The following is a 144,179-nucleotide window of genomic DNA, read 5'->3' as shown; positions in this document are numbered from 1 at the left end:
GCAAATAACTATTTGGTGTTAGCGCTTTACTCAAACTCGAGTTCACATTGGTTCTCGCAGCCACTGTGGTTGTGTGTCGCCGTCCCGACTTCCTTTTTCTTTTTTTGCTGAAAACGCGCGGTGTTTGTGCGTAGAGAGTGTGTGTGTATAGTGTGTTGTAAACCAGCGCGGACGATGAAAAAAAAAAAAAAAAAAAAAAAAAAAAAAAAAAAAAAACTCCTAAGAACGCGCCGTGGCCCTGGAGCTCGTTTCACGCATTAATTAAATTAATTCAACATTGATTGACAAATGTGGTTTATTGGCGCCAGGGCCAGGTGTGGCCAACGAGCGCCAAGGCGAATTAATTAATTAAACATCAACAAGGTCCCCGATGACAACCTGAAAGGTTCCGGCGCCGTAGAATCGCAGCGCGATCAGAAGCTGGAGCAGCGGCGGCACGGGGTGACCGCGTTCGCTGTCTTTTCGGGCCAGCATTTGCAACAGCATCGCTTGCTTGGAAAAGCGGTACCGCCACGAGAATTCCGCGTCGTTGTATACTTCCATGGGATTCTGTCGATCCCTAAGCCGTGGCCGTATGGCAGCGCGTATCGGTATGGCTCATCATCCGTATAATGTTGTGCACACGTTCGTCGAAATCGGCAAGGTCGGTGAGGCTGCCGTAGCAGTCGGCCATCTTGCTTACTAGGCGAGAGTAGCGAAAGTCGCACTTAAGGTTGCCAATGGCTGTACTTTACTTACCGGCACTCAAGTGTCGGTTAAACTTTACCTTAAGTACAAGATTTGTCTATGAGACGCGTTAAGCATCGACCGGCTACTTAAGTCGTAAGTTAAGGGTAAGTTCCGTTTGTGAATACGGGTCTAACGATGCTCTAGACGTCTAACCCCAAGTGTTCACGTAAACGCGATACAACAGGCCAGCAACACGCGGTAATCGTTTGCCATCTAGCGGCAAAAACTGGCACCGCAGTCTCTTTTGGTACCAGTCGAGGCCAACGAGCGCCGCTGCAGTCGTAGTTTGAAGGTCCTTGTTTCCAGTATTTGCAAGTTGCTAACTTGACGCACTAAATTCTAGTCTTTCATGAAGCATGCTCAAAGGCGGGTGCGTTTCAAAGCGAATAGCTTTCATTGGCCCTTTCGCCTGTTTTCGTGGTCGCGGTTTTTTGTGGTCGGACTTTCACCGCCGTATAAAGCCGCCGATGCAATCAGTGCAAGCCCTCACGCGAGGATCGGGGCGCGTTCAACGTCGAACGCCGACGGATACATTACGTTGGATGAGAACGTTGCTAAAACCTTTCGACTTTTAGATACGCCATTTGCAATGGTAAAGCAAATATTTCGTCAAATTTGATTAAAGTTCCAGGGCAGGTGCGGAGGTTGTGAAAACAGACAGTACCTAGGCGACAAAAGTGGTGCACACTGTCGTGAGTGGGACTGATTCGTCTTTCTTTCTTATCTTGTTTAACAGCGGAGCTAGTTAAACCGGCCGTAAGGCCGTGACGCGTAAACAGAAAATGTGGGCCGATCCTGGCGGTAGTTCAGAAAGGGTCCAAGCGCAATGGCACACACTCTTGTAAACTAGCGAAGCTGAACCTGGCAAAGTCTAGCTAAGCATAGTTGGGACTACTTAAGCTTAGTCAGTCATCGATAGACAATCGATAGGTAATCAATAGCTAATCGATAATCAATCAATAGTAAATAAGTTCCGGAAAATGCTGGGGATGACTTCGTAGTGCTTAGCCTAGCCCAAATTTGTGGCCAAGTACCTCGCGATAGCCAATCAATAGCTAATCGATCAATAATCAATAAATTTCGGAAAATGCGGGGGATTACTTGGTAGTGCTTAGCCTTGCCGAAATACGTGGCCAATACCTTGCGATTGCCAATCAATAGCTAATCGATAATTGACAAATAATAAATTCCGGAAAATGCTGGGGATGACTTGGTAGTGCGTAGACTAGCCCAAAAGCCAGGACTAGCTAGGTGCCCATCAGCTCCGCTGTCTCTTTAGCATTGCGCCTCCAGTGCAAGCTACGCATTTTTTTTCTTTCTTTTTTTTTTCGTTCTCTTTTTTTTTCAAATATGTGTCAGTTGCTAGTCCAGCGTTGTAGTGTCTCTGCTTTCCGTCTTGTTTGCGTCTCAATTTTTTTCGCTGGTTTTCTAAAGTTTCAGTACGAACCAACTGGCCCAGCAGCAGCACCTCTAAAATTTCAAAACCTCGTTCATTAGGTTGTCATTTCATTAATGTAGATGAGAGATTTTCATGCACAGACGAAATAAGCGGCTAAGAGTGACAACTATTTGGGAAGGAAACGCTTTGAGTTTATACCTATTTAACGGTTAACTATTTAGCTTTAAAGAATTCATATATTGTATACTGCGACGGAAGTTGACCGCCCCTAAACCAAGAAATGCTTTTTGCAGTTTATTTATTTATTTATTTATTTATTTATTTACACGATCAAGGCTGGACGGCTTCACTTAAGGGACTGGGTTGAGCAGGATAAACAAATGATGCAATAAGTGAAACGTAACTTTGTATTCATGCAATTTTAGCAGATGATAAATGAAAAAAAAAAAAGTCAAGGCGCAGCAGGAAGGCAGCTTTAGAGTTTTACAATACTAACTGATATTGCAAAGACTTAAAAAGGAACATATAATTAACAAATTCAGATTACGCAATGTACGCTAGTTAATGTTGAATAAATATTGCGTTTATTAGCACTGTTTAGGATTTTGTGTGAAGACGGTTTCATTCAAGAGATGTGCGAGGCCCCAAAATAGCTTAAGAAAGCTGGTGTGACTAGATCTGATGCCTACTTTTAAAGCTTATCAATACGATACAATATACGTTTTGATGGAGATATCAGTTAAGCGGTGGAAGTTCGGGGTCAGTATTATTTGCGGTTAGTATAGCTATTAGATCATGAGTGGAACATATAAAACGAGTGGAGTAATACTGAGAAGTTTTTATAAGATAATAAATTTAATGGAATTTCGTTCGGTGGATGCATACTCAAACTTTTATTTCGTATTGGCATTTTCTATAGTAGTAACTTGAGAGAGGATGGCGACATTATAAATGAAGCGGAGAAAATAACCCAAAGTTTGATTGACATTTTTACTAATGGCGATATAGGTTGACCAGGTTAATTAAATTAAATTATGGGGTTTTACGTGCCAAAACCAGTTCTGATTATGAGGCACGCCGTAGTGGGGGACTCCGGAAATTTAGACCACCTGGGGTTCTTTAACGTGCACCTAAATCTAAGTACACGGGTGTTTTCGCCAGGTGAGATTAGTGGTAATATGAACACGTAAATACTCTAATGCAGTGTTGATAAGTAAGTACGTCGAAGACGAGCTGTTTTGAATGGGAGTTGCTCAGATGCTGTTGCTGCTACGTCTGGTGTGCCGCGAGGCTCCGTGTTGGGGCCGCTTCTTTTTCTTGGTTTTTCCATTAATAACACAGCCTCACACCACGTGCCACCCCTACACTGACTAACTCATCCTGATAAATATTTTGATTTATATTCAGATTTTTTCCTACTGTTTATTACCTTTTATAATTCAATGTATTCGCAATGGTCTTCTTTACTCCCCTGTGTTTCTGGTGTATATTGTTACGAGGCATTGCGTATGAGCCTGCCGTTAAAGGACCGCTGTGCTAGAAGAAGAGAAAGAAGACGGGACGTGAGATGGTGTCAGTCATTCTGTGGTATACCAGCAGCCAGTATGCGTATTGTCTTATACAATTCTGTCTCTCCCGCGTACTTGTGAATCCCTGTGACAATTTGGTGGAGGTGCGGGCTACCAGAAGAAGCGCTGTACAACGGAGCTCCGCAGCAGTCGTCCAGTCGGGGTCATCATGATGACTGACGAGGCCACGACCACGCCGCCTGCGCCGGCCAGTGCGACGCTTGCACCAGCCCCGACAACAACGTCAACGATCGTCCTTACGCATCATGCCTAAAGACCCGGGAACGTTCTGTGGTACGGATGAAGTTGACGTCGAAGATTGGATTGCCGATTATGAACGCATCAGTGAGATCAATTGTTGGGACCCGACGATGATGCTGGCGAACGTGCTGTTTTACCTCACAGGGACGGCAAAGGTGTGGTTGGATAGCCGTGAGGCAGAGATTGGAAGTTGGGACACTTTCAAAGCAAAACCTTGTTTGGGAAGCCCATGGGTCGAAAGGCAACCGCCACGAAAGAGCTATCCATCCGCGCTCAGACGTCCACTGAACGATACATATCCTACATTCAGGACGTCATGGATCTTTGCCGTAAAGTGGACATGGACATGACGGAGTCAGACAAGGTTGGTCACGTGCTTAAGGGAATCGCAGACGATGGGTTCAACCTATTACTGTGCCGAAATTGTTCGACCGTTGACGCAATTATTGAAGAATGCCGGCGTTTGGAGCAGGCCAAAAGTCGGCGTATTGCGAAGTCAGTCGCTCGGCTACCGAACACCGCCCCGACGTCATCATGCGAAGACGGACAGGCCTCTCGTCTGCAGTCGTCGTCGCCATCGGAAGTCACACGAATCTTCCGTCGGGAAATCGAAGCAATTGCTCCTGCTCTCCCCAACAACGGCCACGGCGATTTTCACGTGCCGGCCGTTTCCCTCGTCCAGTCCATTGTGGGGGAGGAACTCGGCAACTTGGGTTTCGCTGTCTGCACCATTGCTCAATCTCTGACGACTGACTTTCGCGCTAGGTTGCCGCCCCGCCCTAGATCACCGCCCCAGAAACAACGATTTTATCCGCGCTCTCGTAATCCGGCTGAATGGCGGACGGCAGATGATCGGCCGATTTGCTTCCACTGCCGCCGTATCGGTCACGTCGCGCGCCATTGCAACAACCGTTGGGTGTCGCCGTCAACCCGGGATGACACTGCTAGGCGCACCGACAACTACCGCCGTTTTCTGCCCGCTCAGCCATACCAACAATACAAGAGTGATAGCTACCGCCACTTCCAGCCATTTGAGTCGTACAACGTCGATGCCCCTACGCCGCACAGTCGTTTCCCGTTGCCCCCGAAGACACCAGTCCCGTTAGCCGCCAGCGCGTCGGCCCTCGTCTCCTTCGCCTCTACGACGACGTCCGACATCGCCGCTCAACCTTCGACAGGGAAACTAACGGATGCAGCTCTTAGAGGTGACGCTGCATCGTCGACTTCCATGCACCTCAAATCCTCTTCTCGCATTGCCGACACGACGAAACTTGATCGACACTGACGTTGACGGCTTAACTGCTCCCGCACTTGTCGATACTGGGGCACAAATATCCGTCATGAGTAATCACCTTCGTCGCCACCTCAAGAAAGTACTTACCCCCGCCGCTACTGGTATTATTCGCGTCGCTGATGGAAGAAGTCCCGCATTCATCGGAATGTGCACAGATCGCATCACCATCGCCGGTCACCATTTTCTGTTTTTGAGCACTGCCCTAACGACGTCATTCAAGGATTCGATTTCTTGTCGGCCCATGCCGGTCTCATTGACTGTGCAACCGGAGTCCTTCAACTTGAGTTTCCTCAACTTTCTGATTGATATTCCAGCTTTACCGTCACACCGCTTATGCTCGGTCGATTATGTTCGGTTGTCACCGCAAGCCGCCACGTGTGTTGCCTTGAGTATGGCATTATGGCATTCTTGGAATAAGCAAACTTCTTGGAATAAGCAAACTTCAAATATTAGGGCTACGTCTACAGTGGCAAAGGAATTGTTGACGATACTAAGCAGTTTTTCCTTAACCCAGGTTGTAACAGAAGGTACGAGACAAAATAACGTCTTAGACCTAATTTTAACTAATCAGCCAAATTGTGTTAGGACAGTTTTGGTGGTGCCAGGTATTAGCGACCATAAAGCTGTGGTTTGTGAAATTAATCTGACGTATGAAAAGACGCAAAGCTCGACAGCCAGAAGGATGTATAATTACAGCCAAGCCAACGTGAATGAAATAGGACTTGCATTACAGGAATTCCTTCCGGAATTCGAAATACTTTCTGAAACAATCGGCGTTCATGAGTTATGGGTCCTTTTTAAAACAAGAATGCTTGAGATACAAGAAAAATATGTGCCGTCGTGGGTGCAGACGAAACAGCGTACTAAATCTAAGCCATGGTTTAATGGTGAGCTACGACGCCTTACTAGTAAAAGGAATAAGATATACAGGAAATATAAAAGAAACTCCATTTCCAGAACTTGCGATCAACTTGCGACTATAACCAAAATCATGCAAACAAAAATCCGCCAGACAAAAAAAGAATTCTTTGACGCTTTACCTTCTAGGCTTCAAACAACGAAAAAGCTGTTCTGGAACCTTGTCAAATGTAATAGAAAAGACAAAGTATGTATTCCATCACTTCAGCATGACGGAGTGGAAATAGAAAATAGCTTAGAAAAAGCCAACTGCTTCAATAAGTTTTTCGCTTCCATTTTCGTGCACAGTGCCTCGAGCGCAATTCCGCATCCGTCTGCTAATGAGGTTATTGAAAACATGGATGATATAGTTATTGATGAAGGTGGAATACGGTCTCTTCTTGAACGTTTAGATTCCAGCAAAGCCGGGGGGCCGGATGGATTGACGGGCGCTTTTCTCAAATTGTGTGCGTCGTTCATCCCACCCTTTCTAAAGGTACTGTACTCGAAGTCATTGAGCACCGGGGTCCTACCACACGAATGGAAGATGGCGTGCGTCGTGCCAGTGTATAAATCGGGGCCTCGCGAGCTAGTCAACAATTACAGACCGATATCTCTAACAAGTATTGTCTGCAAGGTATTAGAGCACGTCTTGTGCAGTCACATAATGGCACACATTACCAATCATAACCTCCTAAATCCAAAACAGCATGGTTTCAGGCAAGGGCTTTCCTGTACAACTCAATTAACAGAATTCGTTCATGAAGTTTGTGGTGCACTGGATGCTCGTTCTTGTGTTGATTCGGTGTTTGCAGATTTTAGAAAAGCTTTCGACCTGGTGGATCACACATTACTTGTATGTAAACTACGTTGGTTTAATATCAATGAACAAGTAATTGCATGGATTCAGGAATACCTTTCTTTGCGGTTTCAGCATGTATTGGTAAATGGCGCGAAATCTAGTGCGGCCCGCGTAACGTCTGGCGTCCCCCAGGGCTCGGTATTGGGCCCATTACTTTTCTTAATATTTATAAATGATCTTCCCAACACTATTGTTTCTTCGGTAAGATTGTTTGCTGATGATCTGATAATATATAGAGAAATTACAAGCATTGCCGATACTGTTATTTTGCAAAATGCTTTAGTTAAAATACAAAACTGGTGCAACACATGCAAATAAACACACAGAAAACTGTCCACATGCGCTTTACTAAAAAGTTTATGCCAGAAGCAGTATATTATCTATCCGGTTACCCATTGCAGACTGTTTCCGAGTACAAGTACTTGGGTGTATTTCTCACACCGTCCATATGTTGGCACAGGCACGTTGATTTCATTACAGCAAAGGCATGCAAAGTGTTAGGATTTCTACGGCGTAATACGAAACTCTTTCCCCAGCAGGCTCGTGATCTTCTGTACAAAAGCTATATTAGACCAATTTTAGAATATGGATGCACCGTATGGGACCCTCCTACGCGTACCGACCGAGATAAACTTGAGAGAGTTCAGAATATAGCAGCACGGTATGTAATGGGCAACTATGAGAGAAACTTTAGCGTTACTACTGCAAAACAAACATTAAAATGGGACACTTTAGAAAAAAGAAGGCAGACATTACGCTTGAAACTTTTTCACAATATATTTTATGGCCAAATCGGAATAGACCGCAATAAATATATTCTACCGCCACATTATATATCCAGACGAACAGATCACGAGCTCAAGGTTAGGGAATACAGTTGTAGAACTAAGCTTTTCAAGAGCACTTTTTTCCCCAAAACCATTTTAGAATGGAATCGACTGCCTGCTGCCGTGGTTGGTATACTTAATAATGAACTTTTTGCAAATGCTCTTTGAAATTTTGTTCATTATTTTACAGTATATAGTTAATGTATAGTTTGCTATCATTACATAGTGCTTTATTATTTAGCTGTATGATGCCCTTTCTTGCCTTTTTTGTATTGTATAGTATAGTGCTGTTTGTTGTATGCCATAAACTGTTTACATTGTTGTATGTAACCCCCCCACTGTAATGCCTAAATAAAGGCGCTGTGAGTATGAGAGTAAATAAATAAATAAATAAATAAAGTAAATTACCAGTTCCAGACGGCGACTACATAGTGTCTGCACTAGCGGAAGTGCTGTTGACGAGAAATATTGCTGTGCCGCACACCCTCGTGACTGTTGTCGACAACCACGTCCAGTTCCCGCTTCTCAACTTCAGCACCTTGATCCAAGCTCTCCCGCAAGGCATCTCAGTGGTCAACGTGTCACCGCTTGATGAATGCGACGTCGCGGCACTAGACGCCGACACTTGTTCGTCCTCTCTCGCAACCGGCCAGGCAAGCCCACTCGCCGACGAAATTAGCACGATGATTGCCCCTGATCTTCCGCCTTGTCAAGCCGCGGAACTCCACCACCTTCTAACGATCTATAGCGATATCTTCGACTTCGATGACCTCCCTCTAGGTCAAACGTCTCTCGTAAGTCATACCAGAGATGCTATTCCTATCAGACGGCGACCATATCGTGTGTCTCATTCCGAACGCCAGGTCATACAACGAGAAGTTGACAATTAAGATGCTCTCCAGAAGCGTCATAGAGGCTTCCTCAAGTCCGTGGGCGCCACCTGTCGTCTTGGCCAAAAAAAAATGTCGCAGTTCCGCCCGAAAGGCGAAGCATAATTGCGATAGAAAACTATTAGAAAATCATCATTATCTCCACTTCGATAAGCTACTCGGAGTGGGGATGGTAGTTTTATCGGCTGCATAAACTTGGACACATTCGCTTACTAACTGAATTAACAAGCGTGGTGTCAGCGCGCACAAGCAAACATGAATCTATCACACTCGATGACCGCAGACAACCACTGTCAAAACGCTGGCAGCAAGCGCAGCCACCGCAGCGAGCGAAGGCTCGTGCGGTCTATCGCTTCAACAGAAACTGAGTGACGAATGCACAGCGCATACAAAGGTCAGAGCCGTGGGGACATCGCTTTCGAGATGCGGTGCGCGCGATGGGCCGCACCGGCGCAAAGCTCAGTTGTTGGCAGAGTAAAAGCTGCCCCCTCCCCTCCCTCCCGCGCTGCCTTCCCGCTCTCCTCCTTTCGCGTGGGAAATGGAGTGGCCAGTTCCCATTGCGCCCGGTTGCAAGATACGCATTTGGTGCCGCGGCACACTGTCGTCGTCCCCTCCCCCCCTCCCTTCCTCCTATACCCCCACGGTCTTTCGCGCGACGGAAGGGTTTGCTCGCCGCCGTGCGTTCGCTCTCCGTTATAGCGCGCGTCCCCCGCGCGCTTTCTTTCACTCGCACATACAGCGCGCGGCGGCGATTTTATCGCCCTTGGACTTTATACAGAACCTCACGGCGACGGCGACACCGACGGCAGAAATCCACTAGAAGTGGCTATATAATTGCCATCACAATAAAAGAAGGATGGCAGCTGGAGATTTCGCAGAGGGAAGCGCAGTCGAAGTCGGCAGAAAACCAGATGGGGTGATGAAGTTAGGAAATTTGCAGGCGCAAGTTGGAATACCCTAGCGCAAGACAGGGGTAATTGTAGATCGCAGGAAGAGGCCTTCGTCCTGCAGTGGACATAAAATATAGGTTGCTGCTGCTGCTGATGATGATCGTGCCTTAAACAAAATAACGCGCAAAGACGTTTATCCGCTGCCACGGTTGGATGACGCCCTGGACTGTCTTCACGGTGCGAGATACTTGTCATCCATAGACCTGTGCTCGGGTTACTGGCAGATTTCTGTTGATGTCTTGGACCAAGAAATAACCGCCTTTATCACACCGGACGGCCTCTATCAATCCAAAGTTATGCCCTTTGGACTGTGCAACGCCCCCGCAACATTCGAACGCTTGATGGACTCTCTCCTTCGTGGCTACAAATGGTCCATCTGCCTCTGCTACCTAGACGACGTCATTGTGTTTTCCCCAACGTTTGAAAGTCACCTTACTCGTTTGGCGACCATTTTAGCTCTCTTTCGTCGAGCAGGACTCCTGCTAAACTCTAAAAAGCCGGCAGATATCCCACGCCCTGTGGGAATCGATGTTATGCGAAGCAGTGTGCCGGGAGCCCACCAAGTTAATGAAACGACCATGAGAGCACCAGGACGTAGGCGGCCTTTCCATGACCTACATGACACGCATGTCATGACATTCACGTCATGAGTCCTGAGGAGTCCCTTCAGCAACTCCTAGGAGACCTTACGGCGAAAGCCTTACCATGCTCATGAGTATAACTTCAACCGTTGAGGTTGAAGTTTCCTTCACTTAGTACCACATGCGAACCCATTTCAGTGGTTTCTGAGTGTTAATCTTTTTTCGCTGAGTCATTGTCCTTTTTGCTGAGTCATGCTCATGATTATGGCTTCTATCATCATCCTTTAGTGTTGCCTTCACTTAGTACCCACGTCCGAACCTATTTCGTTTTCATTTCATTTATTTACCCTAAGGGCCCAGTTCATTTCAATGGTTTCATTTCAGTGGGCCGATTTCAGTGGTTTTTGAGTGTTAATGTTTTTTCGCAGGGTCAGAGTCATTTTAGGTGGCTGTTTTAGGACCTACATGACACGCATGCCATGATATTCATGTTATGACCTATCATTTATGTTCGTCATACGCTGTTGTCATAGTGACACGTATAGATGTTTATCTTTCACCGGTGGCCGCTTTCCACCGGCTAACAAATGTTAAACGTTATCGCTCCGCGCAGGACGCGCCTGTATCGGAAGTTTCTAGAACGTTATCGATGCTTCTTTCCATTGCCTGTTTCACCGACGCTTATGTTATCTGATTGCATGACTGACGCGAATTCTCTAGAACTTTCTGGAAGACACGCGGGCATCAGGGATTAATCTAGAACCTTCGATGACTCAGGTATAAAAGCCGACGCGTTTCGCCGCTGATCAGATTTTCGACGATCGCCGACTGTGTTCGCCGTTATCGTTGTGCTTTGAGTGTACCTTGCTTTTGTGGGCACAGGTTCGCCCAATAAACAACCAGTTTCGTTGTACACAGTTTTACGACTGTTTTCTTCAGCGTCACTACTACGTGACAATAGTATGCCAATTTTGGTACCTACCAAGTCAACGATACGACCATGAGAGCACCAAGACGTAGGCGGCTAGATAGATACTGTCAAAGTGGCAAATGTTCGCCAAGAAATGCTTCGCATTTAAAAGTGTAATTTCCGCAGATAACAAGGTATCGACCGTGTCCCGGTCGATTAAACCAACAGCACGCTTGTCAAGACAACAAAACAGTTTTTATTGAGCGTCGGTATTTATAGGGCACTCGGTCCGTAAGAGGGGGAGTGCGCTATCGTGCATCCGACAGCGGCATGATGACGGCTTGCGCCCACTGCTGGTGCGCATGCGTGCGATGCGATACAAAAAAATTGCTGTGCTTGGTCATCTTGTAAGTGCTGCAGGTGTCCAACCTGACCCTGCCAAGATTAGTGCTGTCAAGAACTTCCCTGTGTCCTCGTCTAAACCTGTTGGGAGTTTTGTTGGATTATGCTCGTACTTCCGCTGTTTAATACGCAATTTCGCCATCATATCCCGACCTCTAACCGACCTTCTCAAGAAGGACGTGCCCTACTCGTGGGGCCACGACCAAGCGGCTGCATTCTCGGCGCTGACCAACTTGCTCACTTCACCGTCTATATTGGCTCACTTCGACCCATCCGCGCCTACTGAAGTTCGCACAGATGCTAGTGGGCATGGAATGGGCGCCGTCCTGGCTCAGCACCAGCATGGCCACACACGTGTTATTGCATACACCAGCCGCCTGCTCTCCACATCTGAACGGAAGTATTCGATCACAGAGCGCGAGTGCCTAGAATTGGTTTGGGCTGTCACAAAATTTCGCTCCTATTTGTACGGCCGCGCGTTCTCGGTTCTTACCGACCACCACGCTCTTTGTAGGCTCTCATTCCTTAAAGACCCAACTGGTTGCCTTGGTAGCTGGGCTTTGAGACTACAGGAATATACCTTTGAGGTAATTTATAAATCGGGCAGGCTACATCACGATGCCGACTGTCTTTCGCGCCATCCGGTGGACCCTGCTAGCCTCGCTGACCGTGAGCATGATTCCTGTGTGCTGGCCATCTCTGATTTACGCGACATCGGCACCGAACAGCGTCGGTATGCTGCCCTAAAGCTCACCATTCAGCGACTGTCTTCTGCACGTTAGCTTTTTTAGTTACAAACGTTCTTCGCACGTTAGTTACAAACTAATTCTAAACGTTAGCACGTTTAGAATTAGCTTGTAACTACAAAAAAGCAATCAGCCTCCTTAGAGCGTCGTCGCATTAATGCGAACACAAGAAATCCTGAGATATGGTCAATTCCATCAGAAAACTCTATAAGCATCAGTCGTTAATACATGACCTACCATTCACTTTCAACAGATACAAAAATGGCGGTAATTTCAGTAAGAAGGAAATCAGCTGACACTTTGGTCACTTGTAATGTATCTGATGTGATTATCATTCTGCCTTTCTATATGGTTCTGAGTATATAATGTAAATCCTGTTTCGTTTTCTTAGCAAATGTTGATCTTGTAAAGTTCAGTCTCGTGCTATGTTGTATAGCTGGTGCTGCGTTGTTTTGTATAGCTAGTATTGTTATTGTAGTGTTGTTTAAAATGCATTCTGTTAAAACGTTTCCAATTCTGCTAACTCGCCGTTACGCAAATATTCTTTCCCTTTCCATTCATAGATATTTCGTCTATGAGGAATTCCAGCGAAAGCTGGAAATATATGTGAATTATTTTGCATGTGTGGTCTTTCGGGTCATGTCAAGCTACATATGTCGCTTTTAGTCCAAAATGACCGTCCAGCATGTAAACTGGACGATAAATTGATTTGATTTGATTGATTTCGTCGGACACTTTGAAAATTATCTCGAAACTGGTTTAGTCCTGAGAATTCGCTCCAAGTGGATACGCCTTGCGAACTCGGCGGATATAATTAGTGGATTGAAAGATGTGCCATGAAATAATTAATTAAAACATTAATTAGCGTAATTATGTTAATTCTTCAATTAGGCGTTTTGATTTCTCGGGGAAGTAATGGCCGCCTCATCGAGTAGTTTAGATCAAGGATTGTAACTGTGCTATCTGTCACAGGCAATCTTTAAAAATTTGGTTCAGCTAAAATGAAACGCCCTGTATATTTGCATGCTAAATGACATCATAGAACCATATCGTACAAATCAGGGTAAGTACATGCGCACCACCAGAAAAATAGTAGCACAGGCAATGGGCCGGATTACTGATGTTCCCGTGTGAGAAACAAAGATTTCGGCCTTTTATTGCTTATATACTGCAGCTGATTAAACCTCGAGAAGGTGAGGCTGACAGATACGGTACAATCTGTAAGTAAAAAAAAAGGAATTTTTTCTTACAGGCCGGGCCTGGTCATGCACACGCGGGCCCTAGCTAAGCTTAGTAATGAACGCCCGGGCCCGGGCCGGGCCCGGGCTCAGTAACACGGGCCCGGGTCGGGCCCGGGCTTGGAACCACGGGTCCGGGCCGGGCCCGGGCTGGTCTCGGTCATGTACGCTCGGGCCCGGGCCGGGCTCGGGCATTGTATTACGGGCCCGGGCTGGGCTCGGGCCTCGTAAAGCGGGCCCAGGCCGGGCTCGGGCCGAAAAGTCAGGCCCGTGCAGTGCTCTAGTCCTGGGTGCTTCCTCGGAAAAAAAAAAGTGGTTCCAGACACTAGAGCAGCAAATCCTTGACTTCGATCCGCTTGATAATCACATTTACAATTTGTACAAGCAAATAGCTGAAGGATACATAAAATCGCGGATACACCACATGACGAAGGAACGAAACAGAGAACTGATCAAGAATAAAGGGAGACCACTTTTGTCAAGTGCGATTATCTTCAATCACCAGTATAGGGTACCTTTCACCATGTTTTTGACGGTGCGTCTGAGTTGAGCGTCTCTCCTTAATATTTGTGCAGGTGAATTGCCTTCTATACATGTCAGTTGGCTGCTGACAGGTGGAAAACCAACGTTTGCGACCAGAACTGCTTGTTTCCATTGATTTGTAAACGCGAGCAACTTCATCGGCAACGCCAAGAAGCATGAGTACGGCTGCGCTCGGCTCCTCGTGCTACTGGCAAGATGGCCGACGCGCTCGGCACGATTCACTCTCCCCAATAGCTGCATATAGGAGGCTTCCACTCGAGCAAGTTTCCTGTATCCTCCTTGACTCTACCCCTCACTTCAGACTACAGCAAACTTGTGCAAACTACAATAGCGGAGCTCCTGTCCGTTACTTATATCCAGACTTCGATACCATTTGCCTTACACCAATCTCCGCAAACAAGATACGGCACGCATCGATGCGTTAATTCGCAAGCCTACCAAGCTAGCTTTGGGACTCCCCGTCAGCACGCACACACAACTGCTTACCGACACGGGATGTCGCAATACCATCACCGAAATAATCACCATTCACAAACGGAGGCAAGAACTCCGACTCCAACAGACTGTGCAGGGTAGACACATACTTCGCAGTGTGGGCATGTAGAATGTCATGTACAATGTCAGCATGTAGAAAACTCATACATGACGACTTACCTAAACGCATCACACAACAGTTATAAGAATGTCTCCATCGGCAGGTAGAGATTGTCTGGATTCCTGGTCATGAGGGGATGTTGGGGAGTGAACGAGCTAATCAGCTTGCCTGCGATATGATACTCTAGGCTCCCAACATCCTCCGACCAAATCTATTCATCTCACCAACGCCTCCACCACAGTTGCACCCATTTAGGGACGAGCGCAGGATATACCCTAAGCTACACCAAGACGTTACAAGGACACAGGGCACACTCATCCGAAAAGCCCAGACGAACACCCTGCTCACTCCAGTACGGGAACACCTCCTCCAAGGCTTACTTACTGAAGACATCCCTCGCTGTAGCAACTGTGGTGCCTATCCTCCCAACACATCCCATATCCTATGGTAATGCCATCCAAAACTACCCCCCTTACCCAAATCTTCATCCCTCCCACCTGCCCCTTCCTCCGAGTGGCTGACCGCTGCAACCACCCTTCACGACCAACGATTCCTTGCGCACTTCATCGGCCTGGCGCTGAAGCACGCCGCAAGCGACGCCATGGACTGAGGGCGTCGATGCATTTTTTATCGCAGAATAAAGTGATTTCTCTCTCTCTCTCCTGTCCAAAGAACTAATCACCCAGTCTGAATATCGCTTCATGATGCCCAAGAACAAAGAAGTAGGCCGCTTTTATCTTCTTCCTAAAATACATAACGTTCACCTAGAAGAAATATTTACAGCAGAAATCCCAGGTCGGCCTATGGTGTCCAAGAACAACACACTTATTGAGTCACTATCAAAATTCTTAAATCACCACCTGTCAAACATCCCGACCATCCTCCCATCTTTTGTTCAAAACATGCCCCACTTCCTTCGAATTATCGATTGCATTAACTCCAACCAAATCCTTTCGGACTGCGCTATTCTAGTCTTTTTAGATGTATCTGCCCTTTACACTAACTTACCCATGAGTGAAGGAATTGAAGCCGTATCGAAGTCCCTGGCAGTCAATCCTCAAGCGCACGCTCCTAAACTTTACCTGTCACTTCTCGAGTTAGTTCTCACGCTCAGCTATTTTGAATTCGATTCTGTTCACTACCTGCAACTTTCGGCACAAGCATGGGAACACCATTCGCTCCCACGTATGGCAACACATTCATGGGACACCGTGAATAAAACCTGATAAAATCATACCCTTTAAAACCCCATGGATACCTGCGTTACATTGACGACATATTCATTATATGGGAACATGGCACAAGCGCGCTAAGCGACCTAATTAGCCATTTCAACCGCTTTCACCCGAGTATTATATTTACTGCTCACCACTCTCCTAGTCAACTTTCTCGACAAGACGGTCTACATATAAAATGGGAAACTGAGAACGACACTTTACCGGTAGCCTGCTGATAGCCAGCAATCATTAGAATGCACCAGTCATCGCCCGCGGCACTGCAAATGAGGAATTTTTGTCGGACAAGCAAAATGAATAAGAAGAATCTGTAGCGAAGACAACGGTTATATCCACCACCTTAGTGACCTTAAAGCAACGCTAGCGGAAAGAAACTATCCACGAATTCCTCTCGCCAGGGCTTATGACGTCGCGTCAAGATTGGAGAGCCAGTCGGAGTTAGCTAAGAAACAGCCTACACCAGAATCTGAGAGACCACCAGCCTTTATAGCAAAATATTCTAATGCCCTCCCCAACATAAACATACTACGAAAATTCCGCCCAATATTATCAAGTAACGGGTGTCCTAGAAAAGCGTTCTCGGTAGTACCAAGGGTTGACTAATCGCCGCAACACAAACTTTAAAGACATGTCAGTGCACGCGAAAGTCCGCCAACATCATTCCCCCGTAATGAAAGCATGTCCTCGCCCCAGGTGCAAAACCTGCAAGCACCTTCAAAGTGACCTTAAAAGCACGGCAAATAGCTATACATACGAAGTGAAAACTAGCTTTACTTGCAGCAGTTCCGGCGTAATTTATATACTTGAATGTTCCTCCTGTAAGAAACATGTCAGTGAAACGGGACAATCATTGAACGTCAGGTTAAACGGTCATCGCGCGGAAACAGCTAAACAGCTTCCCAAAGCCGTCGCCGAGCACTTCAACCAACCAGATCATAACTTTGATGAACTTAAACTCTACATCCTACAGTCAAATCTCCGTTCTGCACGAGACAGAGAACACAGAGAATCATATAATCCCAAAGTTCAAGACGTTGCAAGCCATAGGCATAAACTTTTCAAAGGGAGCTTAGAACCTATTCGCTATGCTAAATGTCAAACTCTCGACAACAGAACTTAGTTATTTTTCATTGTGTTGCTTAGTTTCTTTTCGGTCTTTCTTATTTATTTATTATTATATATATATATATTTTGTAATTGGGTTGTCAATAATTTTCCAACCTCCCCACCTCCCTTTTCTTTCATTCATTCCTGTCATTCTTTTTAAGGCGAAAGCCTTAAATCTCTATGTTTCAAGGTCGCTGTCTGGTACAGATAAAGTTAGCGAGCTCGGCTCGCGCGTCGGTCCTCTTTTTCAAGGAGTAACGCTTCGAGCGCGGAGCGAGCGGACGCGCCTCACATCGGCTGCGACAATTTTACGTCCGGTTTACCGAAAACTCCAAGGGACCAGTGGCGCTCCCAGGATCTCTCCCAGAGGGGAGGGTGAATTTTTGTGGGGGGGGGGGGGGGGGGAAGCAAGTACTTAGCATGATACGCAATTTCTATCCTTGCTGATCCTTGCAAGGATGATGACGATGTTTATTTCTTCAGCGTTTTACTGAAAGTAAGTTAAGAGTGAATAAAGAAATACAAGACAGTGATAGAGGGCTTGTGTTAATCAGGAAAATTCGACGGCAAGCCACCTCCTGAATTGTAATGACAATGTGAATCGAGCACTGAAGGTACAAGTTGGACTGGTGTGGCTGGACGTGTGAAGGGGGGGGGGGGGGGGTTAACTCGGCCTCAGGGGGGTTACAACAACCTCCCCCCCCCCCCCCCCCCCCCCTGTCGGTGCGCCACTGCAGGGAACCCGTGAAAATTTGCTTCTCATAGACGGATAACATCACCTAGCGCCCGAAGATACTGCTCTGGACCATGCAGGTGGTCAAATTTTTGGGCCTTTTAGGCTCATTTGTGTCTTCGTCACTTCACCCAGCTGGACCTAACGCACCGGAGTCGGTCTCCATCGTTCTCCGCGGCCGCCAAGGCGGCCTCTTCTTGGCGCGAGTACGATCCCTAGACGATGGCATGGTCAGAAATCGTCGCAGAAGCCCCGTCTTCGCTTGAAACTTCCACTCCGACGGAGGAGATAGTGGATGAAGGCCTTTTCTCGTTGGTGGCACTTCGTAAACGCCAACAACGCCCGAACACCTCGGTGGTCAGCGGACTCTCCGTGAGTGCCGGTGTTTCTGTGCCTCCGAATACTGCAAGGTCCAACCCTCAGCTCTCGCAAGCAGCGGGATCGAAGAAATGGCGGCCCATCATGTGGGACCAGAATATCGTCATTGCCACCACTCAAGACGTCAATGCGGCGAACGCGCTTGCTCGTGAATTTACACTTAATGCTTCCAAAGGCCCTATCCCGGTGGTCGGACACGCCAAAGTCAACGGTGAAGACTGCAGGGGAATTATTACGGTCCATGAGCAGGAAACTTCTACCACCTTGAAATCTAAAGTCCAGTGGCATGGAGGAGAGATAGCCTTCATTCGAAAGCTGGGGAAGTCGACGATTTCCCCACTCACCTTCGTGGAGCACAGAGTACCGCGTTACGTGCACTATACCAGTGGGGTGACTGTGTTGCGCGAATATAAGCGGACTATTCCCACGTGTTTCCGATGCGGCGCCATCGGTCACCCACCGGACTTATGCCGGAATCTTCAAGACAATCGCTGTGGACACTGCGGCAAAACGGTCACAGTCCTCGAAGACAGCAACATGGCGCCCCACGAGTGCACTCCTTCCTGCATCTTGCGTGGTGGCCGTCATCTTACGGGTTCGCAAGACTGCAAAGCCAAATTGCGACGGCTGCAACAACCGGGCAACCCGACCGGTCAACGAAACCAAACTGGGACTGCAGTGCCCTCGGGTCCTGTCACCACTCCAAAAGTTCCCACGCCTAGCAACAAGATGACGAAAGGCACAACCGGACCAGCGCCACCGGCGGGCACCTTGCCTGGACTAACCCTAACCCGAAAGCGTCACTGGATCCAGAGGCCCCTACATTCCAAGATAGGGATTTCCCGGCTCTCGAGGGCCCCTGTCTGGCGCACCAAAGAATACGTCTCAGCCCAAGGTAGGCAGCCTCCCCGCACTCCCCTACCTGCTTCCCCACCAAAGCTTCCTGCTCGTACCCCCGCCCCCCCTTTAATTTTTACGTCGCGGACCTCCGCCGCGAGCTCGAGACTCTCCGGGCACAAAATGCCAACTGAACGCCAAAATTCACGCGCTAGAAACGGCTCGGTCCTCCCCGCCACCTGCCCAGGTAGCTCCGGAACCGATGCAAGTGGTGCCGCCGGACTCAACACGAGGGCGTTTCGAGGGCGCTTCACCGCCCTCTAAAACGCTCTTGCCGAATTAACGACTCAGATGTCAAATTTTGGCCAAATCTAAGACAGCCTTCTCAATGCAGTCAAGGTTACGGCCGCCGTGACGGCCAACATTAAGACTTGGCTAGAGTCAAACCCCCGACTTCTCCGCCGAATGGGACCCCTCAAAGACGCGAACCGCCCATAAAAATTCACCCGACCCATCGATCTAACCGAACTCTCGGAGGAGCCGGAATCGCTCCTGCTGCAAGTGACGGAACCTGGGCCGGTTCTCCAGGGCTCTTCAAATGAACATGGCTGCGTCCCCTCCCAACCAAGCCCCTAGATGGCGGCACCCCCCGCAAAGGCAGCAAGCTCTCTCCCTTGTACAGTGGGACTGTCGGGGATTCAAAGACAGCACGAAACGCGCCCACTTAAGAGCGTACATCGACAACCTCGACCACACCGCCGCAGTCCTTGCGCTGCAAGAAACCTGGGCTGCGGTGAAGCTCTCGGGCTATGACGCTTTTCAGCGAGACCTGCCCACCTGTCTCCTAGTCAATAAAGGCTACACAGCGCAGGAGGTTGATCTCGACCTACATATGGAGGGACTGACTGGCGATCCTGAATTCTTGTTCCCTTGCCAGGAGAAAATAATCTTTGTCTTCTGCATATTAATCTTCAACCCCACTCTTGCACTTTCTCGGTTAAGGTCCTCAATTATTTGTTGCAATTCGTCCTCATTGTTGCTGAACAGGACAACGTCATCTGCAAGCCGAAGGTTGCTGCGATATTCGCCGTTGATCCTCACTCCTAAGCCTTCCCAGTCTAAGAGCTTGAATACGCATGCAGTGAATAGCATTGGAGAGATCGTGTCTCCTTGCCCGGCCCCTTTCTTGATAGGTAACTTTCTACTTTTTTTTTGTGGAGAACCAATGTATCTGTGGAATCTTTGTAGATATTTCCCAGGATATTCACGTATGCCTCCTGTACTCCTTGTTTACGCAATTCCTCTATGACTGCTGGTATTTCCACTGTATTCAATGCATTTTCATAATCTATGAAAGCCATATAGGAACCTACATACATAGACTAGTGTGGATTCAATTTTGTCGACGCGACTTTTTTCTACACACAATGTCGACGCACGCACTTTTGGTCAGAACCTAGCCATACACAACTTCGCTGTAATATTGTATCAATGCAGCGTTCGCAACAGAAGCGCCCAGCAGTTCCCCGCGGCGCGCAAAAATCCATTTCGATCGCTACGCCACCACAAAATTCGTTGTTGTTGTACACCTCACCTGGGGTGCTTCTAAGCCATACAGGTTTGTTGGCATCGAGGCACCCTAGCTTCACCGGGATGCATGCGCCACGCCCGCCATTCGGCTAAACCGACTACACTGGACCATACTCAAGTAGACTCTAAGGCCCGTATTCACAGACGTAACGTAAGTAGGGCGTCAATTAATGCGGGAGAAGTACAAGGGCTAGGAAAATTTTAGGAGAGCACTTCAAAAACGACACTTAATTATCACTTTCGAAAGTAACACTTTTCGGGTCAGGTATGTCATCTGGTGTCGAGGGTACGCAAATAATTTACGTGTACGATTGGTTCAATTGTAAAAAAAAAAAAAAATGCAGCAGATTACTGCAAATATAAATGTTGCAGTGCTTGCACGCGCATTCTGCTGAGTAAAATGCAAATAACTATTTGGTGTTAGCGCTTTACTCAAACTCGAGTTCACATTGGTTCTCGCAGCCACTGTGGTTGTGTGTCGCCGTCCCGACTTCCTTTTTCTTTTTTTGCTGAAAACGCGCGGTGTTTGTGCGTAGAGAGTGTGTGTGTATAGTGTGTTGTAAACCAGCGCGGACGATGAAAAAAAAAAAAAAAAAAAAACTCCGAAGAACGCGTCGTGGCCCTGGAGCTCGTTTCACGCATTAATTAAATTAATTCAACATTGATTGACAAATGTGGTTTATTGGCGCCAGGGCCAGGTGTGGCCAACGAGCGCCAAGGCGAATTAATTAATTAAACATCAACAAGGTCCCCGATGACAACCTGAAAGGTTCCGGCGCCGTAGAATCGCAGCGCGATCAGAAGCTGGAGCAGCGGCGGCACGGGGTGACCGCGTTCGCTGTCTTTTCGGGCCAGCATTTGCAACAGCACCGCTTGCTTGGAAAAGCGGTACCGCCACGAGAATTCCGCGTCGTTGTATACTTCCATGGGATTCTGTCGATCCCTAAGCCGTGGCCGTATGGCAGCGCGTATCGGTATGGCTCATCATCCGTATAATGTTGTGCACACGTTCGTCGAAATCGGCAAGGTCGGTGAGGCTGCCGTAGCAGTCGGCCATCTTGCTTACTAGGCGAGAGTAGCGAAAGTCGCACTTAAGGTTGCCAATGGCTGTACTTTACTTACCGGCACTCAAGTGTCGATTAAACTTTACCTTAAGTACAAGATTTGTCTATGAAACGCGTTAAGCATCGACCGGCTACTTAAGTCGTAAGTTAAGGGTAAGTTCCGTTTGTGAATACGGGTCTAACGATGCTCTAGACGTCTAACCCCAAGTGTTCACGTAAACGCGATACAACAGGCCAGCAACACGCGGTAATCGTTTGCCATCTAGCGGCAAAAACTGGCACCGCAGTCTCTTTTGGTACCAGTCGAGGCCAACGAGCGCCGCTGCAGTCGTAGTTTGAAGGTCCTTGTTTCCAGTATTTGCAAGTTGCTAACTTGACGCACGAAATTCTAGTCTTTCATGAAGCATGCTCAAAGGCGGGTGCGTTTCAAAGCGAATAGCTTTCATTGGCCCTTTCGCCTGTTTTCGTGGTCGCGGTTTTTTGTGGTCGGACTTTCACCGCCGTATAAAGCCGCCGATGCAATCAGTGCAAGCCCTCACGCGAGGATCGGGGCGCGTTCAACGTCGAACGCCGACGGATACATTACGTTGGATGAGAACGTTGCTAAAACCTTTCGACTTTTAGATACGCCATTTGCAATGGTAAAGCAAATATTTCGTCAAATTTGATTAAAGTTCCAGGGCAGGTGCGGAGGTTGTGAAAACAGACAGTACCTAGGCGACAAAAGTGGTGCACACTGTCGTGAGTGGGACTGATTCGTCTTTCTTTCTTATCTTGTTTAACAGCGGAGCTAGTTAAACCGGCCGTAAGGCCGTGACGCGTAAACAGAAAATGTGGGCCGATCCTGGCGGTAGTTCAGAAAGGGTCCAAGCGCAATGGCACACACTCTTGTAAACTAGCGAAGCTGAACCTGGCAAAGTCTAGCTAAGCATAGTTGGGACTACTTAAGCTTAGTCAGTCATCGATAGACAATCGATAGGTAATCAATAGCTAATCGATAATCAATCAATAGTAAATAAGTTCCGGAAAATGCTGGGGATGACTTCGTAGTGCTTTGCCTAGCCCAAATTTGTGGCCAAGTACCTCGCGATAGCCAATCAATAGCTAATCGATCAATAATCAATAAATTCCGGAAAATGCGGGGGATTACTTGGTAGTGCTTAGCCTTGCCGAAATACGTGGCCAATACCTTGCGATTGCCAATCAATAGCTAATCGATAATTGACAAATAATAAATTCCGGAAAATGCTGGGGATGACTTGGTAGTGCGTAGACTAGCCCAAAAGCCAGGACTAGCTAGGTGCCCATCAGCTCCGCTGTCTCTTTAGCATTGCGCCTCCAGTGCAAGCTACGCATTTTTTTCTTTCTTTCTTTTTTTTTTCGTTCTCTTTTTTTTTTTTTTCAAATATGTGTCAGTTGCTAGTCCAGCGTTGTAGTGTCTCTGCTTTCCGTCTTGTTTGCGTCTCAATTTTTTTCGCTGGTTTTCTAAAGTTTCAGTACGAACCAACTGGCCCAGCAGCAGCACCTCTAAAATTTCAAAACCTCGTTCATTAGGTTGTCATTTCATTAATGTAGATGAGAGATTTTCATGCACAGACGAAATAAGCGGCTAAGAGTGACAACTATTTGGGAAGGAAACGCTTTGAGTTTATACCTATTTAACGGTTAACTATTTAGCTTTAAAGAATTCATATATTGTATACTGCGACGGAAGTTGACCGCCCCTAAACCAAGAAATGCTTTTTGCAGTTTATTTATTTATTTATTTATTTACACGATCAAGGCTGGACGGCTTCACTTAAGGGACTGGGTTGAGCAGGATAAACAAATGATGCAATAAGTGAAACGTAACTTTGTATTCATGCAATTTTAGCTGATGATAAATGAAAAAAAAAAAGTCAATGCGCAGCAGGAAGGCAGCTTTAGAGTTTTACAATACTAACTGATATTGCAAAGACTTAAAAAGGAACATATAATTAACAAATTCAGATTACGCAATGTACGCTAGTTAATGTTGAATAAATATTGCGTTTATTAGCACTGTTTAGGATTTTGTGTGAAGACGATTTCATTCAAGAGATGTGCGAGGCCCCAAAATAGCTTAAGAAAGCTGGTGTGACTAGATCTGATGCCTACTTTTAAAGCTTATCAATACGATACAATATACGTTTTGATGGAGATATCAGTTAAGCGGTGGAAGTTCGGGGTCAGTATTATTTGCGGTTAGTATAGCTATTAGATCATGAGTGGAACATATAAAACGAGTGGAGTAATACCGAGAAGTTTTTATGAGATAATAAATTTAATGGAATTTCGTTCGGTGGATGCATACTCAAACTTTTATTTCGTATTGGCATTTTCTATAGTAGTAACTTGAGAGAGGATGGCGACATTATAAATGAAGCGGAGAAAATAACCCAAAGTTTGATTGACATTTTTACTAATGGCGATATAGGTTGACCAGGTTAATTAAATTAAATTATGGGGTTTTACGTGCCAAAACCAGTTCTGATTATGAGGCACGCCATAGTGGGGGACTCCGGAAATTTACACCACCTGGGGTTCTTTAACGTGCACCTAAATCTAAGTACACGGGTGTTTTCGCCAGGTGAGATTAGTGGTAATATGAACACGTAAATACTCTAATGCAGTGTTGATAAGTAAGTACGTCGAAGACGAGCTGTTTTGAATGGGAGTTGCTCAGATGCTGTTGCTGCTACGTCTGGTGTGCCGCGAGGCTCCGTGTTGGGGCCGCTTCTTTTTCTTGTTTTTTCCATTAATAACACAGCCTCACACCACGTGCCACCCCTACACTGACTAACTAATCCTGATAAATATTTTGATTTATATTCAGATTTTTTCCTACTGTTTATTACCTTTTATAATTCAATGTATTCGCAATGGTCTTCTTTACTCCCCTGTGTTTCTGGTGTATATTGTTACGAGGCATTGCGTATGAGCCTGCCGTTAAAGGACCGCTGTGCTAGAAGAAGAGAAAGAAGACGGGACGTGAGATGGTGTCAGTCATTCTGTGGTATACCAGCAGCCAGTATGCGTATTGTCTTATACAATTCTGTCTCTCCCGCGTACTTGTGAATCCCTGTGACAATTTGGTGGAGGTGCGGGCTACCAGAAGAAGCGCTGTACAACGGAGCTCCGCAGAAGTCGTCCAGTCGGGGTCATCATGATGACTGACGAGGCCACGACCACGCCGCCTGCGCCGGCCAGTGCGACGCTTGCACCAGCCCCGACAACAACGTCAACGATCGTCCTTACGCATCATGCCTAAAGACAGGGGCGTAGCCAGAAATTTTTTTCGGGGGGGGGTTCACCGGCCCGACCGGGGGGGGGGGGGGGGGGGCAAGCTTCTGCTTTCCTCTAGGTCACGTGATCGATAATAAATGTCGGTAGTTTAAGCACACTCTATACATGTATATCAAACACATGCCCCCCGTGTGCTTGTGCGTGTGCTTGTGAAGAAATTAAGTAAAACGTAAAGTAAGCTCAGTAAATACAGTAAGTACGACAGGTACAGTGGGCGTTTGGAGCAACGGTCTCTCATCGCGCCACTGAATGGACCAGTCTTCGAAAACGCATCATTGAGACGACCCGTGCGATCGGAGACGACACCATTAATTGTTAATTTCCGTTAAGCGTAGATGGCGTCGTTCTCGTCGGAGCGAAGTGCGTTTCACAAGTCAAGGACGGCTATACGCGTGAAAATGCACGTGTGACCAGGCTATACCTACTCCGATAGCAATAGCTTGTTCGCTGCGTCTTTGCGCTAGAAAACTTAAATACGCGCAAAAACGCGTAAGGCTTTTTTTTTTTCTAAGCTTTCTTCGCCCTGCTCCCTCATACGAGAGGGTTGCATTTCCCGCGGCAAGTGCATGGGCCGCTGTGTCTTCCGCTGTGTGCGAGCGTGCAGCCGTCATTTGCCTTTACGTAAACAGATTCAGAATTGTACAGAATATTTCACCGCACAGCATAGATATGGCATGTGTACGCATTTTAAGTAGTGCGTGCAACTCATTTCTGCTTCACGTACGCCGGTGCAAACAGGAAGCGGCTTTGTACCTCACAGAATCTCGACTTATTGGTGTACTAGTGATGCAGGAAAGAACTCCGGTATTTTTTAGCACATAGTGCACATATTTTCTCAGGACGCGTGAACTCCGACGAGAACTGTCAGCGCCTGCAACAAGAGTTTATTTACGCTGTACTGCGCACAGCAGTAATTCATGCTTGTCGGCTGTCTGTTTCGTGCATTCTATTGCGAGTCGGTGGAATTTCACTGCTGTCATCAACCCCTACGTGTGTACATTGCTGGTTTGGGATTCCAAACTGAAACAGCAACACCAGCCTTCCGTAATTGCTGGTTTGTGATTCAACAACACAACAGTAATTACCAGCCTTCCGTAGGGGCGCAATCGCAAACAAGAGACGTTTCTCGCGCAGACTAAGCCTACGTTCACACTTGGGAAGCGGCAAACGGGCGGAAAGGCCAAAGCGGCCGGAAAATTTTTTCCGCGCCTGTCCAAGTTGTTCACATTTGTTTTGCTACCGCCGCGGCCGCCGCTGCCGTTTTCGTCCAGATCCATCTCGTCTGCGTACGTTTGTCGGCGTGGTGGCGCTCATTATCGCATTATGTCGAGCGGTATGTTCATTCTTTGACCCACGTACCGTCATCAAAAGTGATCATTTTACGCAACTTCGCGTGTCATCTGCTACCTTCGGTAAATTCCTCGTTGGCGTTCCGTAATTCTCCGCACACGGCAGGGCGCGGTGGCGCTGAGTCACAGGTTGGTGCCTAGGCGTGAGAATATTTCTTTAATAGCTTTTATTTACAAGTTGTAATAACATTTCATCATTTCGTATTGTCGGCGCCTCCAGGACACCAAAGGGGCAACGGGAACACCACAGCTAAAACCCGGGCTGGCCCTTGTGCTGGGGCTCGCCAAAGCCTGCGCGTCCTACGTGAGACCTACGCTCCCAATCTACTGTCGCGACGAGAAAAGCACCCCGCGACTTCTGCAACATACCGTACACGTGCGAGGAGAATTATGGAGCGCCAACGAGGAATCTGCCTAACTATTGTCTGCCGTAGAAGTGGAAGAAGAAATGGCTTTTATACTTCTACCTACTTGTTTTCTAGAAATGGACAATGAATAAACGGAAGACGCGGACACCTCAGAAACGGCGGTGGTGGGTTCGCCTGGCTTTGCAAAAGCGCGAGAAGTTGGGTCACGCCAAGGCTTCGTTGCCGCACCTCCGGTCGCGCGACGTTGAATACTATCGCGAGTATTGCTGACAGTACGTTTTAGTGCCACTCTTGTCGTAAAGCAAGGGCTCGTTCTTGATCGCGTCGACCAGCATTACAGCCTACACTTTTGGTGCCATGTTCAATTTTACGACCGGTTGTTTACATGCTAGTGTAGCTTGCAGTGAAGCAGAACGACTTTCCGCCGCGTTTCCGCTTCGCCATGGCGAAAAAATCGGCCCGAGACTGATTTGGCTCGCAGCCTGTTTTTCTGCCTGTTTTGCCGCCTAGGCGGGCGGATTTTTGCAAGATTTTGCCGCTTCCTACAGCTTCGAGACCAAGTGTGAACGTAGCCTAAGATCCTGCGCGAGCGCGGCCTAACCGGCACCTGAAGGGAAGCGGCGGAAATGTATACCGGAGATTTCGACCACCTGGGGTCTTTAACGTGCACCTAAATCTAAGTAAACGGGCCTCGAGCGTTTTCGCCATCATCTAAAATGCGGCTGCCGCATTTGTTGCTTCATTTGTTGTACATTTGTTGCTTCAGAATGCGGCCGCCACATCGCCCAAAACTTCACAGAGTGTCAAAGCCTTGTCAAACACCGTGACAGTTTTTTCCATATGCAGACATGATTCGCTGTAAATTACCAACCAAACGGAAGCGCCCAGGAATGAAATTGTGATAGTAGCACCGGTTTCATGAATTATGTCAGCGCGAAGCGACGAAAACAAAGGGCGGGTAAGTGAGGGGGGGGGTTGCGGAAAAAATTTCGGGGGGGGGGGGTTGAACCCCCCCCCCCCCCCCCTGGCTACGCCACTGCCTAAAGACCCGGGAACGTTCTATGGTACGGATGAGGTTGACGTCGAAGATTGGATTGCCGATTATGAACGCATCAGTGAGATCAATTGTTGGGACCCGACGATGATGCTGGCGAACGTGCTGTTTTACCTCACAGGGACGGCAAAGGTGTGGTTGGATAGCCGTGAGGCAGAGATTGGAAGTTGGGACACTTTCAAAGCAAAACCTTGTTTGGGAAGCCCATGGGTCGAAAGGCAACCGCCACGAAAGAGCTATCCATCCGCGCTCAGACGTCCACTGAACGATACATATCCTACATTCAGGACGTCTTGGATCTTTGCCGTAAAGTGGACATGGACATGACGGAGTCAGACAAGGTTGGTCACGTGCTTAAAGGGACACTAAAGAGAAACAGGAAGTTGAGCTGGAATAAAAGAGGGACCTTCAGGAATGCATGCAGTTTTTGTTGGGTGCAAAAATATGAGTTATTAGCGGAGAAATTCGTAAACAAAGACCAAATATCTCTTCCTCAATTTCTCTCACCCCAGATTTGGCGCTGAAGCAGTGTCGTCACAGATTGCATTGCTCTCAGCGAATCAGAATGCGCCATGATACGTCACCGCTTGCGTAAACGGCCGAGGCGCTGGGCTGGATGAATCATGGCTGCATGCATGGTCGCTGCGTTTGCGTTCGCCGCGATGGATACCGTAGCTGCCGCTGAACCTTGCAACGAAGCGCTCGCCAGGAAAGCAGGACTGCATTTCAGCGATATTCAGTGAAACGGAGCGCGAAATGATCCTCTGTGCTCGAGCGGTAGGTGTTTCCGCGTGCGATGGCGGTGAACCGCCGGCCGCGCCGGCGGAATGCAGAGCTTCGTTTTCGTCGATGGGAGGCGAAGCGTCCGGTCCGCCAGGCGACGATGTTCCCGACAGAACAAGCGTAGAAAGTTGTGCACGTACTCGGTATGGTTATTTCGTGGCTTTATTTAATGACATTCAGCACTCACCGAGCCGCCAGTTTGCTGCTGCAGCCCCACCGGTAGGAGGTTTGATGAAGGTCGCATTGAGGGAACAGCTGCTCGAGAAAGGACTGGCCTCTGGGGCACGCCAAGATACTTCCCGAGGGCAAGATTATACACATAATCCGAGGGCGAGAAATGCAGAGAGCACACCATCGGTTTCTCCGGCTCTTTTGCCGTTTTATCATCGGCAGAGCACTGAGCCATTGCGAACGCCGGGGAGCCGGGGCTCTCCGAGCGACGCCACATGAAACGACACAATCGAGTCAACACTGCCGCTGCCCCTGATCAAGCGCCTTGGGCCATTTATACAGCCCTCAACACTACACACACGAGGCATTTTCTGGCTGTTTCCCGCGAAGTCAACGTTTTTCGAGCCACGCAACACGCAACCAAACACCGTAGAGCGGAACAAGCGCGCGCGACGATGCATTGACCAAAAACGAAACTACGAAACTATCACGGCCGCATGTTTCGCCATGCCATTTTTTCTTATTTATTTAATTTTGTGCTAAACTTGTACTTCCTCGCTTGAAACGGTTTAAAAAGTTGGAAAATGCTGTTTATGTACGTTTAAGGCGAATTTCATTTTGCATTTTATTAACAGCGATAAATCGCTCTCGACCAATCGCGACCGGCCTGCGTTTGTAATCTCCGACGTCACATCACGTAGTGCGGGAATTTCGAAGGGGCGTCAGCACCTATTCTTCAGTTTTTCGCTATTTTCTCGCTTATTAAACATCTGTTTGCAGTAAGAATGGTATGGCTGTGATCGTGAAAGGATAATCTACCATTTAAGCCCAACTTCCGGTTTCTCTTTAGTGTCCCTTTAAGGGAATCGCAGACGATGGGTTCAACCTATTACTGTGCCGAAATTGTTCGACCGTTGACGCAATTATTGAAGAATGCCGGCGTTTGGAGCAGGCCAAAAGTCGGCGTATTGCGAAGTCGGTCGCTCGGCTACCGAACACCGCCCCGACGTCATCATGCGAAGACGGACAGGCCTCTCGTCTGCAGTCGTCGTCGCCATCGGAAGTCACACGAATCTTCCGTCGGGAAATCGAAGCAATTGCTCCTGCTCTCCCCAACAACGGCCACGGCGATTTTCACGTGCCGGCCGTTTCCCTCGTCCAGTCCATTGTGGGGGAGGAACTCGGCAACTTGGGTTTCGCTGTCTGCACCATTGCTCAATCTCTGACGACTGACTTTCGCGCTAGGTCGCCGCCCCGCCCTAGATCACCGCCCCAGAAACAACGATTTTATCCGCGCTCTCGTAATCCGGCTGAATGGCGGACGGCAGATGATCGGCCGATTTGCTTCCACTGCCGCCGTATCGGTCACGTCGCGCGCCATTGCAACAACCGTTGGGTGTCGCCGTCAACCCGGGATGACACTGCTAGCCGCACCGACAACTACCGCCGTTTTCTGCCCGCTCAGCCATACCAACAATACAAGAGTGATAGCTACCGCCACTTCCAGCCATTTGAGTCGTACAACGTCGATGCCCCTACGCCGCACAGTCGTTTCCCGTTGCCCCCGAAGACACCAGTCCCGTTAGCCGCCAGCGCGTCGGCCCTCGTCTCCTTCGCCTCTACGACGACGTCCGACATCGCCGCTCAACCTTCGACAGGGAAACTAACGGATGCAGCTCTTAGAGGTGACGCTGCATCGTCGACTTCCATGCACCTCAAATTCTCTTCTCGCATTGCCGACACGACGAAACTTGATCGACACTGACGTTGACGGCTTAACTGCTCCCGCACTTGTCGATACTGGGGCACAAATATCCGTCATGAGTAATCACCTTCGTCGCCACCTCAAGAAAGTACTTACCCCCGCCGCTACTGGTATTATTCGCGTCGCTGATGGAAGAAGTCCCGCATTCATCGGAATGTGCACAGATCGCATCACCATCGCCGGTCACCATTTTCTGTTTTTGAGCACTGCCCTAACGACGTCATTCAAGGATTCGATTTCTTGTCGGCCCATGCCGGTCTCATTGACTGTGCAACCGGAGTCCTTCAACTTGAGTTTCCTCAACTTTCTGATTGATATTCTAGCTTTACCGTCACACCGCTTATGCTCGGTCGATTATGTTCGGTTGTCACCGCAAGCCGCCACGTGTGATGCCTTGAGTATGGCATTACCAGTTCCAGACGGCAACTACATAGTGTCTGCACTAGCGGAAGTGCTGTTGACGAGAAATATTGCTGTGCCGCACACCCTCGTGACTGTTGTCGACAACCACGTCCAGTTCCCGCTTCTCAACTTCAGCACCTTGATCCAAGCTCTCCCGCAAGGCATCTCAGTGGTCAACGTGTCACCGCTTGATGAATGCGAAGTCGCGGCACTAGACGCCGACACTTGTTCGTCCTCTCTCGCAACCGGCCAGGCAAGCCCACTCCCCGACGAAATTAGCACGATGATTGCCCCTGATCTTCCGCCTTGTCAAGCCGCGGAACTCCACCACCTTCTAACGATCTATAGGGATATCTTCGACTTCGATGACCTCCCTCTAGGTCAAACGTCTCTCGTAAGTCATACCAGAGATGCTATTCCTATCAGACGGCGACCATATCGTGTGTCTCATTCCGAACGCCAGGTCATACAACGAGAAGTTGACAAGATGCTCTCCAGAAGCGTCATAGAGGCTTCCTCAAGTCCGTGGGCGCCACCTGTCGTCTTGGCCAAAAAAAAAATGTCGCAGTTCCGCCCGAAAGGCGAAGCATAATTGCGATAGAAAACTATTAGAAAATCATCATTATCTCCACTTCGATAAGCTACTCGGAGTGGGGATGGTAGTTTTATCGGCTGCATAAACTTGGACACATTCGCTTACTAACTGAATTAACAAGCGTGGTGTCAGCGCGCACAAGCAAACATGAATCTATCACACTCGATGACCGCAGACAACCACTGTCAAAACGCTGGCAGCAAGCGCAGCCACCGCAGCGAGCGAAGGCTCGTGCGGTCTATCGCTTCAACAGAAACTGAGTGACGAATGCACAGCGCATACAAAGGTCAGAGCCGTGGGGACATCGCTTTCGAGATGCGGTGCGCGCGATGGGCCGCACCGGCGCAAAGCTCAGTTGTTGGCAGAGTAAAAGCTGCCGCCTCCCCTCCCTCCCGCGCTGCCTTCCCGCTCTCCTCCTTTCGCGTGGGAAATGGAGTGGCCAGTTCCCATTGCGCCCGGTTGCAAGATACGCATTTGGTGCCGCGGCACACTGTCGTCGTCCCCTCCCCCCCTCCCTCCCTTCTATACCCCCACGGTCTTTCGCGCGACGGAAGGGTTTGCTCGCCACCGTGCGTTCGCTCTCCGTTATAGCGCGCGTCCCCCGCGCGCTTTCTTTCACTCGCACATACAGCGCGCGGCGGCGATCTTATCGCCCTTGGACTTTATACAGAACCTCACGGCGACGGCGACACCGACGGCAGAAATCCACTAGAAGTGTTTATATAATTGCCATCACAATAAAAGAAGGATGGCAGCTGGAGATTTCGCAGAGGGAAGCGCAGTCGAAGTCGGCAGAAAACCAGATGGGGTGATGAAGTTAGGAAATTTGCAGGCGCAAGTTGGAATACCCTAGCGCAAGACAGGGGTAATTGTAGATCGCAGGAAGAGGCCTTCGTCCTGCAGTGGACATAAAATATAGGTTGCTGCTGCTGATGATGATCGTGCCTTAAACAAAATAACGCGCAAAGACGTTTATCCGCTGCCACGGTTGGATGACGCCCTGGACTGTCTTCACGGTGCGAGATACTTGTCATCCATAGACCTGTGCTCGGGTTACTGGCAGATTTCTGTTGATGTCTTGGACCAAGAAATAACCGCCTTTATCACACCGGACGGCCTCTATCAATCCAAAGTTATGCCCTTTGGACTGTGCAACGCCCCCGCAACATTCGAACGCTTGATGGACTCTCTCCTTCGTGGCTACAAATGGTCCATCTGCCTCTGCTACCTAGACGACGTCATTGTGTTTTCCCCAACGTTTGAAAGTCACCTTACTCGTTTGGCGACCATTTTAGCTCTCTTTCGTCGAGCAGGACTCCTGCTAAACTCTAAAAAGCCGGCAGATATCCCACGCCCTGTGGGAATCGATGTTATGCGAAGCAGTGTGCCGGGAGCCCACCAAGTTAATGAAACGACCATGAGAGCACCAGGACGTAGGCGGCCTTTCCATGACCTACATGACACGCATGTCATGACATTCACGTCATGAGTCCTGAGGAGTCCCTTCAGCAACTCCTAGGAGACCTTACGGCGAAAGCCTATACCATGCTCATGAGTATAACTTCAACCGTTGAGGTTGAAGTTTCCTTCACTTAGTACCACATGCGAACCCATTTCAGTGGTTTCTGAGTGTTAATCTTTTTTCGCTGAGTCATTGTCCTTTTTGCTGAGTCATGCTCATGACTATGGCTTCTATCATCATCCTTTAGTGTTGCCTTCACTTAGTACCCACGTCCGAACCTATTTCGTTTTCATTTCATTTATTTACCCTAAGGGCCCAGTTCATTTCAATGGTTTCATTTCAGTGGGCCGATTTCAGTGGTTTTTGAGTGTTAATGTTTTTTCGCAGGGTCAGTGTAATTTTAGGTGGCTGTTTTAGGACCTACATGACACGCATGCCATGATATTCATGTTATGACCTATCATTTATGTTCGTCATACGCTGTTGTCATAGTATGCCAATTTTGGTACCTACCAAGTCAACGATACGACCATGAGAGCACCAAGACGTAGCGGCTAGATAGATACTGTCAAAGTGGCAAATGTTCGCCAAGAAATGCTTCGCATTTAAAAGTGTAATTTCCGCAGATAACAATGTATCGACCGTGTCCCGGTCGATTAAACCAACAGCACGCTTGTCAAGACAACAAAACAGTTTTTATTGAGCGTCGGTATTTATAGGGCACTCGGTCCGTAAGAGGGGGAGTGCGCTATCGTGCATCCGACAGCGGCATGATGACGGCTTGCGCCCACTGCTGGTGCGCATGCGTGCGATGCGATACAAAAAAATTGCTGTGCTTGGTCATCTTGTAAGTGCTGCAGGTGTCCAACCTGACCCTGCCAAGATTAGTGCTGTCAAGAACTTCCCTGTGTCCTCGTCTAAACCTGTTGGGAGTTTTGTTGGATTATGCTCGTACTTCCGCTGTTTAATACGCAATTTCGCCATCATATTCCGACCTCTAACCGACCTTCTCAAGAAGGACGTGCCCTACTCGTGGGGCCACGACCAAGCGGCTGCATTCTCGGCGCTGACCAACTTGCTCACTTCACCGTCTATATTGGCTCACTTCGACCCATCCGCGCCTACTGAAGTTCGCACAGATGCTAGTGGGCATGGAATGGGCGCCGTCCTGGCTCAGCACCAGCATGGCCACACACGTGTTATTGCATACACCAGCCGCCTGCTCTCCACATCTGAACGGAAGTATTCGATCACAGAGCGCGAGTGCCTAGAATTGGTTTGGGCTGTCGCAAAATTTCGCTCCTATTTGTACGGCCGCGCATTCTCGGTTCTTACCGACCACCACGCTCTTTGTAGGCTCTCATTCCTTAAAGACCCAACTGGTTGCCTTGGTAGCTGGGCTTTGAGACTACAGGAATATACCTTTGAGGTAATTTATAAATCGGGCAGGCTACATCACGATGCCGACTGTCTTTCGCGCCATCCGGTGGACCCTGCTAGCCTCGCTGACCGTGAGCATGATTCCTGTGTGCTGGCCATCTCTGATTTACGCGACATCGGCACCGAACAGCGTCGGGATGCTGCCCTAAAGCTCACCATTCAGCGACTGTCTTCTGCACGTTCCGACCCTGCTCTACGCCAGTATGTCCTACGCGATGACGTCCTTTACCGTCGCAACATGAAACCTGACGGGCCAGAATTCTTGCTAGTTATTCCCCACGACACCTGCGCATCACCATTCTTCAGCATCTGCATGATGCTCCAACTGCCGGACCCCTCGGCGTTTCACGCACCTACGACCGCGTGCGACAGCGGTTCTTTTGGCCTGGCTTGTATCGTTCGGTGCGCCAATACGTTGCTGCCTGCGAGCTCTGTCAGCGCCGCAAACGCCCTGTTATTCCACAGGCTGACCTACTTCAACCTGTCGACATTCCTCCGGAGCCCTTCTTCCGCATCGGCCTTGACTTGCTCGGACCTTTCCCTACATCCGCATCCGGCAACAAATGGATTGCCGTCGCAACTGACTACGCGACCAAATATGCCATCACGCGCGCCATGCCCAGTAGCTGCGCTACCGTCGTTGCAGACTTTCTGCTCAATGACGTCATTCTTCGACACGGGGCTCCGCTTCAGCTTCTTACGGATCGTGGCCGCTGTTTCCTTGAAAAGGTCATTGACGAAATTCTTCGTAGCTGCTCTACTGAACATCGCCTTACGACAGCCTACCATGCACAGACCAACGGTCTTACCGAGCGGCTCAACCGAATTCTCATGGATATGCTGTCCGTGTACATCTCTACTGATCACCGCGATTGGGACGCCACCCTACCCTACGTTACATTTGCCTACAACTCGTCCCGGCATGACACCGCCGGCTATTCGCCGTTCTTTCTCGTCTGCGGCCTTAACCCTGCGTTGCCCGTCGAGACGCGTCTTACTGCTGATCCCTCCGTACCAACCGCATGTGCTCAGGACTCTCGATCCAGAATGGCTCGCCAGGTTGCTCACGCTAGGCTATGTGCGTCACAGGCCTCCCAAAAAGAGCGCTATAATAACCGGCACCGCGAAGTAGAGTACCCTCCTGAATATCTGGTCCTCCTATAGACGCCGTCTCGACGCTAAGGCTTATTGTGCGAGAAGCTCCTCCCTCGCTACACAGGACACTACAAAGTTCTCCGCAAGCTAACGCCGTTAACTACCTCATCACGCCGCTCCAACATCGCCGGCCTTCTTCTTTTACGTCTGCTGCTGATGTTGTCCATGTGTCGTGGCTAAACTCCTACTTCACCAGCAGTAGTGATTGATTTTCGATGGCGCCGGGACGGCGCTCATTCCGCCGGGGGTGATGTTACAAGACATTGCGTATGAGCCTGCCGTTAAAGGACCGCTGTGCTACACGAAGAGGAAGAAGACGGGACATGAGATGCTGTCAGCCATTCTGTGGTAGCAGCAGCCTGTATGCGTATTGTCTTATACAATTCCGTCTCTCCCGCGTACTTGTGAATCCCCGTGACAACATTTTGCATTTTTGTTCAAATAATTGAAGTTTACATGTCTTTATGTCTCCCTTTATATGTAATGCCTTCGGGCCCTTAAGGAGAAATTAATTAAATGAAATGAATGAAATTTGTAATGTTTCGAAACCAAGATACGATTTTTGCGGATTATTGTGTACTGTATGCAAGAGCATCTAATTACAGATTGTTTTCTATTCACGGCGTCCTGAAGTGCGTAGAAAATGATTTGTCACTAGTACCATGTCCCTGAACATGAATAATTGTACACACGTTAGCTTACTAGAAAAATATAAGAAAATCAGATATAAGTATTTATTAGGTGCCTAATAAATATAAAAATATTTCATCAGTCAAATATTTAGGTGTTATGCTGTCACAAGATCGCTCTTGGTCATAACATCTTAATACCGTATAGTTAGGAGTGCAGGGCGTTCCCTGGGCTTCTTGCAACGAAGTTTTAAAAAAGTAAGCATTAGCGTAAAAGAAGCAGCGCATTAAACATATGTTTTAGCAATTTTGCAGTAGGCTTGCCCTATGTGGGATCTGTTTTCTCGCCTGCATACCTAATACATTAGAAAAAATCTGAGTCGCTGCAAGGTTTGTCCTGGGGAGATACAACTCCTTTCTAAGCGTAACAGCAATGAAAACAGAACTTGATTGGACCCTTTTGCTTGAACAACAAAGCAGGTTTCGCGCTAGGCTGTTTTATTCAATCTGCCATAATCATGCAAGCATCACAGTATACAAAGGACCCACATTTGTTTCCTCGCGTAAAGGACATCAACTTAGGTCGTGCCTTTCCAGTACTGATTTTTTAATGCGATTAGCATTATTTGCCTACTTCATGCGTTTTCATCATATTGTGTCACGAGAGCGACTAAGACGATCACCACAGACGAGATAGGCAGCAACAACATCCGCCATACCTTATCCAGAGTAAAAACGGTCCCATTTAACATTATATCTGGTGGAGGTGCTGGGTATTGCACAAGACGGAACTCCGCAGAGGGGTTGTCCTCGGCGGTCCTACCATGCTGACAGACCACCAGGCCACTGGGTCTGTCTTGTCTTCTACCTCCAGGAACCAGCACGCACATGGTATGACACACAAAGAGCTGACCAGTTGGGACTTATGCAAACAAAAACTATGCGACCTCTTTGGCAAGCTCGCTGGTCGCAAGTGCGCTGCTACGGAAGACCTATCCTGTAGGGCTCAGACAGCTACAGATTCATACGTTGCGCACATCCTTGATGTCCAGGCTCCTTGCCGCCGTGTAATTTCCAGAATGCCCGAGGCTGACAAAGTGAGGCATATTCTGAAAGGCATCGCCAATGATGCGTTTAACTTGCTCGTTCTTTAAGACTGCTCGATGGCTGACGAAATTATCCGTGAGTGCAGGCGTTTCTAGGACGCAAAGAGTCCTCGCATCGCCCGACAGTTAGTGCGGCTTTCCAACACCGCCGCTACGTCGTCGTGCGAAGACGCTCAGCCGTCCTTCCAGTCGTCCACTACGAATAACGTTGTCCAAATTGTGTGGCGCGAAATCAAGGCTGCGTCACTATCTTCTTCTGTACGCCCTTCGGAGGATACTCAATCGGCGATCTCCCTCATCTAGGCAGTTCTCCGCGATGAACTGGCAAACGCAGGAATTCAACCCGTGCGCTCCATAACCACCCTTCGGTTAGACCTACTGCCCCTCTTCATCGACCTCCACCGACGTTTCGACGCTATCGGGATCCGGCCCAATGGCGAACACCTGACGCCAAGCCCATTGTAGCGGCGTGGGGCACATTTCCCGCTATTGCCCTTATCGTCAGCACTCGTTTTCACGGTCCACGTTTTAGTACCGCCACAATGATAACCAGCGCCAGCCATTGCCTGATCCGAATTACTCGACATACCGTGACCGCGGCCTTGCTGCTTCCACCAGACGCTCGAGTCGTTCGCCGTCGCCGCACGATCGTCGGTCCCGCTCGCCCCTGCCCCGTCGTTTTTCATCGCCCCACCCTTCTGTACGCTCATCCCCGGAAAACTGACGGATGCAGCTCCCGGAGGTGACGCTGCATTGGACTCTCGACCCGCAAATTCTCTCCTTACCTTTCCGACAGATCAGAACCTAATCTCCGTGGAAGTTGATTATCTACTTGTCACTGCGCTGATCAACACCGGCGCACACATCTCGGTCATGAGCGCTGATATCCGGAAGCGGCTCAAGAAAGTGCTCGTCCTGCAGACTCCCACGTCGTACGAGTCGCTGATGGTGTAACTCCCGCTGTGCTTGGAATGTGTGGCACTTGTGTCAGCGTCGCCGGTCGCTACACATCTATATTGTTCCATGTACTTGACCATTGCCCTCACGACGTGATCCTTGGCCTTGATTCTTTATCTACCCACTCAGCTGTAATTGACTGCTCGGTTGGTGTAGTCAAACGGGATTTCCCTGATGTTACCGACCTTACCGACACCGTACCGATCCAGCTCTGTTGTGCCGACTTTGTTCGTCTACCACCGCAGGCACTCACATATATCACTGCGTGCCCAACCCCTGTGTACCGGATGGTGACTATGTCGTCACTCCCTGTGTTAGTGCCTTACTTTCGCATGGCGTGTCGTTTCCTCACGCTGTTGTGACCATATCGGCTAACAAAACTTACCTTCCGCTCCTGAATTTCGGATTCTGCCCTTATGTACTACCTAAAGGCATCGTTCGCCACACTGTCGCCGTCGCACGAGTGTGAACTTTCTTCCCTCTCTCCTAATTCATCTTCCACCAGCTCTTTCGACGCCTGCAATGCTTTTTCCGCCACGTCGCCTCCAGCGTACGACGGATATCTAGCTATCCTGTCTATCTATCTAGGCCCTTACGCCGACACAGTGACCCAAGTTTTCTACCTGCTTGTGCCAATATGATCATGGTCGTGATGCGATCATGGTCTTTCAATCGTTCTCATTCAAGTTTGGTCATCTGACTCCAGTCATGTTGTCGTCGTCACGCCTTCTAGCTCGCGACCCAAGCTTGGGCCACTAGGTGTGTGCTCGTCATGCATGTGATGCCGTCGTGGTCGTTGCAACATCGTCCTTACAGTTTCAACTGCCTCTCGTCAAGCCATCATCGTCATACAGGCTTCGTGATGCAGTTCCGTCACTCTATTGTCATACACCCGTCATCATACGATTGTCCTCATACCGTTGTCATGCCATTGCAGTAGTTGTGTCGTCGTGATGCCGCCGCGGTCATTACAACGTCGTCATTGTAACTTCGACGTTCGGCTTCTGTCATGCCATCGTTGTGACACAGTCGTCGTCTTACTATTGTCGTCATGTCGACGTCGTCAGGCTGTCGTTTGGCCATCGTCATTACTTCGGTAACGTCATCCCAATGTCGTCCTGCGGTCGTCGTCATAGTGCCGTGACGTCAATCCGCCTTGGTGATTATAATGCTGTCTTTCTTCAAGCATGATTATGCCGCCGTTGTCATACCAACGTGGTCATGGCGTCGTCTTCAGACAGTGGCTATTACGCATCCATTGTCATGCCGCCCTCGTCATGCCATCGTCCTCATCCGGTTCTCGTCATACCGTCCTCGGCATACAATTGTGATCACGCTGTTGTTGTTATACCGACGTCGTCATTTTGGAATGCTTATTTGGAATGCATGACTCCGACAATTAACCCATGGCCCTCAGTTCCCAGTGGCTGCGGAGCACCTGACCAAGGCGGCGGTCAGACCTGCTACGCGGCAGACGGTGCTAAGACTCTCTGGGTCAAGACAGGCCGCCAATGGAAACTGAACCTGGCAACGTTAAACACTCGCACCCTATCGAGTGAGGCTCGTTTAGCAGGACTATTTGAAGAATTATCAGGCATTTCCTGGGATATTATTGGCCTTAGTGAGGATAGAAGAACTGGTGAGGCTTACACAGTGCTGACTAACGGCCACGTCCTCTGCTACAGAGGTCTTCCAGACAAGAGAGAATCCGGGGTAGGATTTCTAGTGCATAACAACATAGCGGGCAACATTGATGAATTCTACAGCATTAATGAGAGGGTAGCAGTCCTCGTAATAAAGCTGAATAGGAGGTACAAAATGAAGGTAGTACAAGCCTATGCCCCAACCTCTAGTCACGTTGATAAAGAAATAGAACAGTTTTATGAAGATGTTGAACTAGCAATGAGAAAGGTGCAAACTCAGTATACTTTAGTCATGGGCGACTTCAATGCAAAAGTGGGGAAAAAGCAGGTTGGTGAGCAAGCAATTGGCAACTACGGCATCGATTTTAGGAATGCAAGAGGAGAGATGTTAGTAGAATTCGCGGAAAGGAATAGGCTCCGAATAATGAATACCTTCTTCAGGAAGCGCAGCAACAGGAAGTGGACCTGGAAAAGCCCTAATGGAGAAACAAGGAATGAAATAGATTTCATACTCTCTGCCGATCCAAGCATAGTGCAAGATGTAGAAGTGTTAGGTAACGTTAAGTGCAGTGACCATAGGTTAGTGAGGTCTAGGATTTCTCTCAATTTGAAGAGAGAGAGAGTGAAATCAGTCAAGAGGAAAGAGGCCAACCTAGAGGCAGTAAGGATAAAAGCAGACCAATTCAGGCTGGTGCTTGCAAACAAATATGCAGCTTTAGAAAAGGAAGATAAAGACAACATAGAGGTAATGAATGAACCCGTAACTAGGTTGATCTCAGAAGCAGCAATTGAAGTGGGAGGTAGGGTACCAAGGCAACCAGTAGGTAAGCTCTCCCAAGAAACAAAGGACCTAATAAAGAAACGACAGAAGATGAAAATGTCGAACTCAAGAGATCAGATAGAATTCGCTGAACTGTCAAAACAAATCAACAAAAAAAGTAAGGGATATTCGAAATTATAACGTGGAAAAGATTGAGGAAGCCGTAAAATATGGACGCAGCATTAAATCAGTAAAAAGAAAGCTTGGCATAGGACAAGGAAAGATGTATGCACTGAAAGATAAGCATGGTAATATCATCAGCAATTTCGATGACATAGTAAAAGCCGCGGAAGAATTCTATACTGACCTGTACAGTGCCCAAAACAGCCAAGCTACTTTCATTCAAAATGGTGATGAACCGGATACAGAGGCTCCTTCTATAACTGGCGCTGAAGTTAGAAGGGCCTTGAAAGACATGACCAGGGGAAAAGCTGCTGGAGAAGATGGAATAACAGTAGATTTAATCAAAGATGGAGGAGATATCATGCTTGAAAAGCTTGCGGCCCTTTATACACAATGCCTCACAACTTCATGTGTACCAGAGAGCTGGAAGAACGCCAACATTATTCTAATCCACAAGAAGGGAGACGTTAAAGAACTGAAGAATTATAGACCCATTAGCTTGCTTTCAGTATTGCATAAAACATTCACCAAGATAATTTCCAATAGAATCATGGCAACACTTGACTTCAGCCAACCAAGAGAACAGGCTGGCTTCAGGAAGGGATATTCTACGATGGATCATATCCATGTCATATTTCAGGTAATCGAGAAATCTGCGGAGTACAATCAACCTCTCTACACGGCTTTCATAGATTATGAAAAGGCATTTGATTCAGTAGAGATACCAGCAGTCATAGAGGCATTGCGTAATCAAGGAGTACAGGAGGCATACGTGAATATCTTAGCAAACGTCTACAAGGATTCCACAGCTACCTTGGTTCTCCACAAGAAAAGTAGAAAGATACCTATCAAGAAAGGGGTCAGGCAAGGAGACACAATATCTCCAATGCTATTTACTGCATGCTTAGAAGAAGTATTCAAGCTCTTAGACTGGGAAGGCTTAGGAGTGAGGATCAACGGCGAATATCTCAGCAACCTTCGGTTTGCAGATGACATTGTCCTATTCAGCAACAATGGAGACGAATTACAAGAAATGATTGAGGACCTTAATCGAGAAAGTGTAAGAATTGGGTTGAAGATGAATATGCAGAAGACAAAGATAATGTTCAATAGCCTGGCAAGGGAACAAGAATTCAGGATCGCCAGTCAGCCTCTAGAGTCTGTAAAGGAATATGTTTATCTAGGTCAATTACTCACAGGGGACCCTGATCATGAGAAAGAAATTTACAGAAGAATAAAATTGGGTTGGAGTGCATACGGCAGGCATTGCCAAATCCTGACTGGGAGCTTACCACTGTCGTTGAAAAGAAAAGTGTACAATCATTGCATTCTACCGGTGCTAACATATGCCGCAGAAACTTGGAGGTTAACAAAGAAGCTCGAGAACAAGTTAAGGACCGCACAAAGAGCGATGGACCGAAAAATCTTAGGACTAACGTTAAGAGACAGGAAGAGAGCGGTGTGGATCAGAGAACAAACGGGGGTAGCCGATATTCTAGTTGACATTAAGCGGAAGAAATGGAGCTGGGCAGGCCATGTAATGCGTAGGATGGATAACCGGTGGACCATTAGAGTTACAGAATGGATGCCAAGAGAAGGGAAGCGCAGTCGAGGTCGGCGGAAAACCAGATGGGATGATGAAGTTAGGAAATTTGCAGGCGCAAGTTGGAATACGCTAGCGCAAGACAGGGGTAATTGGAGATCGCAGGGAGAGGCCTTCGTCCTGCAGTGGACATAAAATATAGGCTGATGATGATTATGATTATGATAATGATGATGATTTAATTGTCATCATGCCGTGTCGTCATACCACTTTTGTCATTCCATCGGCGTCATTCGTTCTCGGCAATTCCGAGTCAGTAGTGCGTCGGCGTAATACAGTATGTCGGCATGCCGCCTTGCTCAAGCGTTACTATGCCAAGCGAGTGCCATAGCAACATGGGAGGATACCGGATGATGCAACATATAACCAACGCAGCGGAAGTCTCAGAATGACAGCTATAGATGTCAAACAAACTTCATCCCAGAAATATAGAAGATCTGATTCCCCAAGTGAAATAATGAAGAAAAACAACTTTTTTTCCTTACATTCTAGAAGGAAATTTCATCACATAATTTTTTTCATAATATAATGTCTGGTTACACGAAGTTAACTGATCTTCCATACCTTCACCCTGTAACAACAAGGCAAACAAGACACACTAGATCTCACTTTTTGCAACCAATTTTTGCCAGTACTAAAGCATTCCAAAACAGTTATTTTCCGAGAACTATACAGGACTGGAATATACTTCCAGAATCAGTAATAATGTCGACAAATTTCGTCTAGTCTCTGGAGGAGCACATTTTGTTAGTTGTGAGGTTCCTGCTGATGTTGGGTTTGATTACCTACATGCATGATAATGGGTTATTACTTAATATGCATTCATTGTGGCTTTTTTTTTTCAGTCCTTGATGCTTTGTATTTATAGCGCATTGTTATCCATTACTTGAATATTGTACCATTGTTTTTATTATCATGTATCTGCCCCTCCTGGTTGGGCCAAGTTGGCCTGCAGTATTTTCAAATAAATAAATAAATAAATAAATAATAATAAATAAATAAATAAATAAATAAATAATAATAAATAAAATGATTAACTATGGTGCGTTGCTGAAGGCCCGAATGGTAATCGCATTACCATCGACCGTCATCGCTAGATGAGTTCTGCCGTAATTTCTTTCAAATATTCTTTTTGCCGATAACCATTGCCGGTTAGACTTCCTGTGGATGTGGTGCGCCGCAGCAATGGTGATGTGTTTTAGCGGCACCAATGCCTCGGCGGTGCAGCGAGTCATGCATGAATGAAGAATAAGGTAATCCCTGACATAAACTTGCATTGGTTACCGTTTATTTCCATCAACCATTGGTTACATCGAATAGTTACGCCGTCAAGGTCAGAGAGGACTCTATTGATATATTCGCCACGTTTTATTTCTTTATAAATAACTCAATGATCAGTGAACCGATAAACGCCGAAGAATCTTTACTTAATTTCAGTATGGTAACGTGTTTGCACAATTTGAAGCCAAGCTTGCTTGAATCGCAGTAAAGGAATAGACGGATTCGCAATAATTCAAAATACGCTTGGGAATTAACTTGCGCTTAGCACTTGCCACGCTTCACCTTTCCTCGTTGTATAGCCGCGTTCCGTTGTTTTTCAAACATGAAATTGTTGACAGATACTTTAAATGCCGTTTAATTCTTAGTTTAAATTACACACTGAATCGACTGCTGTACATTTGGTGGATGCAGATGACACCACCATAGCGAGAGTAATTAGTAGTTGCCGTAGCACCAACTCAGCATTTTCTCGGCTAACTATGAGCTTTGCAGATAATGAGTGAATACTGCCCCCATATATTCGTACGTATAACACGGGGCACGCAGTTGTCCTCGGCCACCTGAACTCGCGGTGGCTTTGGCGTTACGCTGCTAAGCACGAGGTTGCCGAATCAAATCACGACCGCGGCGGCCGCATTTAGATGGGGAGGAAATGCCCGTATACCGTGCATTGGGTGCACCTTAAAATAGATGGTCAAAATAAACCCAGAGTCCCCCACTACGGCGTGTCTCATAATCAGACCGTGGTTTTGGCGCGTATAAAGCCCGACTTCATATTTTAGGCACCTTGTGCGCTCGGGATGTCGGTGTCTCCTGTCGTCGTCGTCACGGTAGAGCAAGCGGCTCGCGCTCCACACGCGCTCGTGCCACTGCTCCTGCGTTCGTCGTCGTCTTCCACAGCTGGCTGCGTTGCCGCTCATCATTCCAGCGTAGAATTTCACTTCTCTGCTGTCCTCGTAATGGGGAGGCCGCTTTTTCGGGGTGATGAGCAATTGCTCAAGGCAGTATGAGCCCATTAGCGGTGCATCAATCCATGCTTCGCACCTCCCCAGGTTTCACGTTAGTGGAGCTGGTTTTCGCTCACTGGGTGATTTGACATTCGCGCATAAAATTTAATTCACCGCTCAAACCGAGCCTACGACTTAACTCGTGCTAACTGTAATAACTAATAAAAACTAAAACAGTAATAAAGGCATCCATAATGGCCAAATTGCTGAGGGAATTAAAGAAAACAATGATCGTTTCGCTAATACTTTATGGTAAAAGACATCATCAAGCTTGTCCTAAATTAATACTAGTGACGGCTTGGCCGCACGGTGAGATTTTTTTTTATTGCGATAGCAATTATATGGACACTCCAAAGCAGATTTCTGCCGTCGGCGTCGCCGTCGTTGTCGCCGTCGCCGTCGCCGTGAGGTTCCATATGACGTCAATGGAGATGAAATCGTCGCCGCGCGCCGCCGAACGCTGTATGTGCGAGTGAAAGGGCGCGAGGGACGCGCTCTTTCACGGGGAATGAACGCACGGTGGAGAACAAACGCGCGTTCTGCGCCGTGCTTCCTTAAGGGCTGCAGAAGTAGGCGTCTCTTTCCTCCTTTACAATCACCATATATGTAGAGCAAACGCGCCTTCTTCCGACGCGCGAAAGGCCTGGGGGGGGGGGGGGGGGGGAGCGGAGGAAAGGGAGGTGACGTTTAGCTGCGGCACCCAGTTCCTATTTATATCAGAGGCTCCGGCAACAGTCAGCAACGCCGCACGCATTTTGTGTGAACGCTGGCGGCAGCGGCGACATTAGTTCTGTCTGCGTGTTGCCGGTGCTGCTGCATGTCCAAGTTTATACCGCTGATCAAGCTATTATCATTACTCCGTATAGCTCTCTACAAATTTGCTGTCGCAATTGATGCTTCGCCTTTCAGGTGAAACTGCGACCACTTTTTAGGAATGAAGCAAGTTACGTCAGATGTGCGTGCAAAGATTTATTCGTGTCGTTAATTACAGCATTATACTAAGATTGTAGGCGTCTTGGGAGAACCCGGCGTTCAATGTAGAGCAAATGGGGTTCAAGCGTGCCTACTCTGCAAAATCGTACGCAGGCAAAGTTTTAAGTTGTGTGTTAATATTACTGGCAATTAAGATTCCTACTGCAACTACTCCAAATAAACAGCTTCCCTGGAAATTTTGCAGGGTTTTGTAAGCTCGCACAAAGGCACCGCGTTTTTCTTTTTTTTTCTTTCTTTAGATTGTAAGGGTATATCTGCATAATATATTTCATAATATCTTCATAATAAGCCTAACCTGGAACAGGTAAATCACACTGGTTTTCGTAGAAAATGTTCCGTTTATCTATGAGCGCTAAACATCACAAATTATAGCTGATAGTTTGTTTGTAAGTGGGTACTGTAGTGTAAAAAACACAAGATTTACTCACCAGACATTTTTTCTTGCTGGAAAGTAGCTCACAAAAACACAGAAAAACGAAAAAGCGGACATGAAAAAAAGTTGTCGCAGTTTCACCCGAAAGGCGAAGCACCAATTGCGATAGCAAATTAGTAGAGACCTATACGGAGTAAGGATAGTAGTTTTATCAGCTGGACATGCAGCAGCACCAGCAACGCGCAGAACTGTTGTCGACGCCGACGGCGTTTTGCCCGCGTTCGCACAGAACGCGCGCGGCGTTTTTATATAAACACGTATTTGGTGCCGCAGCTAAACGTCGCCTCCCCTCCCTCCCGTCCCCCCAGAGCCTTTCACACGATGGAAAAAACACCGCATATCCACGGGGTGAATGATGATGAGTGGGCGAAGCTCCGGAGGGAATCATCGGTAAACCGTGAATCTTCCGTGTAATTCGCCCAGTCTCGCCGCACTAAATCGAACGATTGACTTCCACCAATGACACGCGCCATATGTGACGTCATTCCTATTTTATAACAGCGCCCTTCATTATAATTGCACCATCTCCCGCTTAAGGGGACGCTAGCACAAACGCGTTAGAAACGTGCAGTACTCTAAGGGGAAGAGGCCACAGCGTCTTACGCAGCCGTTTACACATGCCGGAACGTGCACCGCGTTTGCCGACGCCATCAGCGTTTATGAATACGGGGGTAAGGCGGAGGCCCACAGCGTCTTACACCAGCTTCTTGCACGGGCCGTAACGCGCTAGCACAAACGCGTTAGAAACGCGCAGTCTTTCGTTAATGTTGGGTATTTATTGCCATCGGGGTGCGTCTATCCATGTGCGCTTCGTGGCATAGTGGTTAGCGCCACGCGTTCAGAAGCGAGGGGTCCCTGGTTCGATTCCGCTACGGCCACAACTCTCGGAATTTTTTTTTTTTCATAAAAGTAGACGTGGCTACCTACTACGACGACTACTACTACAGAGGAGGGACAGACCCACACCCTAAGGAGCTTCGCCCCTAAAAGTTGCGTTTGCTCTCGATATATGGAAAGGAGGAAAGAGACGCTTAATTCTGCAGCCCTTCAGAGAGCACGGCGCAGAACGCGCGTTTGCTCTCCGATGTGCGTTCGCTCCCCGTGAAAGCGCGCGTCCCTCGCGCCCTTTCACTCGCACATACAGCGTCCGGAGCGCGGCGACGATTTCATCACCGTTGACGTCATACGGAACCTCACGGCAACGGCAACAGGGACGACGACGGCAACGCCGACGGCAGAAATCTGCTTTTGAAGTGTCCATATAATTGCTATCGCAATAAAACAGAAACTGCTACCTGCCTTGTTGCGCGCTTCCACTCAGCAGAAACGCTATGAAAGTGCATACAGGATGTTGTGGTATACTCAATAGATAGAGTTGGTGGCTTGTATGTGGTAGAGCGAGCTCTCTTAAGGAGCGACAGCACCGAGAACGTGGAATGAAAAGTGGGACGTATATGTCCCGCTGTTTAACAAAGGGTTAGAAATAGTCAGACAAGACAGGACGTCTGTAATGAGCCTTCCAGCGGAGTGCTTTGAAAATTTTCGATGAACACGGCCATGTCACATATCCGTTAGTAAAGTTGCGTATAGCTGTTCTAGAATAGCTGTAAATATGTGTCCACCGATTGGCGCGGATGACGAAGGCGACTGCTACTTGTTCTGCTACTGTTGGGTCCTTGGTATAGACGGTGATGGAATCCCGTATGTTACCTTGAGCGTCTACTACAACTGAGGTATACGCATCCTTATTTTTAACCAGACGGCGTCAACAAACACCTCCTGCTGCCTATGTTGATCTATGTCTTGAAGGAGTGCCTTGGCCCTTGCCTTCCGTCTCTCAAGGTTATGTGGCGGGTGCATGTTCCTATAAAGAACGGGGTCGTCTTAATTGTTTCTCGTAGGCCCGCTTGCAGTTCTGTTAATAATTCTCCTATGTTGGTTGGTTGTTAATTTCTATGCCTATTTCTTGAAGTAACGCCCTCCGAGGTCGTGTCCGCATTAGTCTCTCCTGGTGGGCCACCTGTTGAGCCTCAGCTCAGCTATCTCTTCTTGTGGGTTATGCAGCCCTAGGCGCTATAATCTATCATTGGCCGTGCTGATGGGAAGTCCTAGTGCAGCCTTTATAAGTCGTGTGATTAAAGCGTTTAGCTTGTTCTTATCAGCCTGTGTTCATTGTAGCATGCCTGCCACGTACGAGAAGAGGCAAAAGGCGAATGCATGTACCAATCTTATGGCACTCTCTTCTCCTAGCCCCTTATGCTTGTTGGCAATTCTACACAGAAGCCTAATGACTTCTCCTGACTTGTTAGAGATGTGTTGTGCCATCCTGCAATTCGAGATATTCGCTTCCAAGAGAAGTCCTAGCACTCTAATAGTCTCCACCTGCCTGATTGGTTCTCCATTCTTGGCGTCTACGTCAACGCGGGGTTCTTCCTCCGGGATATATCCGTTCGGCTTATGCCCACGCTTACTGCTCCGTAGTACCAATAGTTCTGACTTTTTAGCAGAGCAGTTCAGTCAGATACCCTTAAGTATTGTTTCCACCATATAAATGCTTTCCTGTAATTCGGTCTCTGTCCCATATTACCTTCAGCACTCCAGATTGTAACATCATCTGCATACATTGCAAAGTGGATACCCTCAATCTGCGCGAGACCTCGAGCCACTTTTGACATTGCCAAATTAAATAACATGGGAGATAGGATAGACCCTTGTGGTGTCCCACGATTCCCAAGTTCCAGGGTTGTCGATTGGAGTTCGCCTAACCTGAGACAAGCAGAACGGCAACCGAGAAAGGCTTTCACTATATTGTGTAATCGCTTACCCAATCCCATCTCCGAGAGCATATCCAATATGGCCTTGTGTTTGATTACCAACACATTTGACCACACATTCATCCAGAACGATCTCAATAATGTACAAGAATGGTGTAATCGCTGGCTAATGAACCTAAATCCTAACAAATGTAAACTCGTGTCTTTCACTCGCTGCCGTAACCCCCTCACACTTACCTATTCCATTGCTGATGTTCCAATAGAATCAGTCCAATCATTCAAATATCTTGGTGTCACTCTATCTTGTGATCTGTCCTGGCGCTTGCACACTACCAACATCATCTCATCAGCCAATAAATCACTGGGATTTCTTAGGCGACATTTACATCATACCTCACAACAAGTAAAAGCGTTGGCCTATAAATCATTTGTAAGATCGAAACTTGAGTATGCATCTCCCATCTGGAACCCGCATCAGATTTATATCATAAATGCATTCGAGGCTGTACAAAATCGTGCTACTAGGTTTATTCATTCTTCATATTCGTACGATATCAGCATTTCATCGATGAAAGCGGAATCTGGCTTGGAAACGCTTTCTTTCCGTCGCCACCCTCTCTCTCTTCCGTTCATTTTTTTACAGCTCTCTAAATCACCCACCGTACATCACGCCCCCTTCATACATCGCACCGGTCATCCGCTTCAAGTTGCACGCGCACGTGCCCGGACCACCACTTTTCAAGCATCATTTCTTATTCGAGCATCAAGGAACTGGAACGGCCTCTCACACGCCATCGCAGCCATCACAGGCCCATCTGCCTTTACCGAAGCTGTTATCACATATCTCAAAACGAACGCCTGTATCTAATGTTTATATATGTTTGTTAACCACCCCTTATGTAATACCCCTCCAATGGGGTCTTTAAGGTAATAAAGTGAAGTGAAGTGAAGTGAAGTGATCAAAGGCTTTTTCTACATCTAGGCCTAGGAGAGCTCTCGTATGTAGCGGGCTAGCAAGAATAAGGTGATGTTTGATTAAAAGCATTTCATCTTGAGGCGAGAGTCCAGGACGGAAACCGATCAGGTTATGCGGAAGAACATTTCTGTTCTCTACCTACTTAGTGAGTCAATAGAGTATGAAATGCTCCATGGTTTTGCCCAGACATGATGTTAACGATATGGGTCTTAGGTTATCTAGACTGACTCGCCTGCCTGGTTTGGGAATAAGAATTGTGTTAGCAATTCTCCATTACTCCGGATAATCACCGTTTTTCCAGAGTTCAGTGAAATACTATGTTAAATATTTTATAGAATTATAGTCCAGATTTTTCAACAGCCTATTGGAAATGCCATCTGGACCGGCAGCGGATCTACTGTTGAGGTCGTATAGGGCTTCCCGACCTTCGCTTTCTGAGAAGTCTTGATCCATAGCCTCAAAATCTTCCCCACTATATTCAGGCTGGTCTGTACTCTCATTGATATCCTTAAGTAGTAATTACTTAGCTGTGAGCCGATCCAGAATGGCCTCCTCCGTTGTGTCCTGACTCTCACGATGGACGAGTCGTGCTACTGCTGTTCTCCTATTAGATTTCGTGTCGTTCTCATGAAGCAAATGTCTAAGTAAGTTCCACATTCCACCTCGTTTGATTCGACCATCTGTGGAATTACAAAGTTCATCCCATTGTTGTTTCTGTAAATTTCTGGATTGTTCTTCAATCTCCCTATTCAACAATGCTATACGCTTCCTGAATCTCCTGTTCAGCCGTTGCGTTTTCCATCATTTGAACATGGATTGTTTGACTTCAATCAAGTGCGCCAGCCTACTGTCCGTGATTTCAATATCCTCCTCTGTGGTAATATCCTTCGTTGCCGCCTTTACATCTTCCCTGAGCTGAGTGGTCCAAGTTTAGAGTGTTTTCTTTTGTCCTGTCTCTGTCTCAGCTCTGCTTTTCCTTGCTTTCCGAAAAAGATCCCAGTCAATGTAGTTAAAGGGCTTCATCTCATTACTGGATGTTTCCAATAGTATTTGTAATATATAGTGGTCTCTACCCAGGTCAATATTGGAGTCATTCCAAACAGCGTTCGTTAAGTTTGGTACAAAAGTAAGGTCTGGGGCAGGGGCGTAGCCAAGGGGGGGCTGGGGGGGTTCAACCCCCCCCCCCCCCCCCCCACTTACCCACCCTTTGTTCTCGTCGCTTCGCGCTGACATAATTCAAGAAACCGGTGCTACTATCACAATTTCACTCCTGGGCGCTTCCATTTGGGTTGGTATAATTTACAGCGAATCATGTCTGCATATGGAAAAAAACTGTCACGGTGTTTGTTAAGGTTTTGACACTCTGTGAGGTTTTGGGCGAGGATGTGGCGGCCGCATTCTGAAGCAACAAATGCGCAACAAATGAGGCAAGAAATGCGGCAGCCGTATTTTAGATGAAGGCGAAAATGCTCGAGGCCCGTTTACTTAGATTTAGGTGCACGTTAAAGACCCCAGGTGGTCGACATTTCCGGTATACATTTCCGCCGCTTCCCTTCAGGTGCCGGTTAGGCCGCGCTCGCACATGATCTTAAGCTACGGTCATACTTGGTCTCGAAGCTGTCGGAAGCGGCAAAATCTTGCAAAAATCCGCCCGCGTAGGCGGCAAAACAGCCAGAAAAACAGGCCGCGAGCCAAATCGGCCTCGGACCGATTTTTTTCGCCATGGCGAAGCGGAAACGCGGCGGAAAGTCGTTCTGCTCGACTGGAAGCTACACTGGCATGTAAACAACCGGTCGTAAAATTGAACATGGCACCAAAAGTGTAGGCTGCAATGCTGATTGACGCGATCAATAACCACCCCTTGCTCTACGACAAGAGTGGTACTAAAACGTACTGTCAGCAATACTCGCGATAATATTCAACGTCGCGCGACCGGAGGTGCGGAAACGAAGCCTTGTCGTGACCCAACTTCTCGCGCTTTTGCAAAGCCAGGCGAACCCACCACCGCCGTTTCCGAGGTGTCCGCGTCTTCCGTTTATTCATTGTCTATTTCTAGAAAACAAGTAGGTAGAAGTATACAAGCCATTTCTTCTTTCACTTCCATGGCAGACAATAGTTAGGCAGATTACTCGTTGGCGCTCCATAATTCTCCTCGCACGTGCACGGTATGTTCCAGAAGTCGCGGGGTGCTTTTCTCGTCGCGATGATAGATTGGGAGCGTAGGTCTCACGTAGGACGCGCAGGCTTTGGCGAGCCCCAACACAAGGGCCAGCCCGGGTTTTAGCTGTGGTGTTCCCGTGGCCCCTTTGGTGTCCTGGAGGCGCCGACAATAATACGAAATGATGAAATGTTATTACAATTTGTAAATAAAAGCTATTAAAGAAATATGATCACGCCTACGCATCAACCTGTGACTCAGCGCTACCGCGCCTGTGTGAGGAGAATTACGGAACGCCAACGAGGAATTTACCGAAGGTCGCAGATGACACGCGAAGTTGCGCAAAATGATCACTTTTGATGACGGTACGTGGGTCAATTAATGAATGAACATACCGCTCGAAATAATGCGATAATGAGAGCCACCACGCCGACAAACGTACGCAGACTAGATAGATGTGGACGATAGCGGCAGCGGCGGCCGCGGCGGCAGCAAAACAAATGTGAACAACTTGGACATGCGCGGAAAAGATTTTCCGGCCGCTTTGGCCTTTCCGCCCGCTTGCCGCTTCCCAATGAATGTCGAGTCTGCGCGCGAAACGTCTCTTGTTTGCGATTGCGCCCCTACGGAAGGCTGGTAGTTACTGTTGTGTTGTTGAATCCCAAACCAGCTATTACGGAAGGCTGGTAGTTGCTGTTGTGTTGTGGAATCCCAAACCAGTAATGTACACACGAAGGGTTGATGACAGCAGTGAAATTCCACCGACTCGCAACAGAATGCACGAAACAGACAGCCGACAAGCATGGATTACTGCTGTGCGCAGTACAGCGTAAGTAAACTCTTGTTGCAGGCGCTGACAGTTCTCGTCGGAGTTCACGCGTCCTGAGAAATTGATTATGTGCACTATCCACTGAACAAGACCGGAATTCATTCCTGCATCACTAGTACACCAATCAGTCGAGATTCTGTGAGGTTCAAGGCCGCTTCCTGTTTGCACCGGCGTAAGTGAAGCAGAAATGAGTTGCACGCACTACTTAAAATGCGTACACATGCCATATCTATGCTGTACGGTGAAACATTCTGTACAATTGTGAATCTGTTGACGTAAAACAAATGACGGCTGCACGCTCGCACACAGCGGAAGACACAGCGGCCCATGCACTTGCCGCAGGAAATGCAACCCTCTCGTATGAGGGAGCAGGGCGACGAAAGCTTCGAAAAAAAAAAAAAGCATTACTTGTTTTTGCGCGTATTTCAGTTTTCTAGCGCAAAGACGCAGCGAACAAGCTATTGCCATGGGAGTTGGTATAGCCGGTCACACGTGCATTTTCACGCGTATAGCCGTCCTTGATTTGTGAAACGCACTTCGCCCTGACGAGGACGACGCGTCTACGCTTAGCGGAGATTAACAATGAATGATGTCTTCTCCGATCAGGCGGGTCGTCTCAATGATGCGTTTTCAAAGACTGGTCCATTCAGTGGCGCGATGAGAGACCGTTGCTACAAACGCCCACTGTACCTGTTGTACTTACTGTATTTACTGAGCTTACTGCACTTTTTACGTAATTTCTTCACGAGCACACGCACACGCGAGAGGGGGGGGGGGGGGGGGGTGTCTCATGTCTGATATAAATGTAGAGAGTCTGCTTAAACTACCGATATTGATTATCGATCACGTCACGTAGAGGTAAGCAGACGCTTGCCCCCCCCCCCCCCCCCCCCCCCCCGAAAAAAATTTCTGGCTACGCCCCTGGTCTGGGGTGTAGTCCCTGCATGTAGATGTATCACACCTAGTGGGATAAGCCGGGTGAGTGATGAGGGAGAGATTAGAGCACTACACGGGCCGATTTTTGCGGCCCGGGCCCGGCCCGGGCCCGTTTTTACATTGGGCGGCCCGCCCGAGCCCGATCAAAACTTTTATCTCGAGACCCGGGCCCGGCCCGGGCCCGGAAATAATCTACGTTACCCGCCCGGCCCGGCCCACCACCCCTTTACCTTAAGCCCGAACCCGGCCCGAGCCCGACTCGAAACAGGCCCGAACCCGGCCCGAGACCGAAAAATACATGTTTTTCAGAGTTGAGAAGCCCGAGAATAACTCGAAGAAAGCCCGAGCCCGGCCCGGGCCCGCGTCTAAATACCCGAGCCCGGCCCGGGCCCGGGTCAAAAAGCACACGCCGTGCCCGAGCCCGGCCCGAGCCTGTGAAAAAAGTCCTCTATCCGGCCCAGGCTTTCGGGTAAGCCCGAGCCCGTGCAGTGCTCTAGGAGAGATTAAGATCTGTAGCTAGGTGCCCGAGTTCATCCCCTTTCTTAGTATTCCAGGGATATCCCCAGGTTTGATGTGGGGTGTTGAAATCCCCTCCAATAATGAGGGGAGCGTGCTTAGTAACAGCCATAGTCTTATTAAGAAGTGCCCTGAAACTCTGTTTCATGTCCTTAGGGCTGTCATAAACACTGAGACAAAAGGGGTTTTGCGGTTTGCCTCTATTCCTTTTCAAAATGGTTTCCCCAAGTAAGTATTCTAATTTGTTTAGTCCAAGGTGTAAATTATCTTATATATAAGTTTTTTCTCATCTACGAGCGTGGCTAGCCCCCTACCCGGCTCTTTGCCCCTGCATGTCGCTTTGTATCCGGATAGGCTGATCTCATCCGCCAGTGTTTCCTGCAGCATAATTATTTCGGTTTATCTAGAGATGTTTTTATTAACTTATTATGAACCCCCTTGAACGCACGGAATAACTGTTTCAAATATTCTTTTTTTTCCTAGGAAAATAACAGACTGGAATAATCTTATTTCTGAGATTGTTACGCAGAATTCCTTATCAATGTTTGAAAAATGCTTGCAAATGTTATGAATTTATGTGAGTTATTTGCTTGTATATTCGCTTGTATGTTTTTTATGTATTCTTCAGCAGTGTTTGAAAAATGCCTGCATGTTTGATGAATTTTGTATGTGTTTACATGCTTGCATATTTTATGTATACCCACCCTGCTAGATCTGATTTCAGATCGCAGTATCTATAAATAAATAAATATTATATAAAAAAACTGCATGGGAGGTGCTTTTTTGTGATAAAATCCTCAGCAATTTCCTTGCCACGTGGTAAAGCTCCCTCTGCTAGCCATTGTTTATAGAACGAGGCTTACTGCTACCCGCTAGAATACGCTTCGAAGAGCGCCCCGACGTGTCATGGAGCGATCTGACGCTTTCTGCTTCTGAGGGTAACCTTGCGCTTATACTTTAGTAAGCCTCTTTTCTATCGTCAGTTTTTATTTCCATAGCTATTGAAGGTAGTTTTATCTGCGGCATCTCTAAGTTCTTTAATCGCCTCCTTGATCTCTTCCAAAGCAGAGCCCACTGTCTCTTCTAATGGCCCGCTTCTTTGGAGCTAGTGTGTTTTCTTCTTCCTGACTGTTGTCATTATTCATCGGTTTCGCTATTCCTACTTTTATGGAGATAGTCTGCGAGTTCTTGCGAAGTTCTACAACCTGCTTAGTAAGTTCTCCATTTGTCTTTCTCAGACATATTACTTCTTTAGTTAGCTGTTCTATCCTGGCATTATTATCTCCGACCGGCCGCCCCGCACCGTTCTCCGCAGCCTTCACAGTACCTTTCACTTTGTGGCCCAGGCTGTTCCAGCTGTCACCTTGTCGCCAGGCTTCTGCCCTCCTCCTTCGAAGCGCACCTGCACTTCACATGATCTGGAATGGCTTCTGCCCCACGCCTGGCACCCCTTTGGGCATCCCATGGCGGCTGAGCTGATGTCGCCCCTGATGCAGATCCGTTGCGTTCTCGTCGTCGAATTCGCACCACGTATGGAATTTGGCACCGCTGTCGGCAAGTCTTATCGCCAGGTGGGTGGTGCCCTCCACAAAATTTGCATTTAGGCGTACACATGTGATTGTCCTCCGGGTTTTGAGTTCCATGTCCTTTGCACTGAACCACGTCCTGTGTTGGACATACATCTGATCGATGTCCAATCTTTCCGCAAGTATAGCAGACATCAAACTGCTTCCTGTACGGGTAGCACCTCACAAGGGTCGACCCGTATCTGACGTAATTGGGTACCCTGAGTCCATCGAAAGAACAATGACCGAGCCCGTTGATTTAATACGTTTGGCGGCGAATGCCAGTGGGTTAAAGTCATGCACAATGTTCTTCGTTGTCGTGGCCTGATTGTCTCTAAGGTCAACTCTCCGAACCAACCCTTTACACGTGGTGTGGGGAGCTTTCTCGTAGGAATTAACTTCATATTCGGTTTCCACTATAACCATTGACTTGATTCGCACATACCTGGCAGCATGACTGGGATCTGGTGTACTGACCACCACGATGTTTTGCGTGATGTTAGGGCAAAGGGCCTTGTGCCTTGTGTACCTTGTGCTTGCTTGTGCTGTTCACTATGATAACAAAGGGGGAAAAAGCAATTGTGGCCTAAAGAGGTACATCTTGTTGTGCTTGTGTTGTTCACTCTGGTAATAAAGGGAAAAAAGCGATCTTGGCCTAAAGAGGTACATTTTGCTGTGCTTGTGTTGTTGACTCTGCTAATAAAGGGAAAAAAGCGATCTTGGCCTAAAAAGAGGTACCTTTTACTGTGCTTGTGTTGTTCACTCTGGTAATAAATTGGAAAAAAAAATTACACCATCTTCCCGTAGGGGAACCCTGAGTAGTATGCGAAGCAGTCATGGGGTCGACTCAAGTTCCTATTAGTTTTCAGTTCATCGTTTCCGTTAAGTTGAGGTACGTAGCTACCGGCTTCGCGAGCCCAAAGCTCGGGATCGGCCTGTCGCCGCTGCCGTTTCGTGGCAGCGGCTCGAGCCCTCTTCTCCGCGGCGCTTTCCACGGCGCTGACACTGGCGTTGACGCTGGCGCTGTCCGTGGCACTCATCGCGGCGTTGCGGGAGGAGAATGAGAGGAGCGGAGCGCGCGCGCGCGTCATTATACCGCGAGCTACAGTGGCGCCTCCCAGCGGAGTATGCAGCGCCTACCGTCGCGCCTCTAACCTAAGCTGCTTCGCATTATCGCGCGCGGAGCCGCAGGTGTTGCCATTCGTTGTGCAATCCGGAGAGGAGAGGAGCGTCGGAGACACGGTCGGAGAGGAGAGGAGGAATGCCGAGAGGAGAGGAGATGAGACAAGGAGAGGATGGGGAGGAGGATGCGCATGCGCAGTAGGGGTGTGGACGCCGCCCGGCGCATGGAAGGATGGATCGAGGGAGGGAGGGAATGACATATAGCCCCGACCATAAGATGCTTCACATCTAAAACAGCGATCATGGCCCAAAGAGGTACATTTTGCTGTGCTTGTGTTGTTCACTCTGGTAATAAAAGGGGAAAAGCGATCACGGCCTATAGAGGTACCTTTTGCTGTGCTTATGTTGTTCGCTCTGGTAATAAAGGGAAAAAAAAAGCAATCATGGCCTAAAGAGGTACCTTTTGCTGTGCTAATGTTGTTCACTGTGCTAATACAAGGGAAAAGCAATCGTGGCCCAAAGAGATACATTTTGCTGTGCTAGTGTTGTTCACTCAGGTAATAAAGGGGCAAAAAGCGATCATGGCCCAAAGAGGTACATTTTGCTGTGCTTGTGTTGTTCACTCTGGTAATAAAGGGGGGGGGGGGAAGCGATCATGGCCTAAAGAGGTACCTTTTGCTGTGCTAGTGTTGTTCACTCAGGTAATAAAGGGGGAAAAAGCGATCATGGCCTAAAGAGGCACATTTTGCTGTGCTTGTGTTGTTCACTCGGGTAATAAAGGGCAAAAAAAGCAATCTTGACCTAAAGAGGTACATTTTGCTGTGATTGGGTTGTTCACTCTCGTAATAAAGGGCGATAAAGTAAATGTGGCCTAAAGAGGCACCTTTTGCTGTGTTTGTGTTGTTCACTCTGGTAATAAAGGGCAAACAAGCAATTGTGGCCTAAAGAGGTACCTTTTGCTGTGCTAGTGTTGTTCACTCTGTTAATAAAGGGGGGAAAAGCGATCATGGCCTAAAGAGGTACATCTTGCTGTTCTAGTGTTGTTGACTCTGGTAATAAAGGGGTAAAAGTGATCATGACCCAAGGAGGTACATTTTTCTGTGCTTGTGTTGTTCACTCTAGTAATAAAGGGGGGAAAGTAATCGTGGCCTAAAGAGGTACCTTTTGCTGTGCTTGTGTTGTTCACTCTGGTAATAAACGGGAAAAAGCAATCGTGGCCTAAAGAGGTACCTTTTGTTGTGCTAGTGTTGTTCACTCTGGTAATAAAGTGGAACAAAGCGATCGTGGCCTAAAGAGGTACATTTTACTGTGCTCGTGTTGTTCACTCTGGTAATAAAGGGAAAAGAAGCAAATGTGGCCTAAAGAGGTACCTTTTGCTGTTATTGTGCTGTTCACTCTGGTAATAAAGGGAAAAAAGCAATCGTGGCCTAAAGAGGTACCTTTTGTTGTGCTAGTGTTGTTCACTCTGGTAATAAAGGGGAACAAAGCGACCATGGCCTAAAGAGGTACATTTTACTGTGCTAGTGTTCCCTCTGGTAATAAAGAGGGGAAAAGCGATCATGGCCCAAAGAGGTACATTTTGCTGTGCTTGTGTTGTTCACTCTGATAATAAATGGAAAAAAGCAATCGTGGCCTGAAGAGGTACCTTTTGCTGTGCTTGTGTTGTTCACTCTGGTAATAAAGGGGAACAAAGCGATCATGGCCTAAAGAGGTACATTTTGCTGTGCTAGTGTTGTTCCCTCTGGTAATAAAGGGCAAAAAGCAATCGTGGCCTAAAGAGGTACCTTTTGCTGTGTTGTGTTGTTCACTCTGGAAATAAAGGGAAAACATCAATCGTGGCCTAAAGAGGTACATTTTGCTGTGCTTGTGTTGTTCACTCTGGTAATAAAGGGGAACAAAGCGATCATGGCCTAAAGAGGTACATTTTGCTGTGCTTGTGTTATTCACTTTGATAATAAAGGTCCAAAAGCAATCGTGGCCTAAAGAGGTACCTTTTGCTGTGCTTGTGTTGTTCCCTCTGGTAATAAAGGGCAAAAAAGCAATCGTGGCCTAAAGAGGTACCTTTTGCTGTGCTAGTGTTGTTCACTCTGGTAATAAAGGGAAAAAAAGCAATCGTGGCCTAAAGAGGTACCTTTTGCTGTGCTTGTGTTGTTCACTCTGGTAATAAAGGGGAACAAAGCGATCATGGCCTAAAGAGGTACATTTTGCTGTGCTTGTGTTATTCACTTTGATAATAAAGGTCCAAAAGCAATCGTGGCCTAAAGAGGTACCTTTTGCTGTGCTAGTGTTGTTCACTCTGGTAATAAAGGGCAAACAAGCAATTGTGGCCTAAAGAGGTACCTTTTGCTGTGCTAGTGTTGTTCACTCTGTTAATAAAGGGGGAAAAAGCGATCGTGGCCTAAAGAGGTACATCTTGCTGTTCTAGTGTTGTTGACTCTGGTAATAAAGGGGTAAAAGTGATCATGACCCAAGGAGGTACCTTTTGCTGTGCTTGTGTTGTTCACTCTGGTAATAAAGGGGAACAAAGCGATCATGGCCTAAAGAGGTACATTTTGCTGTGCTTGTGTTGTTCACTCTGGTAATAAAGGGGAACAAAGCGATCATGGCCTAAAGAGGTACATTTTGCTGTGCTTGTGTTATTCACTTTGATAATAAAGGTCCAAAAGCAATCGTGGCCTAAAGAGGTACCTTTTGCTGTGCTAGTGTTGTTCACTCTGGTAATAAAGGGCAAACAAGCAATTGTGGCCTAAAGAGGTACCTTTTGCTGTGCTAGTGTTGTTCACTCTGTTAATAAAGGGGGAAAAAGCGATCGTGGCCTAAAGAGGTACATCTTGCTGTTCTAGTGTTGTTGACTCTGGTAATAAAGGGGTAAAAGTGATCATGACCCAAGGAGGTACCTTTTGCTGTGCTTGTGTTGTTCACTCTGGTAATAAACGAAAAAAAGCAATCGTGGCCTAAAGAGGTACCTTTTGCTGTGCTTGTGTTGTTCACTCTGGTAATAAAGGGGAACAAAGCGATCATGGCCTAAAGAGGTACATTTTGCTATGCTAGTGTTGTTCCCTCTGGTAATAAAGGGCAAAAAGCAATCGTGGCCTAAAGAGGTACCTTTTGCTGTGTTGTGTTGTTCACTCTGGAAATAAAGGGAAAAAATCAATCGTGGCCTAAAGAGGTACATTTTGCTGTGCTTGTGTTGTTCACTCTGGTAATAAAGGGGAACAAAGCGATCATGGCCTAAAGAGGTACATTTTGCTGTGCTTGTGTTATTCACTTTGATAATAAAGGTCCAAAAGCAATCGTGGCCTAAAGAGGTACATCTTGCTGTTCTAGTGTTGTTGACTCTGGTAATAAAGGGGTAAAAGTGATCATGACCCAAGGAGGTACATTTTGCTGTGCTTGTGTTGTTCACTCTGGTAATAAACGGGAAAAAGCAATCGTGGCCTAAAGAGGTACCTTTTGTTGTGCTAGTGTTGTTCACTCTGGTAATAAAGAGGAACAAAGCGATCGTGGCCTAAAGAGGTACATTTTACTGTGCTTGTGTTGTTCACTCTGGTAATAAAGGGCAAAAAAAAGCAATCGTGGCCTAAAGAGGTACCTTTTGTTGTGCTAGTGTTGTTCACTCTGGTAATAAAGGGGAACAAAGCGACCATGGCCTAAAGAGGTACATTTTGCTGTGCTAGTGTTGTTCCCTCTGGTAATAAAGGGGGGAAAAGCGATCATGGCCCAAAGAGGTACATTTTGCTGTGCTTATGTTGTTCAGTCTGATAATAAATGGAAAAAAGCAATCGTGGCCTAAAGAGGTACCTTTTGCTGTGCTTGTGTTGTTCACTCTGGTAATAAAGGGAAAAAAAAGCAATCGTGGCCTAAAGAGGTACCTTTTGCTGTGCTTGTGTTGTTCACTCTGGTAATAAAGGGGAAAAAAGCAATCGTGGCCTAAAGAGGTACCTTTTGCTGTGTTGTGTTGTTCACTCTGGTAATAAAGGGAAAAAACGCAATCGTGGCCTAAAGAGGTACATTTTGCTGTGCTTGTGTTGTTCACTCTGGTAATAAAGGGGAACAAAGCGATCATGGCCTAAAGAGGTACATTTTGCTCTGCTTGTGTTGTTCACTTTGGTAATAAAGGGCAAAAAGCAATCGTGGCCTAAAGAGGTACATTTTGCTGTGCTTGTGTTGTTCACTCTGATAATAAATGGAAAAAAGCAATCGTGGCCTAAAGAGGTAACTTTTGCTGTGCTTGTGTTGTTCACTCTGGTAATAAAGGGAAAAAAAGCAATCGTGGCCTAAAGAGGTACCTTTTGCTGTGCTTGTGTTGTTCACTCTGGTAATAAAGGGGAACAAAGCGATCATGCCCTAAAGAGGTACATTTTGCTGTGCTAGTGTTGTTCCCTCTGGTAATAAAGGGCAAAAAGCAATCGTGGCCTAAAGAGGTACCTTTTGCTGTGCTTGTGTTGTTCACTCTGGTAATAAAGGGCAAAAAAGCAATCGTGGCCTAAAGAGGTACCTTTAGCTGTGCTAGTGTTGTTCACTCTGGTAATAAAGGGGGGGAAAACGATAATGGCCTAAAGAGGTACCATTTGCTGTGCTTGTGTTGTTCACTCTGGTAATAAACAAAAAAAAAAAAGCAATCGTGGCCTAAAGAGGTACATTTTTCTGTGCTTGTGTTGTTCACTCTGGTAATAAAGGGGAACAAAGCGATCATGGCCTAAAGAGGTACATTTTGCTCTGCTTGTGTTGTTCACTTTGGTAATAAAGGAAAGAAAATGGTGTCGCAGTTTCACCCGAAAGGCGAAGCACCAACTGCGATAGCAAATTAGTAGAGAGCTATACGGAGTAAGGATAATAGTTTTATCAGCGGTATAAACTTGGACATGCAGCAGCACCAGCAACGCGCAGAACTGTTGTCGATGCCGTCAGCGTTTTGCCCGCGTTCGCACTGAACGCGCGCGGCGTTTTTATATAAATACGTATTTGGTGCCGCAGCTAAACGCCGCCTCCCCTCCCCGCCTCCCGTCCCCCCACATTCTTTCGCACGAAGGGAAAAGTTGCGTTTGCCAACACCCTCTAGAAAAATATGAAGGCCTTAGCTCTCTTCGCGTGACGTCACACAATGGGGCGGATTGAAAAAAAAAGATATGGAACGCTGTTCAAGAGAGGTTGTCTCGCAGGTGCATTGCGCGGAAACATTTTTTTTCTGCAAGAACAAGCATGCATGTATTTAAAAAAGAATAGAACGCCAGAAAACTGTAGCAGCAAAACATTTATTTACGAAGCCCAGTTTCTTTTTGTGCTGGCTTTATATTAGAAGCAATGCATGCAGTTATTTGGCCTCGAGAGTTGTGGCTTTCCTTTTTTTTTATTTATCCGCAGCGTCGAGAAGTTTGTCGTTCAGCTTCCTGCAAAAGTTCTTTAGCAGAATGTTGGTGCTGCACCGCAGGATGTGTTTAAGCACTAATTCAACTGTGTGGCCATTCTCACACGTATCGAAGTCGGACTGCTCTTCACTAGCCAGCAATTGTAGCGTCATTTTCGTTACCACCTGGCGTTGTTCAGGCATCATAAGCAGTGCTGGCTCTGTAGCGAGCTGCTCTACTACAACGTAGCTATGAGCAACTGCGTTAAGTGCAAACATTGATGGATAAACTAAACCTCCTCGGTCCAGCTGCTTCACAAGACCATAATGTTCGTTTGTGGCAGAGACTGTGATCTTCTTGTCCACGGTCAACGAGTCCCTGCATTGCTCGCACTTCAACTTTTTAAGGGTCCCGTATACTGCATAACCTGCAACGTAGACGAGGACTGGGACGACGTCCTGCATCTTCGTAAGAGCCTGGCTGGTAACAACAACGTTGCTGCTGGGAAGCAATGCCTCGACTTGCTTTCGGACACATTCCCAGTGCTGGTCAGGGGAAACTGTAGGCAAGGTGCTCTGCAGGCGCAGCTTGTTTTCGACTTCATATATCTGCCTGATGGAGATGTGATATTGCGCACCTGCCAGCTGCCTATACTTTCCAAACCGATCTTCAAGGCAGTCTGTCTGAATCTTCCCAAAAAGGACATATGACATTCCAAGCTCTTCGAAGCTGTACCTAGCGAGCTCAACAAGCGCATAGGTGGTGTGTTCGAGAGCAGCGTGAGTCTCCTTTGTCAGAGTACCGTTGTGAAAACCTTTGTTCTTCCACTGATCCAGCCACTTCAGAAACATGTGCAAGAAGTCAATTTTTGGATCGTTATCAATGGAAAGCACTGGTTGTTGGAAGTGATCTCTAAGCCTTTCTCCCTTCCATGGAGTTTTGACGTTTACAATTTTCCACCACTTGAGTATGATCTCGACGAATGTAGCCGTTGCCTCGAAAGAGAATAGGTTGTGCTTTGCTCCAAGAGCACGTAACGCCTCTGGTAAATAGTCATTGAAGATTTGTAAAGCAAGCTTTACGTCCTGCCTTTCAAGACTCGAAGGGTAGAGGGCTTTTCTTGACAGCCCATAGCCATATTTCAACAGCTGGTCACACTCTTTGCTGTGAAGGTCCCTGATTGTTGCAAATGACGCTGTTTGCATTCGCTCTGATTCTGGTGTGTCTCCTTGGATCTCCGGGAAGTAGAAACAAATTTGGTCATTCTTCTGATTGATCCAGTTATTTCGTATGCATTTTAGAATGTGCACTGGGTCTATAACGAAGAACAGCGGCCTTGAAGGGTCTGATGGATGTTGGTACACAATTCTGTTACACGGAGGTGATTCGAAAAGTGACATCGCTTTTCTGTTCACAGAGTTGTTGTCGCTGACGACGCACATAACCCGGTACCCAATCTTTTCCAGCCCACAAATCACGTCTTTAAGCGTCTTTTGCAGGAACTCCGCCTCTACTCGGTGCACCGGCACGATGTGCGCAACTTCTTTTAATTTACACGTCACGCTGCGCAGCATGAAAACGAGCGCACAGTTAGCAGCTTCATTTCTATTAATTGCAGCGCCGGTAATATTGCCTCCTTTGTAGTCAAAGTAAGGTTTTATATGTATTTCATCAACCATAACTGTGACAAAGCGCTGGTCATCTTTCAGGTCAGAAATTCTTGTTGTCATGTAGCTGAGGAATGTTTCACTCTGATGCTCTTGTTGAGGACTCATACCATAAGACGAGCACACTGATCTTATCGTCATAGGATGCGGCAAGGTGATGCTTCCATGGCTACGTATGAACGCGTATGCATGGGGCGATATAGTGAAAACAATACAGCAAAACATCATGAAATCAGCAGAGTAGCGCCTGCGCTGTTTTTTCGATAGGTGCAAGGTGACTTGCTCTTTCAGAAATTGAATACAGTTGGCGTCATCTTCTGCTTGGGACGTGCAAAGCTGATCAAGCAGTAAACAAACAGCCTCGCAAATTTCGGCGACTGAGTTGGACATCAGGTCACAGTCCCACTTCTCGATGCCTTCCAGGAGTTCCACCATACCCCTTTTACTGTTAGCGATTTCGGGAACCCAGAGATTTGCACCGAGCTTTTTTACGGCCGTTTTCATAACGTGTAGTGTCACGCTCAAATCTCCTTTCACGCAAACAGAGTATTTCAACCACGGTGCTTCATCGTCGACAATGTGAATGAGAAGAAGCCTTTCATTTCTTTCGATAACATCCCAGAACTTCATCCCTTGGCTCCTTAAGTGGTTGGCAAGTTCGCTCACACTGTTGACTTTATCCTCCTCGCGTGCTCTGATAAATGCCTCGTTGGATTCAGCGATGGCTTTCTGAAGGGCTGCATTCTCTATTCGCGCGCGCTTGGAGTCAGGATCTTCCCTCCTCGCGGTCTTTCTGGACAAGTAGCTCGAATGATTCGGGAACTTCGACGCTACAGCGTCTGGGCGAAGGCGCACATGAGATAGCGGCACTGTCATTATGCGGCCAGTTGCTTGATCTGTATGCGTCGCGTCTCGAATAATGTCCTCGTCCATGAAATGAAGTTCACATACCTAGAAAAAAAAATACGCTCCAATCAGCAAACCGACGGCTACAGGTCACACAAACATGCGGCTCATGAGCCACTTACACGTGTACGTTTATATTCTTTCAATTAACTAACACCTAAATAAAAAAACTTACCCTGGAATGTTCGGTGACCGTGAGGTTTTCCCGTGGCACAGCGCGAATCCAAGCGTCCCTTAGAGCTTGATCTCTCGGGAACTTGAAGACGTGCACCTACGTGTCCCCCGTGTAGTTTCCGCGGCATCGAGGTACACAGCATTTGCACGGCATCGCGGCGGGATTCTTTTCACAGCGAGGAAAACACGTCCGACTGAACAGCGAAGAGATGTAGGACTGTACATACGCGCCGGGGAATGAGTTTCTGGAGACGCGCGATCAACGCGCACCAGCGCGATCCGGACGCGCGGATGCGTCGTGTCGCGGCGACGGGCAAAACCGCAAAACGCGCTCGCCGCCTCATGCGTCCGCCCCATCTGCTGACGTAGCGCGAGTGGAAAGGGAAAAGAACTAAGGCCTTCATATTTTTCTAGAGGGTGTTGCGTTTGCTCTGTTTGGCGCTGAGCCGTGCTCCCTCAAGGGCTGCAGAAGATAGCGTCAACCTTTCCCTTTCCCTCAAGAACCACTTATCTATATCTCTGTATATATGGAAAGGAGGAAAGAGACGCTTAATTCTGCAGCCCGTCGCTGAGCCGTGCTCCCTCAAGGGCTGCAGAAGATAGCGCCAACCTTTCCCTTTCCCTCAAGAACCACTTACCGCCCGTCAAGGAGCACGGCGCAGAACGCGCGTTTGCTCTCCGACGTGCGTTCGCTCCCCGTGAAAGCGAGCGTCCCTCGTGCCCTTTCAGTCGCACATACAGCTTCCGGAGCGCGGCGACGATTTCATCGCCGTTGACGTCATACGGAACCTCACGGCGACGGCAGAAATCTGCATTGGAGTATCCATATAATTGCTATCGCAATAAAACAGTCATGGCCTAAAGAGGTACCTTTTGATGTGCTAGTGTTGTTCACTCTCGTAATAAAGGGGGAAAAGTGTCGCAGTTTCACCCTAAAGGCGAAGCATCAATTGCGCTAGCAAATTAGTAGAGATCTATATGGAGTAAGAAAAGTTGTCGCAGTTTCACCCGAAAGGCGAAGCATCAAATGCGATAGCAACTTAGTAGAGAGCTATACGGAGTAAGGATAGTAGTTTTATCCGCTGTACAAACTTGGACATGCAGCAGCACCGGCAACACACAGCACTGTTGTCGACGCCGTCTGCGTTTTGTCCGCGTTCGCACAATATGCGTGCGGCGTTGGTGACTGTTGCCGGAGCCTCTGATATAAATAGGCACTTGGTGCAGCAGCTAAACGTCGCCTCCCTTCCCTGCCCCCCCCCCCCCCCCCCGCGGCCTTTCGTGCGTCAGAAGAAGGCGCGTTTGCTCTACATATATGGTGATTGTAAAGGAGGAAAGAGACGCCTACTTCTGCAGCCCTTAAGGGAGCACGGCACAGAACGCGCGTTTGTTCTCCGCCGTGCGTTCACTCCCCGTGAAAGCGCGCGTCCCTCGCGCCCTTTCACTCGCACATACAGCGTTCGGCGGCGCGCGGCGACGATTTCATCTCCATTGACGTCATACGGAACCTCACGGCGACGGTGACGGCGACGGCGACGGCGACGGCGACGCCGACGGCAGAAATCTGCTTTGGAGTGTCCATATAATTGCTATCGCAATAATAGTAGTTTTATCAGCTGTATAAGCTTGGACATATAGCAGCAGCAGCAACGCGCAGAACTGTTGTTGACGCCGTCGGCGTTTTGCCCGCGTTCGCACTGAACGCGTGCGGCGTTGGTGACTGTTGCCGGTGCCTCTGGGGGCGGCTAAATACGCATTTGGTGCCGCAGCTAAACGATGCCTCCCCTCCCTCCCTCCGTCCCCCCCGGCCTTTCCCGCGACGGAAGAAGTCGCGTTTGCTCTCCGCCGTGCGTTCCCTCCCCGTGAAAGCACGCGTTCCTCGCGCACATACAGCATACGACGCGCGGCTACGATTTCATCGCCGTTGGATTTCATCGCCTATACGGAACTTCACGGCGACGGCGACGATGACGCCGACGGCAGAAATCCGCTTGGAGTGTCCATATAATTGCTATCGCAATAAAAAGCGATCGTGGCCTAAAGAGGCACCTTTACTGTGCTTGTGTTGCTCACTCTGGTAATAAAGCGGAAAAAAGCGACCGTGGCCTAACGGTTAGAGCATCAAGCTGCTACGCTCGGCCTCAGAGGTTCGATCCCCCATCGTCTGTCCTTCAAATTTTCTTTTAAATTAACCTTGCACTCGGCCGCGCAACACTTGAAACAGCGAAGCTGGGCGATCATAGCCCAGCATTTTCCGGAAGTGCGTGCGAACTTTTCAACTTATTACTAATGATAATGATCATTTCTTTTCGCGCATCTCGGACTTACGGCCGTCACTGCGCGTTGCAGAGCGCAGCTCGCCACACCGATTCCGCGTTCCAATGCCGACACCGCGTTCCAGGAGACCCGCTCCGTGATAGCGTCTCTCTCTCGCTCACATAGCGCGCAAAACCTCTTCACCTCGCAGAGCACGAGCGTACGAACGCGCCATCTGTGCACGAAGACGACGACACTCGAACCCACTCATATGGTTCGCATAAATGTATGCTCTGCAGGCGTGGCTGTATAGCCTAGTGGTTACGACGCTCGCCTTGGGACATTGGGCACGCGAGCTCGTATCCTGCCGCGGCAAGAAAATTTACTTTCTTTTCTTCCTTGGTAGTTTCTTGCTACGCACCAAAAATTACGGCTGGCTTAAACAACTCCGCTGTTAAAAAAAAATAGACCTGACAGGCGCCTATGCCATTCGCAATGTGCCTGGAATGAGCCAAAGAATACTTCGTATTAAGAAAGAGTCTGTGCTTCACAGAATCTAAGTCAAATTCGGTTTGTCACTAGTTTCGTTAAAATAAAAACAAACGAAATGTTTAAAAGCAATTCCCTTGAGTATAGCCAGTGTTCCTTAATTAATGTCGGTATTACAGACCTCGCCAGCGTTAATGAACGAATTGTTTACGCATTTATATTCCGCTTCACTAGCATTAAATGCGCACAGGACATGCAAGCTGGCTGGCTGGCTTTACAGACAGGCCTTCTCGTGGGCTCATAATGGTTAGAAGCTTTGAATTGATGCTTTCCTGAACAACAATATAGGAACACCCGTGATTCTATTTGGAAATCACCAAGACGGATGTCGAAGGTGCGAAATATCAGAGCACGCGTTCGAGCACGCATTCGTTCAATTCCAAAGTTCTTTTGTTATTAGTGCGCCGTTATGTCGCTTTGGCTCTCATCGACCTTTTATTCACAGGTATACGAGCGAGACGTTTCATTACAATGAACCACATGGTGCAAGAAAAGGAAATACGCGATAAATGAGGTGAGTTTACGAGATTTTCGGCACCCTAATTTAGAAAGTATACTGGAGAACGCGGCACGTCACTTTAAAATCAAAACGTGATTGCGAAATTATGCTTTATTTCTGCATTATAAAGGAAACAATGGCGCCTTCTTATGAGTTCACATGTAGTTTTGAGCACTCCAGAAGCTTTGCTATTTCCTCGGAAGCGCGCATTATTCACATACGTGTCACAATTTGCCTTTCTTCTCTATAAGGAATGATTGAGAACATAATGTCAGTACCAATATCAATTTCGGCACCGACATATTGCTGCAATGTTAAACATGCATGCATATGTTTATGGAGAGCAGCAGTCATTAAAAATATAGTGTTTTTTTTTTTCTATGGGACCGGGTTTAAATTAGCGTCATTGTCTTTTGTCCTTCCGCGATAAACTTGGTGCAAAGTAGCCGCCTTTATTCTTTCTTGGCAGCACACCCTTTATTGTTTGCGCCCTTGACGTCAACCGCGGGAAAGTCAATTTCGTCGACGTCTCTTTGCCCCCAGCAAGAGGGGAGGGGGGACCGAATAAGTTTATTACGCCGGCACTTGTCTACTGCGCGTTAGCAGCATGTGGTATGTGGGGAACAATGCTTGGTTTTGGTGACGTCACGTGATTGCACGACCGTGAGGAACCGGTCCACCGCGTGGATTTTGCGTGTGCCGCGGAGAGTGACACCCTGTAGCGCTACTCTTTCGCGCGGTCTCTTCCTTTCCCGTCATGGCCACCACCTTTTGTGCACTTGCGGCGAGAGAAGAAGAAGAAACAAGGGCGCGCCTCAGTTTCGTCCGATAAAGCTCGAGTGAAGCGGGCTGGCTGCGCTTAACTTTGGCAGCTCTTGGTGCTCCCACCGCTGGGTTTTTTTACGTGGAAGCAGATTCTGCAACTGTCACAATGATGGCATGATTCTGACGTCATTCTAGTGTATAGCGGGCTCGCGGTCCAACGTGACGGTGCGAGAACTGCTCAACCTGGAGTAAAAGAGAGCGAGAGCACAACGCCAGCGGGTCTCTGTCGGGGTAAGTATTCGCTGCCGCATCTTTCGCCCTTCTTTCGGCCTTTGATTGGCACAAATATTTGAATTGTGCAAAGCTGGCCGCTGCGCACGCATTATCACGCAATTAACTTTGAATTATGATCGGTATGGGTTATTTCATTTGTGTTTGCTCTGGATCTGTTGACATCGGCCACTAGCTTCTTTTCTTCAATCATGCGCTGCGTGCGCGATCATAAAAGCTCGCACACGCTCACACGCACAATTTCGTAGCATATTTCTTCTTGCCCCGTCTATGAAGCGATTGCTTTATGATAGGAAAATATAATTATAAAGCCAAGCATACTCAACTACAAGCGACATTTATGTCGTTTTCACGTGACCAATAGGTCAGCGAAATAAATAAAGATCCCTTTATACGAAGTTCACAAGTTTGGAAGAGCGGTTGACTTGTAGAAGTTTGCAGTCGCTGATTAATATATTGCGTAATCAATGCATAGACGAAGAAGACGTTAGTATGATAGCAATTATCTACATGCATTCTGCAGTTACTATCATCCTAATTAAAACTTAAAGAAATTAAACTTAAAACGATAACTAGAGAATGGGGTCAGGCAAGCCATACAAGATCTCCGCTATTCACTACATGCTAGCAAAAAGTATTCTAAATGTTGGATCAGGAAGTACGAGATATCAGTATTAATGGGCAATATCGCACCAACCTGCAGTTTTCATATGACATTCTCCTGTCAGTAGCGCTGGTGGGTACTTCCAGCTTATGACGTGCGGCTGAAAGGGTTGTTTCCAATATTAATTAAAATTAATGTGATGCTCAAAAGCCTGCTGTCGAGGAAGCGTGTGTTGGTTACTGGCAATGAGCATATTCAGGCAAAGAATGTTTATCTAGGTCACACAAGATCATGAGACTAATAGAAATGAGTTGAAGCTCACATAGAAGGTACTCGCAGGTTATTATTGAAAGGGAAAGTATACACATGCAAGGGCATTGGTCCTGCGTATATTTGTTAGCACAGGCCAAATGGCCTGGTAAGTTTGGAGGATAATCAACAAAATTTTCAAAATCGGGCTATGAAATGACCGTTGACAGGAATATATGGCACTACATGACAGCAAACGCGGTAAGCTAATAGTCTAGTTGAGACTTGGAGGAAGCGGGTCATGTAATGCAGATGAGGGATACATGCTGAGAATGGGTGCCAAGGAGAGAAAACACAACGCTAGAGAATCAGAGGGAGTGGAGGTCGCGTGACAGCTGGAAATCGCTGGAAGAGGCCTGCGTCGTGCAATGGACGCCATTATTGTTAGACTCTTCAAAAAAAAAAAAAAGAATAAAAAAGACATTCAGGGTGACGGGTTGAAAAAAAAAAAGAACCCACTGTTGTGGCAATCATTCCAGCGCATCAGCATGAAGGGTCGGCAGCTGGTAATGAAGATTTAGGCACCCTTCAAAATGGGAGCCACCATTGAAGACGCTCCCGAAGCGCTGCCGACGCCCGGCCACCGGAAGGTGCTCGGCCTGGTGTGGCGCACCGTGCGCGAGGCGCTGTTCCTGCTCGAAGTGGGCACGCTGTGCGTGCTCGCTCTGTTCGTACGCAAAGGCGTGTGCCGTTCGAAGGCAAGCATGGAGGGCAAGACTGTCATCGTCACGGGTGCCAACGCAGGTGAGACCGCATATACCGTTGTATGTGCACCACCGAGGCTTTTTTCTTTCTTCTTCTTTTTTTATTGCGATAGCAATTATATGGACACTCCAAAGCTGATTTCTGCCGTAGGCGTCGCCATCGTCGTCGCCGTCGCCGTGAGGTTCCGTATGACGTCAATGGAGATTAAATCGTCGCTGCGCGCCGAACGCTGTACGTGCCAGTGAAAGGGAGCGAGGGACGCGCGCTTTCACGGGGAGTGAACCCACGGCGGAGAACAAACGCGTGTTCTGCGCCGTGCTCCCTTAAGGGCTGCAGAAGTAGGCGACTCTTTCCTCCTTTACAATCACCATATATTTAGAGCAAACGCGCCTTCTTCCGACGCGCGAAAGGCCGTGGGGGAGGGGGGAGGGAAGGGAGGCGACGTTTAGCTGCGGCTCCAAGTGCCTATTTATATAAAAACGTTGCGAGGCGAGAAGGTGGTAAAGACTTCCGACGCTGCTCGACGAGTGTCCCATTCTGATGTCGTCGAAAACCTTCGAGCCGCCGCCCCCAGAGGCTCCGGCAACAGTCACCAACGCCGCACGCGTTTTGGGCGAACGCGGGCAAAACGCCGACGGCGTCGACAACAGTTCTGCGTGTTGCCGGTGCTGCTGCATGTCCAAGTTTATACAGCTGATAAAGCTACTATCATTACTCCGTATAGCTCTCTACAAGTTTGCTATCGCAATTGATGCTTCGCCATTCGGGTGAAACTGCGACAACTTTTTCTCATCAATGTAGCACCACAAGTGAAAGGTTGGTTACCCCGACGCCAATCAAAAGTTTCGATATTGAGTGGGTGCTGCTTTGAAGTCTATAATAACCAACCTCGCAGTGGTCGAACTCGTTCGCGTGCATTGTACTGGGCGATTTGAGGCTGCGTATCTAAGCTGCGAGAAAGTCGGCATCCAATGTCTTCCTGCAAATGCACCTCCCATATTTCCTCTGAACTCACTTGTACAGTTAATTGTCGCGTCGCTTCCAGTTTGCCTGCTCACTGGCCACCTTGTCCTGATATATGGTACAATTGCCAGAGCGAGCGCCCTAGCAAACACGTGATGTCGGGTTCGATACGGAACGAATATCTTTTCAACTGTGACGATTTCCTTGTGAGGTATTCAAGTTTAGTAGAAGCGTCAAACCTATAGCAAGCTCTAACTTGGTTCCGCTTGCTCTCTGGAGAAGGAAAATATTCTCATCCACCGAAGTGTCGCAAAAAGCTACGAAGGAAACAGTCGGAGAGGAAAGCTTCGCAGTAGAAGAAAATGCGGCACACGGCGCAGCCAATATTTCCGTAGTGCTGCCAGAAAGGAGCAATGCCGGTATTATTCTCTTTGAATACTTGACGTTTTGGTTGATGCAAATTCCCTGACGCTTTTGTTCATACTTCCTGTCAATTCGAAGCTTCAGCTTGGGCTCTCTCCATCGTACATGCGAAGTGCAGATGTGCTTTCGTGCGAAAACTAACTGATTTGAACGTATTTGCATTTAAAAGACAATATTTTATCCTAGTGACTGAGTGACCAAGGATACTGACATATTTCCGTGGAGTTTTTACGATAAGAAATAATCCCAAAGTATAAAATTTCCGTAACGCATTAAAGCAAACAGGTGTCCCTCTACTATAAAGCTGTAGATTTTCATATTCCTATATGTTCGCTGTAGATCTATGAAGCTGTTAATATGTCGCTTTAATTTTTATTTGAAAATTTTCTATTTGTTTATCTTCGAGTGCGTGCGCTATAATTTAACGACCACATATCATTTTCTACTACGTGATTTACTTCTTTCAAATGTAGCAGTCTCTGCTGCCGTTGCCGTCCAATCCTGCCTGAAGACATCACATGTAGCGTCTAATATTATCTAAAGTGGGAAATGTAACTGATAATTGAAGAAAGGACCGCTAAGCAGCCAGAAATCACGAAGGTCAAGCCAGTCACAATCGAAACCTGAGGCACTGCCATTGGAATAGAGAGATTCAGGGGATTGGGGCAGCACAAGGGCCATACGCCGCAGTCTCCGGAAAACCACAGGAAATGTGCACTCAGAGGCTGGTACACCATAGAACATTCCGTTTCTCGTGCTGCCATTGTGCGTGATGCAGCGTGGGCACTTTCCCTCTCTCCTCTTTTTCCCTTAATATTTGCAGCCGGTCTAAAAGAGCAAACAAACGTTTATTCGATAGCAAACAGGGCTAAGAACGGGGCTAAAGGCATAGTACGTTTTTTTTTTCACTCTCTCGGTAACATTTCTGTGCTGTCATTACTTTGTAAGCTGCTTGTCACCCGCCGTGGTTGCCTATAGTGGCTATGGTGTCGGGCTGCTAAGCACGAGGTCGCGGCATCGAATCCCGGCCACGGTGGCCGCATTTCGTTGGAGGCGAAATGCGAAAACACCGGTGTACATATATTTAGGTGCACGTTAAAGAACCCCAGGTGGTCCAAGTTACTCCGGAGTTCCCCACTACAGCCTGCCTCATAATGAGAACGTGGTTTTAGTACGCAAAACCCCATAATTACATTTTAAGCTGTCTGTATTAATAAAGTTGAGGTAATGTGTCAGTCGGTAGCGCGAGATCTGATCCAAACGTTCATGCAGCAAAAGAGTGGGAGAGGCCGTAGCGGCGTCGCACCCTTTCCACTCGAAAGGTTGACTTCAAACATACGCGCCGGGCTGCTGTATGGCCAGACATATATTTATGCGTGCACTTTCTGTGCAATCTGTTTTCATTATTTGTCAAAATGGAGATCAACGAACAAAGAATCAATATCAAATGCTTCGTGAATTGGGCAACAATGGTGCAGAAATTGATGACATGCTGCATAGCACCCAGGTCAAGGATTTCCTGGAGGGAAGAACTGTGTTCAAGTGGCTCAAGCGTTTCCGAGAAGGCCGTGAATACGCAAGGACCTCGTGCGAATATGAAAACATCGATTGTGTGCGTTCTATTTCTTTATTTTTTTTCTCGGTTGGAAATTCTAATGACTCTTAGACTGATACCGGAAGCACTTGGTTTGAGAAAGTAGTTTATCCGTTTAAAGGATTTTGACTAAAATTTGTAAATGATAAAGCTCGCGCGAAGATGGTGTCGGAACTAACAGTCTCCTGAGGAAACATTGCGATGAAAATGATGTTGCATTGATTGGAAAGCTTCAGAAAGAGAGACTAATTCTTGCATAGGGTCACCACCAACGTCGAAACGTGGATTTACGAATACGACATCGAGCTGAAGTCACAGAGCAAGGAGTGGAAATAGATAGAGGGACCAAAACTGAAAAAAAAAGAAGAGCATGAAAGAACAAAGCAATAATCATCCATATTTATCACATTTTTTGACGGACTAGAGTTGGTAATATCAATTAGCGATTACTCGATTAAAAGTACCCCGCAAAATGATTAGCCTTCATCGATGTCCACCTTTCATTCAATTGACTTAATCGATTAGACATGTTCGATTAAACATTTTCTAGAGTTTGACAGGAGTTGCGGGAAAATTTTGAAATCGTACTAGAATGGCAGAGCACGAGCAGTGACTGTCGTTAGAGCGACTGTCGACTGTGTTTCCGAGTCCCGAGTGATGCCGAGCCAATGACCCCACCCATGCCTCCACCCTGTCTTCACCCACACCGCACACACAACCCCGCCACCCGACACGCATTTGGCATATCGATGGAGTTGATGTCCATTCCAGGAAATCTGTAGCTTCCGAGTGTCTAGTCTCGCCTGCTATTTGTGTGGCCATTCAAAGAAGGTGTTGGTTTTACCCGAACATCCCAGCCAATTGACATTCATTCGCTCTGTAGAAAAGAGCACATGGCTAAAAATCCTAAACCATGGTTTTGGGAATGGTGGTACTGCAGCAGGCGGAGTTAGCCTGGCATACATAGCCGGAAATTGTGCCGCCCGAGCCTCCTATGAGTTGAGATCAGGGGTGTGTCATTAGGTGTCGATGAGCCCCGTGTCTCAAAGGAAGACAATCTCTTCCTGACTGCCTCTGGGGAAAACGACGTCTTCAGACGTCCTGCGCGAAAGACATCTATTTTGCCGGCTCTCGACTAACGCGTTTCTTTCTGTGTCGAACTGGGGGCATAGTCAAATGAAATGTCGCCGATATCACCACAGAAGGCATAGAACGGGGAAGCGCAACGTCCAGTCTTGAATGACGAAGCCTGGGTGTATGCGGCGTCGGTTCTGATGCAGCACAACAGCGTCGCTTCCTCGCGAATAAGTTGAGCCTTGTGGATCGCCCTAAAGTGATTACGGATTGCATCTATACAGTTGTGAAAAATGCTTGGCGCATGTAAGCGTGCAAGAACGTCAGCTTTCTCGTTTCCTTCAATTCCTATGCGGGATTGGATCCATTGAAATTTTAAGTTAAATTCCTTGCTGCTTAGATCTTTGATCAGTGCTAGAGATTACCTCGTAAACTTCTCTCGAGGTAGGCCACGAGGTAGGCCACGATATCTCGTGCAAAATAGGCCCGTAGTTTTCGCAAAGCCGCGGTAATTGCGGCGCTTTGTACTGTTGTAGACGAAACTGCGCGATCCAGGCGGCCAGACCATGATACATCAAGGGAGGGTATGCAGAATGCCGCTGCACAGATATCTGTTTGTGCACAGACCGACCCGTCTGTGTACGCTTGTCGGTGGCTTTGATACGCTGTGCTCAAGTGGCCCAGCACAAGGAACTTAGCTTCGGCAGTTGGAATCGTGCGTTTCGCCAGTAGCCGGGGTACACTGAGGCTGCAGGTAATATCCCAAAAAGACCATGGCGGGTTGAGGCGACTCAATTTAAGCCATTCCAATCCTAAAAAATCGGAAGGTGTTCAGCGCCGCATGGTAATGGGCGCGAGTTCTTGTTGTTAGCCGCCGGAGAAGCGCCGTGCCTGCGGGGGACTCGCCCAGCCTTAAAGGGACACTAAAGAGAAACAGGAAGTTGAGCTGGAATAAAAGAGGGACCTTCAGGAATGCATGCAGTTTTTGTTGGGTGCAAAAATATGAGTTATTAGCGGAGAAATTCGTAAACAAAGACCAAATATCTCTTCCTCAATTTCTCTCACCCCAGATTTGGCGCTGAAGCAGTGTCGTCACAGATTGCATTGCTCTCAGCGAATCAGAATGCGCCATGATACGTCACCGCTTGCGTAAACGGCCGAGGCGCTGGGCTGGATGAATCATGGCTGCATGCATGGTCGCTGCGTTTGCGTTCGCCGCGATGGATACCGTAGCTGCCGCTGAACCTTGCAACGAAGCGCTCGCCAGGAAAGCAGGACTGCATTTCAGCGATATTCAGTGAAACGGAGCGCGAAATGATCCTCTGTGCTCGAGCGGTAGGTGTTTCCGCGTGCGATGGCGGTGAACCGCCGGCCGCGCCGGCGGAATGCAGAGCTTCGTTTTCGTCGATGGGAGGCGAAGCGTCCGGTCCGCCAGGCGACGATGTTCCCGACAGAACAAGCGTAGAAAGTTGTGCACGTACTCGGTATGGTTATTTCGTGGCTTTATTTAATGACATTCAGCACTCACCGAGCCGCCAGTTTGCTGCTGCAGCCCCACCGGTAGGAGGTTTGATGAAGGTCGCATTGAGGGAACAGCTGCTCGAGAAAGGACTGGCCTCTGGGGCACGCCAAGATACTTCCCGAGGGCAAGATTATACACATAATCCGAGGGCGAGAAATGCAGAGAGCACACCATCGGTTTCTCCGGCTCTTTTGCCGTTTTATCATCGGCAGAGCACTGAGCCATTGCGAACGCCGGGGAGCCGGGGCTCTCCGAGCGACGCCACATGAAACGACACAATCGAGTCAACACTGCCGCTGCCCCTGATCAAGCGCCTTGGGCCATTTATACAGCCCTCAACACTACACACACGAGGCATTTTCTGGCTGTTTCCCGCGAAGTCAACGTTTTTCGAGCCACGCAACACGCAACCAAACACCGTAGAGCGGAACAAGCGCGCGCGACGATGCATTGACCAAAAACGAAACTACGAAACTATCACGGCCGCATGTTTCGCCATGCCATTTTTTCTTATTTATTTAATTTTGTGCTAAACTTGTACTTCCTCGCTTGAAACGGTTTAAAAAGTTGGAAAATGCTGTTTATGTACGTTTAAGGCGAATTTCATTTTGCATTTTATTAACAGCGATAAATCGCTCTCGACCAATCGCGACCGGCCTGCGTTTGTAATCTCCGACGTCACATCACGTAGTGCGGGAATTTCGAAGGGGCGTCAGCACCTATTCTTCAGTTTTTCGCTATTTTCTCGCTTATTAAACATCTGTTTGCAGTAAGAATGGTATGGCTGTGATCGTGAAAGGATAATCTACCATTTAAGCCCAACTTCCGGTTTCTCTTTAGTGTCCCTTTAATAGCGGCGTCAGCAAGGCCTGAGATACCAAAACGCGGAGCGCGAGAGACTGCTTCATTAGTAACCTTCTTATATGAAGCTGCCCGAGGAGGTGCACATCGCCAAGCGAAGTTCCTTGCCTCCAAGCTATTGAATTGACTCGGTGATGGGGATATGAGCAGCAGCTGATAGAGAATGCGGCTTGTTACCAGTGCAGCGTTCAGTGTATGGACATTGAATTGTTTCACCAACGTAGACCTGCCAAGCGACGAAGTGCGTTGAGTCTTTGCACTGATGCAGCCACAACACTTTCAACCACGCGTCGCCACAGTAGCTCGCTGTCTATGGTGACGCCCAGGAAACGAACACTAGTTGCACGACGAATTTGATGGCCTTTGATGTCCAGCGTCAGACGTGTTGACTTCCGCCTCACTCCAGTAACATTCTTTTGCCCTGGGCATATTGAAATTCCTCGCACATTTTAGTTGAACTTCACCTTTCACTTCTGCCATTTTCTTATTTCTTGTTTAACTGTATTGTACAGGGATTCACTAGTGTCATTTGTCTTGTTTAATGCTGCTCTAACTGCTGTTTTACAGCATATAATGTTTATATTTTCAAAGGCCACTAGGGCCAACTCCATTTAGTCTTTAACAAATTAAAGATTAAACTTTATGCACTTGTATTTCTAAATTGGTTCCACCTCTAAAACATTAAAATAGGGTCCTAGAAAAGTAGATAGTAACTGTGTTTCAACCGTTTTAAGTTGCCCGACAAAAATTTTGATTAATTGATTAATTGATGAAAAACCCTGCTCATTCAAAAGCGATTAATCGATTAAAGGATAAAATGATGAATGATTAATCGTTCATAAAAAAACGCAGTTTCGCCCGAAAGCCGAAGCATCAATTGCGATAGCAAATTAGTAGGGAGCTATACGGAGTAAGAATAGTTTTATCGGCTGTATAAACTTGGATATATTCGCTTACTAACTGAATTAACAAGCATGGTGTCAGCGTGCACAAACAAGCATGAATAGATCCCACTCGACGACCGCAGACAACCGCTGTTAAAACGCTGGCGTGAGCAAGCGCGCAGCAACAGCGATCGAAGGTTCGTGTGGTCTATCGTTTCAACAGAAGCTGAGTGGCGAAAGCAGAGCGTATACAAAGCTATGAGCTGTCTGCAAATCGCTTTTAAGATAGGGTGCGGGCGACCGCCCGCAGCCGCGCAAAGTACAAGTACGCAGTTGCGGGCAGAGTAGAAGCCGCACCCCCTCCCTCCCGCGCTGCTTTCCCGCTTAACTCCTTTCGCGTGTGATACTGAGTCGTCAGTCCCCCTTGCACCGTTGGTGCCGCAGCACGACGTCCACCCCCTCCCATTCCCCACCGCCTTTCGCGCGACGGTCGCGTTTGTTCTCCGCCGTGTGTTCGCTCTCCGCGAAAGCGCGCGAAGGACGCGCGCTTTCACTCGAACATACAGCATACGGCGTGCGGCGACGATTTTATCGCCCTTGGACTTTATACGGAACCTCACTACGACGGCGACGACAACGGCAGAAATCCGCTTGGAGTGTCCATATAATTGTTATCGCAATAATAAAAAAATAATCGACCATTCGTATGACTGACAGGCTGTTGTGTGTCACAAATTTGTGCCTGAAGGTCGAATTGTCAATGCAGCTTTCTGCGTAGAGGTCCTCTGCGTGCGATAAAATTTATCGAAAGAGGGGCACTGGATTTTGCATCACGATAATGCCTTGCGCACTCTGCTCTGATTGTGCGTGAATTTTTGGCAAGCAATTCTGTCACTGTGCTGAAGCAGCTTCATTACTAGCCGGATTTAGCCCTCGGCGACTTTTTTGACACGAACAGCCTTCCTAGCCTACTTCAGCCACTTTGCGTACATGTCTATCCATCTGACCTCTGTATGTCGCTCTTCAATGAAGTGGGGGGAAAAACCCATGACATATCTCCTGTGCTGGGCGGAATCGAGCACACGTCATCCTTTGTTTTCAGTTGTCGACAAATTCAACTTATCCCTGCCATCTGCTAGCCGCCTGGTTAGCTCAGATAGTAGAGCGGCTACCCCGGAAAGGCGGTGGTGCCGGGTTCGAGTCCGGGACCAGGACGAATTTTTCTTCAACTGTGACGCTTTTCTTTCGAGGAACCCGTATGGGTTTCCTTTGTAGCAATTGCTACATTTGGCTGGATGTCTCATTTTCCCTTTATTTACTTCTCTCCACCTAGCGGGTCTCCGCTGAACTATTACGTTAAACACTTTAACGACTATTACGTCAAACACCCAAGCTCAATTCAATAATATTCAATTCAGCTTGTTCGTTCATATAGCTAAGACCAGCTTGAACAGCTGAACTGAAACACGAGACACCTGGAGACAGACACGAATGTGGACTTCGCGGGTGCGCCGCTAGATGGAGACACGACGGAGACGTGGCACATGGCAAGGCACAAAGACGTAGCTTACCTATGGACAGGTAGTGATAGCAGCGAAAAAAGAAAACAAGGAACTGGTTGATTGCGATATTAATGAGTTCCATAAATCGGGCCAGGTGTTATTGATTGGAGATATGAACGCGCACATGGACGATTTAGACGGATATACTGATTACAACGGCTCTCTTGCGCTGGATCTGTGTGATGAACAGAACCTTATAGTAGTTAACAAGGAGAATAAGTGTCATGGACAGGTAACGTTGCAATGCGGAAACAGGCAGTCATGTATCGACTATGCCTTAGTCTCAGAAATGGTCTACGCACAACTAGACCAAATGATAATAGACGAAAATGGAAAAAATAGCCTGGGTAGCGATCATAGACGTTTAGCATTAAAGTTTGGGAGAGATATACGAACGCAGAACACGAACCAGTAGCCTCAGAAGTTTTAAAAATGAATGAAGAGCAAATAACAGAGATTGCAAAAAACAGAGAAGAAAATTAAGTTATTTCCTACAGCAGTCTGGGAATATAAGGAACTGGTGTACATTATGCAGCATGAAATAAGGCAGATACGGCAAAACAGTTGTTGGATTGTAAAGAGGAAACCACGTAAGGGGTTGAACAAGGAAATAAAGCAAGCAATAGAAGAGCGTAAAGAGGCATGTAGGGCTCATCCAGAAGCCAAAAAGTTGGGATTACACGAAGAAGAGGTGCTCCTTAGATGGAATAGATACCGAGAAAAGAAAAGGGTGGCGAGTGAGCTCGTGCAAGAGAAAATTAAATGCGCAAGTGAACGTTGGGTGCTTAACATTCACAAAAGAGACAAAGGCGCCCCAAAAAGATTCTGGAACCATATAAAAACACTCGGAGCTCCAACTAAATACTCATAAACGGCTATAAGGGATGAAGACGGTAACATCTACGAAGGAGATGATGCGATGCGGTACATCACAGACGTTATTAGGGATAACTTCGGCACGAGAAAAAGCGTAGTTCAGACAACAGATCCAGCAACAGCAGAGATGCCTGAGAGATCAAAATTTAGCATAGAAAGAGTTTATTGTAAAAAAGCAGAAATTGTCCCTAATAACACGGCAGCAGGGCCCGATGAAATCCCAATACAGCGTAATTAAAAACTTAGGTCAAAAGAGCAAGGCACTACTGACTAATGCCATAGAGCAAATGATTAGCACAAAAAAATTCCCGTTGGATGGCGTGAAAGCAAGATGAACCTCATCTACAAAGACAAATGAAATAAGGATAAGACGAGCTTGTACGGGCCACTTACAGTAACGTCGGTGATATATGGAATGACAATTCAAGCATAAAATTAGAACTGTCGAGTGGGTGCGGAAAAACGATGTACTGGGGGAACTACAGAATGAGTTCAGGCCAGGCAGACGCTTAGATTATAATATGTTTGTACTAACTCAGTGCATAGAGATTTCAGTAGCTCAGAAAATACCTTTCTCGATAGCATTTCTAGATATTAAAGGAGCTTATGAGAGCGTAGACAGGGAATTGTTATGGGATATTCTTAAGAACGAAGGCATAGATGACGATTTCGTGGAGCTGCTGAGGGAGATATATAGAGACAACCAAGTACAAGTTATATATATGGAAGGTCGAAAAGGTAATGAATGGTGGAAATTCACCAAGGATTGAAGCCAGGATGTCCTCTGTCACCACTGTTGTTCACGCTTTACGTTAAGGATATAGAAAGACGACTAGAAAACAGCCAATTAGGTTTTGATTTTTCCTACATGCGTAATGAACAAATGGTGCAACAGAAGGTCCCTGGACTGATGTACGCAGACGGCATTGTGCTACTAGCGGACAATAAAAAAGATTTACAGATACTTGCGAATATCTGTGGAAACGCAGCGACAAATCTAGGCCTTAAGTTTAACACAGAGAAATCAGGAATTATGATCTTTAATGAAGAGACGAGTAACTTCGTGGTGTCAATTCAACTGCAAGTAATACCCATAGTGAAGCAATATAAGTACCTCGGCGTACACATAAACGAAGGAAAGAATTACTCAAGCAACCACCAAGATAATCTGAAAATAAAGGGGAAGCGGAATGCAGCAATAATGAAACACAGAGCACTGTGGGCACACAATAAGTATGAGGTGTTGCGTGGAATCTGGAAAGGAGTAATGGTGCCAGCGCTAACGTTCGCAAATACCATTCTATGCTTAAAATCGGATATCTTGTCGGGGTTGGAAGTTAACCAAAGATCAGTAGGTCGGTTGGCTTTGGGAGCCCATGGTAAAACCACAAATGAGGCAGTGCAGGGTGACATGGGTTGGGCGCCTTTTGAAATCAGAGACGCACAGAGCAAAACTAGTTTTGAAGAAAGGCTCAGGAACATGGATGAAAATGAATGGGCGGCTAAAGTGCACAAGTATCTCTACATGAAAAACGTGGACACAGGATGGAGGAAGAGGTCAAGGAAGTTGGCAACCAAGTACAGGATAATCTAAACTGTAAATAGACAACCAGGAGTCATCAAAAAGAAAGTGAGAGAAACAGAGGCAGTAAATTGGATGTAAGGGATTACAAGAATGGTAAGAAAGAAATTAGAAGGGAAAATATGTGCAATGACATGGAGGGCAGTGCATTGCTATATTTGAGGCCCGAGCTGGTTACCTAGGAACCAAAACATACCGGAGCGAATATCCGGAACAAGATTCGGCATGTGTATGCTGCAGCGAAAATCCGGAGACAATTCAGCAAGAGCCGTAGGTGGCGTCCACCTCACAGAAGCGGTGTGATTCAAAGCGGATGAATGCATTAGCCGATCAGTAGTAGAGATAAGCAAGATACATTTAGAGTATTGGCGAAAAAAAAACAGGGAAGCGATTGATCGGACCGAATCAGTTACGGGCATAGGTACCAGGAAGATATACGTAGAGGTTTTATGGAAGAGAGAAAACACTGAGGAGACATAGAGAAAATGCTAGACAGATAAAGAACATGTATAGTATACCTGAATAAATCAAGCAGGTTAGGTGACTATTTGTCACTGCCCCGTTTCGAAGAGTATGCCAATAAATTATTATCATCACAGTGCAAGAGAGGTGCTAGGCTGCATACACGGCTGATACATGACGCGGTGCCGACATGGCGTTAGTGCTAATTGCCTTAACGTCAACAGTCATTGTGAGTTGTGTTCCAAAATGCAAACTCCGGGGGCGGCAGTTCGGGGATGTGACGACAATTCAAGAGAAAACGACACCCCTGCTGAAGCGCTTGACAGGAGAAGAGGGTGGTTCCAGCAACGAAGACGTGGAACCAGTGCTTTCCGTCTAATAGGGCGTATTTTAAAGGTGACCACAATGATGGATCTAGATGTTTGCGAAAATGAGGGTCAAACTTCCTCTTTTATTCTATGTCGCGCCAGATCTTCAGCGCCGGTACATCAGCATGATGTCATGCATTTCAATGTATTTTCACGTATTTATGCCACTGTGGCGCTGGGAAAGTTCTCGAAATTTGGTTATTTCACTCCTTTACTCCTTTGGAATAAAATGTAGCTTATCTTCTTTGACTAGACCTGAGCAGATGCTGTGAAAATGGATGACGTCACGGCTGGCTGGCAACGGAGTTTCGAAATGGCATCACCACCCGTCTTTAGTTCATGCGTTTTTCTTTTTCTTTTTGGGGGCGGGGGGTTACCGAGCCTCCTTTTGTTTTAAAGCTATTCCAGAAGGGTGATGCAGATCAACTTCGTTTTATATTTATTGTTCCTTTATAGCTAGAGGAAGCTTGCTACAGCATCTTTGAGCCCCTACAATTCAGCTGTGAATATTTGAAACCACCAGTCCAGGAGGTATAGCTAGTTAGAATATAGTTGTGCATATGATATGATCATGCTGGTGTATACGTCAGGGTAAAAGCGGCTCTGAAACAATTTTTGAACCTGGTAAGCACAGTCGCTAGGCAAGATATGTCCGTCAACAGCTGACTCAAATGATATTATTCTACTACATGTACCTTACAGCAAGAAAGGCCTTCCAGATTACTGTACAAACTCGAGGCCGTCTGCTCGGCGCTATCGTGTGCAGAGCGTGGCGGGCATTGTTCCTCTTGGGCGTGCAGCTCAGCGCTCAAGGAACGGCGGAAAGAAGGGGACACGTGGCTGCGGCATAATTTCAGTACTTCTAACGCCGTAACGCAAGACACATTAAAAAACGTTTTCTTGGAGCACAATAATTGAGCCTATTTTCCCCACACTTTCTTTCTAAGTGTTGTTGCAGGGGCGTTTTAAGGGGTAGCTGGCTGCATTGAGCAAGATAAGTAAATGTAAGTGGCAACGTTTTATGCTTGCGACATTTGAATAGCGCGCTTTATTTCTGGCGCATTGTAGCGCATTGAGAGGTGGCATATATCTGGGAATACGCGAAAGAAACAGATTTGCCGTGGGTCACCCTGCGTGACCGCAATTACATGTTTAGTTTCACTGGTGACTCCTATATAATTCTATCCCTATGTTTACAGAAAAAAAAACGGCAAGTGTACCAAGCGAAAATATTCACTCTCACTTCTCAAAGTGTTCTCTTGCATAGACAGCCACATCCCTCCCTTGCATATTGTGTGAACCTTCTTCCCGTATCAACAGGCATCGGCAAGGCCACAGCTATGGACCTGGCAACGAGAAAGGCGCGCGTCATCATCGCCTGCCGAAACATCGACAGGGCCAAACGTGCCGCCCAGGAGATTTTCGACGCCACGGGGCAGTTGGTCGTGGTCAAGCAGCTCGACCTTGCGTCGTTCAAATCCGTGAACGACTTTTGCGATGACATACTGAAGACGGAGTCGCGCCTCGACGTGCTCATCAACAATGCTGGCATCGTTACAGGCATGTGACACACCATTTTAATATCCTCGTCACACAGGCTTTGCTCTTACTACACAGAAAATCATGTTAAAAATCGGGGATACGGTATGTGTCTCTAAAGTTGCTAATGCATCTAGCGAGGGAAATAGTCCACCGGAGCTCAGGTTGTAATCTCAAACAATAGCATTGCCGTTGATTGTTTTGTATTGGCTTATTAGCACGACCTTTATTGTATTCGGTGTTTAAAAAAACATAAAATAACTTATTAGCCAACAAACAACGACACCAAGGACAACATGGAGGAAATTACTTGTACTTGCTAAGTGAATTGAAGAGCTGATAAATTAATAGAAATGCAAATGGATGAAAAAAAGAAAGCCGGCAAATCCCATGCCATGTGGGAATCGATGTTATGCGAAGCAGTGTGCGGGGAACCTACCAAGTCAACGAAACGACCATGACATCACCAATACCTAGGCGGCTCTTTCATGACCGTCATGACACGTATGTCATGACACAGGTCCTGAGTCCTCAAGAGTCCCTTTAGCTACACCTAATATACCTTTAGGTGAAAGCCTTAGTCATGCTCATGACTATGACTTCGACCATCAACCTTTAGCCGTTTCCTTCACTTAGTACCACATCCGAACCCATTCCATTTTATTTAGTGTTAATCTTCTTTCGCTGAGTCATTCTCATTTTTCCTGAGTTATGATCATGACTATGACTTCTACCACAATCATTTAATGTTTCCTTCACTTACTGCCCACGTCCGAACCAATTTCAGTGATTTGTTATTATTAATCTGTTTCGTTGAGTCATTGACGTTTTTGCTGAGTCATGCTCATGACTATGACTTCGACCATCAGCCTTTAGTGTTTCCTTCACTTAATACCCACGTCCGAACCTATTTCAGTGGTTTTTGAGTGTTAATCTTCTTTTTCGCGGAGTCATTGACGTTCTTGCTGAGTCATGGTCATTACCATGACTTCTACCATCATCCTTTAGTGTTTCTTGTGCTTAGTGCCCACGTGACAACCCATTTCAGTTGCTTTTGAGAGTTGATTTTTTTCGCTGGGTTATTGTCATGACCTACATGACACGCATGTCATGACATGACCTATCATATATGTTCGTCATACACTCTTGTAATACTATGCCAAATTTGGTACCTACCAAGTTAACAAAACGACCATGAGAGCACCAAGACATAGGCGGCTGTTTCATGACCTACATGACATGCATGTCATGACATATAAGTCATGTTCGTCCTATAATCTTGCCATAGCATACCAATTTTGGTACATACTAAGTTAACGAAACGACCATGAGAGCACAAAGACTTAGGCGGCTAGATAGATAGATAGATAGATAGATAGATAGATAGATAGATAGATAGATAGATAGATAGATAGATAGATAGATAGATAGATAGATAGATAGATAATGTCAATGTAGCAGATATTCGCCAAGAAATGCTTCGCATTTAAAAAAACTACTTGCCGCAGGTGGGGGACGACCCAACGTCTTCGCATTATGCGTGCGATGCACTTACCAATTGAGCTACCGCAGTGCCGTTTTCCCATATACTTTCTGGGGTATTTATGTTTTACTACTAGAACTAACCCTGGGAGTGTTAGCCAATGAAACCACTCGCAGACTGCGGTATCGTAGGCCGCCAGTGCCACGCGCCGACGAGCGTCGATCACAGCACGTGCCTTGACGCCTTGTAATTGCGCATGCTCCAGTCGCTTGGCGCGGGTATAAAACCACTACAGCCTTTTGAATAAACGTTCATTCTTGTTCGCACAACCAGTTGTCATGCTTTCCACACTTCCTACAGTTACTACAGTGGCGACGAGGATGGGATACTGGTTGGACGCACTTCGTCACTGAAACCGTTGGAATGGCATCGCGACCGCCGGCTTTCGACGATGCTGCGAGCACCTGGAGCATGTACAGTGTCCGGCTAGAAGCCTACTTTGAAGGTAATGAAATAACAGATCCTGGAAAACGTCGTGCCCTGCTGGTGTCATCGTTGAGCGACAGTGTCGTCCGGGTCTTGCAAGGGCACCAGCCGACGGTCTCTATCAACGCCCTGACTTATGACGACGTTGTAAAATGCCTGGAGGAACATTGCAACCCTCAAACGAAATAGCAGCAAGCTATTCCTTCCTTATGCGAAGAAAGGAAGAGCACGAAAGCGCCCGGGAATACCTTGCGGAACTAAGAAGACTGGCCGCAGATTGTAACTTCGGAGCGACGCTGGACCGTATGCTGCGGGACCACATCGTTTGCGGGATCCGATACGAAGAAACGCGCCGGTGCTTACTGGCCCGTAAGAAGTTGTCCCGCGAAGAAGCCGAAGAATTCGCCTGAGCTTCTGAAAAAGCGAATGAAGACTCTCGTGGCATGCGGGATTATTACGCACGGGCTGAGAGGGGCGTTGTCAACAGGGTGCACCAACAACAGCAAGGAAGACACTGGAGGAAGAATTACAAGCCCCCAAGTCTTTCGTGCAACAGATGAAAAGGGGCCCATGGAACGGCATCGTGCTGACATTGCAGTTCTGTCTGCCACCAATGTGGCAAAAGAGGGCATATCGCAACAGCTTGCAAAGGAGCCTACACACACACACCAGGAACATTTGCTGTCGAAGGAACGGAATGCGAAAATGAAGGTGTTGCATGCTCTCGTCGCGCACAATTCGGCCAGCAAGAACATGGTGCAGCCAATTGAGCATCTTTTTACGTGGGAGGGCCGCAGGCTGCGAATGATTGTCGATATGGGGTCACCGGTAAGCGTAATCCCTAAGAGTTGGTATAAGAAGCATCGCCAGTGGTGGCCTGCTGTACAGAAAACGCCGCTGCGCCTTTCATGTTTTCTGGGACCGTTGCCAGTCTTTGGCAAACTGGATATGACTGTGCAGTTTGGATCAGTTACGGTGAACAGTTCGCTTGTAGTGGTGGACCATCGATGGCCCCTCCTGTGCGGGAGGGGCATTTCGCAAAGCGGGTGTGCACCTTTTGGAAGGAGGAGCGTCGTTGTCCGTGAATGTTGTTCACGGCGACACCCAGTAAAACGCGCTGCTTGGCGAATTTTCGGACATATTTCAGAACCTCGGGTGCTGTAGGGGACCGCCGGTGAAGCTGTACCTTAAAGATGGAGCACAACCCTGGTTTTTCGAGGCTCGGAGAGTTCCGTATGCCATGAGAACGCAAGTAGCTGCCGAAATCGACCGGCTCGTGGGAGAGACAGTGTTGTCACCAGTTAGCGTGACTGAATGGGCAACGCCAGTAGTGTCTGTAGCGAAGACGAACGGGGACATCCGGCTGTGCGGATATTTTACACTGACGGTCAACCCAGCGACACGAGTAGAGCAGTATCCGCTACCAAAAATTGAAGATATTTTTGCAGCGCTATCAGGAGGTGAGGTATTCAGCACTCTCGACTTACGGAATGCTTACAACCAGCTGCCCCTCGATGAAGAAGCCAAGAAGATAGTTGTGCTGAATACACACAAGGGCCTCTTCTGCTACAACCGCTTAGCGTTCGGCATTGCCTCTGCGCCGGCGCTGTTTCAACGTCGCATAGAAGCGGTGCTACAGGGCATACCAGGGGTCAAGGTTTACTTGGACGACATTATTGTAGCAGAAAAAGCACACGACACCACGCACTGCGGCAAGTGCTCGAACGGCTACGGGCGAATGGTCTCACGCTGAACAGGGAGAAGTGTCGGTTCCGGGAAAAAGAAGTCGCATTTCTGGAGCACCGAATCGATGCAAGAGGCCTTCACCCGCTGCAGGACAATTTGGAGGCAGTGCTAGCGGCGCCGCCACGTACGTCGGTAAGCCAGCTAAAAGCATTCCTGGGACTGGTCACGTACTACTCCAAATTTCTGCCGAACTTGTCGTCTACTTTGGCTGCGTTATACCGACTGTTGTCTAAAGGAACGTCATGGTGTTGGGGGCCAGCACAGGCGGCAGCATTCCAAAACACAAAGCGCGCCATGAGCACGGCAACCTTTCTCGTGCATTACGATCCTCAGAAATCCTTGCGGCTGGAGTGCGACGCGTCTGCAGAGGGAATAGGCCCAGTTTTGTCTCACCGCATTAATCGGGTGGACCATCCGACTGTGTTCCGCTGGAGAACACTTACGTCAGCGGAACGCACTTATTCCCAATTAGAGGAAGAGGCCCTAGCGCTCGTCTTTGGCGTTGTCAAGTTTCGAGATTATCTCTTTGGCAATCACCCTTGTTACTGATCACAAGCCTCTGACTGGTTTGTTAGGTCCAGACAAACCAATTCCGCAAATGGCAGCGGCAAGGATGGGCGCTGCTCTTGGCCGCTTATCAGTACGGCATTGAATATCGAAAAGGGGAGCTACATGCAAATGCAGACGCTCTGAGTCTGCGTTTACCTGAGTCTACCGTTACTTGGCGGTGCATGTGGAACATACTTTCTACCGCAGGCGTCACGAGTGTGTGCTCTTTTTTGGGTGAAGGCAACTGTTCAATAAACCCACACATGCTACCTGTAGGCATCATTGTGGCCCGATTCGAGACCTCCATATGAAATGAAGAAGAAAAAAGGGAACCGAGGGGTGGAATTTTTATTGATCACATCATAAGGATCCAACAAACGACGACACCAAGGACACCGTTGTTTGTTGGATCCTTATGATATGATCAATATTATAGTTGTGGGCGAATAATAGTTTGGTATATCAGTAGTTTAAGAAGAGCAGGGGCTTGGTTAGGATTTCTACGATGGTGCCCCAGTCCGCTGTTTGTTAATGTGTAGTTTGTGTTGATACCACGATACGCTACATTATATATATATATATATATATATATATATATATATATATATATACATACACTGCGACCCAGTATAATTTAGCCCCGTTGATAAAGTAGCCGAAAGAAGTGGAAGATGTGGAGACGCAAGAAGTAGTGATGTTTTTACATTTGCTTGCGTTAAGTGTCATTATCCATTTGCTACCAGTCAGATGGACTATTCAGATCAGATTGAAGAACACAAAAATCATGCTGGTTATTTCGTGAAAGATGACGCGTTCATCAGCAAAGAAATTTATGGCGGAGTTAGGTCCGTTTGGAAGGTCCTTTATATAAATTAGAAGAAGCAAAGGGCCGAGGACAGAGCATTGAGGAACACCCGATTTAGAAGCACAGGGGGAATAACTATTATCAGCCTTCACATATTAAGTGCGATTTGTCAGGAAACGCTGAAACCATTTTAAATTGTTAGGATAAATATTTAGTGTGCTCATTTCAAAGAGTACCAGCTGATCGGGAACTTTGTCGAACGTTTTGGCGAAATAAGAAATACGCATTCAACCTTTCATATCTTATCTATGGCTGAAATTAAATTATGGGTAAAAGCTATGAATTGCATTTCACATGAGTAGCTCCCGCGAAAACGATGCTCAAGGTCACCAAAAAACGAGTAAGATTCTAGAAATGTTATTAGATCGGCGAATTATCATGTTCGAGTAATTTACAGCTATAAAGGAGGTTTATTGGACGAAAGGCCGATGACGGGTCGAGCACAATCTCTAAGCTCTGCGGCACGCGGTGCTGTTGGCAATCCTGCTGCCCAGGCGTTCTTCTTCATTACAATTGCCCCATCGGAAAAAGGAGCCGTCCTGGCGACTTAGTCTGAAGATGAGGCCACAGAATCATGATACGGCTTGAGCCGCTGGACGTGGACGACTTCGCGGTTCCGACGACGCTTGTCAGAAGGCGGTGTCAGTGGCTCGATCAGGTAGTTGACGGGAGAAGTTTGCTGCAAAATTCGGTGTGGTCCATCGTATTTAGGAAGAAGTTTTGAAGCAAGTCCTGGCGAGCGGTTCGGTACGGACAGCCAAACGAGGTCTCCCGGTTGAAAAGTTGGGGTCGAGTTTCGGGCATCGTGTTTTGACTTTTGGCGACTCTGATCGTCCGAAGTGAATCGGCGGGCCAACTGACGACATTCTTCAGCTTGTCTTGCGGCATCCAAGATTGGCCGGTATTCTGATGCGTCTGGGTGGTAGGGCAGAATAGTATCAATTGTATGGGAAGGATGACGGCCATAAAGGAGATGCAGTATTGCGTAGCAGTACTGCATCTTGCGTAGCAGTATTGTAGGCGTAGGTGACGAATGGAAGAACTAGGTCCCAATTGGAGTGGTCGGATGCGATGTACATAGCGAGCATGTCACCAAGGGTGCGATTAAAGCGTTCCGTGGTACCATTGGTTTGGGGATGATAGGTGGTACATGTGCGATGAACAATAGCGCATTCAGCAAGCAATTTCTCGACAACTTCAGACAGGAAGGCGCGGCCTCGATCGCTTAGGAGTTCACGAGGGCCTCCATGACGAAGCACAAAACGGCGCCGTATGAAAGTGGCGATTTCCTGCGCAGTAGCAGCTGGGAGGGCAGCAGTTTCTGCATAGCGTGTCAAGTGGTCAACGGCAACTATAATCCACCGGTTGCCGGACGTAGTCAAGGGAAGAGGCCCATATAGATCGACACTAACGCGATCAAAAGGTTGAGAAGGACATGGCAGGGGTTGGAGTTCACCGGCTGAGAGGTGCGGCGGAGATTTGCGTTGCTGACATTCACGGCAAAAACGGATGAAGTTTCGAACGAAGGTGTACATACCCCGCCAGTAGTAGCGGTGCCGAAGTCGTTCGTACGTCTTGAAAACGCTGGCGTGGCCACACTGGGGGTCCGAGTGGAAAGAGAAACAGATCTCTGATCTCAAGGCTCTCGGGATGACTATAGCAGCCACGTACGTCCCTCAGGGGCATAGTTGCGCCGGTACAGGAGCTGATCACGGATCGCAAAATGCGGGACCTGGCGCCGAAGTGCTCTACAAGCCGGAGCTGTTGACGTATCCGAAAGAAGGTCTAAAAGTGATGCAGTCCAGGGGTCATTGTGTTGTTCGGCAGCAATAGTGTCGAAGTCAAGCGATGACAACGTGCGCTCACAGGGGGACTCACTAGTGACCTCTGGCGAAACCGGTGAGCGGGAAAGAGCGTCAGCGTCGGAATGCTTCCGCCCGGAACGATACACTACGCGTATGTCATACTCCTGGATTCGCAGAGCCCAGCGAGCGAGGCAGCCAAATGGGTCTTTTAAATTCGACAGCCAACACAGCGCATGGTGGTCGGTCACTACGTCAAAAGAGCGGCCATATAAATAAGGGCGAAACTTGCCAAGTGCCCAGACGATGGCCAAGCACTCCTTTTCCGTGGCGCTGTAATTGCTCTCCGCCTTGGTGAGCGTGCGGCTCGCATAAGCCACGACGTATCGGCGTGGCCAGGATGACGCTGTGCAAGCACAGCACCAAGGCCTACACCACTTGCGTCGGTATGAACTTCAGTAGGGGCTTGAGGGTCAAAATGGCGAAGAATAGGTGGCGTCGTGAGAAGACGGCGCAAGGTGGAGAACGCATGGTCGCAGGCAGGGGACCACGATGAGAGGTCTTTGGCACCACGAAGCAGTTACGTGAGGGGTGATAGGATAGATGCGAAGTTTTGAACGAAGCGCCGGAAATAAGAGCATAAGCCGATGAAACTGCGAAGTCCTTTCATTGTAGTGGGCTTAGGAAAAGCAGAGACGGCCCGTAATTTCTCGGGATCTGGAAGAATGCCATCCTTAGACACAACGTGGCCGAGGATCGTCAACTTGCGTGCGGCAAAGCGACATTTCTTCAGATTAAGCTGCAGACCGGCGTTGGTCAAGGAACTGAGCACGTGCTGAAGACGGCGCAGGTGTGTTGCGAAATCAGGGGCGAACACTACGATGTCGTCGACGTAACAAAGGCAAATCTTCAATTTAAGGCCGCGCAAAACATTATTCATCATCCTTTCGAATGTAGCAGGAGCGTTGCAAAGTCCGAAAGGCATGACGGTGAACTCATATAGGCCATCTGGCGTAACGAAGGCAGTTTTTGGGCGATCGGCCTCCGCCATCGCGACCTGCCAGTAGCCTGACCGCAAGTCCAAGGAGGAGAAGAACTCGGCGCCTTGTAAGCAGTCCAGAGCATCATCAATGCGTGGCAGTGGGTAAACATCTTTCAGCGTGATGTTGTTTAAGCGCCGAAAATCTACACAGAAGCGTATGGAACCGTCTTTCTTTGTGACAAGTACCACCGGAGAAGCCCACGGGCTCTGCGAAGGCTGAATCACACCTCGACGGAGCATGTCGTCGACCTGGTCTGCAATGACGCGGCGTTCCGTAGCGGATACACGATACGGACATTGGCGAAGCGGTGAGTGGGAGCCGTTGTCGATGTGGTGCTCGACTGTTGATGTGCCGCCTAATAATTCTTGGGCGAAGTCGAAAGAACTTCGGAAATGCTGCAGAAGGGCAAGAAGCTGGGATCGCTGCGAAGGTGTGAGAGCCTCGTCGATGAATGTGGTGAAGACATCCGTAGATGTTGTGTCAGTAGCAGAAAGGGCGCTCAGGTCAAGAACAGTCGTAGAGGACGCCTCGTTGGGAAAGGAGACAATCTGCATAGAATCGATGGTCTCGACGTGGCCAAGGCATTCGTGACGAAGCAATGTGAGTGGGGATAAAAGTGGGTTATAAACGGGCATTGTGCTGAAATCGGCGACGAGGTCAAGAGTAGCAAAAGGCAGAGGAAGGGCTTTTCTGGTAACGAAGAGATCGGACGGCGTGAAGAAGACCGTTCCGGAGCAGATAGCACCACATGAGAGCAGTACGAGTGCTGATGAGCCTGGCGGTATACTGGTGTCTTCCTTGACTACAAGTTTAGCCGGAGAATGAGGATCTATGCAGGCGAGGTCACTGAGTTGGAAGAATTCAACCTCAGCACGAGCGCAATCGATGACAGCGTTGTGGCGAGACAGAAAATCCCATCCTAGAATTATTGCGTGGGAGCCCGATGATAGTACTACAAACTCTACAGTGTACATAACGTCTTGAATCTTCACGCGAGCCATACACGCTGCGGTTGGTTCGATGGTTTGAGCACTTGCAGTCCGAAGTGACAATCCAGAAAGAGGCGTCGTCGCCTTACGAAGTGATCGGCAAAATTTAGCATCCATAACAGAAACAGCTGCGCCGGTATCGAGTAGAGCGACTGTATCGACACCTTCGACAAACACGTCAATAACGTTGGCAGGCAAGGAACGAGGACTTGGGCATTTCGATGCTGGCGCAGTTCTTTCCTCGGGAACTGCGTCATCTAGTTTCCCTCGTCACTAGACACGGGCCGCCGACGCATCGACGCGGGGATGGTGAGCGGCGATGGTCGAAACGAGGACGATCAAGCGGAGTACGAGTTGGCGGTGGGTCGGATGGAGTGTAGCCAGCATTGGACTCGACCGGGTAACGAGGGGCCTGTAGATCACTGCCGATCGTTTGCACGCGGCGGCAGAACCTTGCGACGTGTCCGGGATATCTACATGCGAAGCATATAGGCCGATTGTCGTGCGTGCGCCACGGGTTGGCAACAGGAGCGCCGACCCAAGAGACGGGAGGAGGAGGACGGCGCATCGGCTGCTGAAAAGCTGGTACCGGCTCGTGGCGTGGCCTGGCAGCTACCGCAGCATAAGTGAGCGGCCACAAGCGGCTGCTGGGGCGCAACCGGCAGTCCTTCAGCGACTTCCCCTTGAATAACGTGGAAGACAATGGACTGGCAGGCACCTGGGTGAAGGGTACCAGGGACAACTGCCGTGCGACTTCTTCGCGGACAAAGGCTTTGATCTGCGTGAGCAGCGACGCCTGGTCGGAACCAATGGCCAGACTAGAGATAGACGCATCGGTTGCAGGAGAAGGCCTCGTCAAAGCTCGCTGCTTGCGTAGCTCGTTGTAGCTCTGACAGAGGGTATTAACGTCGGCAACACTGTTCGGGCTCTTGGCCAGAAGCATTTGGAAAGCATCATCATCAATGCCTTTCATGATCTGCTTAATTCGGTCCGCTTCCGACATGGTGGCATTGACGCGTTTGCACAAATCGACAACGTCTTCGATGTAACTGGTGAATGTTTCACCAGTTACCTGCGCGTGTGTGCGCAAGCGCTTCTCAGCTCGAAGTTTGCGGACGGCGGGACGGTTAAATACTTCTGTAAAGGCTGTTTTGAACGCAGACCACGTTCGGAAATCCGCCTCATGGTTCCTAAACCAGAGATGGGCCACGCCCACGAGATAGAAAGCGACGCTGGTTAGCTTGGTCGAGTCGTCCCATTTGTTATGAGCGCTTACCCGCTCGTAGGACGCAAGCCAATCTTCACCGTCGTTGTCGTCGGTCCCACTGAAGATGGTAGGATCCCGCTGGCGGATAGCCCCAGCGCAGAGAACGGGCGGTGACGGGAGCGTCTGTGGTTCGGCGTCTGGCATGGTGGAAGTTAGCGTCCGAGTGCGGAGTTCCAGGATGGTAGAGATGAGGGGTACCCAGCACCTCCACCAATTATAAAGGAGGTTTATTGGACGAAAGGCTGATGACGGGTCGAGCGTTCCACCGAGCACAATCTCTAAGCTCGAGCTTCTGCGGCACACGATGCTGTTGGCAATCCTGCTGCCTAAGTCCAGGCGTTCTTCTTCATTACACAGCGATTACTTGTTATAGATATTGATCTATAATTTAGGGGGGGGGGGGATCTGGGTTACCGGATTTAAGCACAGAGATCACCTTCCCCACCTTCGAGTCAATTAAGGGATAGAGTGGCACACTGGAGTGTAGGTATTAAAAGATCTGATAAGGATCATAATGAGTACACTATAGTATATTTTTAGAAATGCCGCGTTGATTTTATCAATGCCACCGTAAGAGGACAACTTAGGATCCTGTATTAAATTTAGACTGCCTGCGGAGTCGATCGCAAGGGGGTCCGTCGGATAGAAGCAGCTCTTCTGCAGCTGCGTCATTGAAACTGCACATGAAGAAAATGACATCTCAATAGCGTCATTTAGGGCCGAACGAAAGTCTTCGCTACGCAGAACACGATCATTGGAATCAGCAAGCGATATGACACTTCGTTTTGCAGGTTTCATGATATTCCGAAACTGAGATGGGTTGGCAGTCAGCTGTGAAGGCAGGGTATTGTTATCATAATTGTTCTTTCCTCTTCTGACAGCAGTGCGATACTCGGAAAGAAAGTTACGGTAAGCCACATGAGCGAATACTATCGTTTGAATGTTTAGCTTGCCGAAAAGGTCACATCGTTTTGTAAAGAAGCCGTTTCAATTCCTGCTCTGGACCCGGATAACCATAGCTGGGTTTAATATGACTTGAAAGAGGGATGTCAACCGAGCATTAAAAAAAAAAAAAGAACGGTCCGGCCCTGTTTCACAGGGCTATCAAAAAAGCCAATCATACAAGTATACTCATCAATAAACGTTTCAAATTCTCTGTTAATCACTGTATAGTTAGCTTTCCTTTAATTACTTACTGTATTTCGTCTAGCTGGTTGACATGGGACATATTATGGTGAAGTGAATTAAACAATAATTACCAATACCAGGAAGATACGCCGGTGCATCCGCAAGATTTGCGGCTGTCGTGAGGGCTAAATCTCATATGTTTGCCGAGGTTCGTACTATTCTAAAGGGATTTGAAGAGAGCCAAGTTTCAGTAACAACTGCAACGTCGGCTGAGCATGCATCTAGAACAGATCATATAAGGTGCCGCGCTTATTATTAATGCTCCGTGCGTTAGACAGCAAGCAAGATAAGGTTCTAGGGGAAAAGTTAGATTGCGCATTATTTTTCAGGCCGATTTTCTCTTACGCGAACTTGACGCGGCGACAGGCGGTACGTTATTCATGCTACAGTCGTTATTGTGATTTAGTTGATAAATGTCAGGTGAATACACGAAACGCTTCTTGTAAAGTTTTCGAGCGCAGCTCTTAGGTCCCTGCGTCCCTCGATGTGGCCGAGCCAACGATGTGGCACAGCGAAGGATGAAAGAGCGAACGCAGCGGGAGATGAAAGACGGCGATAGCGAAGAGAGCGCAGTGAGGAGGAAAGCGGAGGAGAATGGCTAAAGTGTGAGAAGGGAAGCGGACTGCCGCACGCTTCGCGGCGGCTTCCTTCCGGGCATGCGGCGAGCGCGTCCACCGATAACACACATGGAAACAAAGCGCTGGAGTGGGCTTCGGATCCACTGCGCATGCGCTACTTCGCCTGCGCCGCCACCTCTAAAGAATGCGCTCCGCGCGTTCCCGTGTTCAGGCTGTCTTTCTGAACAGTGAGCCACTGAACCGGTGGAAATGTTTCGTCTGCCGCTGCTGCCCGAGCAGAGACAGCGCCGCCGCCGAGAAGACCCGGTCGTTGAGAATGACACTCTTTTCCGCAATGTATCGCGAATTCAAAGCGCCTAAACAGGTGCGCTCAAAATTCGCATTAGGGAGTATATGGTAATCGTCGGTGATTCTATTTTGGTCATTGCAGTGTGACGATGTTCTTCTATCTATCAGCCCGGTTGGGAAAATGAAGACATGCGCGATCTGGTACATCAATACTTGATGCCTTGTCCTAAAAATCCTAATATTCCAATAGCCATGTCTTCTATGACTATAACATCAGCCCCCCCCCCCCCCCCCCCTTTCATAAAGTGCAATGCAATGACTGTTCGTAAGGTACAGTCTACCACGAAGTACTACGGACCATGAAATCTGACAAAAAGGTGAATATATCCGCAGCCTCACAACGCAGCCTGGTATTTGAATTTCGGGCCTCGACTAGAATATGCTAACAACATTGACGTGTGTAGTTTTACTGGCTACTGCTACAAGCTGCTCGGGAATTGAAAGCTTTCTGAGATCCCGTGGTCCGTAAACGTTTGTGGTTGACTGTATGTCCTCGTTGCCTGTAGATGACACTTATAGGCAATAAATAAACAATAAAGTATACTCTTTAGTTCAGTTAAGTTTGCAAAAGAAAAAAAAAAGAACAATACCTACATATACAACAAAAATAAAGCTTAAGGTATGGAATATTGCGTGTTTTATTAGGCCGACTAAGAGCGCTTGAATAACTAAAGCTCAGCTCAATGAATAATGTTCTAATAATATAATAAAAGGAAATGCAAATTTCATGTATTTTATTCTATGCATATATGAATGAATGTTGCTCGTGGCTTTTTTATGGTGGACCCAGCAGTTTCACGAACATATACTTTTGTTCTGCCGCATGCCTTGCTGCTCTCCGCCCGGATCGTAACATGACAAAAATGTGCGATTTCTCAGTGACAAGAGTTATAGCTAAGCTCCTCTGTTAGGTCGTAACTATTCCCTAATATTTCAATCATCGGCCGATGCTCCTCGGCTTGACGTGGTTGTCAACACTAAATCCGCTTGATCAATAACTTTTTTGCCTCAAAATGGGCTTCGCACAGCCTTACGTGCTTCATTAAAACCACATATGTCCCGTAGCAGCCCATAAATTTAGCGCTTGTTAGTTTCTATCAGCGACTGCTTTCGTTTTCGAGCTAATATTTCGGGCTCCAAAACATTAAAAATGGCGAGTTCTCATTATGCAACGAGAGTCTCGAGCTCGCTCTCTTGACTGGATTCAGTGTGACTGGCGTCAAGTTGTCATCGTTGTGACGATGACCGTATTAACGCGATAGCGTTAAAGGCCCCGTGTCGCAGAAAATCCGGCGTCGGCGTGGATGCCGGCGTCCGTGGCGGAGAAAATCATCCCCAACCACCCCGACCGCGCAGGCCCTCCTTGTGGTGCACGGTTCTTGTGAACAAAATTTAATTTCTCACAGTGAAATCCGTCAGAAAAACGGTACAGTACGACTTAACCGCAACCTACAGACATGGTGATGTCGGATTTTAATTTGAATGTACGAGAAAACATAATTCTGTTACGAGGAAACTCAAACACAAACCCCTTTTCCAGCATTTCTACCATACCAACATCGGCGCGCTCAGGTAGGGTACTTGCAAAAATCACATCCAGATGGCGCTCGCATCCTGGGCAGATCAAATTGGGACTTCGCCTGTCTAGTGCGTTTTGGACACGTGCGCGCGTCGGGGCAATAGCAAACAATTAAAATAATAAAAAGGGTTCTAGGGCCTTCACATTTTAATAAAAGACGACTTATATTGCCCCTGGAAAAACGTCTTTTCAGCAATGCATTTCTGTTTAAAAGTAAAGCCAACGTTAAGGGGATCGGTGTAAGCTTGGTCTTTGTAAGCTGGCTTTCCCACGTTCCTGTTGCAGTGAAGCCCACTGAAAAAAAAATGCGATGCGAACGGTGCCCGATAACGCTATCGCGTTCCACTCTTAAAGGCGGAGCTTAAGCGACCTCCAATTTTTTTGTTTCTTTCTTGTTTTTTTCAGAATCCAAAGCAGTCAAGCTAACTGAAGACGGCTACGAATTGTGCTACCAGTCAAACTACCTCAGTCACTACTTGCTAACAATGAGGCTCCTAGGTGAATACGTTTAAATTTCTCCTCCACTTTCTCTCTTTATTGGTCATAATTCAGGGGAAAACGAAGTTTACTACCTACATAAATACTGCCGTCATGTGGCGCACTTTCGACAGCTTTCTTGTGTGTAAAATTTTTAAAGCGAAGCTTTATATGGCTAGGCGAAACGGAAAAGCGTCTGTCCGTCGCCTGTCGACAGAAAAGTATCATCATCAGAATTGGCTTGAGAGTCGTCGTCCCAACGGAAATTGACCGACGGCTGATCGTTGGTAAAAAGCTGGGCAGTGCTCGGCAACTGGTATTCTCGGCCAACTAATGGCGGCCCAAGGTGGGGCCCTGGTTGGCTGCCAATTACGTTGGTTATTAGTTGGCCAGGGTCGACTAATGATAGGGGATTAGTTGGCACCCAATGCTCAGGCGACCAAATGTGGTCTTCTGTAGGGCCATGGTTTTGTTCAAGATGCTCACAATTTGCATTCTTTTCTAATGTCATCTGCGATATATTGTCTCTGTTGTTTGAGTTCTGCTGTACTGTTTCCTGTCAAGATGCCTGCACCTACAGAAATCTTCATAGCCGAAATACAGTTTTTAAGTGTAATGTTGGTAAGGTAACCATAACCAGAAACCGGCCCGATTTATAATCCAGCTGCGCACCAGCTGATGTCTGCAAGGTCGGCCTACGTCGGCCGGTGTAAGGCCAGTAACCAATCCCGACCTCAGCCTGGCCATGTTGACTAAGCTTGGGCCAAGGTCGGCCAGGTCGTCCTACCACGTTGGGCCAGTCAAGGTCGCTTTTTCAGTTGGGGTCTTCTTCCGCAGCTGGCTCGTTGGCGCCCCTCGGGTTGCGCTTGTGCTCGTGCTCGGCACGCACTCGTGCCACTGGTCCCACATTTGTCGTCGTCGTCTTCTTCTACAGCTGGCTCCGTTGCCGCTCATCATTCCAGCGTAGAATTTCACTTCTCTTGTGTCGTCGTGATGGGTAGGCCGCGTTTACAGGGGTATGAGCCATTCATTGTCTTATGTAGCGGACAGATTTAATTTTGAAGCAATTTAATTTCGAAGAATCGCAAACGGCAATACGGTGAATGCTGCTAACCACATCGCCGAGCACACTCGAGACATCGAAGCGCAAGCGACAACGGCGGACTGCGGGCATAACGTCGGTCACGTCGTCCTCTCCGTCGCAGCCGAACGTGTGTGTAACCTCGTAATTGAGAAATACTTTCATGAACCGTCGGAATTAACCCAGTGATAAACACTGGGGCCGCACATTTCAGCTTTGCTGGTTAACCATTTTCACGGAGTGCTTGGGCGGTGATTTTTTTTTTCGGATAGTCAGACGAATGAGGCAGGAAAAGAAGAACCAATAGAATCACTACGTCGGTAAGAAAATTCGGTGATTTTGCGTGCCGAGAATCGCGATATGATTGAGGCACGGCGTAGTGGAAGACTGCGGATTAATTTTCACCACCCGGGGCTTAACGTGCAGCTAAATCCACGCATCTCGCCCCCCATCCAACCAGCGACCTCGAGCTCAGCAGCGCAGCGTCATATGAGCTTGTTTTATTTAAGCGAACGTTTTGCGGCAACGGATAAAGCCCTGATGCAAGACTACCCACGTGCAGAAGCGGAAAGTGAGCACTGAGACACGAAGGAAAAATGGGTCGGGGAAAAAAACGAAGGACCCTTGCTCTTCCTTTGTTAAAAGGCAAACAATCTGCTTTTCGAGGAAAAAGTTATCAAGCGCTACTTTTTCATTTTTTCCCGCCTCTGTTTAACACCATGTAATGGAAACTGTGGAAGTTGTTCTTTTAAATGATATCCTCACTCAGGCCGCACAACCTTGGGCTCACGCAAAGCATCGTACGGGTGTTGGTGCGGCAATTTAGCGTGCTGGAGAAAGAGCCGCCGAGGAGCCACACTCCCTGACCTTGGTATTGTTGTCTCAGCGTCGTGTTTGACGCGAGCCCCATTGTATGCCGAGTGAGGTGGCAGCCGGCACGAAAAGGCGAGGAGTGCTTGTTTTCGGGCCGCTTTTCTTTCACCTCGACGATGACACGCTGCCTTGAGCAGAGTTTTCCTGGGTGGCACTTCACGGCAGGCCGCGCAGGCGGCGTATACTTTACGGGCGCGGATACTGTCCGGCGGACACGCACGGCGCCGTTACGCTGACTGACGCCCGCTGTGGCGCAGTCAGCCTGAGCGGCGGAGTTCGACGCGCTTTCACGGCGCGGGAATATGTAGCATGGCCTATCGGCTAGGCTACAGAGTACATCGCGCGCGAGCTTGACTTATAGACAGCATTCTGTGCTACAGTTAAGCATTCCGGGGTGTTACGTGCCAAAACCAGTTCTGATTATGAGGTACGCCGTACTGGAGGACTCAGGATTAATTTTGACCAGCTGGGGTTCTTTAATGTCCTACAGTTGGGATACACTGAAGAGCATGATTGCGCCTTCACGAAACGAAAAAGCGGTCGCTACGGCGGCAACCACTGATGGTGCTGGCCACGTTCGACGCGCCGAACATACGGAGGGCAAATCCTTGCCTATCCTGGCGTCGCACGTGCGATGAACAGAACTTCTATACGGCCGTTGCCCTGCACGCTGGGACTGCATGAGCGCCTGTTTTGAGATCCATCCAATTCTAGTAGGCGCACTTTGGGCAGCCGTGCGCGGTTTTCTTTCTGCCTCACCCAAACTTTGAGAACACTTGTTCTTTTCTTTTTAGACGATTTATTGGGCAGATAAGTGCCTGTTTTGCCAGAGTATTCTCCCGAATGGGCTAGTTGCCCGCACTTTTTGTGCCTGAAAATGCAGCAGTCGCCGGTTCCGCAGAAGGCGATCATCGCGATGCTGGTTCACAAACAAACCGCGTGGCGCCTCTGTGAAGGTTGCGGATAATGGAATATGACATATGTCATTTGCCGTTAGCGCAAAGTGACAATCAAAAACAAAGCAAAGCCCATTATTGCGCGCAGCGGGAGTCACGTTGCTCGAAGCTCTCACGGTGGCACGCGAAGAACCGGCTCTAGCATTTTTTTGCAGCCTCCTCTTTCATTGCCTTCGCCATATACACTGCTTATTTCCGCTCAGTGTTGACTTACCACTGTCTTTTAGAACATCCCACTGTCTCTCGAGTCAATCGAGCGCTCGCTATTACGAGCTCCAGGTGGCGCTAGTTTCAAGGACGCCGTTCTAACTTGGGATGTGTCTCCAGATGACATTGAAGGCAGTCTTTGATGCCAATGTTCGTGTCAGTATTCTCATCGTAACTAAAATAGATGATGGGCATCTTGATATGTTTCTACTAAAAAGGTAACTCAGCCTCGCATGTTCGTTAGACTAGCGTATTGATCAGGTATGTCCAGCCAATTATTATTAATATTATTACGGTCAAAGCCTTAAGTGGTTATTTACACGATGGCCTTGAAAAAATTGCAGCGTCTAGTGAAGTGAAAAAAAGAGAGAGAGAAAAAAAAACGCGTTACCTTTTTTGAGCGAGGGGCGGGTGTAGAGGGGAACGAGCGGCGCACGCAAACAGAAAAAAGAAAAACAGGTGCTGCGGCGCTGACGTCACGCGTTGGCGGTTGTGGGGACAGTCGAGTACGAAGCGAGAGGGACGGGGCCTAGTGGATTGCGCGGTAGGCCTCGGAAGTACGCTACGGCCTGGGATGCTCGCCAAGCGAGAAACGAGGTGCGACGTGCGAAGCGGCGGGTGTTCGATCGCGAGTGCTGCTTTCCCCTGCTCGATGGTCCAAGAGAAAACGTCGTTAACGCGAGTCTGACCCCGCTATACGAGCGTGCGAAGCCGCAACTAAGCGTCGAAAACTAGCCCAAGAAGAAGACGAACTGCGAAAGCAGTAACGCGACGATGCGAGACGGCGCATTACCAAGTGGGCAGCACGTCTTCACGTGTCACTGGAGTGTAACATGCTGCCGAACGTTTTATTTTTAATAGTAGTACTAATTTATTGTGTATAAAAGATGAAGAAGGAAAAGGCCGCTGGCGTTCTAAGTAGAACTATTTCCTGTAAAGGTCTAAGCTGCCCCGCGCCTATTAAGAAGATACAGTGTAACACTACTGTTATTCCTTTCGCTTTCTCACCCTTCTCACGATGAATGTCGACCTTAATGCGATTGGTACTGAAGCCAAGCGGACACCGAAACGCGTCCTGCGCGCATGCAGGCGGCTCTATAGCGCTGTACAGCGGCGCCGCTGCGAAATGTGTGAATTCAGCCATCATTGGCTCAATATATTCATTTATTTATTTATTTCCAAAATACTTTACCATGAGGAGCATTGAGTAAGGGGGGCATCACTGCAAGACAGTTGTACACGTGAATACCTAGAGACGAGAACCGCGAAGACGAGTAGAAATCACCGTTACATAACAGGGTTACAAATAAAGAAGATGCGGTAGCGTACAAAACATCGGCTATACCTTACCACGCATATTGCTCGCGCACATAATCGAACATCGTGTAAGAAAAGGAAAAGTGTAGTTTAAATCAGGAAAGAGAAAAAAAATAATACTAACTACTCGCATAAACAGAAACTACAGCTCGAAGTAGCGTACAAAATATCGGATAAATTTTACCACGCACATTGTTCGCGCACATAATCAAACATCGTGTAAGAAAATGTGCAGTTTAAATCATGATGGAGAAAGAAAACTCACGGTGTCGTTACATGGATATGCACAGCATGGCATACAGAATGACTCATAATTATGTCAGAAAGTGCAGGTTCAGGGGTTTCCTAAATTTATATCTGCACGTTTGCATCACAGTGCTGTCAGGGAGGGAATTCCACGGATGGCTACTGGCAGAGTCGACAAATTAAATGCATCCGTGTTTCCGTAGATGTGAGTGAAACTTAAATCTTTATTCAGTCGTCGTGACATGCAACTTGCACGTTCCAGCAGCAATGATGATGACTTCATTTGATGAGCATATTTATGGAGCAAGGACAACAATGCCACGTCACGACGACTACATAGTGCATGAAGCAAAAGGTCAAGTTTGATTCGAGTTCTGCTTGACTGCCTATTGTAATTGCGGGAAATGAATCGACTAGCTCGGTTTTGGGTGGCTTCTACCATGCAGATTAAGTACTCATGGTGAGGAGACCATAACGGTCATGCGAACTCGAGCTGTTGGCGGACGAAAGTCAAGAAGGCTAATTGGCGGATGTCAGACGGGGAATCACGTAGGTTGCGACGAATAGTGTTTTTCAAGCCTTTGCGCACATGGTTGTTAGATGAGAGGCCCAAGAAAGATTTGGTGCGAGATTAACGCCTAGATATTTGTAAAATGAAGCTTCAGATACTAGATCCGTATTTATATATTAAGAAAAACTTGAGTTAGAATGTTTGCGTGTGAAAGTTATTACCTTGCGTTTAGATGAGTTAAGTGTCCTTTGCCACGGGTTGCACCAGTCGCTAATGCGTTGAAGGTCACCTTGAAGAATAAGGTGGTTCTCAAAGCTAGTAGTTGGTTGGTATATTATACAATCATCGGCGAAAATTCGCGTGTAGGAAAATATTTTATTGGGCAGGTCGTTGATGTAAATTAGAATAAGAAGTGGTCGTAATGCTCAGCCCTTCGGTACACCAGAAGTTACGTAGGTGAGGGGTGATGTAAAATTGCTCACTACTTTAAATTGTTGACGATAAGTTAGGAAAATACGGATACAAGATAGCATTAAACAGTCTAATTTGAGAGCAGATAACTTGTAAAATAAACAGCCGTGAACCTACACGGTCGAAGGCCTTAGAAAAGTCGAGATAGATGCAGTCTTTTTGAAAGTTATGGTCCATGTGAAAATTATGTCAGTAGCGAATTCTAATAACTGTGTCTCGCATGACAAAGCTTTCATGAACCCATGCTGGTTAGTGAAGAAAAAATATTTGATCCAAGTAGTTCGTATACATCAGATGCTATAATATGCTCGAGCAATTTGCAGTATATGGTCGTTAATGAAATTGGACGGTAGTTTACAGGGGAATCCTTGCTGCCACTTTAGCACACAGGTCAAAGTTAGCGAGTTTAATATCAGTGGGGTGCTGGCCTGATGATTATGACTGCCGGAAAATATGGTACAATATTTTGCTAAATATCGAAGGTGCATTTTTTTAAACTTTAGAGTTAATATTATCGACGCCTGAAGAGCTAGATATTTTATGGTTATTAATGTGAATTGTGATACGATATTCAGTAGTATCGACGACTTCCATGTACTGGAAGTCGAAATCAGTGACTTCAGGAATGAGTGAAAGGTCTTCATTAGTGAACATGAGAGAGGTTTAGCTTGTCCGGTAATCGGGTAAACGCGGGCGGATCGGGCGTTGGGGCGTCTTGCCGGAACGGTAAACGTGAGCGGCCTGTATGGTGATGCCACCTGGTGGCGCAGAAATCAAACAGACAGTAAACAGCTAATATTGCATTAACCACGTGTATTCTACTTCTCTGCTGGTGTAAATTCTCGGCGGCAACACGATTACGCCACTGTCGAACATTGCACTCAATTAGTCCAAATTGTACATGACTTTGCTAACTCTATTAATAACGGAAACCAAATAGATGCCATTTTTATAGATTTCGCAAAAGCATTCGATAAAGTTTCTCACAAAAAGCTTCTTTCCAAAATTAATAGCATACTAAAAAATGACAAGATTACTAACTGGATTTCAACATACTTGAGTAATCGTCAACAATATGTCACTTTTCGTGATCATTCATCTCAGTATCTTTCTGTTGACTCTGGCGTCCCTCAGGGTTCGGTGCTTGGGCCACTTCTATTTATCATTTATATAAACGACATCGTAAAAGACATTCCAGTTCATATTAAATTGTACGCGGGTGACTGCGTGCTTTACTCAGAAATTAAAACTATATTAGATCAAACAATACTGAACGAGGCCTTTCAAAAGATTACTGAATGGTGTGATGCCTGGCAGATGCCAATAAATTTTCAAAAAACTGTTTACATGAGAATAACTCGCAAGAAAACCCCTAATATTCCAATATTCTTTTGCTGACAATATCCTCTCGGAAGTTGCACAGTACAAATATCTAGGTTTATGGATTACTAACGACCTTGACTGGACTAAACACATTGATCAGGTGATAAGCAATGCTAGCCGTAAACTTTTTTTTCTTAGGCGAGCACTAAAACTCTCCACACCCAGAGTCCGGCTTCAAGCTTACAAATCGGTTGTCCTTCCAATATTAGATTATGCCGCAATAATTTGGGATCCATTTACTAAAACAAAGATTAATAAAATTGAAAAAGTACAAAAGAAAGCAGTTCGATCGTTTTGTTTACAATAACTATGGACGCACATCAGTAACTGATCTGTTAATAAGGGCTGGTTTGATATCTGTATCCGAAAGAAATCGCGTTTCCCGACTTAAGTTCTTATACCAAATAATCAAAGGCCATTTCAAGATTAATATTGACGGACTAATATCCTTTTCCTGAGGTTACACTACAAGACAACGTCATAATCTTACAATCACCTCTTTTCGTCAGCGAAATAACTGCTTTAAATATTCATTTTTTTCCAAGAACAGTAACGGAATGGAATCGGCTTACTAACCATCAAGTACTACAGAAATCTCTGACGTCATTCACCAGCAGCCTCAGTGTCCATTAACATTTATTTTCTGATGTAGTCATTCCCTGCTGCCCATATAGTTGCTAATTCCTTATTCTTATGAACTTTATGCCCCTTACATTTTGTAATAATATATTCACTCAACATTTATGTGTTCCTGAAAAATTAAGATATGCCATGAACCTTGCTGTACTCCTATGTTGCACTGCCATCATTGGAATTTTTTTCTCTTCAATGCTGATCCATTTTGTTTGTTTACTAATCATTTGCGGCCTTTGTTGTTTCTGGCTTTGTTTGTAAATATTTGATCCGTGCTTGTATCTGTACACCTACCCTGCGAAAATCCCTTCCTGGGATTGCAGTATCAATAAACAAACAAACAAACAAACAAACAAACAACAAACAAACCAACAAACAAATAAATAAATCAATAAATAAATCAATAAATAAATAAGTAAAACTAAGCAGGCGACATTTTGATGCCTAATTTTTCGGAGCAGAATTTGATAACCTTTTGTTCTGAAGCAGCGCAGTCTTCGGCTTCTAATCCAAAGAAGAGCAGGTTAGATAGCCTCATTCGGTTTTCCGTATCGTCGCATCTAGAAGTTATCTCATTCAGCCGATTAGATACGCCTCGCAATGTTTCAATGCACGATTCAGAATCGGCAGCCGGTTGCGACGGCACAGCTGTGGCCAGTGAAATTTCTTTCACGGCGGCTGCGCGTTCTTCTTTCGCGTGTCTCGAGTCATCGCGCAGAGCCATTTCACTAGCTTCATGCGTGCGTAAGGTTTCCAATGCAGCTGCCGGCCCTCTTGGGAATCGGTGAGCATTTTGCGGTGATATTTTTAAGTTTTAAGTTTTACAGTTTTACAAGAGGAGGACATTACTTGCACTCGAAATCTAAACAAGTAATCAACTAATTGCAGAAACTCACTAATTAAATGTTTAATTACTTTACGGCACACGTAATTTGTTATTGTAGCCGGTTAGTTGGCAAGGCATATCCAGTAGGAACAAATTTTGAGGATGGCACTGGTTTACGAGTAAACATGCACTGTTGTTCCACTTACTTGTTCAACAAAACGTTATTCTATGCATAGAAGCACAAAAGTAACTGGAACGCCCGTGTATATTGTCGCACAGTTTCGCGATGAACACCTCGAAACTAGTGTCACACTGAAAAATCATTATAAGTGGATACGTTTTGCAATCTCACTGGATACAATTCCTAAATGGCAATATGTGCCCTAAAGTAATTATATACGACTTTAAATAGTGAGATTTACATAATTCTTTCAATATGTGTTTTGATTTTTCGTTCAAGTGATGTCTGCTTGTTTAAATATTCCAGCTCAAGGAATTGAATTATGCTATCTTCCACAGGTAATTATTTTTTAACACTAAAAAATTCTCACCCGATATATGTCGCAGGCTGAATGCCGCCCAGCAGCGGATAAATGGTAAAATATTTTTCGTTACCCTCAGGACATTCTAGCGCCGCCGCCGCAAATTTCGCGCGTGGCGCATGTGCGGGTTCAGTCTAGAATGAATAACGCGGGTTTGATTACGCCCAGTACCCAAGATGGCGTCAAAGATATTCATTGAAGTGCGGCCCATGGCAGACACCCCGTAGCCCAAGTTGATCCGAAGGTTGGCTTCAAACCTTGTTACTTCAGCCTCTTTCGACCATCAATTACCCAGTCACCCCGGTTAGCGGGAAAACCGTTATGTAGACCCAGCCCGACAGACAGATAGGCAGAAATTTCCCTAAAAGTGCGGCATGTTCCCCAAATAATGCCGATAGCACTAAAGGTGGGCCTTTTTGTGATGCCAACGTGGGGCGCTGAAGCGCACCAGTCTGCACTGGAGTTCGGATTTGATAAAAGTTTGTCAAGCATATACCGGGTGCCCCAGCTATCACGCAGCACGATTAAAAAAAAAGAGGAACAGCGTTACGCGAAGCAAACCTAGTGCGTATTATTTCCAGTACAGTGGAGTAGCTGCCAGTAATATTTTCGTTCGTGAGAAATAATTAGGTAATTGTAATTAATTATCTAACTCGAGAAGTACTGTCCTAATTATCAAAGTGTCAATGAGAAAGTTGTAGAGCAACACGAAAAAGTCCGGATACAGCTTTCTGTTGCTCAATACGTGCCACATAAAAGTGTTTTTCCGAGTGTGAAAGGAGCCCGCGAATACATGCAGAATTGCCGTTCGACTGGTCGCTCGTGGCACGTATTGAGCAACAGAAAGCTGTATCGGGTGTTTTTCATGTCGCTCTACAACTTTCTCATTGACACTTTGATAATTAGGACAGTACTTCTCGAGCTAGGTAATTAATTACAATTACCTAATTAAATCTCAGGAACGAAAATATTACTGGCAGCTACTCTACTGTACTAGAAATATTACGCACTAGGTTTGCTTCGCGTAACGCTGTTCCTCTTTTTTTTTTAATCGTGCTGCGTGATAGCTGGGACACCCGGTCTATTTATAAATCTTAGACAGCAGCTTATTCCTTGACGATAGTTCCTCTCATGGTAGTGAGTGTAGGACAGCTTGTCATGACCATCTCGCATAAAGTGGTACAGTAAAGATAACCGCGAAGTAATCTTTTGACGAGTGCTTTTCTCTTGCGCGGTCCCCTATCAGAGACTGACCAGGTATAGTCATCGGTCAAATGCAGAAGCGCACCAGTTGAGCGACTGCCGAAATGGCGGTGGGCCACGCGCTCTAGTGTTTCGTTTAAGCAGTGGACTGCTGGGAGGGACCACGATTTATTCGTAAAATGTTTTGGCAGTCTAGCGACAACACTCTAGCTGGGTTTCTTGGAGCTAGCCAAATCATGCGGAGGCCTGAGGTTGCACGATTTTAGTCATAATTTCAAGTCATGCATTAGAAGAAACGTTGTGGTGGCTAATAGGAGAATTATCCTATTAACCCAAACAAAGCAAAAACTTGAAACTATCGAATACTCCCGAATTTCATCAGAGGGAGAAATTGAGCATCGCTACTATGCAAGTTTTAGTGCCCTAAACATCGATATATCCTAGTATAACCCTCACGTTCTGTCATACAGGCTTACTCGCCGAGTTGAAAAAAAATTATTTTAACGGGGCACATTAAAGATACCATCTGGAAATACATAAGCCCTTCTTCCAAGGATGAAATTAACCCTTGAAAGTACCCAAGGGTCAATCGAGCAATCTTTCTTTGCAATCAGGCATACAGCATATACCGGACGTTTCAGCGAACACTTTCAAAAATTCTTAAAGGTTGCCTGTTCTAGTTCGTGAGCTCGTCTACTCGAAGAGGCGGACATTACTTCCACAAGAAATTGAAATACATAATTGATCAATTAACAAAATCCACTAATTAACTTTTGAACTAATTACCTGATGGTTCATATTGCAATTCACAAATTGTAGCCGTGGAGTTGGCAAGGCGGATCCATTTGGAACGAATTCTCGGGATGACACCAGTTTCGAGATATTAATTCCCGAACTTTGCGGAGAAATGCATTGGCGTTCCAGTTAGTTTTTTAACAAAACGTCGCTTTATGCATTGAAGCACACAATTATAACTGGAGCGCCAATGCATTTCTCCGAAAAACTCGGGAATTAATGTATCGAAACTGGTGTCATCCCGAGAAAAAATTCCAAGTGGATCCGCCTTGCGAACTAGCTTCACGGCTACAATTTGTAAATTGCAATATGGGCCATCGGGTAATTAGTTCAAAACATAATTAGTGATTTTTGTTAATTAGTAGATTATGCATATTAATTTCTTGTGCAAGGTGTGTCCGCCTTTTCGAGTAGACCAGCTCATTAACCAGAATTGTGCTATCCGCCACAAGCAACCTTTAAAAAATTTTGAAAGTGTTCGCTGAAACACTCTGTATATATCGTCGTCTTTCTGGTCTCACGTTCACACCGTTACAACCATGCGTTTTTATTGGACGAGCAGGTGTTACAGGAGATTTACTACAGGAACTTTGCAATACCAGACGTGGTACCGAGTACATCTAAGTAACGGAAACCTGATGGTTGCGTACTTTCACGGGGAATGGAAAAGTGCCACCTTCAGTTGCACGCGCCATTTTTCACGGCTCGACACCTGAGCTATTTGCGCTTGTGCGTGCGTGTGTGGTAAGCTCTTCTTGCTTGATGTGACAAACTTTTAGCAGCTATATATACGTCGTTGAACCTTTTCGTGCACTGCACACCAAAGGTCGTCTGAGGGACGTAGTGATTCTGGAACTCTCATGTTTGTCTTTATTATAGGGATGGGTGAAGCGTTCCGGAAAGAATGAAATGTTCCTGAAGAAACGCGCTGTTCTGCGCAGGGCTGCTGCGCAGGAGTGCCCCGAGCCGGGTGGTCAACGTCTCGTCGGCCATGCACCACCTGGGCACGCTGAGCAACCCCGACAAGCTGGCGCGCGGCTTGACACCCGTGCGGCACCCGACCGCCTCGTACGCCTGCAGCAAGCTCGCCCAGGTCGCATTCACCCGCTCACTCGCGCACAAGCTGCGCCACACCGGTATTTATTTATTTTATTTATTTATTTACAAAATACTGCAGGCCCATGCGGGCCCAAGCAGGAGGGGTAAAATTACAACAGAGCATTCAGAATTACAATACAATACAAGCATCCAAGCATTCAAAGGAAAAACAAACCGAAACGCTCACATCTATGTTGTGATTTCAAGGGATTATAAATTGATCACGTCTATTGAGTCAGGGCTGTTTAGCAATGATAATGGTACAGTGTTCCATTCTTCAATAGTACGGGGAAAAACGGAAAATTTAAAAGTGTTAGTTCAGGGCCCGGGAGGCCGCACTTCTCAGATCCGTCGCTGGCGATCCGCGATCGGTAGCGTTCGTCGACGCCGCCCAATACGGTTCATCCGACCGATTCGTGGCGGCCGTGGTAGATCACAGGGGCAACCTCGTTAACGCCGCGTCGGTGCGGGGCTCGTAGTAGTAGTAGTAGTAGTAGAGGTTCGGGGTGGGAAAAGATGCATATTTCTGCAGCCCTTATAGGGAGCACGGCTCAGCATCTGAGGGGAGGGGAATGGGGGGGGGGGAGAAAGAAGGAAATAGTGGGAGAAGGGTGGAAGGGAGAGGGCAGTCGTCCTCGTCTCGGGCAGGGTGTCCCTACAGCCGGTAAGCCAACATAGTGTCCGCAAGGTAGCCGAGGACCACCTTGAACACTTGGCTGGGATTGCGGGCTGGATGCAGCAGGTCCGTGCTGGTACCAGAAGGTAGGCCCATGCGGCGGAGTTGAGCCACCATGGTGTTGCGGTGTTGGTCGAGTGCGGGGCAGGAACATAGGAGGTGCTCCAGTGTTTCGTCTGCCCCGCACATAGAGCAGGCTGGGGAGTCTGCTCTTCCCAGGCGGAAGCTTCGGGCGGCTGTCCAGCAGCAGCCAATCCGAAGGCGTAGTAGGAGGGATCTCTCCTTTCTGGTCAGTCCCCTGTCAGGCAGCCGTGTCGGAGGGCTCCGCCTTGCCACGCGTGCGTCGGGGTGGCAGCTCAGCAGCGGTCGTTGCAAGGTGCTCCTGGAGTAGTCCGATGACACGACCGCCTGGCTGGGTGCCGTGTCCGTGCCGTGTGCCTCCTTGGCCAAGGCATCTGCCTCTTCATTGCCCGGGATCCCCACGTGAGCAGGTACCCAGTGCAAAGAGACATCAGTACCACTGGCACGGAGGGCGTGAAGCTTCGTCACCAGGAGGGCTGCACTGAAGCCAGCCCTCTCCGGGAGGCACACAGCCTGGAGAGCAGCTCGCGAGTCGCTGGCCACTGCGACCGGTACCCCAGGAGGCTCGGCTGCCAGCAGGTCTGCGGCCAGGTGGAGGCCCGCCATCTCAGCAGCGGTGGAGCTGGCCGAGAAGGGAAGTCGACAGGTCGATGCCCTGCCGAGCGCGGGGGCCACACAGGCTGCAGTGGCTGAGCCGCTGTCGGGGAGGACGGAGCCATCCGTGAAGACGAGCAATCTGAAGACCAGCTTGGAGGTAGCCACCTGAAGGAGTACGCAGCTGGATGATTGCCGTTTGCTGTGTCCTTCAAGCGAGGTGGTGATGACCAGGGGCCTCTCGTGTGGTGGCGGGAGTCGTGGTGCTGGGGGTACCTGGCCGACCACTGCCAGGTAAGTATCGACGAGGCTCCCCATCCTGGAGGAGGGACGGCTCGCCAGGCGGGTGAGCAGGCGTTCTCCGTCAGGGGCGTGGGCCAGCCTGTCGATGTGCAGCAGGCCACGTTGCTGCAGCAGGAGGGACAGAGGCCACGCCCCCGCCTCTGCGAGTGTTGCTGCTATTTGAGAGGTCCGGGGCAGCCCCAGCACGCTCCTGATGAAGCCTCTGTGTAGCTGCTCCAGACGTCTCAGCCGGGTTGCTGACAGCGTGACGAGTGGCAAGGCGTAGAGCAGCCTGGAGGTGGCGGCTGCAGAATGCAGACGCAGCGCCCAGGATGTCGAGCATCCTCGCCCCCTCAAGAAAATGCGGCTCACGGCTTTCTGGACTCTCTGGACCTGGGCCACGGCAGCCTTTACAGCGGGAGTCCAGGTCAGCAGGTGGTCGATCTGCAGTCCCAGGTACATGACTGTCTTCTGCCAAGGTATCTTGGTGCCTCCTACGCTGAGACAGGCAGTGCTCCGTCGGGTGGCCGAACGAGGATGCACCAGGAGAGCCTTGGTCTTGGCAGGCGATACCGTGAGGCCCACGGAAGCTAGGTGGCCCACCGAGGCGTCCAGGGCCTCCTGGAGGCAGGTCCGGACTGCAGGAAGGCTGCGTCGTCGTCCGCTGGTCCACAGGGCGATGTCGTCTGCGTACACTGAGCAGTGCACTGGGAAGCGCCGGCCCTTCGGGATGGATGAGGGCAGGCGTGCTAGGGCCACGTTGAAAAGGAAGGGGCTCAGCACCGATCCCTGAGGCACGCCTGCCGTGACCGGTCGCGGGGAGCTCTGTGCGGTGCCCACGCGCACTCGGAACGAGCGACCGGTCAGGAAGGCACGCACGAATTGCTCCATGCGTCCCGACACTCCCAGTGCATCGAGGGCGTGTATCACCACCTGATGGGGCAGGCCGTCGAAGGCACTCTGCACATCCAGGAGGACAAGCAGGGCTGCCTCTCCTTCACTCCTGGCCTGCTCCAGTGTCGATACGACGTCGCCGATGGAGTCAGCTGTGCAGCGGCGACTCCGGAAGCCAGTCTGCTGCTCCGGAAAGAACCCCAGCACCCTGGCTATCCACTGCAGGCGCACCAGGACCATGGTCTCTATGACTTTGCAGACCGCAGATGTAAGGGAGACAGGCCTGTAGGACGATGGAGCTGTGGCTGGCTTTCGTGCCTTCAGTATGGGCACGACTATGGCAGTGAGCCATGACTCGGGGAGCTGGCCGTTGTTCCAGACAGCGTTGAGACAGTCCAGGAGCCGGGCCTTCTCAGCGTCCGCCAGGTTGCGGAGCATCTGGAAGGTTATCCCGTCTGCTCCCGGGGCGCTTCGCCGCCTGGAACGGTCGAGGGCCTTGGTCAGCTCATGGGGTTGGAATGGCTTGTTGCACAGTGCCGCCACTTGCTCCAGTATCCAGTCCTGGTGGTGGACGATGTGCGGGGCGGCTCCTCTCACCATGCTGGCAGGATCGGGGAGCGGGACAGGTGGCCGGGAGGTAAAGTGACTGGCCAGGAGGTTTGCCACCGGCACTGGCGGAGCAGGTCGCGGTGGCCCTCGCCCTCCGGGACGGGAGCAGGCCGCAGATCTACACGGATTCCCGGGCGGTGGTCAGGGCCTTCGCCACGGGTTCGGTCTCGAGGGAAGCGGCCTCCCTGCTTTGTGGCAGGAGCGTCTCACCCCACGTCATCACTTGGTTCCCGGCCCACATGGGACCTCAGGTCTCCACCGTCGTTCCCAACGCCAACGAGCTGGCCCACGCCCGCGCGCGCGAACTCACCCACCGCGCCGGGGAAACGCCGCTCGAGGGCGCGGACGCGGGGTTCCACAAGGACGCGCTCCACACGTTTAACGAGATTTCCAAGCACTATCAGCTCGGCAGGAGGGTCTATCCCCCGCCCCACGCCAAGCTCTCCAGGCCTCAGTCTTCCACCCTTCGCATGCTGCAGACCGGGTCATATCCCAGTCTAGCCACGGTCAGTACATATGCGGACTCGTTCGAACCCGATTGTCCGGATTGCGGCGATCCCTTCTGCACTTTAGAACACATGCTCTGGCGGTGTTCCTCGTTACGGGACCACGATAATCTCACCACGGAAGAAGAGTGGGTGGAGGCGCTCAAGAGCTCCGACCTCACCGCTCAGCTACGGGCTGCCCGAGGGCCCACGACGCGGCGGTCAGGCACGGCCTGCCCGTCCCAACGTGGGAGCGGCCCGCGGTGGCTCCTCCTCCATAAGGGGTTCTCGGAGTCGGTCCTCAGGACCTAAAATAAAGTTCACTGCCTGCCTGCCTGCCTGCCTGCCTGCCTTGTTTGATAGGGAGTTAAAGATTCAGAGTGGTGATGTCTGGTTACTCTTGTAGTTAATGTGCGTACATATGGAGCAGGATCGATCGAGAGTTTGTTATATTTGAGGAGGAAAAGAAATTTAAGCCTTCAAATTTTCCGCCGTAGTTGTAATATCTGTATACCTTCAATGCGCATGATAGTGGATGGAGAGTCGCTTATACGGTACTTAGAAAAAATAAACCTAACTGCTTTCTGTTGAATCATTTCTAGTGCATTAATACTGTGTTTATTATGTGGATCCCAGACTGTGCATGCGTATTCCAATTTCGGCCGAATGGGTGATTTGTATGCGTGAAGTTTAGTTTCCGCGGGCGCTTGTTTTAGTTTACGACGCAGAATACAGAGTTTACGAAATGAGGCAGCACATACATTAGAGATATGTGAATTCCAACTTAGGTTGTTAGTTATTGTCACACCTAAATATTTATATTCATTCACTTCAACGAGATGATGAGTAGGAAGATTATAGGGAAACTTCCACCTATGTCTTTTCTTGGTTATTTGCATGTATACTATTTTTTTCTTCATTCAGTTGCATGCTCCATTGTTTACACCATGAATAAATGCTGTGAAGGTTAGTATTAAAAATTTCCTGATCCTCTCGGCAAGAAATCTCATGAAACAAAATGCAGTCATCCACAAATAAACGAACTTGTACTGGTTCAGTAACAACGTTGACAATATGATTAATAAAAATCAAAAGCAAGAGTGGTCCCAGTACGCTACCTTGTGGTACCCCGGAAGTAACTGGCACACGACGCGAGTGGTGACCATTAACACAAACCGACTGTACGCGGTTTGCCAAGTATGCGGAGATCCAGTTTATTGTGAAAGGTGGGAGGCCAATGTATTTTAGCTTGTAAACTAACTTTTGATGTGAAACAAGGTCGAATGCTTTTCGAAAGTCCAAAAAAATTACGTCAGTTTGAGCAGACTTGTCCATAACACTTGCAAAATTGTGAATTACTGTGGTTAGTTGTGTGACTGTAGAAAAGCCCTTCCTAAACCCATGTTGAAATGCAGACAGAATGTTGTTATCTGTTAAAAACGTGATTACGTGATTAGCAATAATATGTTCAAGCATCTTACAGCATGAAGAAGTCAGAGATATAGGACGATAATTTGAAATCAGCGTAGTGCCACCTTTCTTGTGTATGGGCACCACACGCGCCGTTCGCCAGTCAACCGGTAGATCCGCAGAAGATATCGATGCGCGAAAAATGTATGCAAGGAATGGGGCGAGCCCTTCAGCGTAACGACGAAGGAACGCCCATCAGGACCGGGTGATGTTTTAGTCTTCAGGTTAAGAAGCATAGCCACAATACCTTGTAGCGACACAATATCTTCGAGATCAGGGCAAGATACAGGGGTAAGACTGACGCTTTCAGAAGGGATGGAAAACACGCTGTGAAAATACGAGTTAAAATGTTCCGCAATGGCCTCCTTGTCAACAATTTGAACACCATCAATTTGTATCTCGTCAACCGACTTTTTCTTCTGATTTAAGAAGTCCCATAACTTCTGAGGGGATTCGTTTAAAAAATTTGGTAGGGTATGTTGAAAATAATTCCATTTGGAACGTTTCAACGCCTCATTAAATGCGGCTCTAGCAGCTTCAACAATATTTGAGGCTGCTCCTCTTTTTTTAATGCACTTAAGTTTTCTTTTTAGGTGTAAGACCTCTCTTGTGAGAGAGAGGTCTTGCACCTGAGAGAGAGGTCATGCACGCTGGCGCCGCGTTCTTCGCACTTGCTGACTCAGCGCAACACCTTTCAGTTAGAGGCACCGCTTATAGCGAAAGTATATGCGACTGGCGCGCGTTTAAACCCAAACAGTCAATGTAACCTCCTAATCTCTGGGAATGGCTGTCTCCACTGAGCTGCTGGAGACAAGCCGGACGCTGCAAGTGTTTCTATTATTCTGATTTCGGATGAGTTGCACGTTTAACCTTATTCTTCATATGTACTGCACTAAGCATGTACGAGCTAAGCGCATTTAACTTATGGCGTCGCATGAGAGTGAGGAGGAATAGAAGCTCGAATTAGAAGACAAGAAAGAATCGCGGTCAACTGATAGCATGATCGCACATCATGCATCTGTACTTGAGGCTATACTCTTACGACAAATGACAACGCAGCCCTATTCGACAGCTTCCTATATACTGGATCGGGATACACGGACCGTGTACACGGGATACCTTGGATCGGCCTTACGGGCACGATCGCGCTCGCGCTTACGTTCGCGCACGGCAGCCTCTTCTTGTGCCGTGCGCTGCACCTGTGGCCTACCCATGGTGACGGCCAGGAATGCATTGCGTGACGCGCGTAATGCGATGCAGATATATACAGTTCGTCTGGGGAGCGTGGCGCTGCAGTTCCCATTGTTCTTGTCGGTACAACTGCGAATGTAAACTGTATATAGTGTTCTACGATTTTGTGCGCAGATCGTTCCACTGTGTAAGTTGGCTTTCCTGCAGTGCGTTTTCGACCCTCACGGACGAATCAGTGAGGCAGAAAGCTTCGCTTTAAAATTAACCGCCAAAGCACTCCGTACAGATGGTTAACCAGTGAAGCTGAAATGTGCGGCCCCGGTGTTTATCACTGGGTTAATCCCGACGGTTCAACAAACGACGGCTTGCTATAGGCGCTGCTGGATCCTCGGTGCACAGTTGCGGCCACCCGGGCCTGTGCCCGGACTGCAGCATCGGCATGGAGAGCTCTCTCACGGTGCTGCTGTCGGCGCTTTTCTTCCTAAGCTGTGGGGTGTTTGGGAGTTCGTACGATGCGTAGCACGCGTGCTCGGCTGCGACGGAGAGAACAACGTCACTGATGGCGAAGCCAATGGCGCGCCTCTCTTGCTCTTCTACAAGGGTAGTTCAAGGGCGCGTTATAGGTCCCGGAGCCCACCACACGGAGTCGCAAGGGGTATATGTGCCATTGCGCTTGAACCCTTCCTACATTATCGCCAGGGTCAGCCCATATTTCTGCGCACATCGGACGGACGGATTTTGGTTTCGCCTAGCCACGTAAAGCTTCGCTGTAAAAGACGCTCAGGCGGAACAATTGCCGGACAGGTCTGCCAGGCATACCCCTCCTGCAGGAACATCATCACCACCACCGCCAACACATTACAAAGCAACTAAAGTTCTTTATTTTGATACTGATTACGGAAAGGACCAAAAAAAAATGTCGCAGTTTCGCCCGAAAGACGAAGCATCGATTGCGATAGCAAATTAGTAGAGAACTATTCGGAGTAGGGATAGTGGTTTTATCGGCTGCATAAACTTGGACACATTCGCTTACTAACTGAATTAACAATCGTGGTGTCCGCGCGCACAAGCAAACACGAATAGATCACACTGAATGACCGCAGACAACGACTGTCAAAACGCCGCAGCGGGCGAAGGCTCGCGCGGTCTATCGCTTCAACGGAAACTGAGCGGCGAATGCAGAGCGCATACAAAGGTCAGAGCCGTGTGGAGATAAGATACGGTGCGGGCGACCGCAAACGCAGGGCAAGTTGTGCAGAGAAGTTATTGGCAGAGGAGAAGCTGCCCCCCCCCCCCCCCCCCCGCGTATTACTATTTGCGCCCCCGTACAGCGCTCGACCGCTGGCGCCACGCTGCGCCGCTCGCGCGTACCGCGTTTTTAGGTGGTTGCTTTCGCCGAGGGCGCTCGAACGCAATCATATGGTTCGCATGCTTGCCGACTTTACAAGTGTGGCTCTATGGCCGAGTGGTTACGGCGCTCGCTTCCGGATTATGTGTACGCGGGTTCGAATCCTGGGAGGCGTTGGCTTGTTTTTTTTTTCTTTTTTCTTTTTTTTTAAATCTTAATATCACGCTTTTCCTTTTGTTTTCCTCTCTGTTTGCCAGCGCGGTCGTTTGAACCCCGGCGCCACGGCGGAAGCCGTGGTGCCGGGCGCCGACGCGAAGCGGCGGTCGTTGGGGTGTTGCGGAGCGCAGCGTAGCAACACCCCAAATAAAAAAATACTGCTCCAGTCAGGTAGACTGCTCCCTCCCTGATAGTGAGATTATATTTGGATCATCAAAACAGTGATGCGTTTATTTAGGAATACCACCGATCCCCTAACAGCAGGCTAGTCACCCCCAACCCAGCGTGTTCTCCGTCAACGCCTCCTCCGTTCCAACGGCGGCGGCTAGAAACGGGGTACGCGCGAGCGGCGCAGCGCGGCGCCAGCGGTCGAGTGCTGTACGGGGGCGCAAATAGAAATACGCCCCCCCCCCCCCCTTCCACCCTCTTCCCGTTTCTTGCTTTCGCGTGGGATATTCAGTGGCAAGATACGCCTTTGGTGCCGGAGCACAGCGCCGCCCCGCCTCCCTCCCTCCCATACCCCCACAGCCTTTCGCGCGACGGTCGCGTTTCTTTTCCGCCGTGCGGGCGTTCGCTCTCCGTGATAGCGCACGGGGGAGTTCGCCCTCCGTGATAGCACGCGTCCCCCGCGCGCTTTCGCTCGCGCATACGGAGTGCGGCGACGATTTTATCTCCCTTGGAATCTATACGGAACCTCACGGCGACGGCGGCGACGACGGAGACGACGACGGCAGAAATCCGGTTGATGTGTCCATATAATTGCTATGGCGCTAAAAAAACAATCAGCCTCCATTCCACCCTGTGAAAGTGGATACACAGCGAAGCTGTTGACGACGTTAGACAAGCACCACAAGTGACGTATGTCACGAGCGCACGCACGTGTTTGGAAGTGCAGCATTCGTGCTCATTCTCGTAGGCCATCCGCCAAGCGCACGTGCGTTATTGAACGAATTGAATTTCTCAAAGTAAATTGCGCCAGAAAATTGGTAAAGTATGACTTATACACAAGCCGCAGACGTAATAGCTTCCGATTGTAATTGGAATATACGAGAATAACGCCATCGTCAGGTGACGATATCGCCTGATGATGTAATCTGATGATAGCATCACGTCAAACGTGACGTTACGTGATGACGTCTTCGTCAAGTGACGATGTAACCTGATGATGTCATGTGACGCCTCGTGTAGAAGCAGCACACTGTGCGCTCCCCGCTTTGCACAGTATCCGGGATCCGCCCACATTTTTGTGTGAGCGAGAGCCGCGCACGCGGACATGAAAAATCCCGACCAACTAGAGGCTTCGCTGTAAAGAGAACGCTGCATAATATGCGTAGTACATATGGCCTCAAGGCAAGGCGACCAGCGCCAGTGTGTTCATGGATATGGTATGGGATCGCGCTGCACACTGTTGCAGGTGCGGTTCTAATGCCGCGCATAGGCTTGATATAAGCGCCTTCAGCAGCCGGTACCGTCTAAGGGCCTGGTCAACGGTGTCGTCGATCACGAACAAACGACGAAACGCGCTATCTCTTAGCATAGGATCAGTGTCGAGGGCACGGAGCGCTATGAAAGCAGCCCCAAAAATTTATACCGCCTTACCACTCCGTGAAGATGGTCGAACAGCGAAGCTGCGGTAGTTAACCGAGTGTTACATGTGCATGTGTTGCACGTGTAGTTGCGTAAACACAAGTAAACACACATCTACAACACAATGTTATATTCTATTGAAATGTTGCGAGGCGAGAAGAGGCAGCGACTTCAGATGCGACTCGACGAGTGTCCAGGGGCGGTATTCTGTAAGAGTCTACCTAGTGGACTGTCCATTTCGGCGACCGTTGATTCGCTGCTGCTTGACGTGCAGAAAGAGACTGGCTGGCACCTTCCTGCACATCAAGCAGCAGCGAATCAACGGCCGCCGAAATGGACAGTCCACTAGGTAGACTCTTAGAGAATACCGCCCCTGTTCTCTGGTCGAAACCTGCCAAACCGCCGCCAGAGGCGTCGACTGCAGTCGCTGACACCGCGCGTTCGGCGCGAACGCGGACGGCGTTGACAGGAGCTCTGCGCGTTGCCCGTTATTGGAAAGGGCGCGCCGCACAGAGTAGTAGTAATTTTATTGAAGAAGAAAATGACGCTTATTTCTGCTGCCCAATAGGGAGCACGGCGCAGCGTCAGGAGAAGGGGAAAAAGGAGATAAAGATGTTGAAAGGAAGGGAAGAGAAGGAGAAGCAGCAAGAGTCTCATCCGATCATGGAGGACGCTGGTGATGGAGGCGGTGGCCTGCTGGGGGCGAGCGCGTAGCGATGGGCGGTGATTCCGTTCAGTTACACAAACTCCAAAAGGCTATGGAGAGCTCGGAGGTGGGGAGGCGACGGGAACAGGAGGTCGCTGGTTGTCGCAGCAGGTTGCCTGTAGGCAGTGATGACTTTTAAGTTGTCCCGTGCCAGCGCTGGGCAAGCACAGAGGAGGTGCTCGAGGGTCTCGGGGTCGCCGCAACGTTCGCAGGCCGGTGAGGTGGAGCGTCCATTGGCGTGCAGCCGCGCCGCCGTCCAGACACAGCCCGTGCGCAGTCGAAGTAACTTTGCGCGTTCCCTCCTGGTAAGCACACTCTGGAAGTGGCCTGGGACCGTTGCCGTTTGCTACTCTAGCATCCGGGTGGACGGTTGTGAGCAGTTTTTTCAGGCACTGCCTCGAAAAATCAGAGGAAGCGACTGCTCGTGTGAGCGGCACTTCAGGATGGTGGGCGGTTTTGGCGAGGGTGTCCGCTGCCTCATTACCAGCTGTTCCCACATGCGAAGGTAGCCAGTGAAACGAGATGGTGACCCCCGCGGCAGCCAATGCAGAGAACTTCGAGCTGAGAAAGGCCCCCGTAAGCCCTGATCGGCGGTGGTTGATGAGGCTCTGGAGCGCTGGCTTCGAGTCGCAGAGCACTGCCACCGGTTGCCCAGGAGGGTCCTCAGCCAGGACATCGGCGGCTAGGTGGAGCCCCGCTAGTTCTGCCGCGGTGGAGCTCGCGGCAAAGGGGATCCGACATTGTCTGTGGACCGCTCTAGCCGGGATGGTGCAGGCTGCAGCAACACAGAAACACTGCAGTGCCTAGAATATACTTATATTCTAGGCACTGTAGAAACACCTTCTTTTATGGGAAAGACTCGCTGCCCAGGCGGCGCTGCAGATAATAATGATGATGATGATGATGATGATGATGATGATTGGCATCCCCTTTGAAACGGGGCGGCATCACCTAGCCTGTTTGATTCAATCAGGTATACTATACATGTTCTTTATCTAGCATTTTTGTATACCTCTCACTATTATTTTTCTTTTTTTTTCAAAAATTTACCTTGTACCGCTACCTATAATTTCAAGAGATCAGGTCGTATCCCTCTTTTTCCTTTTTTTTTCACCCGTACTCTAATCGTCTCTTGCTCATCTCTACGGCTGATCTGTTGATGTTTCCTTCTACTTTAAACCCAAGCGCTTCTGGGAGTTGCACGTTACCTACGGTTATCACTGGGTAGATCCCGTCGCATTCCATTAGGACGTGCTGAGTGGTCTCTGGATCTTTACTGCAGCATACACATGCCTCATCTAGATCCGAATATTTGCTCCGGTATGTTCTGATCCTTAGGCAACCGGCTCAAGCCACAAATAGCAAGGCACTGCCCTTTGTATTATCGTACAAATTTTCCCTTCTAATTTCTTTCTTCTCATTCTTGTAAATCTCCATTGTCCTTTTTGTTTCCATCCTTTGCATCCAATTCACGGTCTCCATTTCTCTCACTTTCTTTCTGATGACTCCTGGTTGTCTATTTACAGTGTCTATTATCCTGTACTTGGTTGCCAACTTCCTTGACCTCTTCCTCCATTCTGTGTCCACGCTTTTCATGTAGAGATACTTGTGCACTTTAGCTGTCCATTTATTTTCATCGATGTTCCTGAGCCTTTCTTCAAAACTAATTTAGCTCTGTTCTTCTCTGACTTCAAAAGAGGCCCAACTCATGGCACCCTGCACTGCCTCATTTGTGGTATTACCGTGGGCTCCCAAAGCCAACCGGCCTACTGATCTTTGGTTAACTTCCAAACCCGACAAGATATCCGATTTTAAGCATATAATGGCATTTGTGAATGTTAGCGCTGGCACCATTACTCCAGAAGCGCCGCTAAACAGCGCCCCCAACGGCGAGTTCGTTGTTTCGAGTAGGGGGAAACTGGCCGTATGCTGCTGAAAAGTCCGGAGCGCAATGGAGCCGCCGCTTTCGCTTTTTATTGCGATAGCAATTATATGGACACTTCAACCGGATTTCTGCCGTCGGCGTCGCCGTCGCCGTGAGGTTCCGTATAGATAAAATCTTCACCGCGCGCCGTATGCCCGAGCAGAAGCGTGCGGGGACGCGCGCTGTCACGGAGAGCGAACGCACTCAATCTCCCACGCGCAAGCAATGAAGCGGGAAGCCAGCGCCGGAGGGCGCGGGGGGGGGGGGCACTTCTACTCTGCCAACAACCGCGCTCGTCGCTCGACATCATCGTCTCTTATCTCTCCCACGGCGGAGGGAGTGGGGGGGGGGGGGCACTTCTACTCTGCCAACAACCGCGCTCGTCGCTCGCTCGCACCGTCTCTTATCTCCACACGGCTCTGACCTTTATGCGCCATGCATTCGCCGCTCAGTTTCCGTTGAAGCGATAGACCGCACGTACCTTCGCCCGCTGCGACGTATATGCACTTACTGCCAGCGTTTTGACAGTCGTTGTCTGCAGTCATTCAGTGTGATCTACTCATGTTTGTTTGTGCGCGCTCACACCACAGTTAGTAATAGTCGGGCCACATTTTCCAACGCACGCTACACATGCAATGTTGCCCGGGTCGGCAGTGCAGCGCTACAGGTGTGTCCCTTCGCACGCGCTGCCCACGGGAAGCGCTTCTCATCAACACCACCGTTTCACACGCGCCTTTTCGTGGTCATCGAGTCTCTCTTCATGTCGGTCTACTTACGCCGCAGCACACCTGCTTACTTAATCAGCTCATGTTTACTACAATTCATATTGCTACCAAAGCCGCTCACCTTACTTCGTATGACATTGCTGTGTTGCTATCGCATTCATTGCTTCGCCCTTAGGGCGTAACTGTGAATTTTTTTATTGCGATAGCAATTATATGGACACTTCAACCGGATTTCTGCCGTCGGCGTGGCCGTCGCCATCGCCGTCGCCGTCGCCGTGAGGTTCCCTATATATAAAATCTTCGCCGCGCGCCGTATGCCCGAGCGGAAGCGGGGGGCGCACTTCTACTCTGCCAACAACCGCGCTCGTCGCTCGCTCGCACCGTCGCTTATCTCCACACGGCTCTGACCTTTATGCGCCGTGCATTCGCCGCTCAGTTTCCATTGAAGCGATAGACCGCACGTACATTCGCCCGCTGCTACGGCGTATGCGCTTGCTGCCAGCGTTTTTACAGTCGTCTGCAGTCATTCAGTGTGATCTATTCATGTTTGTTTGTGCGCGCTCACACCACGCTTGTTCAATCAGTTAGTAATAGTCGGGCCACATTTTCCAACGCACGCTAGACATTCAATGCTGCCCGGGTCGGCAGTGCAGCGCTACAGGTGTGTCCCTTCGCACGCGCTGCCCACGGGAAGCGCTTCTCATCATCACCACCGTTTCACACGCGCCTTCTCGTGGTCATCGAGTCACTCTTCATGTCGGTCTACTTACGCCGCAGCACACCTGCTTACTTAATCAGCTCATGTTTACTACAATTCATATTGCTACCAAAGCCGCTCACCTTACTTCGTATGACATTGCTGTGTTGCTATCGCATTCATTGCTTCGCCCTTAGGGCGAAACTGTGACATTTTTTGCTGCGGTTTGGATTTCGGCGAATTTCAGGCGTGCAAGAATTCTTCAGGCCAAGCACTCTTCGAAAAGGCAGGAAGCTGTCAACGCCCAGTATGTTTACGATGTGCAGGAGATCGCAGGAACTATTTCGGTGCGCTGCCACTCGCAAGTTCAGCGAATGTCATACGACATTGAAATACGGGAAACTTCTACGAGGCATGTCCGCGCGATTAACGACAATGAATGGACGAAGATATTGCTCTTAAAAAACCCAAAACGATCTGCAATGAACGACGAAGCCAAATCATGAAATGTCCACCGACGACTGCTGGCCGAGGCCGTCGGCGGCCCGAATTCGCGCATTCGGGCCGCCTTGCGTCTATGTTGTTTCTGCAGCACAGTCAATAGCGCAAGCACTTCTGCTGCATGCATGGCAGTTAGGCGTAATTTTCAACATTTGTCTCCCCAAAATTCGTTAAATTGTGTATGTGCGCGGTGGCAGTTCGCGAATTCGCATTCTGACAGCCCTGGTTTTGCAATATGCCCCGTGTTGGATGCGCGCTCCGAAACTACTTTGGGTTGGTATTCGCTGGCCTTGACGGAGCCCTTTGTTAACCTTGCCTTGTTAGCCTCATTTGTTCGGGACGCTCGGCAGGTGAACGAGCCGCGTTGCTTACCCTACATGTATAGGATGTAAATACCCTACACGTAGACGTAGCAGACAACATTTCTACCCTATTCACAACAACAGAGACAACACCTATTCCACCCCTGACTGTCAATGTAACAGCTCGCGGAAACGTGTCGGCAACATAAAGAAAAGAAGAAACAGATTATTGTCATTACTTGAGGTTAACGAAAATATTACTTTTATACTTTAACTCGTGCTAGGGAAGAACATAGCCTGTTATATGGTATCTAATCCAAATATATAGGTGGTGTTTACTTAAAATACCGCACACAGGTTGATTTGATGTGTTTAGCTGACGCCCCGTAAACAGGCATAGATATAGACACCGAAATGTTCCTCTGATGTAGAACAACTCTAGTCCATCTGGAAGAAAACAATTAGTTCAGTTGATGTACAGTACACCACTTCGAGCCGCCATCATACGGGTGTTTTTATTTTTATTTAGACTCCACAGAATTTTTAAGCATCACCGCTGGAAAGTAGCATAATTATAGTCACTGAGCTGTATTGCTCAAAGAGGGGGATATTGCTTGCACGAGAAACCGAAATTCATAATCGACTAATAACAAAAATGCTCAAATTAATTTTTAATTAATTACTTTACGACACGTATTGCAATTTTTACGAATCGTAGCCGGTGATTTGGCAAAGCGTATCCACTTGCAACAAATTTTCAGGATGACACCGGTATCGAAATTTTCATTCCCGAAGTTTGTGACGCTACGCATAAAATGGCCTTACTTTCCGCCTCTCAGCCTTACGTTTCGCGTTCACAAAGTGGATTTAACGCGTCACATTAAATGCAGCATCAAATCCCTCCTTTCGTAATTGAGATTTCAATGGGCAACGGTGGGATTAGCTCTCTGTTGCATGACGGCCTTTGTTGGAACGCAAAATCACTTTACTTCTAGTCGGTAAAAAAAGTGCTAGTATGCGCGCCTACTAATTTCCGTCTTAACATCCATTGAAAGTTCAGGTATCCGTTTAGAATAATTCAATATCTCCTAAATATACTGTGACTGTTTCACCGAGTCATTAGTTCTGTTGTCTTTGGAGATGTTCTTCCCGACTGATGCATCGGGGCGCGCAATAAGACTAGAAATTCTACCATCTTACCAGCACAACACTCTATGGTCATTTTACTGCGGTAACCATTTATAAGCTAGGAATTGGGCTGTATCTGTAACGCGGCTTTCAAACAATTCGCAACGTATGTGCTCTTACTATAGTTGGTTTTGAGCCGAAATCCCCAAGTCGGCAATACGTAGGCAAACTTCAACGGCACAATTACATTGCATTGTCGGTTAAAAGTTCCGTTTTGATCTTACTCGCCTAACTTAATGAAAGGCTGTTTTAATGGCTCAAATTATAGAATCAGAAAATACGAAATCCTCTTCTGATTGCGTGTAAAGCTGACATGTTAAATGAACAAACATCGCGCTACTCGTGAGCTTTGCAAGCTCCAACGCAATACGTGCTGAACAGAATTTTCCACTTCCATGGCCTTTTGAGACTTACGCTAGGGTTTAAGAGCACCATTATAAAAGGTGCCTCGATGCATGGCCCTCCCCGACTCGCCGATGAGTGAACAATAATAAATGTACCATCAGGAAATACAAAATTAAATTTTTTTATGGTGTGCATTGGTAAACAAACAAAATGTGCTAATCTGCCATTGAGCAGAGCGTACAGAAATCTCATTCGCCTGTTCCGAGTGGCGATTACGATGCCGCGATGGCCACGCTCATAGTATATGCGCCCTGAATGAATAGCCGGGGCATGTTGCGTTATTCGAGGAGACATCACTGACTCAAATATTTGATTCGCCCTCGGAATACATATGTCACCAATAACCTGAAACTCAACCTGGTGGCTGATTTTCCCGCTTGCCAGAGGCACACATTATTTGGCAGCATTTACTGGTCTGAGCACAGTGGCATTGAAGTGAAGACCAGTCTTACGTATTTAAGCCTTCATTCCGGCGTACGACGGGCATTCCTTTTTTTTTATTGTTATTTGGGAGATCTGCTGCAAGGCTTATTGACGTAAGAAGTGAGCAAAAGGGCATCACACTAACGCTTGAAGCTCTGTGCGATGCAAGTACCGCAGCAATGAGTTAACGCACATATTTTCCGTTATTCAACGGCGAGGCGAAGGGACAGCAGTTACTGCCGTTCTCGGGGTTGCGGACGCCTTGCTGAATTATCGGCATTCTTCGCGAATTCATTACGCATAAAAGCTATATAGACTGTAGTAGAACATTTGCATTTGTTTGAGAAGGAAAGCTGATCTGAGCATTCCTACTACACTGTTGGAACACTAGCTCACTGTCTTCAATTTCACCATTGCACTTGGGGCATAATGTAATCAATTTAGTATCAATTAGTAAAATTTTGTGACTTAAGAGGGCGTATGGCTACGATCACCCCCATTTCTGACCACGCCTATATGATTGTTGGCCAGTAAAATGTGTCGATTTGTGTTTTAGTCAGTCAAACATTCTCCGCAGGCGTCACAGTGAATGCTCTGCACCCTGGTGATGTGAAGACAAACATCGCGACCAACTCACCCGGGGGTCTCTTTTTCGGCTTCCTTTTGGCTCTTGGAGGAAAGGTGAGCTGGCTGACTCAAACAATACTTGATGGTATTTCCCTACTTCTTGCTTAAGATCCCTGAAAATTTGGCGAGGATAATGATGAATCAAAATATTATTCTGTTACTGCGTTTTATTTTTCTGTTATACCTGTCTAGCTCTCTGCCTAAAGTTGATTTCCAAATAATTGTAAGTCAGCAGAAAACGGCGCCAGATTCACAATTCTGACCTACCTATGCTACCATTTATTTCTGCGCCACTTTATTTCTGCGCCACTTTATTTTATTGTATTGTATACATAATCCCAATTTATTTATAGATTATCATCTCTTCTGTAAACCTAACTTTAATACCTTGTAGTATATTGTCATTGCTGAGTTCCTAAATTTTACCTCTTTACCAGTTGTTTATTATAAAATTTATTGCCTTGTTTTATTCTGTTAATACTGCCTACCATATTGTGTGTCTTTGCTAATTGTCAATGTATTGTACGTAAACTAAACATTGTGCTAATTGTTATTGTTATATTGTAAGACGACTATGTACATGCACTTCTGTTATGATCCCTGATGCGATCGACAGTATAAGTAATAATAATAATAATAATAATAATAATAATAATAATAATAATAATAATAATAATAATAATAATAATAATAATAATAATACGAGGAACAAGCAAGAAGTCCGGGACGATCAGAAGGCGCACAACAACTGAAGTTTTTTTTTCTTGAATAAATCCTGTTTGACAAGTAATAAACCAAGCATACACATAAGCACAAGTAGGTCTACAAAGAGAAACGAGTCTACGACGTGTTCATACCTATCCCAGATGGGAAGCACACTCTTTCTCTGATAGCAAAACATATGCCATGCTGGCACAACGTTTCCTCGGGCTTTTATCTCAGGAGCTTCAACAATTTCTCTATAGACGGGTGATCAGCAGATCTGCATATATCGCTGGTCTCTTCCAACAAATGTGCGCATGCAACCGTAGCCTCTACAGGGCAAACTTAGACGTCCAGAGATTACTTTTGTTCTATTCTACCTTTCAATCTGTCGTTCGGACGTCTGCCCCTTTAGCCTACATACGTCGTACAGCATGACAAAAAAAAAAAATGCATACACCACGTTTTCTTTACAGCACACAAACCTGGCGCGATGCTGCTTGGTACACTGAGAATTGTTTCTTTTTTTTTCCTTATTTACTGTCCTGCACAATTTTGCAAACTTATCGGGGACCGATGATATGTTACATTAACGCCTACCCTTTCACTCTATTTCTCAAGTTTATGTGAAACGACATAAATGTGTGGAATTCATGTTGTTCTTACACTTCTGTTCTACAGCATGGTTCAGCGTCCTGACTTTTTAAAATTTTTTGTTGACAGAAAGACTTAATCGCTTACGGATACCCTGCTCCAGCAAGGCGTGCTGCTTGCAATCTCTAAACCTGCCTTGCGGTAAACCTGCTAAACCTCTCTAAACCTGCTATCCTTGGTGAACAGATGATTTCTTCAGGGCGTCGCGAGTTACACAGTGCTGTGCTTCAGAGTTATTAGTGTGATCGTCTCGGTCTACTTGCTTGTCCTTCGTGTTTTCTGGTGCCGTTTGCTGTCGTATTGAAACAATGAGTCTAACAATACTTTTTTTCCACTCAATAAGCGTTACATTCACGTTAAATATAGTTTAGGAAATCGTCTTAAATAGGTATTTTCTGTCAAATAGAGCGACCAAGTGTTCTCGAATGACACTTAAGATCGGGAATCCAAAATCAAAAAATATGGCTGACTAATGGAGTAGCACACGAGGAATAAGGATTATAAACAGGGATAAGGTGCCTCAGAAAGGCTGGCCAGGTAAAAGGCTGCATATAGACAGATGTAGTAAAAGCTGATTAAATTAAGCAGGCCAGGGGACTATTTGTCCCCGGCCAGTTTCAAACGGGATGCGAATAAATGTCATCATCATCATTGTACATACACGGCTCATACATGACGATGCGGTGTGTCGCTATACAGTGCTCGAATGCCGATCGCGTCATCGTGAGTTCTGCTGGAATGTTTTATATTGAAATTGCAGTTTGCTATGGGAAGGCAGAGAAAAGAAAGGGCGCCTTTCTTTCTTTCTTTTTACCAGCCTTTCTGAGGCACCTTATCCCTGTTTATAATCCTTATTCCACTTAAGATCGGGAGAAATACATACTTTTCAGAAAGCAAGAGATTCTGAATTAATAAGGCAATTCATATAGTAAGATATTAATGACACTGTTCAACTATATGCATATGTGTTACTACTTGTGAAAAAGACTGCGGAAATGTGGAAATTTATTGGCTCAAGGAACAGCGCCGCGTCCTGGCGTGTAGCTTTCGAGTGCAGCGGTTGTTGGTGAAAGACAGCAATCGGGGGCAGAAGTGATGGCACAATTCTGGAAACTGAAGAAATTCCGAGGCTGTAAGACACTTGTGTCTGCTAGCGCCCTTTCTCTTCTCTGCTTTCCCATAGCAAACTGCAATTTCAATATAAAACATTCCAGCAGAACTCACGATGATGCGATCGGGATTCGAGCACTGTATAGCGACACACCGCATCGTCATATATGAGCCGTGTATGTACAATGATGATGATGACATTTATTCGCATCCCGTTTGAAACTGGCCGGGGACAAATAGTCCCCTGGCCTGCTTAATTTAATCAGCTTTTACTACATCTATCTATATGCAGCCTTTTACCTATCTGATCTGGATCTTTCATCTTTCGCATTTAAAACCTCTATCGCTACCCTGTAACATTACTTACATTTGCAGTGACTCCGATTGTATCAATATGTTATCGCTACCTAGCTTTTTACCTATGTGATGTAGATCTTTCTATTTAAGATCTATGTGACTACACTGTACCATTAATTACACTTCCAATGATTTCGGTTCTATCAATGTCTTACCTGCTTTTCTTCCACCAGTACTCTTACTAATCTTCACTGCTGACCAGTTAATCTTATTTGAATCCCAGGCTTCTGGATGGGATGGGATGGGATGGGATAACTTTATTGTAAGGTCCTGCGTGCTACGGGGCGCAAGGCTCCATAAAGCGGGCTACACCCACGTTGGGACCGGGAGTTTTAGCTCCCTGGCCGCATCGTGGGCTCGCTGGACGGCCCAGAGCTGTTCCGCCAGGTCCGTGCTGCGTAGTGCTTCTTGTAGCCTGGCGAAGTCTTGATTATTGTTTGCTTGGGTCCGACCACACGGCCAGAGCAAGTGATGTACGTCTAGTGTACTAAGGCAATTTTCGCAATATGATGTTGTATATAGCTCAGGCATTTAGTGATGTAGTCTGTTCTGCGTGGGGTACGTGTTGGTTTGAAGCATTCTGAAGGTGATGGCTTGAGGCCTGGTGAGCTTATTGTGAGGTGTGCTGTATATTCTGCGGTCTAGATAAAAGTGCTTTATGACTTCGTTGTATGTGGAGGGAGGGTCCCGATTCTCGCGGGGATGGTCACGACCAGAATAGGTGGCGTCGCGGAGGGTTAGGTCTCGCGCGCTCCTGTGAGCCATCTCGTTGAGATTGGGAGGGGCGTCGTCGATCTCTCCGAGGTGTGCCGGGAACCAGCAGATGGTGTGATGCTGCAGCGGTGCAGATGTATTGATTATATTTAGTGCTTGTCTCGCAACGGCGCCTTCCTGGAAGGCTATGACGGCCGAGCGTGAATCGCTGTAGACGTGGGTGGTGGTCGGGTCTGTGAGTGTGAGTGCGATGGCGACCTGTTCTGCTATCTCGGAGTTGTGGGTCTTGACTGTGAGAGCGTTTGTGACTTGACCTTGCTTATTGACCGTGATGGCAACGAAGGCCTGCCTGGACAGGTACTGTGCCGCGTCTACGAAACAGGACTTGGATCTTCTTATCACGTATTTCGCGCAGAATGAACGATCCGCGTGCCACCCTTCTGGGTTGATGGTGCGCGGGGTTCATGTTGCGCGGGAGTGGGCGAACCGTGTAGGAGTTGCGTATGTCCGTCGGAACACTTTCATATAAATTCTCGATTGCTGTGGTGTCATGACCTAGTTTGGCTATGATTTTTCTACCCTGTTTGGTTCCAGAGAGTCTTGTCAATTGAGCCCGTTCTTGAGTTCGGCGATTTCTTCAAGTGTATTGTGTACCCCCAGTTGCAGCAGGGGCTCTGTCCCGGTGCTCTTGGGGATTCCCAGTGCTAGTTTGACTAGCTTCCTCAGTTGCGCATTGAGTTTGTCCTTTTCCGCTACCTTCCATCTGTGCATGGCCACCTCGTAGGTGAAGTGGCATTGCGCGAAGGCGTTTGTGAGCTTGAGGAGATTTTCTTCCTTAAGGCCGTGTTGTCTGTTTGCTACGCGTCGTATCAGATTCATGGCGTTATCCGACTTTGTGGCGATCTTCGCCACTGTCGCCGCGTTAGAGCCGTTGCTCTCAATGAGCATGCCGAGAACTCTGATTTTGCTGACGTGCGGAATGGTTCCTCCGTCTTTTGTTCTTAGAGTAATGGCGTGTGTGTCTGATTTCGCTCTTTGGCTTGGGACCGCTTCTCGATGGCTTATAGACGAGGAGCACCGACTTAGCGGGCGAACATCGCAGACCCGTGGGAGCGAGGTATTCCTCAATGGTGTCGATCGCTTGCTGTAGAGGAAGGAAGGAAGGAAAATAAGAGGCGAAAGGCAGAGAGGTTAACCAGGTTAAGTGTCCGGTTGGCTACTCTGCACGGGGGGATGGGGAAGGGCAGAAAAGATTAGAAAACAAGAGAAGAATAAAAATAAAACAAAAACAAAAAAGAACAAAAAAAAAAACATCTGTCCGCACAATTCTATAGTTTTTCATGAAGTCCTGTTTCTTTCAAAAAGCGTACTAGCGCTTTTAAAGCAGTTCGTTCCGACGTCGGCTGGGACCAGGGACCAAGAATTCTGGCTTCCGTAAGGGGACGGCTGTCTAACTTGTCGAGCGTGGTTCTGAGGACTTTCCTTTGTGCACTAAAACGACGACAATCACACAGAAGATGTGCTATCGTCTCTTTGCACCCGCAAGTTTCACAATCTGGACTTGTGGCCATTCCCATCAGGTAGGAGTACGCGTTGGTGAATGCTACTCCAAGTCTTAGGCGACAAATGAGAGTTACCTCCCGTCGTGGTAAGCCATGTGGAACGCGGAACTTCAGATTAGGATCCAGGGAACAGAGGCGGTGGTTTTTAAAGTCCGTTGAATTCCAGTGGGCTAACGTAAGCTCGCGAGAAAGCGCACGGAGCTTTCTTGCTGCGTCTGTTCTGGACATAGGGATAGCGACGCAATCGGTACTGGTATGTGAGGATCGAGCGGCTGCGTCCGCTTGCTCGTTTCCAAAGATACCACAGTGACTTGGCAGCCATTGAAAGAAAATTTCATGTCCTTTGTCAACTGCTTGATGGTAAATTTCGCGTGTGTCCGCGACAAGTCGTTCGTGGGGTCCACGGCATAGTGAAGAGAGCAGACTATGGAGGGCGGCCTTGGAATCGCAGAAGATAGACCATTTCTGGGGCGGTTCCTGTTCGATGAATTTCATTGCTGCACACAGAGCTGTAAGTTCGACAGCCGTCGTCGATGTCAAGTGCGAAGTCCGGAATTTTATTACTGTAGATTTTGCTGGGACAAATACTGCAGCTGCTGAACTGGAGTGCATGACCGACCCATCTGTGTAAACATGTAAGCGGTCACTGTGGACCTCATGTAGTAGCAATAATGCTGCCTGCTTCAATGCTGCTGACGGCATTTGTGCCTTCTTATTCACGCCTGGAATGGTGAGGCATATTCGAGGTGAGTGCAGAGACCACAGTGGTAACGAAGGCCATGCTGCAGGGACGTAATTCGATGGTAGCGATGCTCCGTGTATAGTCAGGAGACAGCTGAAACTCGTATGTGGCCTAGTCGTTGGCAGGCAAGCAAGATGGTGAAAGGGCGTCTATGCGACATGTCGAATGTGCACTCTTAGAGCGTCGACTGCAAAATATGTTGATACAGGGTGGTCACGTGCTATGGCGATTGTGGCCGCTGTGGATGCACACTTAGGGAGGCCGAGGCACGTCCGTAGAATTTTGGGCTTGCATACTCTGGAGTGTTCTAAGGTTCGTTTTACTGGTGCTTCCCAGTACGGGCAGGCTGTATCTTAGGAAGCCCATAAATAATGCATGGTACAGCTGTAGCATCGATTGCACAGACGCACCCCAAGACTTTCCGCCGACAAATTTGAATACATGTGCTATTGCAGTCAACCTCTTTTTCATATATGAAATATGTGGCGTCCAAGACAAATCACGATCGATGATGACTCCAAGGAAACGGTGTTTTGTTTCGTAAGCAATTACTTGTCCATTTATGCGTATAACATATGGAGTCATTGTTTTGCGCGTAAATGCGACTAATCGGCACTTTTCGGAGGATAATTCTAGGCCTTTCATACGCAGATAGGACGACGTTTGTGTGACCGCCTTCTGCAGTCTCGCTCGTATCTGCGGACGAGTTACGCCGGCTGCCCAGATGCAGATATCATCTGCATAGATGGATATATGAACCGTCCTTGGCAATGATCCAACAAGGCCTAGCAGTGCTACGTTGAAGAGCGTGGGGCTTAACACTCCGCCTTGTGGCACGCCTCTGCTGGTGACATGGTGGGATGTCATTCCATCTTCTGTAAGTACGAAGAAGGATCTATCCTCCAAATAGCTGTGAATCCAGCGCAGTGCACGGCCACCAATGTCCACATCGATCAAAGCATCGAGGATTGCTTGGTGCGCTACATTATCATATGCGCCTTTCACATCAAGAAACATCGCCACCGTTAAACGTTTCATGCTCTTTTGGTGTTGAATAGATGTTACCAAATCAAGCACGTTATCGACCGATGACCGACCGCGCCGGAAGCCCGCCATTGCATTGGGATATACCTCATTGTGTTCCAAATACCATTCAAGACACATCAACACCATCCTTTCCATTAGTTTCCCAACGCAACTGGCAAGAGCGATGGGACGGTACGATGCCAAGTCTAATGGAGATTTAGAGCTCTTAAGTAAAGGTATTAGGCGGCTGACTTTCCACTCACAAGGAATCAATCCTTCGCGCCAGGATTCGTTGTATCTCTCCAAGAGTATACTTTGGGCTTTGTGGCCAAGGTTTCCAAGTGCCTTGTATGTGACACCGTCGGGCCCAGGCGATGATGACTTCCTACAAGTCGCCAGCGCAGCTTCGAGCTCCTCCATAGAGAACAAGAGATCCATGCGAGAGTCCTTGGATTCCGCAACGTCACGTGCTAATGGTACAGGTCGTGATGGCAAGCCAGCGATTCTTGCGCAGAAATCCTCAGCAACGTCGATCTCACGTCGTCCTTGATGCAGGGCAAGAGACTTAAAAGGGTGGCGCTGTTGTGGAGACGATTGTAGGCCACGCAGAGTTCTCCATATGTGGGACAGAGGCTTTCGAGGATCCAAGGACTCGCAAAAGGATTTCCACTTCTGAGATTGTAGCGTATCGATGCGGCGCTGGATTTTCTTTTGGATCCCCCTCGCCTCCCTCAGATCATGAATACATTTCGTGCGCCTGTATCTTCTTTCCGCGCGTCGGCGAATCGCTCGAAGCCTTTCCAATTCACCTTCATATTCATTATACTTTGGAGAAGGCCTAAAAGTGAACATAGCCTCTTGCAGTGCATTTCTAATCTGATTCTCCAGAGATGATGGGTGGCCTTCTTGACATTCGTCTTCCATAAGCAATCTGAACTTCGTCCAGTCTGTTCTACAGAGGGCAGTAGATAGAGACTTGGCCACTCCCTTGATCTTCAAATAGGTAGGAACGTGATCACTTCCATGGGTTTCTATGTCTGAGAACCACTTTATGCTGCTTCGAAGACAGTGAGAGACGAAAGTCAAGTCCAGACAGCTGCTGTAGGTTAGTCCCCGTAAATATGTCGGGCTGCCGTCATTGAGACAGCAAAGCTCTTGGTCCGAGGCAAATGCGACTAGTTTTCTTCCCTTGGAGTCCATCTTCACACTCCCCCAGAGCGGGTGGTGTGCGTTAAAATCTCCACTAAGGATCCAAGGGCCAGGTGTCGTGGATAACAAAGCACCCAGTCGTTGCGTGTCAAAACGACTGGTTGGAGAAATATATGCAGCGACGAGAGTAAATGTAAGTTTCTTTGTTTTTACAGTCAAACACACGTATTGGTCGTCGTCGTGAGGCACAACTGAATGTAGCACGTAAGTGAGTTCACACCGAACATAAACGACGACCTTGCTGAGGACATTACACGACGCGGATGAGAAAGCTTCATAGCCCGATAGCCGGATTGTAGTTTGAAGGTTTGGTTCGCAGACGACGATGATGGGAAACTTGTTCGCAAAAATGAAAGGTCGAAAATCCGAAATTCTTGATCTGAGGCCTCGAGCATTCCACTGAAAAAGGGATGCTTCCTTGACATCTTTACGGAACGACAGCGGTGAATGAGCCATAATGCTATTCAAGACTTGCAAGTACTGGATTCATCACGTCCAGTACTTGCAGTGCGCTGCGAGCATTCGGGGTGTTTAGGTTCGTCAGTAACGTACGCATGACATTCATGAGTGACTTCAGCATGGCGATCACTTGCAAATCCTGGCCTTCTGCGCGGACTGCTGCAGGGCCTGCTGTCGGGACATTCGTAGTTGTTGGACGACTCGTGTCTCGTGGTTCTGCGAGTTGGCATGGCTTCGGTAAAGGTGGCCATGCTTCCTTTGAGTTATCGATGGCGGGCGTTCTTCTCTCATCTGCGTTGGTAGCGCACGAGGTCAGCGGTTGACGAGCAGCCTTCTCCGGATTGTGCACTTCCTTAGAACTATCACAGTGCTTTCTTAACTTGCGGTGCCGGGAACGTCGGCGTCGGCGTCGCACTTTAGTTGCGGCTTCTTTATGCGTCGAATGGTCTCTAACCATCTGTCTCAAGATCTTCTGTTCATTTTTCTGGAACGGGCAATCTTTCGAAGTCGCATCGTGCGCACCCTTGCAGTTGGAGCACTTGAAGTCCGTCGTGCGACAAGTGTCGGAGCTATGTGACTCGGAACAACGTGAGCATATGCCTGGGTTCTTACAGACAGCACTCACGTGTCCAATTCTCTGACAATTGCGACACTATAGGGGCTTGGGCACGAAAGGTCGTACAATATGACGAAAATGGCCGACCTTTACATACGTTGGTAGGCTATCCCCTTTGAATATGAGCTTCACGCAAGTTGATTTGCCAATACGATGAGCTTGTATTATGGGAATGCTCTCTGTCGTTGTTTTGATCAAAATAGGCCAATCACTGTCACAGATTGAGACGTCGATGTTGTAAACCACTCCAGCAGTGGTTTCCAAGGTCTGAGGAGTGTGGCAGCGCACTTTGATGCTATCTAGCTGCGTAATCTTCATCAACGGATCCAAGGCGCTTCGGTTATTAACATCGATAGCGAGGACGTTCTTGCGATTATTGATTCTGACGTCTTTTATCTTGCCTGGCGCGAGAGACCCCAGATAAATAGAGATGGCCTGTCTATTGAGTCGGTTGAGATTGTCCGTAGCCGCCTCGGGAACGAAGATAATTGTATGCTCCGGAGCTCTCGGCGCAGGAATCACAGTCGACTTACTTGATGCGGAGCATCCGCTGACATTTCGTCTTTTCGCTTTCCGGCGTGTGTAGACCTCGAAGCCCTCATCGTCCGAAGTGGTGTCGCTCGATGGAGAGTACAGCTCGGTGTCATCGCTGTCAGCTTCGCTCCGAAGGCAGTTCCTCTTCCTTGGAGTAGCTCCCGCAGACGCTGGCAGGTCTGGACGGTGCTCGACCGATTCCGTTTCCATCGCCGAAAAAGGGAGCGGCGTCTCCCAGCAGAAACCGGTGAGAATGTAGAATATTCCAGAGAGACCAAAACAGTGATGTGCAGAACAACCACTTCGTCGTCTTCTCCTTGCTGTAGAGCGTTCTCAACTGGTCCCAGGCTACCTCCGGGGATCCACAGCGTTACGTCATCTGCGTATATGGTGTATTTGACGTTCTCGATTTGATCCAGTCTCTTGCCTAGGCCGGCTAGCGCAAGGTTAAAAAAGTTGTCGCAGTTTCACCTGAAAGGCGAAGCATCAATTGCGATAGCAAATTTGTAGAGAGCTATACGGAGTAATGATATTAGCTTTATCAGCTGTATAAACTTGGACATGCCGCAGCACCGGCAACACGCAGAACTGTTGTCGACGCCGTCGGCGTTTTGCCCGCGTTCGCTCAAAATGCGTGCGGCGTTGGTGACTGTTGCCGGAGCCTCTGATATAAATAGGCACTTGGTGCCGCAGCTAAACGCCGCCTCCCTTCCCTCCCCCACAGCCTCTCGCGCGTCGGAAGAAGGCGCGTTTGCTCTACATATATGGTGATAGTAAAGGAGGAAAGAGACGCCTACTTCTGCTGCCCTTAAGCGAGCACGGCGCAGAACGCGCGTTTGTTCTCCGCCGTGCGTTCACTCCCCGTGAAAGCGCGCGCCCCTCGCGCCCTTTCACTCGCACATACAGCGTTCGGCGCGCTGCGACGATTTCATCTTCATTGACATCATACGGAACCTCACGGCGACGGCGACGCCGACGGCAGAAATCTGCTTTTGAGTGTCCATATAATTGCTATCGCAATAAAAGCGTCGGAAGGAAGGAAGGACGCAAGAGAAAGGCAGAAGGCAGGGAGGTTAACCAGAATAACGTCCGGTTGGCTACCCTACACCGGGGGAATGGGAAGAGGGAACACAAAGATGACAGGGAGAGAGAGAGAGGAGGGAAGGAAAGAAGGGAAATGAGTGGTTAGTTCGCTGACGCATGCGTTAGTGCACTAATAGTCACAGACGTTCACGCAAGCCCGTCGTCCTCAAGAAGCTCAAAAGTGCCTTCACCGCTTTATGGGCCGACGAGCGATGGGGGCGGTGTTCCAGCAGCACCTGCACGGAAAGCGTCCGATTGTCCCGTTTTTTTTAGCACGTTAACAAGTTCTTGTCTTTCTTGGGCATATCGTGGACAGTGGCACAGCAGGTGGTCAATAGTTTAGTCGGTGCCGCAGACCTCGCATGCTGCACTGTCGGTCACTCCAATTAATGTAGAGTATGCCTTTGTGAAGGCAACTCCTAACCAAAGGCGACAGAGAAGCGAAGCTTCACGTCGAGGAAGTCCGAATGGAGGTCGGAGTTGCAGTTAGGGGTTTAATCGATGCAGTCGTGTAAGTCGTAAGTTTGGCGAGTTCCACTCGGTCAGTGAGAGACTGCGTGCCAGGTGTCGAAGCTGCCTTGCGGCGTCTGTCCTCGAAAGTGGAATTGGAACGCTGAGCTCTTCTTGGTGTGATGTGCGAGCAGCGTTATCTGCGGAATCATTGCCACTGATTCCACAATGACCAGGTACCCATTGAAAAAGCGTCGGAGAGGTGACAGAGCCTTGCCGGGTGCCCTTGCTGCCTAGTTTGTATTTCTGGGACTTGATTTCTACTAGACGAAGGGTGGCCGTTCTGTCGCTCAGGAACAATTTTGTATAAGCGTAGAGTCTAGTGCCGAGGTCGAGGTTAGAGATTGTATCGAGTATGTAGTCATGCGATAAATTATCGAAGGCCTTTTTGAGGTCTAGCCCTAGGATTACTCTCGCGTCTCTCGTGTCTGCGTCGATGATCTCATGCTTGAGGAGTTTCATGGCGTCTTGGGTGGACAGCCCAGGTCTAAAGCCGATCATTGTTGCGGGGTAGATATCTCTTTCTTCTAGATGTTTCGAGAGCCTGTTTAGGACCCCGTGCTCGGCTACTTTGCCGACGCAAGACGTCAGCGAGATTGGTCTGAGGTTATTGATGTTGGGCGCCTTACCAGGCTTTGGGATGAGCACGATGAGGGCCGTTTTCCAGTCTTCGGGTAGTGCTCCATTCCTCCAGATTTTGTTGATTTCCTCAGTGAGGGTTTATTACGTATTACCCGTCTCTTCATTAAATATCATTACTCCCTATTTCTCTGTGCTGGACTAAAGGCCTAGATTTGTGCTGCGTGCCATAGATATTCGCAAGTGTCTGTAAATCTCTTGTATTGTCCGCTAGTAGTACTATATCGTCCGTAAACATCAGTCCAGGGGCATTCTGTTGCACCTTTCGCCCGTTATGTATGTAAGATATATCAAAACCTAATTCACTGCTTTGTCGTCGCATTTCTATGCCCTTGAGATAAAGTGTGAACAAAACACGACAACCTTCCATTCTTGGGTAGCACGCATGAAAACAAAACACGAGAAAGAATACAGGACACAGGAGTTCTCGATGAATTACCACAACTTCGTTGCATTTCCGGCCTTCCCGTTCAATTTGTACTCGGTTGCCAATATATATATCTCCCTAAACAGCTCCACGAAATCGCCGTCTATGCCCTTGTGTTTGAGAATACCCCATAGCAATTCCCTGTCTAGTCTATCGTAAGCTACCTTAATATCTAGGAGTGCTATTTATAAAGGTCTATTGTGAGCTACTGATATCTCTATGCACTGAGTTAGTACAAACATATTATCCTCTAAGCATCTGCCTGGTCTGAGCCCATTCTGTAGTTCCCACAGTACATCGTTTTTCTGCACTCACTTCGACAGCTCTAGTTTTATGGCTTGCATTGCCACTCTATACATCACCGACGTTACTGTAACTGGCCAGTACAAGCTCATCTTTGCCTTTGTAGACAACGTTCATCCTGCTTTCACGCCACCCAAGCGGAATTTGCTTCGTTTTAATCATTTGCTCTGCGGCACTAGACAGTCAACTCAGCCATAGTTATCACAAACAGACCAGAGATTGCTGAGCAGACAGCAATCGCCCTGGCGTTAACGGATACCCGGAGGCCATACATATACAGTGAGTCTCGTAGCGCAGTCAGAGCCTTTCGGAAAGGTGCAATCTCGCAGCAAGCCTTACATATAATACAAAAGAGCAAAATAAACTTCCATTCAATCTGCTGGTTCCCTGCACACCTGGGAAACATCGAGAAGGCCCCCCTGAAAATTTACGAGATGGCCCATAAGAGCGCGCGAGAACTAGCCCTCCGCAGCGCCACCCTCGCGGGTCCGGATCACCTCCGAGAGAACAGGGACGTCCCACTCACATATAAGGAGCTCACTAAACACTTCTACCTCAGCCGAAGAGAATTTGCCACACCACATCCCACACTCAAGAGACCAAAGCACTCACTTTGAGACTACTTCAAACCAATACATACCCCACACCCAAACGCCTACACTACTACATGGCAGAACGAATCCCCTATACACAGTGCGCCAACAGTAATGAACCACTTGACCTCAAACATATGTTCTGGCCATGCGACCGAACCACCAATGCCGATTACACTCAGGGCCTGGCCGGGTTCGAGGCTGCCACTCACAGTCCGGATATGGTTGAACAGCTTTGGGCAGTCCAGCAAGCCCACAACGCTGCCGCGAAGCTCTGTCTTCCGGTCCCGACGTGGGATTAGCCCTTCTATGGGTCCCCTTGGAGGACCAAATAATCCATTCATCTGCGGCACTAGTCAGCTGTGTCTTGATCTGGGGACCCAACTGTTTGATTACCTATATTGGGATTTCATCGGGTCATGCGGTCGTCTTATTGGGGGCAGTTGCTTTTTTTTCGGCAAAAGCTTTCTAAGCTAAATTTTGATCTCTCAGGCTTCTCTGGGGCTGGATCTGCTTTAGTCTGCACTAGGCTATATTTCTTGCCGAAGTTATTCCTAATAACATATCTGATGTACCGCAGCACGTCGTGTCCTTCGAAGATGTTAGTATCTATCCCTTATAGCCGTTTACGAATGTTTAGTTGGAGCTCCGAGTGCTCTTACATGGTTCCAGAATCTTTTTGGTGCGCTTTTATCTTAATTGCAAGTGTCACGCACCCAACTTTCACTTTTTGCCCTAATTCGCTCGCCACACTTTTTCCCGGTACTTGTTCCATCTAAGAAGCAGCACATCTTTCTCATGTAATCGAAACGTTCTGGCTTTTCGATGATCCCTAGATCCTGCTTGCGCTGTTCCACGACTTCCATGGCATTTCGGTAACTGCATGTCGTAGGTGCACCCTCTGGACACGCCGCGCCACCTGGCGGTGCACATGCGAAATCCGCGCGAAGAAGAAGAACAAAACTTTATTTGCACAAAAGACTTCGTTGCCCCTAGAACGGGGCAGTTTGCGTGGTCGGGCCCCTATTCCAAGGCACCGCTGGCCCACGCCATCCTTTCTGCCCTCCTGACCAGCCTGAGCTGGTCCCCGAGGGCAGAGCTGGACAGCAATGCCTCCCACCTCTCTCTCGTGTTATTCTCATCTTGCTCTTCTGTGTGAGCCGTGCATTCCCATGTGATGTGATAGAGCGTCGGTGTGCTCCCACACCACGGGCATATGTCTTTGTAGGCTGTTGGGTAGTGTATATGCAGTCTATGGAGGTTTGTATAGGTATTCGTTTGTAGCCTACGTAATGTCGCAGAGTCCACGGCTGAAAGGTTCTTGTGCGGTGCTGGGTAGAGTCTTCTCAATTCCCTGTAGTATTGCAAGATTGCAAGCACGAAAAAAGGGGGAATCCGCGCGAAGTCCCCCTTTTTTCGTGCTTGCCCTCCGACATGCGTGCTAACATCAAGCATAATTGCCTCGCGCGCATTAGTGGCGCACCGCGAAAGCGTTTCGCTTCTCTCTTCAGAAAACCGGTAGCGCGACTTCGATTCCACCTACCAGCGGAGAAAAAATAAAAACGACATTTTTTTTCGTATGAGTGTGGCGTAAAGATTCTAGGTAGATCCGAAGTGGCTGAAGTAGGCTAGGAATTCTACTCGCATTCGGTCGGTCGGTCTGTTTTAGGCTAACCTCTTTCACGCCAACTTGGGTCACTGGGTAGTTTATGGCTTATGGTCATCGGGGGCTGCTGTGCTCAGGTAGCCGATTTCGAAACCAAATGTCAGCCCAACTGGAGTCACTGCGTATGTGACACTTGCCATATATGATTTACATCAAGTGACAGACAATGAAGCCAGAGAAAGCATAGTAAAGTTAATTGCAACGCATAATTGAAATTAGCTAGAAATAATAAGGTGAAGGGAAATGAAAGCTAACGAAAAGATCACCGGCACAGCGGCCCCAGCCGAAATGTTGGCGATAAGTGCATTTGGTACGTGTTCTTTAGTACCGCTGCATATTGAGCCGGTTCTTGGTCATCGAAGGCACGCGTATGGCCGAGTCGTGACGCCGCGAGTGCGGCTGGTTGCTGTCGCAGTAAACATTTTGGCAGCTGACAGAGTTGCTCGCCCTGTGCAGACCGCCGAGGAAGGAGCCCAGACGTCCATCTACTTGGCCGTTGAGCCCAAGATGACCAAGGAGACCGGTCGCTATTACTCGGACTGCCAGCGAGCGTGGATAAGCAGGCAGGCGGCCGACCGGAGGCGATGCGAGCGCTTCTTCTGGGATTCTGCGCGCCTGGTGCGGCTCGACGAGGCAGAAGTCAAGGCTCTCGTGGAAAAATAATAAAAGCCGTTATGGAGGCAGTCGGACTTCACGAGGCGTTTGAACAACCAGCCGATACACTGTGTAAACTAAACCACTACGCTTCACAACACGAAGCGACAAAGGAAGTCCGCACAGGGCACGAGCTTTTCTTCTGGATCTTGCAGCTTCCGTTCCGCTGTTACTGTGCTCCAAAACGAGGAGCTCTGAAGCGACGCACCGATTATTTAACCAGCCACCACTACTGGATTGCTTACGGTATATATGCAGCTTATTTCCGTGCACGAACAATTATTATTAATCTCCATGCAGACGTGATATTTGTTCTTCATCATCATCATCATCATTCATTGTCCTTTAACGGGCGCCAAAAACGTCGTGGTCTCACGGTACGGCATAG

The 144,179-nt window shown here is 48.0% G+C and overlaps 2 protein-coding genes across 4 annotated transcripts; one reads left to right on the top strand and one right to left on the bottom strand.

The window, feature by feature from the left end:
- Nucleotides 1–62,325: 62,325 nt before the first annotated feature.
- LOC119440807 (uncharacterized) lies at nt 62,326–64,982 on the bottom strand. The gene has a single exon (XM_037705683.2). It carries the CDS (start codon nt 64,921–64,923, stop codon nt 62,326–62,328), a length of 2,598 nt encoding a protein of 865 aa, XP_037561611.2. The 5' UTR covers nt 64,924–64,982.
- A 4,029-nt stretch (nt 64,983–69,011) lies between these two features.
- On the top strand, nt 69,012–143,826 carry LOC119443173 (retinol dehydrogenase 12). Of its 3 annotated transcripts, XM_037708337.2 has the most exons (7): nt 69,020–69,430; nt 70,823–71,087; nt 84,540–84,779; nt 99,087–99,179; nt 111,144–111,338; nt 128,182–128,285; nt 143,594–143,826. In XM_037708337.2, the coding sequence occupies exons 2-7, from the start codon at nt 70,877–70,879 to the stop codon at nt 143,798–143,800; spliced, it is 1,050 nt and encodes a 349-aa protein (XP_037564265.1). In that variant the 5' UTR covers nt 69,020–69,430; nt 70,823–70,876; the 3' UTR covers nt 143,801–143,826. The 3 variants fall into 3 exon arrangements, with proteins under 3 accessions (XP_049518584.1, XP_049518585.1, XP_037564265.1); XM_049662627.1 differs by lacking the exon at nt 99,087–99,179 and having other exon boundaries at nt 69,012–69,430; XM_049662628.1 differs by lacking the exon at nt 84,540–84,779 and having other exon boundaries at nt 69,014–69,430.
- The last annotated feature ends 353 nt before the right edge of the window (nt 143,827–144,179 follow it).

Source organism: Dermacentor silvarum, chromosome 2, assembly GCF_013339745.2.
Source record: "Dermacentor silvarum isolate Dsil-2018 chromosome 2, BIME_Dsil_1.4, whole genome shotgun sequence".
Lineage (NCBI taxonomy): Eukaryota > Metazoa > Arthropoda > Arachnida > Ixodida > Ixodidae > Dermacentor > Dermacentor silvarum.
Note: the sequence above shows the minus strand (reverse complement) of the source record. Positions and strands in the feature narration are given on the sequence as shown.

What these genes read in the sequence shown, in the direction of transcription:
- LOC119440807 (XM_037705683.2), bottom strand. Translation starts at nt 64,923, where the DNA reads ATGGACGAGGACATTATTCGAGACGCGACGCATACAGATCAAGCAACT.
- LOC119443173 (XM_037708337.2), top strand. Translation starts at nt 70,877, where the DNA reads ATGGGAGCCACCATTGAAGACGCTCCCGAAGCGCTGCCGACGCCCGGC. An exon ending in CGTCACGGGTGCCAACGCAG is followed by an intron (nt 71,088 to 84,539) that starts GTGAGACCGCAT and finishes CCGTATCAACAG; the next exon opens with GCATCGGCAAGGCCACAGCT. An exon ending in GCACAAGCTGCGCCACACCG is followed by an intron (nt 111,339 to 128,181) that starts GTATTTATTTAT and finishes CATTCTCCGCAG; the next exon opens with GCGTCACAGTGAATGCTCTG.